Raw genomic sequence first — 137,509 nt, forward strand, 5'->3', positions numbered from 1 at the left:
TCCAACTCAGACATTCAAAATCAGGTTGCCTTAGAAGGTGTGTTCTAGCTCTCTTAGTGCTTTAATTTTCCCAATTGTAAAATGATGAGTTAAAATGAGTTCAACTTTGTAACTAACAAAAAAATATTAGATGCACTCAGTGACCTCCAGTCTTTGGGAAAGTTTTGATCTGTAGACCTGTATGTTTGTAATGAGATGATCTTTAAGGTCCCTTCTAACCCAAACTATCATATGATTCTGTGATTTTTATGCTCTGGATCTTATCTAGCACTTTTACAGTTTTATCTTACACCTGGAGGGAGAAAAGTTTTCTTATCTGAGTAAGAAAAGTATTCTCCATCTGAATTAACTAAATAAAATTCCTAATGAAGGGGAAAATGATTGTAGATTTAGTTTCAGTGGGATAGTGTAAGAAACCTGATAGTTAATCTGTAAATTTGTTTGAAACCTATACCTTCATTGACTGTACATTCAGTAGGCAAATATAAGAATACTTCTTTCCTTTTCTTTTTAAGAGCATGTGGAAAAAGCAGTTTTCCCAATCTCTTTGTTTTGCTACACAAAGTTATTTCTTCCTTATATTTATTGGCAAAGGACTTCCTGGGAGTGTTTATTAATTTACTTCTGGCAAGATAAGTCTAGATAAGCTCGCCTTGACAGGTTCAAGGCAGATAATAGCAACTTGCATGAGGACATGGATGATGTTTCTCAATGTTCTGTCATCTGAAGTTCAAGGAAAGCTAGTAAAACAAACAGATGCTGGAGGTTGTTCTTTGCCAGCTTCTGTTTCCACTTAAAAAACCAGAACAGACATCAGCAAGTCCATAAAGATCCAAACATGCAACAGAAACTGAAATAGAGTCCAGAAGGAAAAGTAAAACACTCAGAATAAAAAAGTAGTATCTCCACAGACTTAATTGAATTCCTGAAAGTATAGAAATTCAGCATTTAGGCTATTTTGATAAGTATATTCTGAAGGTTAAAAAATCTGGTCTTCTTTCCTATGTGCCCACCAGGGCAGGATTCTGTGAGTCATGAACCTTGAGAATTTGGATCATTGCTCAGCTATTACCCATCTTAAAGTATGCACTTGTATCAAGTTCACAAATAATTAATGGATAATAATCCCTCATTTGTTATGGAGAGGAGCAACCATATTTGTTTGAGGGTATGATGACAATATTCTGAAGCCTGTACAAAGTTCAAGAGGAACTGAAAGGCATTTTAGTCAACAAAACCACTAAGTTCTTATTTCTCTGATGCCCTGGCAGGTTAAATGCAAAGACAAAATTATACAAAGAAATAAAGAAATTGCTATTTTAAAAATTCCCAGGTATCTCCTGTTCCACAAATAGTGATGTCAACACCTTCTCAGATCTGCCAGAGGAGAGAATTGTGTAATACTCCCCAACCCATGTCCATCAAATTACACCTGGTTATTTCAGATATCTTAAAGATCACTGTTATCTCACATTGCCTCACATGGGTTAATGAATAAATCATTTACACAAGATCACTCTCTTAGTAACTTAGTAGAGGATAACAATCTGTTCCATCAGCCTTGATGAAACAAAAAGAAGCTGCATAACTTACTACATGTCTGATAAAAAAGGTAACAGTATGTCTCTTCCTTTAAGAGATTAGGGCAATAGATTTATAAATTCACCCCAATTTAGCTGCTTAGTAAGTAATTAGTACTAAGGCTGTGACTGCTCTTTCAAACAAGAATTATGACAGATAGCCACTAACAATTATTTCATTAAATTGCTGCTATCATCACATAAGAATGAACAATTAGAGACCTCTACAACGGGGGTTTTTTTTGCTAAAATCCCAAGAAACAGGCACTGAATCTAAAAACACTCAGAGTCACTTGAATGTCCATGCCCTTCCTACTCCAGCAGTGGAAGAGTTTCAAGATAAGTACTTTTTCTGAACATCTGCAGACATCTCCCTATAAGGGAGGCATCTCTTTAGTACCTTAAGCAAGTGGAACCTACTTTAAGCTTTACTTACAAAGATATCTCTAGTATTTTTCCTGATACTTACCAAAAGCTTGTGTTTCTGTTACAACTTTTCTTACTTTATCAAATTCAGGTTTTATTTGCACTAAGCAAGTATTCTTTTGGCTTAGTCAGCATTTCTGTTCTTAGGCTGCCTTTAAAAAAACAAAAAAAGCATATTGTGTGGAGTTAAAGCCTATTCCTTTACACTCAAAACCTTGATGTTTTTTCCTTGACTTTCCTCAGAAGTATTCAGCTAATTGTGAGGTCATCTTATCATATGGAACTGCTTTTTCTCAAAGTGAACTATAGTGAGTGAGTAAGTCAGCACTCAAGTTTCCTGAGTGAAGTCAGTGGTCCCTACTTCCCCTCTATTCTGTAATGCAGTAGGATGTGTCAAAAGATTTGTGTCAAAGGTGTGTCAAAGATTGCTATATGTATTTACCAGAATTGTTAAATACTTCATCTTTGACCTTTCCTCTGGTTTCTCTTTCTTTTCTTTTTACACACTGTGGTGGTTTCACATTGATTGACATTTGGGGAAGAAGTAAGAAACCACCCACGGAAGTGATTTCTCTGAGAGAAGGTCCTGACAGCTTCTTTTGTGCTTGGAAAAGGCCAATAGCTTCCCAGTTCTGAGAGCTGACAACATTTTGCACCATTCAGGAATTAGATCCGCCTCTGTGAGATCCACATTTTAAAAACACCAAACCCAAGGAATCTCTCTCTGTTTGTTTCCAGCCTCAGAGGGTATCAGAGGTCTGGTGAGGCCGGCCCTGCTCCCCGCAGCCTGTGCGGCCTGGAGGGGGCCGGGCCGGGCCCCAGCGGCTCCCGGGCAGGGGATGGAGGCTGTGGGGTCTCGGCCCCAGCGGCTCCCGGGCAGGGGATGGAGGCTGTGGGATCCCAGCCCCAGGCTGGGCCAGGCCACAGCTGCTGACATCTTGCCAACACTAAACACCCCCCCAGCACCGAGACTCCAGGCTGAGCCCCAGCTCCCAGCAGCTGCCGGGTGGAGGGAGGCGCCCAGTGCGGCCTGAAATCCAACACCGGGACTGCCATGGCCACTGGGCCAGATTTAACCCTTTCACTACACAAATGAGACCTGCAGACCTCTATCCTCTCTCCAGGGAGAGAAAAGGACAGAGTGATGGCATGTAGAAAGACAACATGAAAATACCAAGGTCAGTAGAGTCAAGCCTCAGATGGAAGGAGAATGAGGAGATGCCAAATGGGGCTGAAAATTCTTTTGGCAGGGCCATGGAGATGGACAGTGATACACTGAAATACCTCCTTTAATTCATGAGAAAGAGTGGGGGGATGAAGTATTCAAACTAGATGTGAGTGGAGGCATCCATTAATGAAGCCAAGCAGATTTTGGAGTAAGTGTGATCCCATGAGAAGCTTGAACAGAAAGAGAGATGAGAGTTGATGAAGACCTTTTGCCCCCAGGGAAAGAAGAAAAAAACCTCTGTTGCCAGAGATGATCACAGAGACAGATGAAGCGAACCTTTGCCTTTGAACAAATCATCCTTAAAATAATACCCCTTGAGTTCATGGTCCATGGACACACCTCTAGGAGGGCTGTGAAAATGGGAGGAATTTCACAGTTGCAGAACTTTTTTCCTGGGCAGCTGCTATTCATGGAAATGAAAAGCCACAAGAAAACTATTTCTTGTGGAGAAGTCTCCATAGCATAAGAACAGTTCTCCCTACAAGAACTGATGAAAGACTATGGTATAGTAGGTACTGCTTTACCATCCCAGGTTTTGTCTCTATGTGGTGGTCAGTTGGGAAAGGAAAAGCTGAGCAGAGGACGGAAAGGTGTTCTGGAAGTTTTATTCTGATGCTTCTTACTCTTGTAGTTCTGTTAATAAAGTTTCTTTGTATGTTTTAAGTTTTAAGCCTTTTCTGCCCTTCTCCTAATCCATATCTCACAGCAAGAAATGAGTAAGTGTAGTGGTGATTTTAGCCAGCGCTAAACCCACCACATTATTTGGTGCATTGGCCGGAAAATTCCAATTGGTGAATCTAAACCACTACATACATGCATAGTCTTTTGCATCAAAACCAACACCCTTGATTTTAAAAATAAGGAAAGATAGCAGATTCACAAATTAGGGTATCTTCTCCCTGCTCATCCCTCTGATCAGTAACTATCTTTACACAAATATTAAGGACAGAACTAGTCAGGTAGCAGAAATACATTAATTTATTCCTCTAAATAATTAATGTCAGATACTTTTTGCTAAATCCCTTCAGCATGGCCTATTTATAAAGCTCTCTTTCTCATAAAGCTGCAAAATTATGGACCTTCTGTCAGAAAACAGACATCATGTCTTCCTTTACAGACACATAATATTTCTTATAACAGCTAAAAGTTAGAAAAACTAAGAAAAAGAAAGAAAACAAAACAAAACAACCCACAGAAAACCAGCTCTGTGCTATTGCTTTATAAGAATTTAAAAATTTTGGAACCACTAACAGTGACACCTGAAAATGTAATTCCAAATTAAAAATAATCACCTTCCAAAACCTTGATCTTCTCAAATGTATTATATACTATTTAAAGCACAAATAATGGTGCTCCTCATGGAAATTATGTGAATAACACTAAATAATGATAATAATGATATGCAAAATAATTTCATACCAATAATTAATAATGTGTATAAGAACCTAATTAGGAGCAAAAGGGCTTTTTTTGTTATTAGTAAACAAGCATTCCACTTCTGACAGTCCTAATTCTCAGACTTAAAAGATACATTAGAAACTTATTATTAACTTCACTGAATTTTGGATTAGAATGCAAGTGATCCATCTACCATCCCTTAATAAGCAGACAGGTTCCAACAGGCACTGAGTAAATATCTCAGGGTGTGAAAGCCACTCTTCTATGTCAGTCCTTTTCCTGACAAAAAAAAGTTCCTATTTTCTTAGGTTACTGTCAGATAACAGTTAATTCAGATGTGAATCAAAACACAAAACATCATGCTGTAAAATGGCTGGTATTTGTAAGCACAGCGTCAGTATAAACCATGAGAGTACATGCAACTTAATAGCTTTGATGCACTCTGCTCCCTCACATGGAACAGCCTCACAGTCTTTCATTTGCTTTTGTAGAATGATTTAACTTTCATGCACATTTTCTCATCCCTCTTTCAAAGACAACCCTTACAAACTTACTCAAAACTGCTCAGGTTTTTAGCTTCTCGGCTAGAGTATCCGTATTTGAATAAAAAAATGAGTGGTTGTGACCTATGGACAGTTACAGTCACTAAGTATACAATTCTTAAGCCTACTAATCTTCCTCCTTCTTAGCAGCTACAGCTTTATTAGCTTTTCAGCATTTTTCTGTTGATAGTCTTAATCCAGTACTGATCTTCCAAGCTTTTCTCACAAAGCTTCAAAGCAATTCAATATGAAAAATTTCCTTTTCTTGCTTCTTGATGTAGAATTGTAGAATCATTAAGGCTGGAAAAGACCTCCAAGATCATTGAGTCCAACTTTTGACCAAACACCACCATGACAACAAAATCATAGCCCTAAGTGCCATTCCAGTCATTTCTTGAATAATTCCAGGGATGGTGACTTCACCACCTCTCTGGGCAGCTCATTCCAAAGCTTGATAACTCTTTCAGGTAGAAATTCTTTCTCATGTCTAACTTGAACCTCCACTGGTGCAACTTAAGGCCATTTTCCCTTGTCCTGTCATGAGCTGCCTGGGGGAAGGGGCCAATTCCTGCCTTGCTACAACCTCCTTTCAGATAATCACAGATGGTGATAAAGTCTTCCCTGAGCCTCTTTTTCTCCAAGTTTAACAACCCCAGCTTCCTCAGCTGCTTCCCATAAAATTTGTGCTCCAGACCCTTTATAAATCTCATTGCCTTTCTCTGGACATGCTCCAGCACCTCAATGTCTGTCCCATAGTGAGTGACAGGCCCAGATCTGGACACAGGATTTGAGGTGTAGCCTCACCAGTGCTGAATGCAGGGGGACAATCCCAGCCCTGGCTCTGCTGACCACACTATTGCTGGTACAGGCCATGATGCCATTGGACTTCTTGGCCATCTGGGCACAGCTGGCTCATGTTCAGCTGCTGTCACAAGCACCCCCTGGTCCCTTTTCCACCAGGAAGCTTTCCAGGCACATTGCCCCCAGCCTGTAGTGTTACATGGGGTTGTTGTTGTGCCCCAAGTGAAAGACATGGCACTTGGCCTTGTTTTACCTCGTTAAGTTGCTCTCTTAATTCTGCTTACTGTTGTAACTTCACTTGAATTTCCACCACTAGACATTGTTTAATATATCTGTAAGTACTATTGCTAGCTAAATTGTTTAGGTAGTAGATCTATCACAATCCAAGGCTGTAAATAAGCATTTTAGTTTTATACATACATTTACTAAATTTGTAGTTGTTGTGAGCAATGCATTCATCTTTTTGATAAAAATATTCTTGGTATCTTCTCAAGGACAAACACTTAGCTAAAATATTCTTGAATAAATTCCACATAATTTATGAAAGCATTGTTTTATGCCAAATATTTAGAAAAACAAAAACAGATTTTGGCATTGGATAGCTTTCCATGTCTACTTTAAAAAAATAGGAACCTAATACTACCCATGAATTTTGTCTAAGTAACTGGTCATCTTTTCTGTATTTAAGTGGAATTTATAGTTTCTCAAACCCTTGAGATTCTTTGCCAATCATAAGAGCAGGAATAAAGAAGAAATCTATACTCTGAGGAATATACTCAGTTTAAAAGCTTTAATAACTCTAGTTTTAAAGCAGACTATATTTTTGGTAACTTTCATCACCATAACATCATGTAATTTAGAATTTAACTTTATTACTGGATGCAAACAAATATTCTGAAGACCAGAAAAACAAGTATTTACAAAATCCTTGGGAACACCAAGCACTTCCAATTCCTTAGTATGTTTGCTAATGAAAATGTCTTGACAAAAATTTTCTAACTCAGTTTTGAGTATTAGAAAGCATGCTGGTTACTTGGGCGACTCTTCCTCCATTCGAGTGCCCTGAGCATCAAGTGAACAGAGTTTTTATCATGCACATGGATTATATTCATTAACTGTCCCCACTTACTTTATTTGACATAATCACACCCCTTATCAGAAGTCCTTATCTGATTCTTGGGGGCTGTCTTCAATGTACAGTGTCCTTTCTATGTGGCTCTTCCTTGGCCTCTGCTTCTGAGTAAGTGCAGTATCATTGTTTTGCACAACTTCTACTTTGCCAGCCTTCCAGAGCTGAGACGGCATCCTGCTTGCATTTGGCATGACTTCTGTATGCCTAAGTTGCATCCTTTATTTATTTGTCTAAAGCTGTGCTTTACTGTCCTTGCTAAGAGCAAATGTTGTTCTGTTCTACTAACCTCACCAAGTGAGTAAAATGCTGCTCTGTTCTACTGTCCTTACCATGTTGACCAGCAAATTTCACAGACTTCTCTCAATCTTCAGTCATTGTAACTTGTGGCAGAACAACTGCAAGCTGCCTCACCATGGTCTGCACCATGTCCTGGAGGGGAATCTCCAGTCTGGAGCCTGGAGCACCTCTTCCCCCTCCTTCTCCAGTGACCTTGGTATCTGAGGAATTGTTCCTCTCACATAATCTCTCCCTGCTCTTCTCTAGCTGCAGTTATATCTGCTCAATACCTTTATTTCCTTTTTTAATACATTATCACAGAGACATTATCATCATTACTGATGGGATTTGCCATGGCCAGTGGGTTCCTGTCAGGGCTATCTGCCATTGACTCTGTTGGACATCGAAAAAGCTTCTAGGAGCTTATCAGAGAAGTCACCCCTGAAGATCTGCAAGATCTTCTGCTACCAAAACCTTGCCAGGCAAACCCAGTATTGATACACAGGATAAAACCTGTCACCAAAACAAGTCTGATCAAATTTTCATATGAAAGTAGGACATCTGGAGATCTGTGCAATTCCACATACATCTACATATAAACTAGCTGTACCAGAGTGAAACAATCACTCTAGAAGAAATTACTCAGAAGTAAGCATACCATGTTGCATAAGACATATAAGAAACCCATAATCATAGTAACATGACAAAAGTGCTGCCCAGTTCAGCACAAAAATGCTCATTGAAGTGAAAACTTAATTCCTGCTACATTTATACAGATCTGCTGAGCAGTAAGATTAACATACCGTTTTAATACTAAAAAAAAATATATCCTTTTCTGGGTAACTACTAATTTTCATCTAAAAAACACTTATTAAATACTAAGGGATAGCCAGCCCTAGTCACATGGCTGCTGTGAAAATCTGTTCTTAGAGGTCAAGTAACATCAACCTAAACCACATAAAATTCCTCCTGAGTTTACAAGACTTCTCAAACACACTAGATTTTACTGAGACAAGAGGCATTAAGAGATTCTTTTACAGATTACAAGAGCCTTCAATGAGACAATTAATCAGGACAGTTTCACCCAGGAGAAAATATTCTCTGAATCAGTCTTGAAAACAGTGACAATCATTAAAGCTTGCAATTATCTTCTCAGTGAAAATAGTATTAGTATTGCCCTACTACAGCAAGTGATGGGTTACGATTTCTGTCCTTTAAATACCACAGAAATACAATTTTACTTCCTAAAAAAAACATTTGTTTTCTCTTCCATAAAACCAATTCTAAGATTTGCTTCTGCCTTGCAAGTATTATCTAGCCGATTTAACAGTATTTTATGGCTTCCAGTTTACAGATTATTAAAAATGAAAACCATTAATTGAACACTTTAAAAGAATACTGGCTTCTCTGTTTTATACCAGTTTTGGAAAGAAATATGTGTCACAGTAGAAATTAAAGTTGAGACAATTAACCAGAATTTTAAAACCTTGTGAATACTGCACACATCATTAAAAAAAATTACAAAAGTCCATGCAACACCAGCAGGATACAACACATTCAAATTATGTTTAAGTATCAGGACCTCCCAGATGACAAATTTTAGATGGCTTTAATAATTTTAAAAATTTACATCAGAAAGACAGGTAAGTAGGTATTTAGGGTCCATGTGATAAACAGGCTTATTTCACCAGATATTTTAGTGCAGCCATTCAGACATGTAAGGAATATATAATACACAACCCAGGAAAAGTGCTTAAACATTCGTTTAACTTCAAAGTTTGACAACATCTATAGTTAGGGAAGCCTCCATTATGATGATTTTATTGCTGAACTTTTGAAAAATTTCAGCTTTTTAAGTAACATCAACTCCAGTGTCTGAAATTTCCTGAAAAGGGATTACATAATACTGCCACACACTGTCAGGGAAAACTGGAAATGCAATAAAACCAAATAGAGGTGGGGACAAGTTGATGGAAAGAGATTAAATAAATTTCCCATATAAGAGATTTTTAGCTCCACCTAATGGTCAGAAAGGAAAAGGTTTTTCTGTGTGCTTCCTATTTGCTACACAATCACTATTTGAAGACACAAGTGAACAGGGTGCACCAAAGTAATAAACATAATTATATCAAAATAGCACTGAAAGTAGGATTTATAGCAGCAATAACTAAGAAACACCAGCAATTTTACCTCGTGAAGTCAGCAGCTGGTGGATTTTTGTTATCCTTGGAACTAGATCAATGGCATCATTGTAGTTTCCAAAGAGCAGAGAATGTGCTGAGTGTTGCTGCATTTGTATATTAAATAATGGGAAAGGTCCTTTGTGTGTAAAGACTGACAGCACTTGAGTGAACTACCTGAACTTACACTGGTGAAGATCTGGTCCTTATGTTATGCTTTGTTTGCTGAAGCTTTGTTCCATACTGTCCCAATTACTTGTGTAACATACTTTCTCCAGATAAAGACAGACTTTCACACGTGCCACTCAAAGATCTATGCACTAATTCATTAGGTACTTGCAGGTACCTAATGCAAGTAGTATCTTGCATTAGTGTAATCTGGTTTTTTTTCACTAGGTATGAACCTGCAGCACAGATCATCAGGCCAATTCAGTGACATGCTGCAGATCTGGTGTTTGTTTTTTGTTTTTTTATTAAAAGTAGATATGCAAAAAATCTGTATTTATTCCAGTGGAAATAATTAAAAACACCTTTCTTTCACATATTAATAAAAAAAAATGTGAAGGCTCGATAAGGATTCTTATGGCAAGTAATCCACTATGAATAATCCTATGAATACTGCAATATGTAATAAACTACAAAAAGTTCTCCCAAAGCACCATAAATTACTAAAGGAGGTTTGAAATAAAGAAGATTTGTTTTTTGCCAAAAAATAATTCTGTTCTCAGACTTATAATATCCAAATTATCCATACCTTTACTAAGATATACAGATTACCTTCAATAATGTACCTTTTAGCCCTACGGTATGTGCTTCTGGTTCTAGATACCAAGTCACCAAGTATGGGCAGATTTGATCTTAATTAAAAACATTCTGTGAAAGACTGGAAAACAGCTGAAATGGAAATTCCTTGGGAATTTATGTAAAAACAGGAAAAAAACCCCAAACAACAACAACAATAAAAAACCCCACCACAACCACAAAGATGAGAGGAAAACAAGCATTAAATAGGCAAGAGGAATGAGAAAACCCTAAAAAGTCAATTAACATGTCCTAACAGAATTACATTTAATAGGCCACTAAAAATTCTTAGTTTGCTCAGAATTGAGAAGAAATCTTGCTGTACCCAAATCAGCTACTCCAACTAAATTTTATTAGATTTTAAAATAAAATATATTATATTTTATTTATTTTTTTAAATTTTTATCATTTAAAAAATTTTATTATAACATTGCTTTAAAAATTGGCTATTATGCAAAATGTCATGTTTAGAAAAACGCAGTGAACTCATAGTAGAAATACATGAAAGTGTGGAATACACAATACCGATTTCTCATTAAGACACCTTTGATCCAGTGATCCAAATTCTAATCACCTTTTTTTCATTATTGACAGGGTAAGAAAGCCTTCTATTTCTACAGTTTTGCCAATAGGAAAGCTTATTATTTTGGAAATGTATATATTTTAGTGTATGACTAAGCATATTTAGACTTTATGCCACAGTACAGAGCTATTCTGAAAGTGATGGATATCAATACTAGTATACACACATTAAACTGTTTATATATGCTTGTAATGTAAAACACCAGAGGAACAGCTTCTGCTGCTATACAACTGTATCTAGTTAGGAGATTTTAAAGCTCTATATCAAGTATTAATCACTCTATTGTTTTAAATATAGTCAAAATAACAAAAATCGTAGCATAACAAGCCATGCTCTCAGTTATATTGAGTTGTACTTGGGCAACACATTATTAAGGCTGACTAATTTACCAGAAAACTGTTTTGGAACAGTTTCAGAAAAACATGGAAGTGTTTTTCACTCAGTGATAACTATACATTCATTCTTACTTGTTCTGTTTGTAAAATAACCTTTGCTTTCAGACAATTTGAGGAAAATCTTGTTTGTATGTGTCTCAATTGTCTCCAATTGAAAAAAAGTTCTCACAGGGTTTTGCAATATTCCATAATTATAAACCTATGGAACAGTTAAATGAAAAAGTCTGAAAACATTTTTGTAGCAGAGAAATATTTTTCTGTTTGAGTACTAAGTTTTTTAGTTATTCAATAGTAATATAAACTTATAACAATAATTAACACTTTTGGTGTCTTTTTATCCTGATATCACACAATGCTACAGAAAATATTATTTATACAATATTATTAGCATAATAATATTAGCATAGAGAGATTAAGGAATTCACAAGAGGTAGTTTAAAATCCTGGGGGAAGAAGTAGAAATACAGGGGCTGTGTGTATTACTTGTGCCTTTGTGATATGCTCTGGCTACTAGATTTTCCTGTTTCCTGAAAAAGTATAAATGAACAGCATGAATCTGGAACATATCTGCACATTTTGCCATCAAATAGGAAAATCACAAACTTAGGAAAGAAGTAGAGAACCGTAACAAAGATTCAGGAAAAAAAAAGTTACAGTAAGCACTTACTCTTCTGAAAAGAGAGAAGAGAAATATATGGAACAAAGAGAACACAAACTTCTAAGGTCATGACTGAAACCACCACCCATGGTATGCTGCAGAGAGCTCTATTTATTTACTTCGGAAAGATAAAAGGCTGAGTCACTCCTGAGCCAATGGGTAGGATAGCATAGGGAGATACCCTACCTCATTTCTCATTCATCTGATGCCAGAAATATGTTACAAGGTCATTCTCTCCAGCTTTCTCTATCAGGAGATAGAAAGAATAGAAAGAATAGAAAGAATAGAGAGCCCTCTGGAGATGCTGAAATCTTTTGTGTTCAAAGGCAATGCCATTAGCTCAGGAATCAAAAGGGCTAGGCAGCATTCACGTAGCAAACTCTTTACCTGTGGAGTCCTGAAAGAGAATCACTTCTGTACTCTGGGACTCTCTAACAGGATCAAATATTCTATTTTTGTATACAAAGCAGCCATCTCACTTCCCATCCTTTTCCCTGTAAAGCACCTAATAAATGAAAAAGGAACTGTGAAAGGAAAAAAACCAGACCAAACATACACACCCATTTGCTGTATTTACATATGCTCTGGAACACGGGACCAAACTCCATTAGTCATACTGAATGATTATTTTACCCCTTGAGATAGGGCCTCAGATAAGTGCTTCCAGGATTAAAATCTTAAGAGTGGACTTTACTAAATCCACTTAGGTTTTAAGTTCACTTACACCAAATGTAAATAGGTTTTTTTATAGAAACCCGAACTGTCTGGATAAGGCAACTCTATCTGCTGTCCCACACCTCAAACAGTACTTATCTGCTTCCACTGTGACTAGAACTACAATGAGTCTCCAATCCTCAAAGTTATTTTCCGAAGAGCTCTTTAAGCAGACAGAGTGGCTTGGGAAAGGGGTGCTCTTGTTGATGTCCTTGTTTTGCTAGGAAATGCATCTGTGGAGCTAAATCTGTATTTTTAGGCCTCCTCCATTGGCTTGAAGTTTTTGTGGAATCACAACCTGAGTTAACAGGTCTCAGATTGCATGAAGACATCTGTCTCTGTAGACATAGAAAACCCGGTCTTCATTAGTATATGGACAAGGATTCTTGTATAATATCCTTGCTTAATACAATAAGTATTCCCCCTCATATGTCTCCTCATGGAGTGGGATTACTGAGGACATACAGCTGTCATTGAGATTAAAGAACAGGAGTTAACAGGGAAGAAATTGCTAGAGGAGGGGTAAAGTCAGAGCATAAAGTATTGAGAAAGCTACAGTCAAGAAAGAGACCTGTGGTCAACTCTGAGGAAGAAACACCTCCACATGCTCTCAGGGAGGCCAACTGATGCCATGTAGGTCCCAGACACTTGGGTTCTCAGCCAAAGACCCTCACAAAACAGACCCCAGCCATATCCCTATTCCCTTCCCAGAAAGCATTTTGTACTCCTCCAGTGTAAGAATTGTTACACTATTCTCTAATGCTTAAATGAAAACAGAAATGGAATGATTATGTTTACTTGCCTCCAATTCCTTTTGTCTTGTGTCCTGTTTCTCTTGTGTTCAGCTTTCTAGGATCATGCCCATTTCCAGCAGAATCTCTGAAATTCAAGAAGGAACAAGGAACATGGTATTAATATGGACAAGGTCTAACTTTTATCTTTCTGTTAAGCGTGGATAAAATAACAAATTAATTTGGTTCAGTGATATGCATTTCCAGTCAGTGCTCAGAGGACCAAATAAAGACCAATTGGATAGGATCTATTTTTTAAAATAAATGAGCTAAATATTGGATTTAATCATAGATAATAAAGCCAAAAAAAGTTATTAGCTAATATTGCCTTCCTTAATATTAAAGTTATTAGCTCATATTGCCTTACGCATAAACAAACAATGCTGTTCCAAAAAAGTATCTAGAAATTAAATATCTACCTTTTTTCAGTGGGTTCCATCACTTATTAATACACAGTAAGAAATGACATCTTATTTCACATGTGTTTCATAGAATCATAGGACTGGGTTGGAAGCGACCTTAAAGAAAATCTATTTTCAAACACACTGGGCAGCAACACCCTCCACTAAAACAGGTTGGTCAGAGCTCCATCCAGCCTGGCCATAAACACTGCTAGGGATAGGGCATCCACAATTTCGCTGGGAAGCCTGTGTCAGTGCCTCATCACCTTCAGAGTAAAGAATTTCTTCCAAATATCTAATCTAAATCTGCTCTCAGTTTGAAGCTGTTCCTCCTTGTCCTGTCACTACAGGCTCTTGTAAATAGTCTCTCTCCATCTTTCTCTTAAATTCCTTTCAGGAACTGGAAGGCCATAATTAGGTCAGTCTAAAGCTTTCTCTTCTCCAGGCTGAACAATCCAAATTCTCTCAGCCTGTTCACTTAGGAGAGGTGCTCAATACCTCCTCTGGACTCTCTCCAACAGGTCCATGTCCTTCCTGTGCTGGGACCCCAGAGCTGATGCAGCACTTCAGGAGGGGTCTCAGCAGAGCAGAATAGAGGGGCAGAATCCTCTCCCTGGCCCTGCTGCCCACGCTGCTCTGGATGCAGCCCAGGACACGTTTGATTTTCTGGGTCGTGTCCAGCCACTCACCCACCTGCTCTCCATCTGTTCATTTTCAAGATTGTATTTATACCAGGGATTTCCCCAACCCAGATGCAATTTGTACGGCATTATATTCCAGACATTATTTTTTTGTTTCTTCTCTCTAAATTAAAAGGTTCTCTTTAGTTTCTGTCAAGATATCAATTTATTTCAATCAAGTCAACACAGATCTTTTGATAAACTGAGCAACTTTTTGCTCAAGAAAAAGAGTTTTCTCATTTCCAAGAAGTGAGTTTTCTTGGAAAAATAAATAAAAAATCAGTTTATGTTAATAAAACCAGCCATTAAGACTTAAGAACCTACAGTTAAGAGGTAAGGTTAGGTAAGTGAGGGACAAACTGAGTCAGCATAATCTGACCTGAACTTTAAAACAGAATTTATGTTCAGAGACATTCCTATTAGGATAGGATCTATTATCTCAGCAATTACAGGTGGATCAAAAATCACATAAATCACAAATCTGACTGTACTTAAGAAAATTGCTGTCTTTTGTACACACATGGGCTAATTGGTCAGGTTCAACATGCAACAGCATACAGAATTTTCTGTGAGTACAGAGAAGCGACTGCTGCATGACTACTAACCCAGGAACCTGCTAAAAAAATCCAGGGCCAAATCTAACAGCAAAAAGACAGAAGCAAGTCCTAACAAAAAACAGACATTGCAATAATCTTGTGCTTCTGAAACTGCCATTTTCTACAGGAAGTCAAAACCAAGAGGTATCATGTTCAATAAAGCTCTTTAGCAGAAATAACTTTTTTTTTCCAACTACTGAGGACTTAGGTAAGAAATAATACTTCAGGGAATCGTAAGCATTTTGAAAACAATTCTAAGACTCATTGCCTTCTAAGCTGGACTCTAACCCAAAGCTTTTACAAGGAGAAGGAATGTGATATTTTTTAGAAAAATATACTGAGAAAGCCTTTGGAAGATAAATATCTCAAAAAAGTCCTGCCACAATTTGTGCAGAAAAGATCAAGATAACCAGACTTTTAAAAATTAATAATTTCAAAGTATTCTTGACTTCTGGCCAGTATTTTAAGCAGCATATATTATTGGTTTTAAAATAATCAATATAAAGAAAGGGATCCTGATCCTTCCCTGCTGGTATTCATTAAGACCTTTCCAGCAAGGATTGCCTAGCTTGGGTTTTGGTCTCATAACATAGTGACAACTAGCAAAAAATTTATAATACTGGATTGAAATCCTGACACTTTCAGGCAATATGGTGGTTTTCCAACAGAGAGGTTTACTGAAATACAGTTGCCAATTACAGGATATATGTTTTAAGCTGAAGCTATATATGGCAATGATTTTATGTTTTTCCCATCTCTGTATGTCACTGATTAAATTACTGAAGCCAGAGCCTGTGAATCTTCAGCTCCCACCCATACCATACAGTCTGAGCAAATAAATTGTGAAACCATAACCAGCTGCACAATAAGAAGAAAAACTTGGATTCAGAGTTTTCTGTCTTACATGGAATTGAAGAACACAGCTATAACTGTTCAAAAGTAAACAGTGATCAGATCTTCCACATATTACAGTGATAGCATTACCTCATACAATTTTTAACAGATTGCAATCAGCAGAACTCCCTGGGGCAGCAGGCAACCATCACTTTGTTCATTTTCACTACCCCCTTTATATACGCAACTCCTACTCCCATCTGTCAATTCCAGCCAGAGAAGATGAAGTGTTCACTGATGTAATTTCCATAATTCATATGACTGGAGGCAACTACAGGATTAAGGGATGAAATCTTCCAGCAGTTATGAAGAAATGTTCAATTTTTCTGTCAGAAATCTGAAAAGGGAAGGTATTTTTATTGCCAAGGACTCAAAATAAACTAATTATTTGCTCCAATGAGTTTAAAGGATCAGCTGCCTTACATATGCATGATTTAGAGGATTACTTTTGAAAAAAAACCATTGATGCTTAGATTATCCACTTTGGTTAAAAGACAAAAAAGGCAGAATGGATCCAGAAGCTCATGGTATTCAAGGGAAAAAAACCCAACCCAACTATTTCTTTAGATGCAATGATCAGAGCTTACCTCTCTGGGTGAAACAGATTCAAAAAATCATAAATTATCTGTTTTTCTTTCAGCCTCATTCTTTCCTTTGGGTAGGTGGAATTTAAGGATGGCACAAGCAATACCATAACTAAGTGTTACCAAAAGGATGGTCATCTCATTTTTTATGGCAGATCTACTGCTCTAATTGACCTGAGTACTCTGAGTGACTTTTTAGGGTATTTTATTCAATCAAGAATTCAGAAAAAAAAAACAAAAATGAACACATGAAAACACCCCTTGAGCTTCCTAGTAATTTTATTGAATAAAACTAGAGTACTAGAACATCTGTTGTATGTTAGAGTTGCTGAGAGGTGGCAGAAATCTGTAGCCAGAAAGGAAGACACCTTAGGGTAGAACCAAATAGAGTACTATAGATATACCGTATATTTAGGGTGTATATATATATCTGGTATATATAGATATACTATATATTTAGGGTAGAACCAAATAGAGTACTATAGATATTATATATATACACACACTGTATTATATATAATATAGTGTATATATATATAATATAGTGTGTGTGTGTATATATATATATATATATATATATATATATAATAGTATATATACTGTAATATAGTTCCTCTTGGAAGGGACATAGCACAATCATTTAGTCTAACTGCCTGACTACTCCCAGGCTGACTAAAAGCCAAAGTCCTTTATTGGCACCATCCAAAACCCTCTTAAACATTGACAGACTTAGGGCATTGACCACTTCTTTAAGGAGTCAGTTCCAGTGTTTGACCACCCTCTTTGAAAAGAAATGCTTCCCAATGTTCAGTCTAAACCTTCCCTAGTTCTGCTTTGAGTCATTCCCATACATCCTGTTGCTGCATCCCACAGAGAAGAAATCAGCACCTCCCTCTCCACATGCCCTCCTCAGGAAGCTGTTCAGGGCAATAAGGTCACCCCTCAGCCTCCTTTCCTCCAGACAGACAAACCCAGAGTCTTCAGCTGCTCCTCACAGCATGTTCCTTCCAGCCCTTGCACCAGCGTTTTTTCCTGTCCTCTGGACACATTGGGGGACCTTCCCACCCTTGTCAGGCTGTGGGGCCCAGCACTGCACACAGGACTCAGGGTGAGGCCGCAGCAGGGCTGAATCCAGCAGGATGATCCCAGTCACAGCTGGTGATGCTGTGTCTGATGCAGCCCGGGATGGGGTTTGCCCTCCTGGCTGCCCGGGCACACACTGCTGATTCACCCTGAGCTGCTGCAGACCAGCACCCCCAGATCCCTTTCTGCAGGGCTGCTCTAGACACACTCCTCCCCCAGTCTGTACGTGTGTCCACTGTTCCTCCAGCCCAGGTGCTGAATCTGGTATTTGTATTGTTAGACAGCATGACAATGATTATTTTCCAACACTGTGACATATCCAGATTTCTCTGCATCCAAAGAGTTCTCCAAAAGAGTCAACAGCAACCCCCCAATTTAGTATCATCAGGAAACACACTAAATGTGCTTTCAACTCCTGCCTCCTGATCACAGAAAAAAATGTCAGACAGGACTGGCCCTGAGAAACACCACCAGTGAGCCGCTGCCTGCCAGATGCAGCCACATTGACTGCTACCCTTTGAGCTTGGCCCTTCAGTCAGTTCTTCAGCCACTGCAGCTTACTCTGCAGCCACTGTGGACTTACTCCTCTCACAGCTGAATAACTTGTCCAGAAGGATGCTGCAAACACCAAAAACTTCATTAAAATGCAGAAAAATTCTACCATCTTCCTTTCACCCAAGGTAAACTCCTCTGACCTTGTCTATACCACTACACTTTTATATCTTTCAGAAAATGTGACAAGCACTATTTGGTTGATGAGAGTCACCTTTGAAGTGCATAGCCTCATCGGGGTAGGTAGCTGAAATGATCATAGCCATACAAGGTTAAGCTGAGGTCACTTGGTCTGCTCAGCCTGGAGGAGACTGAGGACAGACCTCACCAGAGTCTACAGGCTCCTGATGAGAGGAAGTGGAGGGGCAAGCACTGATCTCCTCTCTGCTGAACAGTGACAGGACCCGAGGGAATGACAGGATACTGCATCAAAGGATGTTAGGTTGGACATTAAGAAAAGGTTCATCACCCCGAGAGTGGTTGGGCACCGGAACAGGTTCCCGAAGTCTGCACTGAGCCCGACGGAGCTCAAGAAGCTGTCTGGACAATGCCCTCTGGTTCTTGGGGCTGTCCTGTATGGGACTAAGAACTGAACTTCGATGATCCTCGTGGGTTTCTTCCAACTCAGAATATTCTGTGATTCGCCAAGTTTCCTTTCTTACTACTTTTTACCTCACGGAAGCCGCAGCGGGGGCAAGGGCAGCCCGGCAGGCCGGCCCGGCTGCCGGAGGGGGGCAGGGGCCGGCTCCTCGGAGAGCCCGCCGCAGGTGCCCGAGCCCCGGCCCGCGGCCGCTCCCGCCGGCGCCCCCTGGCCGCCGCCGCGCCGCTCCGGGCCCCGCCGCTCCGGGCCCCGCCGCCGCCGCCTCCTTTCGGGGCGGGCCCTGGACCCGCCTGTAGGCGTTGGAGGGGGAGAATGTAACATGGTGGCCGCTTCCTCAACAAACAGGAGCGGTGACGGGTGCGGCGGCTCCTGAGGCGGCGGCGGGCGCGGGGCGAAGCGGCGGGGCGGGGGCGGCGCGCTCCAGGGGCAGGGGCCGGCGGCAGGTGAGCGGCCGCGGCAGGGAGGGCGGCAGGGAGGGGAGCAGAGCAGATCAGGGCAGAGCAGGGCAGGACAGAGCAGAGGAGGCGGCCTGACAGACGGGAGCGGGGGGAGGCGGGCGAGCTGTCGGGTCCGGCACCCGCTCCCGCCTCGGGGCGCGGCGCTTGGCGGGGGAGCCCCTCTCCGACCCCCGACTACACGGCCCCTTCTTTCCCCTCTAACGCGTCCGGAGCGAACTCCGCTCCTCGCCGGATAGGCAGGGAGGTTCGGGTTGTTCTCCGGCGCTTGCTGGGTCCCTGGGAAGGGCTCCTGCCCTGACCTGCCCCGGCAGAGCTTCTGCGTCGGGTCTCGTCTTTAACCCGCTCTGCGTGGCCGGTGGGGGCGGAGGCGCTTTCTGGACTTTTTCATTATAATTATTACCATGATAATTGTTACTTTCCCTGCTCCCGTCGGGCGCGGCCGCCCCACGGCAGCGCGGGGCTCTCCAGCGGCGCAGGTGGCAGGCGCTGCAGGTGAGTCCCAGGGCAGCTCCCTACTATATCTCTCCATTTTCCTCTCCCTTTCCATGGCCCGGCTCCTCCCCTAAGCTCTGGCGTCAGCGGGTTTAACCCTTGCGGGGGTCTGTACCGAGCTGGAGAGCGTCACCGGCTGTTGGAAGTGTGTTAGGGTAACGGGGGTCGTCCTGACCAAGTCATGCTGCTATTTTGGAAGCTGGTCGTATCAGTGAGAAACTTAAAGTACTGAAGATGTGAGAACAAGGAAAATTGTATAACTTCTAATCAGTCTGTACTGTCATCTGAGGGTATCTTGTGTGTCTTTGCTGCACAGCCTATGGAACGGAAAGATCTGGTGAAATGCTAGGGCTTTGTGTCTCAAATAGTGAAAAAATATCTACAGAAGTTTTAAATCTCATGTAAACTGATTCACTGTGATGTTAATGCCAGTCCTTGAAACACTTGGAGCACAACTCAGTTGTTGATTCTGCAGTCTCAGAAGGAATGCAAAAACTGAACATTATATTAAATCCAAACTTAATGTCCTTTCTGTACCAATCTTTTTAATGCTGTTAAGTCCACTTCTCTTGTTAAGATCAAACACTTTGCAGGCATAGACTATTCTGCTGCTGTCGAACAATGCCTGTGCCTAATCTTTTATATCTGCATGAGGGTAGGAAAACAACAAGCAGGACATTTCATTTGACTTTTTTTTTTTTTTTTTTCTGTAAGTTGTGTTAGTGTGACTTCTCTAGTATTTTCTTGGCTTACTATGAAGTTTTTAAACTTCGTACTAGTTTAAAGTTTAAGTAAGTTTGAGCATGCACATAGGCATGTTAATAAAAAGAGAGTTATTTGCTGTTAGTTTTGTTGACTGTTTCTTTGTGTGGACCAAACACAAAGTTAGTGAAAGTTTTTGCATCACTCTTTTTGAGGTGGCATGTTAGGAGTTAAGGCAGTAAATGTTTTGTTCCTGTGGGAAAAATAATGGTGGAATGCAAATTACTTCATATCTGTGTGGAAAATGTAAGAATTTTTTTTTTATTTATTTTTTTTTTTTTGAAAAGCAGTCATGACCAGACTTAAGTGATTAACCAGACTGCTAACCAGCCATAGTAGCATATATGTTTCAAGTCCTTTGCACAAAGGATACCAACTAAAAAACTGTAACTGCTAGACAGTTTCTGAACGTTTGTATTATAAATGTGACTGTAAATGGTTTTTAGGATTTTTTTTTTTCTGTGAGAATTGGCTAACAGACTGCTTTTTACCATTCCAGTGGATATGAAATGCTAATAGTGCATGTCTGCCTTGGGCAGTGCAAGGAAGTTTAGTAGAAACCAGAAATGTAAATATTAGCTTGCCTACATGAGTTCTGACTTCTGTGTTAAAACAGTTACTAGCCCAGCTTGACACCAATTACTGCTAAAATCTCAATATTTGAATTTTTTTTCAAAAAAAAGAAATCTTACATGTTAAGATGGGCGTTTTCAGAAATACTTATGGGTAAGTATAATGTTACATCTGGCTGTTTATTCTTCAGTTAAGATTGGTCCCTCCATAGCCCAAAGTAAAGTAATGATGTCTTTTTGGACCATGTCTTGCGTATTTATTTTCTTACTTGGAGATTGTGTTTGTGATTTCTTCCTGATCAGCCTTTATATGGTTTTCATTAAAAACAAAAAAACTGCTTGAGCAAAATTGGAATATTAAATGTTGGTATGTTTATCACTCTGACTCAACATATATTAAATTCCCATTTGGAGTGACAGTGCTACATATAGTACTGTAGCACTGTATAGTATAATATAATTCTAGAAGTGGTATCTTTTTAAGCTTAGTTCTTCTTTAGGTCTGTATTTGACCAGTAGAGAGTTGATTTTGGAATTCCACCTGGATATGCTTGAAGGAAAAATAAGTGTTAATCTTGATGCACCATCTGGATTTGCTTAAAAATATGGTAGGAGAAAAGTCTCAGTAGAATTTGGTAGGAAAGATATTTTGACAAGGTTCTAAGAAGAAGGTAAGATAGTATTTTGACTGTTATGTCTTAATGTTAAGCTTTCAGATAAATTTCAGTGGCACCTGTAGGTGTAGGTATAGAGCGCTGTGCTAGCATGTTTGGTGGCCTTCATACTGGTTTCATGGTCTTCTCACTGAACGACAAAAAGTACCTGTAACTTCTAAATCAGGTATTTTTGTCTAAGAATAGCTTGCACTATTGAGGGTTATCTTTTTCTTTGTGTGCTTGCTAGTCATCCCAAGGCAAGGATTGCCCACCTGCAGCATGCTGCTTTCTTGGATAATATTCAATACTGGAGATCTTGGCATAGCTAAGCCGTAAAATAGTTCTTGGGGGTCATAGTCATAGTTACTAAGTTGTTTCCCATGTGACTTGTCAGATAGTAGTCCATACTGCTTATTCAGATCTGTAAAATGGAAATCAGTTTGCACTTAGATCATGAGATCTGTTTTCCTCCTGTAGTGCTTCAAGCAGTAAACTGAATGTTTTAGGTTTTTTTTACCTGGTTTGGAATTTCTGGTTTGCTACAAAAATAATCCCTCTGTTAAAGCTGTTGCCCATGGTCGTACAGAAACGTGATGCTGCTTCTTTCCCATCTGATAAAAAGGTAGTGTTATTGGAAATGCTACACCCCTGTAATGATAATGAGAGTGTTTCATTCTGCACGTTTGTGGAGATAAAGGCTCACAGTTCTAATCTCTGTTCTTAGAACCGGAGCGACTTAGTTCAGGACAGTTTGTGGACTGCAGCATAATTTCTGGTGCAGTGTTACTGTTTCATGTTCAGTTAATTTTTGTGCATCTGTCACAAAATGTGAGCATGTAGACTTAGTTATTCTGAAGTTTCAGGAGTACAGTTACACTGTGCTCTGCATTCCAAGCTCTGTTTGAGCAGAAAGTTTTGTCTTGGTTACCATCACACTATAGCCCTTTCTTTCTGCTTACAGACTTTTTGAGGGTCTAAGTCTGGTCCTGATGTTTACTGTTTGCTTTGGCATACAGGAAACTTGAGAACAGTTTTCAGAATTCCTAAGATTATGATTATGGTCTCTGTTTAATCAAGCAACTTTTTTCTGTTTGTTTTTTTTTAACAGCATCTCAGAGTTGATTGAGAGAACAGTAATAATGTACCCACAGTTTCTTGCTGAATGTTGGCTTGCATGTCATTAAACATTCCATTTGCTTTGTTTCAGTTAAATGCAGTGGGCCAGTTTTGCCTTACTCTGCTTTCATCTTTGCATTTAGTGACACTTAGTTCCTTTCCTTTATTCACAAAAAGTCTCTAAAGAGACTTGATACTTTTCAAGCAAAAACCAAGAGCCTGTGCTGCCTAAAAGATATTAAAAATAGTGTAAATCAAGGATTGATGTGCCAATTAAGTTATTCAGTTCTAGCAGCAGAAGCTGAGATTACAATTATAAGTGTCCAAAGGAGCAGAATCTTTCATCATATTGAAATGAAAGTGTTTTCCAGTGGTGAACAAAGGGCAGGTATACCACAAAATGTAGCCATTTTTCACCAAAGAGGCAAAAACCCCAATGTTCTTGATTTTTCTCTGACCCAGCTCATTTCAGTGACAACCCTTGTCTTTATAATTAATTTCAGCCTTTGATCAGTAATGCATAAGCTGAAGTCTCTCTACTGATGCCTTCTTCAGTGCTGCTCTTCCCTTTTGCAAGTCTTTGCGATGTAGAGGAGTTGACTGATGAAAGCAATACTTTTTTTTTTTCCTTCCCTGTTGAGCAACGAAGTGCTGCTTTCCTGGTGTCACATAACATGGCTCCAGCCCTAGTTGCTATTCTCTGGGGAAGAAGCTATATTCTCGCACAAATAAGAAACCTGACATAGATAAAAGTCTTGTGGTTAAAATATCCTCCCACCGCGTCTATATAATGTGTATATTTTTCTGCTCCAGGGAGGCATAAAAGCATAGTTGAAGCTGGGAGAAAGAGAACACAACTACCAATGAGCAGCATATGAAGAAAAAGAAGTTCAAGGACTTAATTAATGTTTCAGGAAATTCAAGAATTCAAGGCACCTGTAGTTGTATGGTTAAGCCCTGAAGCTTCTGCAGGAAAGAAAAGCTTACCTAAAGAAAGGAAATATAATGTAAAATGCTGAGTCACAGCAATAGATTATTCATTTAGTTACTCTAATCATCAAAAGGGACTATTGCAAAATATGGAAACCGGTGTGGCCAGTTCTCAATAGCTGATCAGTCAGCCGTCCTTGGAAATATCAGCGGCAGCTTGCCTCCGCTATAGAGTTGTTTTTACCTGTGGTTTCACAGCTGAGCTTGAAATCTCATAATAACATTTTAAGTAATTAATGGTCCTAGTGAGAATGTAAAATTCTGGGTATCTAGCTGGAAGTGGCAGAAAATTGTGTTTGCAGTTAATATGAGTTTAAGTATGCTGAGATGGATTTTTTTTTTGTGGCATAGATAATACCTTTTGCAGGTTTTCTTGAAAGAAATCCTACATAATAAGCTGTGTCTTTGCCAGAGGAAATGCTTTCAAGGAGATGGATAACTTGAGAAATATTTAATGTATGTAAAACATGTGTCTTGTACCAGTTAGAGTGCTGAAGCTGCCAAAGATGTGACTGAAGAGCAATATTGACAGAAGTTAATTTTAGCCTAGGGAAGCTCAAGTTTCTTCTTCCCCGGTTGTCCACCACCTTCTTTTTAGGGGGTAATTTCCAGTGAAAGCCTAACTTTATGTGCCCTCATTTACCACCTGAAGGTCCTCTTCCAGTTCCTGCAGAAGGAATATGGGAAGGCTAACCCTATGAAGTTTAGTTTTAGTTTTTGCCACATAGATTTAAGAGTAAAATTTGGATTTGGCAGGAGTAGGAAGAGTGCAAGTACTTTTATTATAAGGTTTCAAAGTCATGAAGCCACTGTGATGTGGTTTGCTAGTGCTTGGGAGCAGTTTGCCTCTTACGGGTCACATACAAGTTTGCTTTCAGTTCTGAATATTCTAAAGTCATCAGGATGTAAAAGATAAAACTTTGTAGCTGCATAAATGTGTTACTGTTTTCTCAAAGTTTTGCAAAAACCAGAAAAGGAAGGTATATATGTCTCCTGTACAACATTTATTTGACTCAAAGTGAATTCTTGTAGTTAGAATTATCAGTGAAAGACCTGAATATTTTCTGGCCTTAATTTTTTGCTTAACCTTAGGGATACATCCTTCCTTAGCTTTTTTCCTTTTCACTTTTTGTTATGTCATAGTAGTAAATAAATAAGTAGTAGTTCTCCCTGTACAAGACCGTTCATTTTGTTTGTGAATAAAGTATAGACATACCACTTAAGTTTTCCAATACTAATCAACAATGCATGCAAACCTGGAGTTGTGCAGGTGTAAGAAAATCTCAAGCCATAAGTAGAGCAGATTTTGCAAACCAAAAATTTGTTTTGCTAGTGGTTGCATACTTTCACAGGGGCTTATATCAGAATTCCTGTATGACTCTGAAGAGCAGAATTCTTTTGTGGACTTCTGGCTATGCTAGTACAATTCTAGGAATAAACCAGGTGTACCTAACACAGAATAAAGGGAGAAGTATATCATTCAGGATTGGGTAAATGAAATAACAAGTTCACCTTTGAAAAAAGGTATGGTACACAAACTTTCTGAAAAGAAACCCATGCTTTCTTGAAAGGCAGCGTCATTTGAAGCTCTGATACATATACTTTACTGCATTTTTGCTTTGAACTTTGTTTGTAGAAATCTACTCCTAAAATAATTATATGTGAATGCCTGAAGTTCTTTTGGATTATGATGACTCATTCACTGTGAATGTAATGACTAATGTAACTTTTCGGTTTATTTTAAAGAGAACAGAACAGATCCTGTTCAAAGATGTTTGCAGATTTTCTTTTTCCTTCTCTGAGATTCAGATGTACAGTGTATGCACTGTACATCTCAAAACCTCTTCTTAGTCCTTTTGATCCAACTGATTCTGCTAGGGAATAAAAGATCTTATTTACTCAGTCACTCCTCTAATTTTGAATGTTTTTCTAGTTATATTAGTAGCCAGATGATTCACAGATCTGAGAAGGGAAACTGCTTTGATCCTCAAGTGTCTAATTGTCTGTTGTACCTTTTTAAAATTCTCACCATTAACTGGCATGCTTTCTGGTTTGAATGTCTGAGCTGAAGTACTTTGCATTTGAGTTGTCCAGGTTGTTAAATGTAAAAGTAATATCACTCCATTTATATTCCTACTTCCCTTGTCTCCGTGGAGCATTGATACTGCCCTAGACTTGGTAGAGGTTAAAAAAAAAAGAGTGTAAAATATTAAAGCTACCATAGAGGACAGGGTTATTTTCTGTCTTTTGAGCAGGGACTAAAATGATGTTAGCCCATCTCTAAGGTAAATCCTCTGACTCCACAACTGTCATCCCACCTGTCCTTTCCAAGAGCCAGCAATATGGTAATGTGTACAGTGGAGCAGTATCACTGCAGGAGAATGAGGACGTTGCACTGCTGAATACTTGGGAGCACATTGTGAGGGCTGGGATAAGTGTCTGGTTTTTTGGTTGTTTTTTGTTTGGGTTTTGTTTTTTTGGTGGGGGTGGGTTTGAGGGGGTTGTTTTGGTGGTTTTGTTGTTATGGGGCTTTTTTTTGGGTTGGTTTGGGTTTTTTTTTTTTTTTTTTTGTTTTGGTTTAGTTTTTTTGCAAAGGAGGAAATTGTGAATTCCACTCTCCACTCCACCCTTTGCAGAGAAATGAATGCAGGGCGTCTCAAACGTTTTTGCCACAGCAAATGAGCATTGGGGCTGTGCTGTTTTGTAAGTCTTGTGGGATCAAATCTTGGGATTTTAAAAAAAATTTGGTAAAATTTGTGATCAGTTGTCTAAGTAAATCAAATTAATTCATTCCTAAATAGTTAAATTGGAAATAGGAATGTTAACAATTGCAAATTGTATTCTTGATAGTTGTAGCCTGCTTTAGGAAACCAGGGGGTTTTATTTTAAACATATTACTAAATCAGTTACTAATTTTACAAATATATTGTGTGTCAAAACACAATCAAAAAACACAAAAACAAGTGTGAAGAATATTTTAAGTAGAAAGACAAGGGTGTGTGTTAAATTAAGACAGAAGTTAATTATATGCTCTTGGCAATTGATTTGACTTCTTCTACTGCCTAAAATCTGTACAGTTTATCCCAGAAAATCAAGTTTCCTGTAACTATTTGGTCTGAGAACTCCACGGTGTATTGAGTAATACAGTATAGGTATTTTGAGTGTCATATGATGACATTAAAAGAAGGCTCAAAATAGGTGTAATGTCAGACGTCACATTTATCATGTCTGGTGTGTGTTAGGACTTCATGACAGAGAATCTCAAGCTTGCTACCCTTGATAGCTTTTTTTCATGTTTGAGGAAAATATTTATTGCCATATATATCTGTGAAAGCAGTACCCTGCTACAACTTAAGACCAAAAGCATGAATATTCTTACTGCTGTCAAGTGTGTGGTTTGGACTTAATTTTGAGACATCTTGGCAAACAAGGGTTTCTTAATGAGGAGTTGGCAAGAGGATTAAAAGACAGACTTCTGAAGTGTTAATAAGCTCCCACCAGGCTTGAAAAGCAGCTGAGGAAGAAAGAAAATGCTGAAGCCGAGTGGTTTGAGGCTGGTCATGATAGGCCAACCAGAAAAGGGAATCTTACCTCTTGATAGGCACAAGAAGAGTTCAGTGGGGTGGGGATAGGCTGCGGGGTCTGAATGTATCAATGCAGGAGCCTTTGTTTGGTGTGGTGAAGCTGTCAGTGGAAGGAAAGAAAAGAAAGATGCCTTCCTGATGTTTCTTTACCAAAAGATAAAATCGAGGAAAATTGTGTTCTTCAAAACCTGTGAGTGGGCTTTTTGCTCTGGTTTTGTAGAGCCCTTAGATGATGATTTCAAGTGACATATGGCTGATTGTGTTGTAGATGGCTGGCAGAAATCAAGTCAAACCGTGATTCTATGGTCTGGCAAATCTCTGGTTGTGGAGATTCTGGCAAAATAATTTCAATGTAAATACTTAACTATTTCAATGCTTAGTAGAGAGAGCAGTAAGAAAGAGAATATCTCTGATTCTTATCGCTTACTTGGATAATATTTGGAGCATTCTTTTTTTTCTCCTTTGACCTCTCAAATCATAGTCCCCACTCACCCCAACCAGAAAAAGGCACCAAAATAACTACAAAAAGCAATGTTGGAGATTTGGGCTCCCAGAAGAAATTCAACCACTGGACTTTTTGTCTCTTGACTTTTTCTTTGCTGTTTTGTTTTTGTTTCAGGCTACTATATTTGGCCTTTTTCCAAAGGAGTTTCCAATTACAGAAAGAGTTCTCTAACAAAGAATGTTTCCAGGGCAGCAGATGTTTCACTCATTACATAATACTGAGCATGGCTAACCTTTAAAGCTTTCAACTGGGGCAGTAAGTGCATTTTATAAAGTACTTTTCTTGCTCTGAGAACTATGTTGTCATTATTATTGCTGTTAAATTTTCTCTTTCAAACTGTTTTCTTTGCAGTCCTTCGAGTAGTTGCCATCTTCTGTTATATGAAAGAGCAGTTTGATGAAACAAGATTAAACTGGTTTATTAGAGTGTAGCTGGACTGCTTGCTGATTATCATTCTTTCTGTCTCATATCTTTTCCATTTCTGTTTTCTGTCCTTGGCAATAGAACTTAACTTACTGGTACCAAACTTGTCTTCATTGGTTCCAGCTGCTTCTCAAGACTGTGTAGGTCAGTTCAGAATTTGAGTTTTGGCCTCACATATCTATAAGTGCTCCAATTTTTATACCATTGGACAACTTGAAATTACTGTTAAATAGGAAAGCTTAAGCTGTTGAATATTAATATGGTAGAAGTAGCCTGGGTGCTCTGGAATAGGTTGGGTATTTCTTAGATTTAGGGGATTTTTTGTTTTGGTTTTGTGTTGGTGGTGGTGGTTTTTGTTTGGTTTTTTTTTCTGTTTGTTTTTGTTTGTGGGGGTTTTCTTGTTTGGTTGGTTTTTGGGTTTTTTTGTGGGTGGATGGAGATTTTTGTGGGTTTTTTTGCTCAACTTAGAATTTTTCTCAGGAGCAAATTTACAGACCCCTGCGTGTCCTGAATTACAGGGTCTATTCATGTAGTGATATTTTAAGCCATTTTTAATTCATAAGTAGCTATTAAACTTGCTGTCACAAAACTTTTCTTCTGAAAGCTTTGTTGTGTTTGATACAGGCATTTATATCATCAGATCATTGCCCCACTGTTTAGTAGCACTGGTATCTGGTTTTGCTGGCAATCATAAAGAAATCAGACAAAAAACACAGTTCTGTTTCTTAAGACAGAGCCTTAAATTGTTAGTATATTGCTTTTCTAACTAATATTAATTTATTAAATATAAACCTGAAAATCTGTGGCTAGTTGCCTCACTTCCTTTGGTAATCTTTGTATACAGGACAGAAAACATAGCAATTGCAAAGAAAATTCAAGGTTATGGGGAACAATAATGTATTTTGTTTAAGGCCAAAATGTTCTCCATTTTTGTAAAACATGAAAAGCTGTAAGACTTCTCAGCAACAAAATTGATGTGTAAGTGGCTAATCGTATATGATTGAGAAAACTTGATATTTATTGCTATGTTTATTTGTCACTTATGACAATACTGGATTTGCAGAGTCAGTTTATTTCATCTCCACCTCTTCTTCCTGTGATGTACGCTTTTGCATCATCTCCAGTCAAATTGGAAAGGAAGTCTACATTGGAAGAACACAGACACCTGTATCCCATTTTAAGAATGGTGTATTTTTTAGTGGCTCTCATGGAAATGTTAGTAACAAATTGCCAATAACAAACACCAAATACCTGTCCAGGTTTTTAAAAGTGATGGTTGTCTTTGATAGTTGTAGGAGTAACATGTAAAGTGTGAAAAACATCTTTGCATTTCCTACCTGTGGTGTTCTAGGCTTTGGTATTTGGATTCTAACTATGATAATTTGAAAGATTTATTTATTTAATAGATTTCTTTAATACAGGGTTTTTTTTTTCAGTATTAACTCTATTAAGTGTATTAACTGTATTTGACATACCAAAAGTTTAACGCAGAAGTGTTTTTGTTCTCAAACATTCACAGTTTGCAGAACTCTGCTGCTCTGAGTACTGTTTTTTTTTACAGGTAGAGGTGAAAAAAAAGCTCTTCTTTGTCATCAGATTTTTTTCCAGGCTTGGTGGCTGTGCTTCCATGAGAACTGCTTACTTGAGGTGATTTGCTGTTCTGCTTCCTCCTACTGTAGTGGCCTGATCTGTTCGGAGTCTTTTAGAAAACTTTACCATCAAGCCTGGTCACATGCATTTTATGCTTGATTTTTGTGTTCATATGCAGTCAGAAAACAATCAGGTGCACAGACAGCAGCTGCAGAGTCAACATTTTTTTTCTTTGCATATGTTCAAATTTATGACAAATTAGCTATCTGATGCAAAAAGCTGGTCTAGATTATTTTCAGTACCAGACCTTGATACAGGTTATTTTCTGGATGACATTCAATTAACTCAGTCCTAAGTCATCCTGTAGGAATGCTTCATTAAAATGTAATTGGCAAGCTTTTTTATCTTTCCCTTGTCCTTAAGTTTATTTTTCCATGTTAGAGGCCTCTATAGGATAATCACCACATAGGTTGTTATATATTCCAGTCATGCAGTTACAATATTCTCAGATTTTTACTTGAAAACTGCTAGGAAGAAATGGTCCTGTATTTGCATATTTGCGTGTTCAGACTGAAATGCAGGTGACATCCAGCCATTCTTGTTCCACAGCTGGTTGTGTTAAGACAGGTAGAGGGTGGGCTGTGCATCTGTGAAGTTATTTTTGCAATTCTGTTTTTTCTTATACTCATGTAATTTAGTCAAGTTACTGTAACTGTTACTTTGTTTAATAATTTTCATTATAATCTGATACACAGTCCAAAAAAGAAAGTCTTTAAAAACATTTCTAGTAATTTTTTCTCATGCTATTGACTGACTGGCTAATAATTTGTGGACTTTTTTTTTTATTTTAACCCTTTACAGTGCTAATGGTAAGGTGGAAGTAATGTTGCCTTACCTTGGCTTTTGTTGTGGTGCGTGTATGTATGTGTGTATATGAACACACTTTATATTCTTACACATTGTAAAATGTGCTTCAGAGAACTTACTTAGAGATATGTCTGTGGGACTTCTCTGTGTGCTGCAAGTGCCATTTTAAGTGTTTCATAACTTCCTTGCTCGCTAATTCCTCCTGAACTCACTTAACTTTGTGGGACAGTCTAGTTTATAATGTTCCATTCTGTTGTAGTTTCAAGTTATCCTTAATGTGCATGCCAATCTGATTTTTGCTGTGAAAGTGACATGGGTAAGCTGAAGTTGCACAGTAGAAATGGGTTTGCTTAAAAGTGAGTGTGATATGGACAAGCACAGTGATGTGAGCAGCAGCAGTGAAAGGTGTGCTGAAACAGACAAGCAACTGGAGTGCCAGCTGCAGTAGGTTCTGGTTGTTAAATGGTGATAGTGGGGACTGTTTGCACTTGCTGTGTACATTTAAGCACTTGCTGTGTACATTTAAGCCTGTGTGGGTACATGAGAGTGTTAGAATCATAACCGTATTTTGTGTCTAGGAAAAAAACCCCACCAAACAAAACAGTATATAAAATTTTGTTTGCCAAGTATAGACTATAGTTGCATTCCTTACTGCTTTTCAGAGCGATTTTACCTATCAACTTCCCGGTCTTGAAATCCGTTTAAACAGACACAAAACTTGAAGCAACTAGAACAAGAACAATCATGCAAATTTATTGAATACAGTTAGCATTGAGAACCACCTTCACTGTGTTCTTTCTGTTGCTGTGGAATACAGCCAGAAAGTGTTGTAAAAGAAAGCCAAAGGAAGCTCTATTGTTGATGTGTTTCACTAATGTGAAGTTTTAAAAAATCATACTCACAGTATTAATACTAACCACTATATACAGCAATACAGCCCTTTAGCATTTGTATTTAATTTGATTTTTATGAGCAGTCCTAGAGACAAAACTTTTTAGTGTCTAAATTCTCACTGCTGATCCAACTTGCTACATTCAGGCCTTCAGGTTCTTCTTTCTCTTGCTCTACACAATTAAACTTAATTGTTCTGATTTAGGATCACCTTCTACAAAAATTGGTTGTTTCTTATCATCTGTCATCATCTGTTTCTTGCCACCAGCTCTGTCATGTTGTTATCTTTACCACTGTTGTGAAATTCGACATGGAGATTTTTTTTTTACTAAGGCCTGCAGGTCACAGAATAAAGGGTAACAATTTTAAGCTTAAAAAAGAGTTTAGATTGTACATATGACAAAATGAGGGTGGTGAGGCAGAGCTTCCCCAGAGAATCATGGTATCCAGACTGTGGATGTCACATCCCTGGAAGTGTTCAAGACCACTTTGGATGGGGCTGTGAGCAGCCTGGTCTAATGGAAGGTGTCCTGCCCATGGCAGGGAAGTTGGAATTAGATGATGTATAAGATCAATCTGCTCCCAACCCAAATAATTTTGTGATTCTGGTATTTGAAATCTGTGCAGAAGAAAGAGTGACAAGCTGAAGGCTTAATGCAGCCTATCTGTGTCTCTTCGCTGGGTATGACAGTGATTTAACTTCTTCAAATTGAACTTCTTCACATATACTTAAAGGCAATTACAAATCTTGTATGATTTTTTTTTTCTCTTTTCATCTTGAACAGATAGCCGATACTGTTTATTTCAAGAAGTATCTCTTGCTTGTTACTTAATGTACCTGTGTGAGGTGTATGTGCATACTATTACATTTTATGTGTTTTAAAGGCACACTTCCAAATTCACTGGTTAAAAGAAATTCTGCGCTGGTTGTTTTGTTATTAAATAAAGATTTAACTGGCATCAATGAAGATTCTTTTATATAAAGGAGAAACATAGTGTTCTTCCCATTCCTTCACAAGTAGTACTATTTAATCTCGGTACAAGATAAACAATGGTCTGTGTGAATAAAGAATATCTCCCTTCTTTAGCACTCCAGGGAAATTTTCTGTATTTTCAGAGTCTGTATATCCTTTTTCTCTTCTCCTAAATTCATTGGAAATAATAGAGAAAGTTGCCTCTGTAAAGACTTGGTCAGACAGCTGTATTTCTGTATCAAGGAGTGAGGTGCCTGTGATAAGTCATTGTGTTGTCTATGAAGTTTTACCTAAGGCCATGGTTGAGAAACATAGTAATGCTTCTGTCTTACACAGATTGTAGCCAGTAAGTTTTCCAAGTCTTGTAGGTGGCCTCCTAGTGCACTGTCTTCTATCGGTCCAGTAATGTCTTTCTCTCTTAAATAATCTTAGTGAATTCAATGTTTTGAGGGGTCTTTAGATCAGTTCGTTTTAAAAGTAAATGTCAGAGCAGAGTGCATATGCATTTTTTTACCTTCTATACTGCCAATAGCAGTATAGAAGTAATAAGTAATAAGTATAAGTAATAGCAGTAGAAGTATAATTCACTTGCTAAGTTAAAGATTTGTACAGAAGTCCTGAGTTAATTTTAACGTCTGCCTTGCTTAAAATTCTAACTGTGGAGGCTGTTTACAAAATGGATGTTTCAACCCCAGTGAACAAAAAGTGCTGAAGTTATTCTTCAGTCTGGAATAAAACTCATTTCCTGTGCAGTCTGGTTACAAAAATATTTCTAGTTATGAAGGAAAGAACTCATCTTTCTAAGTTCTTCAGTCATCTGTGTATGCATATTACAGGCTTCCACACAGCAAGTACTTTTTAAGTAGTAGTTTCCACACATTGTAGTTTGTGGGTGATGTCAGTATGTGAAAGAAGATGCAAGTTTAATAAATTGCAATGTCATGTGTTGGCCATTAATCACTTAAAAATGTTACTATCTTTTCAGGTAGTAGAGTGCGCACTGAAGTGGAAATACAAGACTTTTAAGACCAGCTTGATTCTTCTGAGTAAAGCTATGCTAGTTGGCCTTCTGAGCCTTGTGCTGGGTTTTCTTGAGAACACATAAGGCTAGCATTCCAGTTAGGAGTGGACTGAAAAAATTCTTCTTGATATCCACACACACTCTAGACGTAAGTTTATTTTGTTGGTTTTGTGTGTTGAGATAATAACATTTATGACACTTCTTGCCAGGAGCTGAAAGGAATAGGCAATACTCAAGGATTTGCCTGCACGTGAGCCTTAAAAGCAGCAATTTCTGAATCCAGGTCTTATTCTGGAGTGAGTAAATACACACAGTTTTCCAAGAATGCCGCCTTCTTGTTAATTGAAGGTGTTAGTATTTGCATGCAAATTATCAGATTGGTGTTTGTAACAAACCCTTTCCCTTGGCTGCTTATGTACACAGTTTTATTGCCCTGTATTAGGATTGGCAATAGTGATTACATGGACTCTACCTTTAGTTGCAAAAGAGAGCAGTTTTTATTCTTCCAGATCTTCTTTTATAGACAGTTTTAAGAAGGTCCAGAAGGGTGAAGCTTTCAATGGTCATCAGACCAACACATCACCATCATTGGACAGTTAGGAACAACACCCCTTGACTGTTTCTTGCAAGAAAACAACAAGGTTACAAACAACACCTGCAAAGGTTGTTTTCCTTCTCTAAGGACTGTTTGGATTCCTCCTTATGATTTCTCAGGCCAGAGTGAGAAGATTGTGTACTTGACTTTCCCATAGGCTTGAGCTAGTGCCTGAAGCCTAAAAATCTCTTGTTTGACCACTGTCAGTTCCCACACTGTTTCACAAACCTTATGTTTCCTTTTCTTTAGGATACGTTTCTTGTCAAAAACTGCATTTAACTGTACCTTTTTTTGGTAGACTTATGCTGACTTTCTAGTCTAATTTTAGAGGATAATTTGACACTTAACACCTTTACAGAAACTAACTGGACCTTTAGATCCTTTTCACCAAGGCAATTTCCCTATGAAACCTCTCCTTAAGAAAGGTCGGTGACCTTTTTGAAGATAATAGAAACCGAACTTACTATTTTTGCTGGAACTTTATGAAAAATTATAAAATTGCATTTTGATTGTGAGAAAGACCATTACGTTCTTAAAGCAGCCTTAAGTGAACTGTGGGAGAGAACTCTTTGTCGTGTTTCAGGCATTTAGCATTGAAACATGTTATTTTCTTCACTGCTGCATGTTTTTGATGAACAAATTTCATCTTAGGCTACATGTACTAGGTGCCTTAAAGTGTGGTCTGTGCTGGCTGGCTTTATTTTTCATCTACAAAACGAATTACTGCCCACGGGAATTCCTTCTAGAAAAACATGGGGGGTGGGGGGTCGCAGTTAAAAGTGTATCTTTTATTCTGAATACTTTTTTCCTTTTTTTTTCCCTTCCTTTATTTAAAAAAAAGTAGTTTTTCTCCTAAACTGCTCACAGCAAACTTTCCTATTGTGGACTATGAATGAATTGGAAAACTAACTTCACTTGAAAAGTCTTTTCATAATGTGTGTGAGTCCATATGGACATTGAGTTTGCAATGCCTCAAACAGCATTTCTCATGTTCTTAAAAAGGAATTCCCAAATTTTTTTCAGCTTATTTGGCTTAAAATGGAGTATCTTTGTAGCCTTCAAAAACAAAATCTTTCATGGAATTTGTATGTTTGGTTTTTTTTTCAACAAATCCTGTATTGCCATTGTCCAGCATAAAGACAGCAGTTTTTAATTTTAGAATTTTTTTTTGCATTTAGGTTTTTTCCTGCAAGGAAACACACTATTGTGTGTTATAATAGAAATCCCAATATTTTTCTACATGTTGAGGTTTTCTCTTAGTCTTATGATGTACAGAACTGTGCTCATAGAAAATGGAGGGAGGACAGTAGCTTTTGAAGCTCTTCTTGGGAAAAGTTGCTTTGATAAAACTTAGAATAGATGGGCTTTTAGAAGAATGTTTGTTCCTTTGTCTGCTAAGAGGAGCAGTGTTCATACTTGTTCTTGTATGAGTCATCACAAAAATAATGGAAAAGAATAGTGGATTCATCTTGTTCCCCACAAATCCTATGGGATTTCTTTTTCCTGCAGTTCAGAAGGCAGAGTGTTTTTGGACTTGACAAATTCTGCTGTTTCTATTTGTTTTGGTGGCTATCTGCTAATTCTTTGTCTATTTATGTTTCTAAAATTGTTGCATTAGTGAAGATCACTATGGCTTAATTAAGAGCTATTACCTTCATGTCTCTTTTGAGTGATTGTGTTTCCTTAAGTCTTTCTGAAACTGGAGAACAAATTCCTGAAGAGCTGACTTAGAGTGCTTATTCAAAACCTTACTTATCCTTGTGGAAAAGGAGCTGTTTTGAGAGACTCAGAACATTTTGAAAAACTCACTAAATGTTGTGCTGACATACAAAGCTTTTGTGCCAAGTATCTCAGCTGAATTGTCTGGTGACTGACTTTTGCCTGCCACATATTACACAGAGTTTCTATGAGGTAAAACATAGCCATGGCTAAGAGAAAAGTGTAATGTACACAAGGAGATACAAGTGTATGCTCCTTAGCAACTAGTTGCTACAGTTTTATTGATCCTCACTGATAAAAATTTAGTCATGTATTCTCTTAATTTGCATTCTAACTTTCCAAATCTTAGTATTTACTTTTTCAGGTACTTTTAAATTTTCCTCTTTCTGTTTTCCCAGGAAAATTAAGTTCTCCCTTTAAAGCATATTTGAGGATAACATTAGTGCAATTCCAGGAACTTGAGCTGTGATTAAAAATATAAACTCAAGTGAGGTTTTTGACATTTGCTGTTATTATTACTGTTCGTTTTTTTTTCCCTGCTCTGTGTGCTAAAAATCAATGTAGGCCATGATTTTAATGTTGCATTGAGAGAACATGATTACTGAGCTGTATGAATGTTAATAAAAAGCTGCAATATTTTACAAAGGTTTTATGTTAAAATAAATAAAAAACTATAGGATGCCAAACAATTTTGCTATTTTTGTCAGCTTTTTCCACTAATTTGATTTCAACTTAAATGATATTTTATAGAATGCAAGATATTCTAGCCCAGGACTTTCTTTTAAGAGGAGCAGAGAGTGGATGGTTTATTTCTTTTTTTTATTTTTATAATTCTGTGAACAGTTTCAAGCATCTGAGAGGCAAACTGAAACATATTAGACTTCTCAGTTTTATGATTAATTCAGAGTAAGTCAGTGCTGCTACTTAAAGAGTCGTACTGCTGCTGCTTTTGTGCTGACACAGGCAATCGCTGGAGAACTGCTCTGGTTGAACACTAAGTCTCTGCCAGGTTAGCATTCAGCCAGAGCAGTTTCTTGTTCCAGTTCATTATGTGTTTGCACAAACTATAGTTCCGGACAGAAGTGAAGGTGGAAACGAGCAGTGGTAGTGTGAGAAGGGACATTTTAACTGAAGACCTAGAGATGAAGTTGAAACCACTCCCCCTGTGTTTCTTGCTGACATGCTTAGCTGTAAGGCATTTTATTGCTGATTTTGTGTCTTTTATGACAGCAGAAGTAAACTGGGGCAAGTTTTGTACCTAAAGGTGATAGGAGCTTCACAGGTAGCTGTGGCTCTGGAGTAATTTCCTTGTTCTTCAGGAGACTTAGGCACCTGAAGAACAAGGAAATTATGACCTGACAAATTGAATAAACCTTTTGTTGTTCCTGTTGATATGGCATCCGCATGTTTCAGGCATAAATCCGGTCATGTAAATAGCCATGTCCCATGGCTTTCTCCTTTGCAAGGGAGCCAAACTCTTCCATGTCTCCTTATGGATTGTCCATAACAAAGCTGTTAGCCGAAGTGCTCAGAGAACATTGTAGTGACAGTGAAAAATATTATGGAAAAATATTTTAAGGGGTGTAGATACATCACCTTTCAGGTGTGAAGGGATTTGAAAAGTTATTTCAGTGTAAGAAAATAAAAACTGTAGTTGGAATACAGAAGTACAACACTTTGATCTCATGCTACAGTAGCTTGCAATCTTGTGTTTGGCACCCAAGTTGTATAATCTTACGCTAAAATTTCTTAATAAATATGCAGTATGGATAACTGATTTTTGCCTCAGATGAGTATTTATTTGATAATTAAGTGTATTACTATACTTAATTATTAGAAGTCTTGGGTGCTGTGAAGATCAAAAATGACTTTTGAATATGATGTCAGTAAGAAAGAGCAGAATAAGAACAGGAGCATAAATCAGGTTGCAGGGAACAAGATTTTACTGCCTTCACAAAACCACCTTTCTTTCAGCGGAAGCCAGTGTTTCTGCAGTCACCAGACTTGGGCATTCTGAACACAAGATACTTCTCAGTATTGGTGCACTAATTATTTTGGTGGTAATACCCATGAACCACTGCTCCTTTGTAGGTGGGACCTTGGCAGCTGTGGCAGTCTTTAAAAGTCTCTGTTTTCAAAGATGGGAAACAGACTTCCATTACTCATTAGCTTTTTATATGGGATTCGCAGAAATCTGGCGATGGAAACATGGAGATCTAGAAGAATGTCATACTTAGTTTCCTGAAGAGGTGTAACAGTATTCAGGTTCATTGCTTGACTGCTTCTGTTTAAATATGTCTTAGCCATCTTGTAAAAATAAATGATTTAATGAGATTTGGGTACTTGAAATTGTAATTGAGGTACTTCAGCATAGGCAGGCAGCTAGATTTGTTCTTAATAGAAACTTAGGTTTTGCTGCTTTAACATCATATGATTAGTGAACAACTCTTTCCAGGTCTGGAATGTGCAGCTGAGCAGTGATGTGTACTGCCTGATCAGCTGATGAAATGTGGGTTTGGATGTGTGATCTGTGTAAATGACTTCCAGATGTTGTAGTTGCCAGCTGAATGTCTCAAGATTGCACTGTTAGGTTTATGTTATAAAGCAAAATAGATGAATTATGCGGAAGATAAAGTGGTGAGCCAGTACTTGCAATTGCTCTTTCTCTGTCAAAAAAACAAAACAATCGGACAACGTGATTCTGTGGTCAAATTCCTCACAAACAACGGCACAAAAATATGGATGATTTTAGATTGGGACACCTACATCAGCATGTAGCCTGTGAAGCGCTTGGACAGTCTAATAGATAACATGAGCAATTTTCTGTGTAGCTGCTGTCTTAAGAGCTTTGAGTTATCCTGTATCTCACTTAAACTTCCTTGTGCTAAAACATTAGCTGTGGTGCTAGAACTGAAATCTGATTTTCCACAATGTCTTTCAGGATCTTTTTTGTGCAGCAAAAGTCAAAGTTTGTTTTGCAGTTTCCGTAGAATTTTCATGAACTCTGTATATAGGAATTTTTCTATTTGCAAAAGTTTTTTTCAGAAGTTCTACGTCCTCATAGTTGTTGAGAGAAGGGTTTGAGCTTTAAAGCAGTGTTTGATTTCTCTCTCTTTCTTTTTCCCCAGGAAATACTGACATAACCATGATAGAAGACAAAGGTCCACGAGTGGCTGACTATTTCGTAGTGGCAGGGCTCACTGATACAGACACGGCAACCCTCCTGGACCAAGAAATCAGCCGACATGAAACTAAGTCAACTGGTCCCAAGGCTCCAATTACTGACATTGCTGTGATAATTAAATCAGCTGGTGAAACTGTCCCAGAGGGATATACCTGTATTGAGGCCACCCCTACAGCCCTCCAAGCCAACTTAAACTATGGAAGTCTAAAAAGTCCTGAACTATTTCTTTGCTACAAGAGAGGCCGGGACAAACCACCCCTTACTGACATTGGGTGAGATTTCTATTGCAATTCAGTTCCTCCTTCAATAATGGTAAAATCTTATTCTTCATAGATGATGGTGAAAACAGATGTGAGAAAACTTCTTAAAAAGTCCTGTTTGAATCTGTATTGCTTATTGTGCGTTTCTATATAGAATACATCAAACAAAGTGTCAGTCTTCTAGTGAACTTGTCTTTTTAAAATTAATAATAATGTTTTAGTTTAAAAGCTGAGAGAGAGAGAGGTGAAGCTGATAAAATACAAGAAATTAAGTACTCTGCTGCAGTTTTATAAAAGATGATAGAAAAACACAGAATTAATTTATAGAAAAAACCTAGTCTAAATCCAGAAACATTAACGTGCTTGATCTGAAAATTATGACTTCAGAAGATGCTTTTGGTAAAAGATAAAATTTAAAAATACATAAGGACATTGTAGAACTAATTATTGTACAAAATAGAGCTTGGTTGTGGGGTGCTGTTATAACTACAGCAAAATAAAGAATGTGTATTTTTCTCCCTACTTAGTTATTAAGTAAATAGTAGGGAGTAAAAATCGTGCATCTATATATATGCTGTAATACTTCTAGTTATTTTCATTTATAAGCTTAAATGCTTGGGCATGAGGCCTACATACCCTGGTTTTGAACTACAATTTGCATGCTTACTGGGAAACAGTGTCCACTCAGGGGGAGACCGATAGTGAAATCTGAGTAATGAAAGCAGCTTCATGGCAAGACAGTTCACTCTTAAGGGTTATATTCAAGCTCTATGATTAAGCTAGCACATTCTAAGTTCTGTTCGTCTTCATCATCTAACCTGCGTTCCAATGGTCTTCAGTGAAACTGATTTTTAACATAATCTTTTCCCATGTGTGTGATTGGCACCACAAGAAGAGACACTACAGTGTGAAGTTATATTTTGACTAATTTGTTAAACTTCATTAAGTTCTTACAAAGGGGAGAATTTCTGCAGGGAGTGTTTTCTCAAAGGAATTCCTGAAAAATCTGCCTTCAGTATGTGCCTTTAAGGAAGCAACTTGGCTAGTATGTTTACTTCATGTCTCCCACAACCTTAGGAACTTGAATGCCTGGGGAGATTTTGTAAACAAAATAGGCAAGTCATTGGCTAAGATGATTGCATTTGGCAAATAGTATTTATTTTGTATTTTGTTGTAGACAGATCTAGTTAGGGTGTCACACCTAACACACCATGGCAGTCTTTTCTCTCTGAGCAATGATGCATATTCTCCCCCTGCTGTTTGTCCTGCTTTGCAACTATGTGCAAGAGATGGTTAGAGCAATCTTTTTTCTTTGGTTGTTTTTTTTTCTTTTTTTTTTTTTTTTTCTGTGAATTCCATTGTGTTCATATAAAAGTAGAGCTCAGGCAAGACATGCATATACAGTCTGAAGGTTAATTTATGCTGTTTTCTATTATTTTAATAAAGAACTAGTGTGAAATAATATTTTACCTCTGAGCCTGTCTGACATGCTGAGTGAACTCAGTATGTACAGGAAGAGTACATCCCTTGAAAGGGTGAAATGTGTAACTCTTATGTCAGCCTTGTTAGTGTATGTATAAAATTGTTGCGTCATAGTCGGAGCATTCAAGTGATTCTTGATGAATGTTTGTGTCTGTCTGTGTATTTCTTTCAGTGTTGTTTTTAGGGAAAGTAGTTAAATGCTGTTTGGTGAAGAGGAAGATAGGGGTATGCTCTACTGTTTGTCTGTCGCTGTCCTTGTGATTGGTATTTCTGTGCCCTCCAGCCTCATTCCTTTCTACTTGTTCACTGCTTGTTGAATCAAAGTGTCTGTAAGTTGCTAGAGTGAATTCCTGAAGCAGTGACTTACTTGCATATAGTTAGGCCATGTGCCATGCCTTTGGATGTTATATTTCCCAGAATGAATCAGATTAATTAGTTGGAAAAAATATTAGTTGGAAAAATAAAGGTTTATTCCTAGGATAAAAGATCCCTGAGATCCTTTTCCTACATGTAGCTGTAAAATTTAGTATCTTAAGCTTGTATGTCTATGAAATAATTCAGTCATTCTGTTGCTTTCCTAGCCAGTTTTTTTGCTGATGTTCCAGAAACAGACAAGAACTGAGGCTTGAGGTCTGTCTTGGTTTGGGTGTAGCGAGACTTTCAAACAGAATCTCACCTTTTTGTTTTACACTTCACTTAGGAACCTGTTAGAGCTCCAGCACATCTTTCTTACATGGAAGAAAAACCTGACAGAAAAATGTTTTTTTTTAAAGTACAAGTGGTTTTGCAATTCATAACACATAGTATAGAAAAGAAAGAATATGAGACTTCTTGTCCGAAGCAGAGATTCTTGTAATTCTAATTTTTTTTTTAACATGTATGGGAGGCTTTAATTTGCTTAGGGTTTCTGTTCTAAGGACCCTTGTGATTCTATACACCTGATTTCTGCAAGTGTCTGCAGGCATATGAATTAACAAATGATCCTCTTCATCAGAGATGTATTTCAAAAAAGAAAATGAACTCAAAGTTCAAGAAAGTTAATAGAAACTGGAAGATGTTAACAGCCAGCATCTTCAATTGTTCTTTAATCCCACCACTGTGACTACTGCAGCTGAATGTTTAGGGCAGCATAGGGTAATAAAGATGAAACTAGTAACTTGCTTGTTCAGACAAATAATACTAGAGATGGCAGTAGAACTAAAAGATAAATCAGTCTGATAAATCTGTCTTTTTCATTTGCTTGATCCACCACTTTCCTAAGCTTACAATATTTATGTAAATTTATTTATTATTCAATACTTGCAAAATGAGAGAGGAAGAGATGTTACAAAGACATATTTTGTCTAAGAGCTGTGAGAGACAGAACTGTGTTTGGACCTAGAGAAGGAGGAGTGAAACTGGACAGCAGTCTTAGACGAATGCAAGTCACAAAAGTCTGACTGTTTTGAAATGGTTTTCCAGAAGCAAAGTTTTCTATGGTTTAAGGTTTTTAGCTCAACAGCTACAGATTGTATTTCTTCTTTCTAAACTCTATTACCTGATGCATTGAAGTATACTTTTAAATCAGTAAAACTGGGTGCGAGAGAACTTCCACATGCAATGCCAAACAGTCTTACAATGAGAAGATAAGGTTCTTTTGGTCTTTCTTGAAAAGGACCAAACATCTAGAGGAAACTGGTTTATATTTTGCTTGAAATTAAACCGTATTGACATTGATAGAATAATGTAGCAAATAATGTGTACTTAGGATTGAGACCAAACTATAAATGTAAAAAGACAGGAAACAAGTCTAACTGTGATCAGTACTAATTAATGAAAGGCAGACACTTGGAAGTTGAAACAAGTAGAAATAAACTTAGCCTTTCAGGGAGGACATTGTATATACAGGGTGTCATGTTCAGTATTTCATGCATCACATCTTAATGTTTTCTCTGAATCATTAAAACCATTGTTTAATTTGAGTGATTCATGGGTGGTGGCTGCAGATACAGCATCGTACCATAAGTTTGGAACTATGCATGAAGTTAGGAAATAGTGTGGGTTTAATAATACTTCCCTAGTATATGTGCAGAGGTGTGTGTTGTTTTCATTTTCTTTTTTGTGAGAGGTGACCCCACTGATAAAGTCTTGATCACTTATTTTTCTTAGAGTACTTGTAAATTTGAATGCTGGAACAGTCTGATTAATGCTCTGTTCTTTCTTATAAGCTGACAGCTGACAAATGTTTCTAGAATAAATGTATAATTTTTATTTTATTTAAAATACATGAAACTGAAGTAAAACTGTAATGAAACTTTTATTGGAGACTGCTCTGTTAGTATTTTCTTCTGATTTATGTAAGACAGTGATGTGAAGAGTTCATTCAAACTCCTTACACACAATAGATGTGGCCTGAGAGCTGTTGCCATTGTAGTTGTTTAGGTTCTGTTTTGTTTAAGGTTTTTTAACTTTATGGAAGAGGTAACCCAATAAAAAGAACAAAATACGTGTTCTTCCAGAGCATGACTTAGTTTAGAAGTAGTTCAATTACATGTACTTTCTCTACAAATGTCTTGAAACAGTAGGTTCAAATGTCTTGAACCACTGATACTGCAACTTGGAAATGCTGGTATTAGGCTGGTTTTGAACCCAGGTGTACACATTGTTTTAAATGTACCAAGTCTGATAGAGTCTTTACAACTGAAACCATTATTGAATATTATTGTACTTCATGAACTAGCTTTACAGATTGTCAGCCTGGTAGCTACATCAATATAGACCCAACTCATGTGATTTCTTTACTTTTTTTAAGTATTCTATGACTGTAATTCATGTCTGTCATCAATACTATGACAAGATACATGCTTTATCTGTTGAATCGTAATAAACAGTACTAATTTGTGTATTTAAATTTAATGATGTAAATAGTCTTTAAGTAAATTTGGAGGTTTAATTTTATTTTTCTTTAAAGTTCTGAGGATTGTTAGACATGAAAAGACTCTTATTTTAGCTTAGATGCATGACTTTTGAAGTTTTCAAATCCATATTTAGTACTGTCAAACCTTTAACCAAAGGTATTTTGGGACAGTAAATATGTATTGCCTGGTTATTTTTGATTTTAACATTGTGAGGCAATACAAGTGAGAAGGTGGATATCACAAAGTACAAAGGTTTAATGTGTTACCTGTATCCTAAGTCTTGTTCTGACACAAACTGATTTGAAGGTGACAATACTCTGTACACACTACAGAGAACCAAGTAAATGGAGCCATTGCCTGTTTGGGTGTGGAATGGGAGATAAAGCCCTGTAATAGCATCTGTACATTAAAAATGTTCAGTTGTATGTTTTGACTTCCACATTTTTTCTCACAGTGACTTTCTAATAGCTTTGTGTTAGGTAAAGAAATGTTATAGCTTATTTAGATGCTGTGAAGCTGTAAAGGATCTTTCATTTTTTGCTAAGATTATGATCTAAGTTAGTGATCTTGAAAAAAGAAAAAAAGCCATGCACCGCATGAATGTTGCTTTACAGCCATATAAGATATATCCTGCTCTCAGGAGTATAGTCAACTGTACTTACTATTTCTTCATTTACTGTGGGACAAAGTATTTGTCTCCCTGCCTCATTGTCACAAACTTCTATCCTCTGTTGTAAAAAAAAAATATATTTTTTTAAAAAACAAATAAACAAACAAAAATTCCTCCCAGGCCCAAAAAATACTTAATAAAAAACACAGAAAAAAAATCAAGCTTTAGAAGACTTAGCAGGCATTTTAGTGATTAAATTATCTACTGCCATATGTGCAAGCAATTTAACTGGAATTTGTATTTATTTTTCATTGATAGTGCTGCATTCCAGCTAGCTCTATAACTAAATCCTTTTCAATTTGGCCTGATTTTATTTTTCTGTAATTTATTCCCACTGAGAGTTCAGTATAAATTTAAATACTTCTGAGCACTTCCTTCAACCTCAGGTGCTTCATGATGAAAGACAATATATAAGAGATGCATGTCAAAATGTTGCAATGGATGGAGAGTTTCTCCAAATTCGTTCAAGTAACTTTGTAACTATTTGAATGCACATAATAGTGTTTCCTTCCTGTGTGCAGAGTTCTCTATGAAGGGAAGGAGCGCATAATTTCGGGCTGTGAGGTGATTCAAGCCACTCCGTATGGTCGTTGCGCTAATGTTAACAACAGCTCGGCGTCTTCGCAACGCATCTTCATCACCTACAGAAGGGCCCCTCCAGTGCGACCTCAGAACTCGCTGGCAGTGACAGATATCTGTGTTATTGTTACCAGCAAAGGGGAAACCCCTCCTCACACTTTCTGTAAAGTGGATAAGAATTTAAATTGTGGTATGGTGAGTATCTGTAAGCTTATTTTTCCTTCTTTTTTCTTTTTTAGCCCAACACATACGTTTAAAGGAGGAGCTCCTTGAACTCAGTGCTGTTGTAATTTTGTTCGATCACAACATCACAATTCCTTCATTCTTTATACCATGTGTGAGATATCAGTTTTGTAGGTTCTGTTGCTTTGATTTCCTTTCATGCTGGAAATTACTGTTTCATACTGATTACTCACTACGTCGGTTTGCATATTCATGTGTATTCATGCTATTTATGAATACTGCAATGAGGTCTTAAATTTTTTTATTGTTATCTCTCCCACACCATTTGGTGTTCCCAATCCTTGCTTGGTGCCAGCAACGCTTTGGGGATGCTGATACTTGGGATGAATCAGAAACACTTTTTTCTTAGTTAATCATAGTGTTGCTGTTACTTAGGATATTGTAAGGATGATAATTGCTGCTTAGAGTTTCTCAGTGTGCTTTGCTTTAATTGGTTCTCTTTTATTTAGTCTGTTTTGCATTTAGTTTACTTGCGGTGGAATAAGTGAGTCTTTTTGAATAGTACAGTATATTTAGACAAACTGAAAAAACACTATGTCGATAACCAGTTTATAGAAGTACAATAAAAGCTTCATGTTATAAATTATGATCATTAGAACTTGACTTCTTGTAATGAAGTCCCCATAGGAGTCTACTTTTAAATAACCAAGGAGGCATGAAGGTGGGAATTAATCTGCTTCACTTTTGCCTGTTCTTTTGTTGAAATAGGTCAGAGAGTAGTGTGGTGGTGTATGGTCTAGTTATTTTATGTAAATCCTGTAATGTCTAAAAAATGAGAGATGGGTGAATTCTCATTTTTATCATTTACATGCACTCAGCAGCCAGCTGGTCATTTTATTCTGTAATGGTTTTTGTTAAAATGTCTGATTTCTTTGTAAAGGGAGTATATTCAAATGCTTGATTTCTGTTTGTCATCTTTGCTGGTTCTGAGAGGAAACTTGTGTCTTTCAGTGGGGTTCCAGTGTATACCTTTGTTACAAGAAGTCTGTGCCAGCTTCTAACTCTTTAGCGTATAAAGCTGGTAAGTAATTTTAGAAGCTGTCTTCACATGTTAGCAAAAGGATTCAAATGCTTTGTCAAAATAAAATAATAATTCAAAAAATTTAAGTGCTGTCTGTCAGAATACTGGTCCTGGAGGATGTCAGCTGAAATCAGCTTCTAGAATGCCTACTTTGCTCTCCTTATTTTTTCCAAGGGGAAAAAAAAGAAAAGGGGAATGACATTTTTCTTTATTATTTTAGTTCTTATCATGACAGGCTTGCTAACTGAGGACCTTTAGAAAACTTTTGTCTTAGCAAACATTACAGGTGTAAGAAAATACTTCATATTTCTTGTATTGGTGACAATGGAGGAGTAGTAATTAAAATCCTGTTCAGGCTTACTTGTATTTCAGTCTGTGTCTAAACATCTTCTGTGTAATTTGAAAGTTAAATGTGTTTCTTCACTTCAAATCTACAACTATACTCTTCTTACTTACTTGAGAGTGAAAAACTTTCTGAACAATAAATGACAAATCTGGCTTTTCAAAGGTTTTTAATGCATTACCACAGATTATTTTTTGTTTCTGAGGAAGCCCAAAAAAACTTTCAGAAGCATTTCTGCTGAGCAGTAAGTGCACCAAATGCCTTTGAAAGGAGTAAATTACCAAATAGAAGTTGAAAGTATAGATAATGAAGTTGGTGTACCACAGAAAAGCAAGGTGAGCAGCAGCAGTAAACCATGGTTGTGAGCCTTTTTTCTACCAGCAAGAGTTAGATATATGGAGTAGCAGAGAATGCAGACAGTCAGCTAGTTCATCCTGTTTTCAATGAAGGTATTACTGCTGTTTTTACAATAAATTATCACTTTCTTCATAAGAATTTCTGTTAAAATCTATTTCAGTGGCACATTTAAATAGCACAAGTACCTCACAACTGGTTTGATAAAAAAATCTTCGCTATGGACTGTTTTTGAGCCGTTACTAAAAGTGTAATAGCTCAAAGGATCACTTCAGTATTCATACATTATTTTCAAATGATTGCTATTTGGGTGGCTTAGTCTTACTGTCAGATGAAAGATTTTCTCTTTGGAGATATAATATGCAGTTACAAAGTTCAGGTAAAAAAAGTTATAAAGTCAGATGTAGTTATATTTTGTGGTAAATACATTGCGTGCAGTATTTAGGGCCTACAGACAAAATGTGCTTACTTTCCTCTTTTCTGTTTTTGAGGCTTAATTTTCAGATATCCTCAAGAGAACTATGAATCATTTCCACTGTCAGATTCTGTACCCCTCTTCTGCCTTCCTATGGGAGCTACTATTGAGTGCTGGGACCCTCAAACCAAATATCCACTACCAGTGTTCTCAACATTTGTACTGACCTGCTCTTCTGCAGAAAAGGTAAGGCTCCGTACTGTGTTTTTGATGTTATTTCAGATGGCTGTTATGGAGATAGATGGGGCCTATTTCTTCTGTGTTGGAAAAATAGATTGTCTAATACTTCCCTTATAAAATTATATTTCTTAAGCCGTCATGTAAGATGAAGTTGAGCCAAAGCAGGAAGCAGCTGGAAGAGTATGTGCTGTTTAATCCTATGTAGGCTGAACCATACACTTAAAACCAAAGCTCTCAGAACCCTGTTCTTTCATGTAATGGGAATGGAAGTGTAGTCTGTATATTAAAAATAACACATGTGTTAGCAATGTAGCAAATTCTACAGTTACCATGGTTACCTAAAAAGACACTTCTGTGTGACTGTATATAACAGGGCATGTGACTTTATGTAACGAGGCTCTGTACATCTCTCTGCACGTGAATTGGAAACTAGTTACCATAAAGCAGGAAGGTAGGGAGAGGAAAAGTGTGGACTGAGAGGTAGGATGTGGACTCCAATGAGCTTCTTAGACTTGGTGATCTTGTTGATCACTGTTGTGAAATTGTTGAATTTGCACGAAGGGATAGATTCAGAACAACTGAATTCTATCTTCTAACATTCTGATTTGTATGCTGAACCTTTATAAGGCCCTCAGCACACAAAGGCACCAAAAACATGTTATATGACTTGCATTACCCCCATTGCAGGTGGGAAGGTAGAAGAGGTACTCCTGAAGCAAGGGAGCCTTTGCTTAGGGTTGGTCTCCCAGCTCTTCGTCAACTTGCCAGCTGGGTGTATGTGAGTGAGCTGTATGAGGGAGTAGGTAATAGAAATGTGTGATTGGCTTTCTGTATAAACATGTGATTAGCTCTGTAGTAAAAGTAGATTGGCTCTGTTGGTGATAACAGCTCTACTTCCACTCTGCCTCGCTCCCCTAAGAGAAAAATTTACATACTTCTCCATTTCCAAACAGAAAAAAAACACATTTTTCCAAAATATTAATACTTTTTTTGCAGGGAGGAGTGCAGTAGCTGCTACTGTTTTTCATCCTTATTTATTTTTGCTAAGATTGCTAGAATAACACAGTTACGAAACACAGATAAATAGGGAAGGAATGTTAGAAGAGGCTTTTATCTTGTATACATGATAAAATGAGGGAAGTCAAAGCTAAAATACTTTTATTGTTTGGTTTGGTAATGATAGGGGAATTTACCGAACAGAAGCATTTCACGAGGATTTGCATTTGACATTTTAGGGATGTTTTTTTACCCAGATAATTAATGGATGAGGTTTTGTCACAAAACGAATGTTTGGTTCCTTCACTTTCCATTGAGTATGACTACTTTGTTGAGGAAGGTGCAGTGAAAATGAGGAAGAGAGTTCAAGACATTTTGTTTATAGGGTTGCTTCATGCATGTTACATAAATAAAGTAATTTTATAAAGTACCAGCAAAAGTGCTGTAGTGTATGCAAGCTCCAAAGACTTGAAGATGTATCAAAAGTTCTAGCCCATATTCCTGTTAAGTATTGGGCCTGTTTAGCTGTTTTTATTTCATCTTTTAGGTTTATGGTGCTGCTATCCAGTTTTATGAACCTTATCCCCGGGAGCTGCTAACAGAAAAACAGCAATCACAGCTGGGTCTTCTGACGACTGTAGAGAGAAAAGTGATTACTTCCAAGTCCATCAATTCAAACAAATGCATCTGTCTTCTCTCACACTGGCCTTTCTTTGAAGCATTTCGAAAATTTCTTATGTTCATCTACAAACTCTCTGTCTCTGGACCTCATCCTCTTCCCATTGAAAAGTATGTAAAACATTTTTCAAGTTGATGTGGGAATGTAGTTATAAGCTCAAGAAATCATGTGATTTGTGCATGTCACAGTTGCTTAGTTGCTTTACTTCATCCCTCATCCTGTTTGCACTGTTTAGTTTATGTTGTATTGATAGAAATTATTGCTGCTTCTGTTTGACAGTACTGGCTCTTGCAGCGCCAGCAAAGCTAACTGGATTTTAGTCTGGGTCTTTTTTAGAATATGTCAAGCCTGTATACCTTTCTTTTAGCTACATCAAGAACAGGCTGAGCTGTGATACATGCCACATTTGCAGTCCTGTGTTTTAGCTTAATAAATATAAGCTCAGGAATGCTGTACATTAGCAGTAAATATCTTGTGTCTTCTTCCAAGCACTGCAGCTAATGCACATTGTCTATGAATATGTGTGCAAGCTCTGCAGAGGATGCTTGTCATGGTCCTGAAAGTTGGCTAAAAAATGATGTTACCTTTAAAACTGTTAAGACGTCTGGCAGTGAGGTATATACTTTCTGTCAGCAGAATCTCTTTTAGAAACTGTAGAACAGGGTTAGGCTGTCTGGGATTTTAAGTGGTTTGCCTAAATGCCAGTATATTCTTATCTTTTGCTTACATATCTGAAGCTGTGAGTATTAATTTTCAAGCATGCAATTGACTGAATGAAGCTTCTTCATTTCAGCTTGAATAAATAGGCTCTTAGACTTATCAAAACAGTAAAGAAATCTTAACAGTCTTTCTAAAACCTGTTACCATATTAATTCTAAAATATGGTCAATATTTTTTTCAGTACTTCATTACTCCCTGGTGTGGTCTTTCTAATGTCTTGTCTTCTTTGCAGGCATATATCCCATTTTATGCACAATATACCTTTCCCTTCCCCACAAAGGCCAAGGATTCTTGTGCAGGTAAGCAAAACCTTTTTTTTTCATCCATTTTTCTTCCATTTTAAGCTAGAGCAGCATCAAACCTTCACCATCTTGGTTTCTTCCTTTTTTTTTTCTTTTTTTTTTTTTTAACTTGGCCTTGGATACACACCTTCTGGAAGGGAGAGGGGAGGAGATGGATGGGCTGGCCTTCTCTCTCATTGATACAAACCTGGGAAAATTTAGCAAAGGAAACAAATTGTTTCATACTTCAGGTGGTGTGGATGGCAGAAGTGTCCTACTTGCACTTTTGAAATATCTGCCATGTATTATGCTTTCATTTTATAGGCACCATTTGCATTACCTCAGTGGCAGGGTTGTTTTCTGTCTTCCCCTCACTTGTCCACCCACTTCTGTGGGTCAGAGGTTAGTCCCCTGGGGCACTGCCTCTTGTGCTTCTCTGTTTAATCACCTAGCACCAGTTACATGCTCAGTGCTGAGTCACGGAGGATTTCCTGTAATTCTCAGAATTGTTTCAGTGACTAATATGAGCTCTGTTCACTTAGTGAGTTCAAGTCCCAAAGGCACTGTGTCTGTATGCCAGGCAGTTTATGAGGCTGTGGATATATATTTATATTGGAATGTTATACTGTGTTAACTTTGGGATTGTTCATGTCAATCACATACTACTTTATGTGTTTCAGCTTTCTGCCCATGATGCATTAATATTGTCACAGCCAGTTTCTACACCATTGCCATTAAGGTATCATTATTAATGCTTTAAATGTATGCTACTTAAAAAAAATCAGAGGCAAGCAGGAGTCAGTTGTAGAAGGAAGTCAAATATTAGTGCAATATCATGAGATATTATAAACAGGAAGGTCAATATGTATTTATGATGTTACACAGTCTTGTCTTGACAGACATATGCTCCTCGTGGAAGCATAATATCACTGTTATCCTGTAATAAAGATGAATTGGCAGATTATCCCAGGAATGCTAAAGAAATTGTAAGGCATTTGTGAGGAGAAAAAAATTACCCATATTTAAAGATTTTATATTTTCAGAACCAGTGTAATAAGCAAAACTTAATAACTTAGAGATTGCTATCTTGATTTTTTTCCCCTTTTTTGGATCCATCCAAGAGAGACAGTAATATCAAGCAGTTAGGTGAAATCCATGACTGCACAAGTGTCCAAACATTTTGGGAATTCAAAATTATACCTACAAATTGGTATTTGTACTTAAAGGTTGATGCAGTCTCTGTAGATGCTGCCTGCATCTTCTGGGTTAGACCTCGCTATGATTGTGACATGTGGTTTTATTTCAACACTTCTGTTCATCTTTGGTTTCAAGTTAAAAACCAAAATATTCTCCTATTCTCCCTTTTTCATTCTCTCCACCCCAAAACATTATCATATAATATTCTTTATGCAGAATAATCCCATCTTTAATCACATTTGTTACACAAGCACTTAGGTGAAAAATTGCATTAAATTGCAAAGCAACATGTGTCAATGTTTTTAAGGACAGATTTTATACCCTTGTACTCATAGATGTCATTACTATACCTAAATATGTACAGTCACAACAAATTGAATGGAGGCTAAATCGTAGAAACTAAAAGCATGTTGCTTTCAGAATGATGGATTTGACTCATACAGGAGTTTTATACTGTGATTCTAAGATCAAATGGGTACTCTAGCTCAAGATTCTTGTGTGAGGTAACTCATCATATGAAACTGCTGGTGTTCTTTTTGTTTGAATTAGCAATTTTATTTGCTTTGGTGTTATGAGGACAAGATGCCATGCATCTCTGAGAGAGAGTGTTGGTAACAGCACAAATTTAGCAGTAGCATGGTTTAGTGTATGTTTCTTTAGCAATAGAATTCAAATTTAGGTTTCTTTGGGGTAGTACAAGCCTTAAAATGACATGATACCCACCTGTTAGTTAGATAGGTGGGTATTTGATGTGTATTAGCACCATTCAACTGGTTGATCCCAAACATTGACAATTGTCTGAAGTTTGATAGCAGTGATTTTTTTTTTTTTAAAGCCTGTAACATTTTTCTTTTCTTCCCCCTTCCCATCCACTCCTTAGTGGAGCAAACTTTAGCACTCTGCTCATGAATCTTGGACCAGAAAACTGTGCCACTCTGTTACTCTTTGTATTACTAGAAGGCAAGATCCTCCTCCATTCGCTTAGACCAGCTGTGTTGACAGGAGTTGCTGAAGCTGTAGTAGCTGTAAGTACAAAGTTCTGTACAGGAGTGAGAGAAATTGATTTAAACACCACAGTTGTAACAAGGCTTAAAGTTAAATTGGCTGTCGTACTAAATGGTCATTTTTCCCAGAAATAGCATTTAGTTCAACTGCCCTAGATAATAACTCTTAGAAAGATCATAATTTTTACATAGCTAATGAGAGTTATACTGTATTAAAGTAACAAACCTAGGGGCATTTTCTGATAGTTTTCTGATAGTGTTACAAAGTTTTTAGTAATTTCATTTCAATGTGCTGCTTGTAACTTCTTGTTTTTTCTTGTACAGTATCTGTTGTCTTGTTTTAATGCATTTATTTCATTTAATTTTTCCTTCAGATGATATTTCCATTTCAGTGGCAATGTCCATATATCCCCCTCTGTCCTTTGTCTCTGGCCACCGTACTCAGTGCACCTCTTCCATTTATTGTTGGAGTTGATTCACGATACTTTGATCTGTACGATCCACCACAGGATATTGTGTGCATTGACTTAGACACAAACATGGTCTACATGTAAGTTCTATGGGCATTTTACATTTTTCTGTAGATGAAGAGATTGCTGAAATGCTCAGGAGACAAAATTGTTAAGCACTGTTTGCTCCAACATAGTTTGTTTCTTACTGTCCCCTTTTTTTTCCTCATTTCTAAAGCTTTGAAGTAAATAAGAACTTAGTTAGTCAAGGATGAACACTTCCCACTTTCTATAAAAATGGGATGCTATAGATTTAGTAACAATGGAAAGTAACTAGAGAAAGGATTGTCCCCCTGTGCTGGGTGCTGGCAAGGCCATATCTAAAGTTCTGTGTTCAGTTCTGGTCCCTTCACAAGATGAAAAACGTTGAGGTGCTGGAGCATGTCCAGACAAGGTGATGGAGGGTCTCCATCAAGAGTTGTGAGGAGCAGCTGAGGGAGCTGGGCTAGTGTGGGGAGACCTTATCACTCTCTACAGCTGCCCAAAAGGAGTTTGTAGCCAGGTGGAGGTCGGTCTCTTCTCCAAGGTAACAAGCAGCAGGGTGAAAGGAAGCGGCCTCAACTTTCAGCATGGGGACCTTTAGATAAAATAGCAGGAAAACTTTCTTCACTCATGGTCCAGCATTGGAATGGACTGCTCGGAGAAGTGGCTGACTCACCAGCCTTAGGGGGTATTTAAAAGACATGTGGATGCAGTGCTTGGTTTAGTGGTGGACATGGTTTTATGGTGGTCATGGCAGTGTTATGTAAGTGGTTGAAGATCTTAAAGGTCTCTTCGAATCTACATGAATATGAATACTTAAGGATCTTTGCTAATAACTCTTGATACTGTTTTGCACTGGGACTACTTTATGTTAGTGTTAGTAAAGTAGTTTTTCTGAAGTTACAATGACCACATTTTTTGTGAGACCAATCATGCAAAATTTGGTGTCTTCACTACATTAATTCTAAAATATTTTGACTTAATTATTGTATTTTTAGTACTTTTCTTTAATTGAAGTATTCCTTGAACAGTTTCTTTGCTCCTTCTGGGAGAGGCTAATTCAGCATAATTCTTCTGGGTTTCTATAATGTGAGTAAAATAACAGAAATGAAAAATCAGCTTTTTCAGGTGTTTAGCAACTACCTTTCCACTTTTAACTAGATCATAAATAGAAAGCTATATCCAAGCTAGTTCAATATGAGGGTGATCATCACTAAATCAAGTACACATCTTTTCTCTGTGAACATTTAGTTTTACTTATCTCATCATGTAATTTTTAAACTCTTGATTTTTTTTTTACTCACTTGAGTTATAGTTAGTAATTTGATCTGTGGATCAGTGAAATGCTTTCTCGATTTTTACTGTCTCAGAAGGACCCTTCCTCTACTGATGCCAATGCTTCCTTTACATTACTGACATACTTTGCTTTGTTAGTAGCATCACAGGAAATGGTAAACAATGGAGCAAATTGTGTTTATTTTTTTTATCTGGCTTTTTTTTCCTCCTTCCCCTAAGTGTCCATGGAAAACACTTCAAAAAGCATTTTCATCAGTTTATAACAAAGTATGCCACCAAGAGAATAATTGTAGGTGTTGTGAAAGAAAAAATATTGAAGGAAGTCATGACAGATAACTTACTTACTTGAAGATATTTGCAGGGAAAAATACCTCAGTATTTTTGTTCATAAGTAGCGTGGAAGTTGAGGATTGTATTGCAGAAAAGAAGAGAAAAAAACAGGAGATTTTGCAGGGAGATAAGGATGTCAAGATGCTTTTAGGACCATTAGAAATACCAAGTACCAGCATTACTTGGATTGGTTGTTGAACTAAAAATTTCCTAGTGGCTGACTTCTTATGAGGCAGTCAGCTGGAAGGGCTTTCCCACACATTTTGCATTTATCCAATCTATACAACATGTTTGATTTCCTGAGGAGTTTGATATCTGTGTTATAAAGCATTTTTAACCTGACAGTGAGTGTATCTTTCAGTTTTGGGGGTGCGTAGGTAAGCCTAAATCTTCATAAAGCAATTTGTGTTGAAGATAATACAGAATTATGAAAATACTGTGTTATTAGTGAATCAGTGAAAGATTTATTAGTATTAGTGAAAGTTTTGGGGTTTTTTTCTATTTAATTTTATCCACTTCAGTTTCTGCCCCTTTTTAGTTTTATGGCAATGTGATAGTGCTGGATTTATTTGTTTGCTTGTTTAGGTGTAAAAGTATTTAACAGCAGTGTTGCCGACTTTGAAAGAGTGCTTAAAAGAAAATTAACTTCGGAAAAATTAGATATTTTCTGGTACATCAGTTTATTTAGTGTCTTTCTAGAGCAAGTATGTTGCTACCTTTCTTAAGCTATATTAAAAAATATTAAAGATCTTTTATTCATTCAGCATCTTCCTTATTGCTTTTCTTTTTTTTTTTAACTCTCTCTGATACTTAATGAGATACTTAACAAGCTTTCAAAGTTAACTAGTCTTTATAGGGTAAAGATTTGAGACTTCCTTTTATTTTCTCAGCAGGATTTTTTTCCTGTCACTTTTGGAATGGTACCATTTATATTGTTTATAGGCATGCCATTATTATGGGGAAAGAATGCACAGAGGTATCCGTGAGCATGGAATTTTTCTTTAACTCCAGAAATTTGGCTTCCTTCCTAAGATATTTCTGTGTTCATGCCAATAAAGCAAATAATGGAACAAATACTTCACAGATGCAAAGTGCAAAAACAACTAGTGCAAGTGTCAGCTTGGGTACTAATAACTGGTAAGGTTTCATAGCAAAGAGGTTTTTTATAGTCTCTGTCAGAGCAATTCTCTCCCATCTCCCGCCTTCCAGAAAGAGGCATAGGAGTTCTTGGGATTTATTCTCTACTCTTTATTTATATCCAACTGCTTAAAGAAGGTGTAGCATTGTATGTGTTGTTCTCCTTAAAGATGAACATCTCTTTAGGCAGTTTACCCCACTGCTTAATCAACAATCATTTTCCAACTGTGAACTGAATTCCCAGTCTTTCTAGTACCTGTTAGACTGTGAAGATGGGACTGGGTTGCCATAGGCATATAGCAAAGTACTGTATGACCATCAAGTTCCCAGACTGATCTGACTGATCCTTTCAGTAACATGTTGTACCAGAACTGCCTTTATTTGTATCAGCACTGGTGCGGCAGGATTATGCTAGTATAGACTTTGTATAATAATCACATATAGAAGGAAGAGTGTGTTTAAATCATAGAAGCAAGGCTGATAAAAAATCTGAAAGGGAAATTGTCTATAAAGTCTACATCAGATCTGAAGGTAGATCCTCCTTGCGGACAGGAGAAAACTCTACTCATTACTCATTTTATACTGTTCTGTATCTGAAGAAATGAAATTCTGAGTTATGTCAGTCCCATTTTTTTTTTTTTAACAAATAGGTATAGGGACAAGATTTCAAAATTATTTGAAGGTATTGTCTTCTGTAAATGAAGCAACTTAAGGCTGTTGGCATTATTCTTTTTTATACTATCTGTATTTTATATGTTCTTCTTTGTCTTTCCTGTGTTTTAGATCAGATGATAAGAAGAACATCAGCTGGAAGCAGTTTCCTAAAAAGCCATGTAAAAACCTTCTCAGCACCTTAAAGAAACTGCACCCACAGCTGGCAGCAGGTGAAACAGATAAAATAAAAACTTCTAATTAGTATATGAGTAATGATTTCCTCCTATCACATGAAGTGTGATTTTTTTATATTTTTTTTTAATGTTTTAATGTGATTTCTTGGAATTTAATCTCTTTTTTCAACCTTCACTCATGGTCATATCCAGCCTCTCATCCACCAGCACCCCCAAGAGATCTGTGCATCCCCCATCCTGTGTTGATACTGGGGGTTTCCCCAACTCAGGGTGCAGCACCTTGCATTTGGTCTTGTTATATCTCATGGGATTTCCACAGGCCCAGTTCCTGAGTTTGTCCAAGTCCCTCTGGATGGCATTCCTTCGGCATGTCAACAGCATCACTCAGCTTGGTGCCATCTTCAAACTTGCTGAGGGTGCACTTGATCCCTTTGTCTGTGTTACTGATGAGGATAGTAAATAACACTGGCCCCTTGTCACTGATGTCCATCAGGGCCCTAAACCATTCACCACTACCCTCTGGATGGGAGACTATCCCACTGATTTCTTATCCATCTAGCAATCCTGTTAAATCCATCTGTCTCCAGTTTAGAGAGATGATGTGGTGGGGCTCTGTTGTCAAAGGCTTTACACAGTTCTGGAGATCTGTAGCCCTTCCCGTCCACTGATGTAGACTCCATCATAGCAGGCCACTGGGTTGGTCAGGCAGGACTTGCTCTTGGAGAAGCTGTGCTGGTGTCTCAGGTGACCTCCCTGTCCTCCCTGCTTCCAGCTTCTAGAAGGACCTGTTCCATGAGCTTCCCAGGCACAGAGAGGAGGCTGATAGGGTTCGCAGTTCCCAGTGCAAGTGAATATCTTAGATAATGACTTTTCTACCACACTAATGGAGTAGCTAATTTTTGACAAATTGTTTTGTCAAAGGAAAAACAAAGACTAACCATTTTCAGCCTAATAAGAGCAAAGTTCTAACTGGCCTAACAGTTTTCAGGTATTGTTTCTTTCTAACTGTAGACAGGTTCTTTCAGGTTAGATGGTTCAGGGTATGTCAGGTTATATTATGGGAAAGGAAACTATGATGACCTCATTGGTGTACCTATGTAAGATACATAAAATTAGTAAATGACAGAAGCAAAAAATGGTATTAAGAGGTAGGTGTTCCTGCCTTAGTTTTCTGTGGTGTTTTTTTTTTTTTTTTGCAAATAGCCTTTACTTCATCTGTTGGAAAACCTCAACTTTTACTTTTATCAGAAGTGTGTATCATTCATTAGGAATTACTTCCTAATTTTATCTTGGACACAGCCAGTGGTCTCCATTAAATAATTTTTCTATTTTGGCAATATTATAATAGCTATGTTGTTTTATATTTATTTATTTTATTTTTATCTATGTTTATTTATATTTATGTAGAGGTGTTTTTATTATTATAACTGATATTTTTGTTATAAGTGTGGAACTGTCATTTTCAGCAATACCTCCTGCTGTTTTTTTTAAAAATGCAAGAGTAAACTCTAAATGTCACTTACTTGTTTCCACCATTTGGTGCACTAAAATATTAGGATTGATGTTAGAAAAGAACTTTTAGATGTGTATTCTTCAGAACAGGAAAAACATGGTGTAACAAATGAGTGGTTTAGGTCACATAAAGAATCAGTGGCAAAGATACCAGCAAAAGCAGGTTTCATATAAATTTGCAAAAGCACAACCACATTCAGTAGCAAGATTCACTCTGTCACTGACTACATGGATGAAGCACAAAAGGAAAATCAGATTAGAATCAAGGTAAAATGCAAAGGGACAAAGGTATGAAGAGCTAGGGGAGACCCTTCTGTAGAGACAGGAGTTTCATAGAGGACCCACTTGCTTTCTAAATTCCTAATGGAGTCTAGGTGTGACTGAATCCAAACTTAGGCTAGGGGTCCAAGTCCAAACTTAGCCACAGGTTTGTCTAAAGCACTTAGCAGCACTTACTCATTGACTGATACAACATTTACAAAGTGATTTAGTAAGATTTACTGTAAGCACCAGGGTAACTTCATTACAGATCATACTATTATTTGCCATTGGGTGTTCAAATCCATTCATAAAGACCCAAAGAATTCTATGCAAAGGTGTATATACCCGTTAAAAATTCACCTTGAGTTTAGTGAGATACTCCCATCCCTTGAAAACACTTAAGGGGTGACAGGTTGAGCTTTGAGGATTGGATGGTGCTGGGAGGAGTCCAAAACCTGTCAGGAGGTTTCAGCAATGGTCCTCAGAGTATGGCAAACTGGAGAGCTGGTGGGCTGTGAGAGGTCCCCCTGAGAATGAGGTGCTGCTGCAGTCATAGCTGCCCAGGAGAGCTCAGAGGGCTTGGCTTGGGACTAATCTTCCTAGTGTCCCAAAATGGTTATCTTCAGTCATCTGTCAGTTTTCATCCTGTAGATTGAAAACTACTGGAATTTTCCTCAAAAGTCCAGTTATTATAATAGTATTATTATAATCATCATCATCATCATTATTATTATTATTATTGTTGTTGTTGTTATTAATAATAATAACAATAATAATAGTTTTCTGTTCAAGAATAATTCAGGCAAATAGTGTTCCAAGGCTATCCATTAGGCAAGAGCTGTTCTTTAGGCAGCAGCAGTTCCTGAGAACAGCCAATATTTCTGATAACCTGAAGGGGACCTTAACTGCTCAGGAGCCATTAATCAAGTCCAAGGTCAAAAGAGAAAGCTTGAGGAGAACTGGAGATTGACTTTATTGCAGCCCAAAAGGAGGCAGGGAGTGGAAAAAACTACCACACATGGTGCTTTGTGCTTGTGTTGGTTTATTGTTGAAATGCTATATTCAGCTGAGCATGAAGTAACATTGGCTGAGCTGACATCCTTGTTTTATGTCACAAACTGCTACATGAGCTGGAAAAATACACTTTTGAGGTAACCTGCCTTTTATTGGAAGGCTATTGGAAAATAATTGCAGGATTTCTAATGCTTATCCCTTATGAACATGGGCAAATGAAAAATAATTTGAATGCACTGAATTTTTATTAAAGGATTGTATGTGTTGCTCATTTATAGTTCACAGGAAAACTCAAGAAGGCTCTGCAGTGGAAATGACTCCAATAGAGGCAGATTTCTCCTGGCAGAAGAAGATGATAGACCTTGAGATGGAGATCCAGGAAGCATTTCTCCGTTTCATGGCATCTATTTTGAAGGGTTACAGAACATTCCTCAAACCAATCACACAGGCACCTTCAAATAAAGCAACTGCTGCTGATTCCTTGTTTGATCATCAAGGTGAGGATGCAGCAAACAAGCTGCTGATAGCCTTGGCAGTGTTACAACTTTAGAGTTGAAGAGCTGCATAATTTTAAAAGGTCAAAGTTCCCTTCAGTTGTACAGTTCTTGGCAGTATTTAAAATTGCAGTTCTCTAAAGTTAAGCTGTTCAAAGTTGATTGGAACACAGATACATACACTTAGAACCACAGGTTTGCACTAGCTCAAGTGTTAGAAAAAGCTTTTTTTTGGTAGGATGAGGTTACTCTCATTATGGCATATTCTGCAAGGGCATCTCTTGGGACTAAAAAAATATTTCTCAATTTGTATGATGCAAAAATGCTAAAAGCATTAATAAAGAGTGAAGGATTGGTCTTGATAGAAATGGTCGAGAATGGGGCAGAAATCAGAAATGTGGCAATGCAATAAATAGTCAGCAAATGTCACTTCCCTCATCACTGTTAACTATTCAAATCTGTTCATGATGAACAATATTGATGGACAATACATAAAATATCACAGGGGTTTTGTCTGTGGTTGTGTTTTGGATTTTGTTTCTTCTTTTGGGGTTGTTGATTTTTTTTTTTTTAATTACTGGATTAGAGATTTGAGAAGAGATTTTTCAGTAATCATTTTGAGAATTTTCAATTTTAGAAAATTTCAATCACCTTTTAGAGAAACACAATTTTTATTTTAGTATTGTTTTAGCTGTTGGATGCTTTTTACAAGGTCATCTTCTTTTTCTTGCACAAAGAGTCAACCAACAGAGTGAGAAGGGATTACATGGGTGTGATTGATTGCCAAGGATGTTAAAAAAATAGCTATTAAAAATGCTGTAAATTTTAAATTTTAAAATAAAAAATTTTAATCTTCCAAATGCAAGTAGTAGATATAAGTAATTGTTGTTATTGATAAAGCAAATACTTGGTGTATTGGGATCTTAAGTAATTTATATTGATGATGTGATTTATGTTTATTAACGCATTTCATGTGTTAGTTTCTTATGGAACTGTTAACTGGTATTTAGTTGTGTGTTCCGTTTTATAACCAGGATTTTTAAAAAGCAGAGACCGTGCCTATACGAAGTTCTACACGCATCTCACCAAAACACAGATATTCAGCCGCTTTATTGAAGAGTGCAGTTTTGTGAGTGACAAGGATACTGGCTTGGCATTTTTTGATGACTGCATAGAAAAGGTGAAAAATATACTACTAAATAATATTCTTCTGTTCACTTTGTGTTACTGTCCTGTCCTTTAGTTGAAAAGGTGCGTAACTTCTGCAGGAAGTACTCAAAAGAATTGGAATTCTTGGTGTTTATTGCTGAGTAATTTTCCTTTCTTCATCTTCTTGCATGGTTGTAATTTCTGTGTTGTTGGAGGAAATTTTAATTAAAGGCCTGTAGGATTTCAGCCTAGAAGATAATGTGAAAATTGCCAGTAGCTGACACTTTAGAAAAATACCATCCATGTCTTCCCATTAAATGTTAATGTCGTCCCCCTAATGTGGAATTGCTACTGGTGGTAATCTGCCATGACCAAAAAGAGTGTCGTAGCTTTTCCCACAATTTCAACTTTAAACACACCTAGTGCTTCAGATGTGGCCAGGACTGGTTTATGTGGATAAGTTCCCCTTTCATTACACGCATGTTATAGAAGATGATTGTTGGTTTTTTTTGTCTTTTTTTTTTGTTGTTGTTGTTGTTTGTTTGTTTGGTTTGTTTTTAATGAAGTCACATCAGTATGGTTCTGATCTAGATAGGTTATGAAGTTTATAGCTTCATCTTTAAAATTCCAAGTCCACAATATTAAAGTTAGGAGCTAGAGAATTGCATTTATTTTTTAAGGCATATGTATATGGTTCTTTCTGGGCAGAATCTTCACTTTAATACATTCTTATAGACTGAGTCTTTGATTCAGTATTTATTCTAATCAGATTAACATTTGTGAATGGACAAAAGTTAATTTGCATTTTCTTTTCTCTGCCAAATGTGGATGCATCTAAGAGAATACTTCTTTTAATAATTTGTTATGCATGTTGTCATATTTGAAATAGCTGCAAAACAGAAGTTTCTCTCCACTAAACAAAATGCAAACACTTTCTCTTTGATAGATTAAGGATTTTGTATTTAGTAGATAACGTTGGCATATTGAAACCATACTGATTACTGAATTGTTCACTGAAGTATTTGAAAGAGCTTAATTGCTCCTACAGTAATATTGAACTTTGCTGTTTCTTCTTTAATATTTCAGAAAGTGACACAGCTTTAATAGAATTATTTAGGATTTTGCTTTTGAGTTGAGAAGAAACTCTTAATTTTTTTTTTTTCTTTTCCCAGCTCTTTCCAGATAAGGGAACAGAAAAAGGAGAGAAGGTACTTTGACCTTGAAAATGTTTAGGAATATCTGATCATGAAATAAAAATTGAAAGACAAGGCTGTGGACTTGATACTTGAGTAATTAGAAGAAGTATAATTTATATATACCCAATCAAATACAGTGTATATTAGATATACTCTTATATATTCTAACGTAATCTGTGATGCAAAGGACATTTTGTTACAAAGCAAAACTCTGTACTTAGGGTACAAACTCTGTTTTCAGGTTGATGTAGATTCTGTTGAAGATGCACGCTTGATTGAGCTTGATGAGTCACAAAAAAGTGAACACACAGTGTTTATAATGCCACCAGAACCACCTGCTGATGATGGACAGGACCGAGTGCCAAAATACAGGTTAGACAGTCACATAGAGTGAAACTAGAGTGCTTATGATGTTTAGCAGGGCAGATGTTCCATGCTAGTGCAAGACTTGCCTTAATACAGTGTTCAGAAGAACTCTTTGAAAGATATGAACTGCCCAGATTCTGGTAAGTTTCCGAGCCTCTAGAAGTCAGCGTTTTGGGGATGTGTATATGTGAGGGCATGTGGATTATGGTATTAATTTTTCAAAAATTTCTTGCAAACTATAGTAAAACTTCTCTGCATGTATTCCGTCTCTTTCTTCCTGTTTGAACATTTGTGTATATTTTGTAGCAAGTGCAGCTTTGTTCCATGTTGGCAATGATGAAGGGTGGGTTATGAGTCTACCCAGTACTACTGACTACCAGACAATGAACCAAAAGAACAAAACATGCACTCCACTTTTCAGATTTCTTGCATTCAGTCTTTTTCAGCCCTGTGCAGGAAGTGTGGAGTTTCAGACATTCTGGGTACGATTTGTTTCTTCCTGTCTCTCTTGGAGATCATGAAGGTTGTGTTTTTTGCTGTTGTCCTTGTTAATCATCGTCTGTGCTCCCCGGACCTTCATGACATGGTTAGCAGTCTGGTTCTTATTACCATTGTCTTTGGAGGTTTCACCGAGGCATCTTCTTGTAGTATCTTTGTGAATAAGGCTAAAAGGATCTTGCTGTTTCTCTTTTCTTCTGGTTCTTTATTCTCCTCTTTGTGATTTTTTTCCGTACCAGTTGTCTTTGTATGGCGTTCCTGCCATGAGCAGGTATGTGAATAACTTCTGTTTACTGTTTCTTTTAAATCATCTATATAGCTATAAAAACTTCCCGCGACTAGATTTCAAGCTCTTTGATAGGCCACAGGAGCTCAAGCTCTCCTTCAGCAGACACCCAGCTGGAAGCAGCATTTCAAATAGTCCAGCACTCATGGCAAAGAGGACAAAACAGGTCAGATGAGTCTCACTGTAATCACTGTGTGATCAAAGATACAAATTTTTTTAGTAAAACTGCCACTGCCTGTTTATACTATAACTTGATGCTGTTAGAGGTTTGGTCTCTGTAACTATTCAGAATGAACAGTTGCAAATAAAAGAAACAGAAGAGATTAAAAAATTATCATCTGAGATTACAGTTTATTGTCAAATGGATTTTTAAGCTTTAGACTGTAATATAAAATCAAATTTAAATTAATGCTTGTTGTGAGGGAAAAAAGATTGATCCTGATGCTAGTTTTTGTTTGTGGAGTCTTAAAAACAGAATTGTAAAAAGAGATATTCAGCTGAATGTGTGTCTATTATTATAGACACAGACTTACTCTTAAGAAACCAGTATCTGAGTTAGATTTCTATATTCAAGATGTTATATCTTTTGTCTGCTTTTGTGTTTTGTTTTACTCTCACAGGAGATAAAAACAGCCCATAAATTAGCCAAGAAGTATTATGTAAGCCCCTCCCAGTGGGCTAAGTGTCTCTTCAGTCACAGTTATAGCCTATGGTTTATTTGTCTGCCAGCCTATGTCAGAGTTGCACATCCCAAGGTCAAAGCACTGCAACAGGCATATGATGTTCTGATTAAAATGAGGAAAACTGATGTGGAACCGCTAGATGAGGCAAGTGCAAATCAAAAAAAGTTACTGTGACTGTGAAATAGAAGACTTGAAATGCAGTGTGTTTTGCTGACACCACCAGGTTGAGCATACTTACAGTTAGACTTGTGTTAAAGCTACCTTTCAATCATCTCAAGTCAGTTTAACTGCAGGAACTGGATATTAATTCCCTTCTTTATCCCAAACATAGTGTCTGCTGGTGGAAGTACTCCATCTCAGTGTTGCTAGTCTTCTCACAGATGACTTCCAGAAGGAAGTTCTTGAATACCCCTAGTTTTTATTGCATTTTAATTAATGCTTTGCAGCCTTACTGCACTGAAGGGATGAGGGGTTTGTATGCAGCATACTATTCTTTCATGCAGTATCCACAGGCATGCGGGAGCAGGTTATCCTGCTTTTCATGTGGGCATCTTACCGCTTTCATTTCTCAAATAGAAGAGATGAGGAGGGAAAAAAAATCAGCATGCCCAACAGTGTGATTGCTGATGTTATTTCAGGTCCTGTGACTTGCTGTTTAATTTTTGCTCCCTCTTCTGGCTGTAGCATGTCATGGACTAACTAGTTGTTCTCACAGTTTTCCCTCTTACATGTGTAAAAGTTGGAAATCAGAAAAGAGCTTAAGATGCTTCAGAATTCTTGTCCTTAGTGCATTTCTGCATTTCTGTATCTTGTCAGGTCTGTTACAGAGTAGTAATGCAGCTCTGTGGACTGTGGGGTCAGCCTGTTCAGGCTGTGAGAGTCCTTTTTGAAATGAAAAATGCTGGAATACAGCCAAATGCCATCACCTATGGTTATTACAATAAGGTAAGGGCCCAGTGTCTTTTGCAGTTGTCACTCCCAGTGTCTGGTAGCATGTTTTTAAGGTTTTTTCTTGCAGCTCTTGGCTTGGATTTCCTGATTCTGTTGGTCAAGCAACCCTTTTGGACATGCTTACAGAATGACTGAATCTACACTAAATGGTTTTACACTGTTAAAATTTACATTCCCAAGCTTTTTGTCTAACCAAAAATGCTATTGCAATATGGATTTACGCTGTTTCCATTTGCAAATTTTGGAACCATATAGTGCTTCCGTGTCAAATAAATCTATGAGAAGGTGTATTCTTTAAGATAGCAAGATTTAAGACGGATGAAGGCTGGTATTAGGCTAGTTGAGGTAGCTTCCTCCTCTTTCCTTGCTTCCAAATTCCTGTAATATCCTGATGAAACTTCATTGTAAACTATATAAAGGAAGAAGAAAGGAGACACTACTATGGTCTTCTATTGCTATCAAAATATATAGATAAGAAAAAAACCCACCTTGTTTAAATAAAGAAATTTTGATTGGTTTGCCTGGTTTTGTCTGGTTTTACTCAGCAATTGTGTACTAAGCTGTGGAATAAAAGGGAAGAGCTCATAAAAATTCAAGTATTTCTTCTACTTCACATGGTTGACAGTAAATGATTTTTTTTTATTGGGGGGGAAAGGAAGCTTCTCACTGTACTGTGTTTTTTAGTGTAACTTCCTTCCTGTTTTTGTTATTGCAAAAATATCTCTTTCTGCAGGCGGTTTTAGAGTCTTCTTGGCCTAGCAGTAACCGCAGTGGCATATTCCTGTGGACAAAGGTACGAAACGTAGTTCATGGCACAGCACAGTTCAGGCAGTGCTTAAAGAAATCAACGCAAAGCCCACCAGTGCCTGTGATACCAGGTAATAAGTTAGTTGAAATAGATTTATCTCTGGTGAACAAGAGCATGACATTCTTTCTGAGGGATTGCAGCTAAAATTGTGGCTTTTGAAAGTGGAAAATCTGTCCTTAAATGTTTAAAAATTGGTATTTGCCAACTTGATGCTTGTAACTGGATTAGAATGCCTTTTGCATACTGAAGAATTAATTATCTTAGTTTCTGTTGACAGAACTTCATACTCGTATTTTATATGTGCAAACCAAAGTATTTACTGTTGTCTGAAGAGGTTGGATTTGTTTAAAAACCTGAATGATTAAGTCCTCTCTTACTAACCAGCTCTCATTCATGTCTTTAGCTCTGCGGAGTCCCACGGGTGGAAGTGATGGGGACATGGTGAGCCATGGTAGCGTGGATAGTTCTAATGATGCTAACAGTGGGGAGCACACCCTCTTCGTCAGTGACTTAGTCAGGCTTGATTCCGTTGATAATCACTCTAGCACAGGTACTAGATTCTGCTGGGTTTACTACTAACAGTTCCTCAAAAGGCTAAATTTTCTACTCTCCTGTTGATTTCCCCTTCATGACTACTACTTTCCTTTCTTGAGGCTGTAGAGAATGTGGAGTTAACTTGTGTAGAAAAAGAAGTACATTATTGTTGAACATTTCTCCTTTAGTGCATGTCATGCTTCAGAATGTATCGTAGCAGAAATACTGTTATATTAAAATAAATGTTTTGCTGTGGTCTCATGTACCCTACTTTTTGTGTTAACCTTCAGAAAAGGTATGAAGCCTCTGACAAATGAGGTTGCTTAATTTTTGCAAGTTGTCATTTATTCACAGAAGTGGTAGTCTATGTCAGTAAGATCTTTCCATGAAAGGAAAGGAGTGGTATTTGGTGAGGTGATTAGAAAGTAACACTTAAAAATGTTTTTCCTTGTTAATATCCTAGAAAGGTCTAATTAGCATTCAGGGAATTAGTATGTTATGTTAGGTTATAGTAAACTATGCTTTTAAAGGCCATATTCAAGTGTCTTAATAGTCGTGGCTAAACTTTGAAATAAATACAGAAATTGTCTGAACCTTGTCATACAGCCTTTAGGAGACACTGTGGGAATGGAAAGGCAGATGATAAGCTGGAAAAATACTCGATAGTATAATGTGCACTCATCTTGACCAACTGAAGTGAAAAGAGTGCACAGGAAGTTAATAATTTGAGATGGCAAGACAAAATGCATGGTTCTTCTTACCTGCTTTAGTACTGATCACATCCTACCTGTGCAGTCTCAACTAAACTTCCTTTCTGTGTGTACTTCAAAACTTAATGTACAAAATGATTCTTGCACACTCTTTGTGTTTTTAATACCTTGAGCTCTTCTGTAAAGAGAACTTTGAGTCTGATTCCTGTGCTTCATCTGATATGTCTGCCTAGATAACTGAACTTCCCTTCTCTCTGCTCTTTGTTGCTCTGCTTTTTGCTCTTTGCTGTCTCTTGGGTGCCGCATTTGTCCTTGGCTATCACGGTGTGGGGTGCAGACTTACGGTGTGAAGCCTTGGATGCACGTGTGCATTATTTCTACCCTTGAATGTTACTCCTGCAGGTAATTCACCCATTTATTGATGGGATATTGGCACTTCTGCTCAAGGCAGGGATACTAACATGATTAAAAATCTGAGAGAAAAATAAGCACCAAAGAATTTCAGAACTTAATTTTCTATATAAAAAGTTTTTAATATAGTAGCCAAATGTATTAATTGATGGCTGCTCAAATTTTTAATTCTTTTCAACGTAGTAGCTATTTGTCGGTAAAATAAACAGCAGTGATACGTATGGTAGATGAATTGTATCTATCACCCTAGTTTTATGGAGCTTCCTAACACCTTTCACACTCAGTAACTTACTTTGATCTTTTTTGTTACAGTAATGAGTGCTAATAGGTACTCCGAAATATATAAACAATCCCGTTTAACATGTTGCTGAGAAATATGTCTATATAGTATTTTTGTCTTTCTGTACATGTAGCAGCACTTCAGGTAAAAATAACAGAGAAAAGAGTTGGATTTTTTCATATGACAAACTTTTTTGATTACTGTAAACTTTTGGTTTTTTAGTGAGTTACAGCTGGCAAGTTTAACTAGTATAGAAGAGGAACAGACTTCTAAAACAATGTTTATAGTTTAACTTAATTTTCTATTACAATTTATACTTTGGCATACAGTGCAAAGATACAGCACAGTTTATAGTACAGGTTTTTTCCAGGGCTATATTCACTGTTAGAATTGCTCAATTATCAAGCTGTGCTTTTCTAAATTTCTTTTGTTAATGCATTTGAGAATTTAGCTTACCCAGCAGTTAAATATTTCATGCCAATGTGATAGGAAAGGAATGAGAGCAGATACAGTGCATTAAAAATAGTTAGTCACCATAGTGTTTCTAGGGGAATAACTCATATTTAGTATAATTAATGTAATTAGAAAAGGAAATTTGGATTGATACAGCCAAATTATCTGTGGTGTTATCACCACCAAGTAGATCTTTCCACAAACTAGACATTTTGGAGATCTTATTATGAACTTTTTGGAGAGACAGCATGTGAAACAAATAAATTTCAGATCCTTTATTTTCTTATTGAAAAACAAATTTAGGAAGAAAAAACAACTTTGAAGCATGTGTTTGTATTTTTTCTAACAGGTGGTCAGTCAGACCAGAGTTACAGACCCAAGGATGAGCTTTTGAGAGATTGTGTGGATAGTCTTCCTATAACTGAAACCCAAGTAGAGAAAGATACTTCTTCTAACATTGAAGACTTAATAGAAGGTTAAGTATGCGTGTTTATGTTGGTGAAGGCTTTTGGTAATAAATGTGTTTCTTGTGTTAGATTACCACAGGTGCCCGATGTATTGAATGGATAATGTTCAAAGGCTCAGAATACAGAGATTTCACATAGTTATTTTACTTCTGTGCCCTAAATTACAGCAGTGGAATGTTTATAGGTAGAAATAGCCTTCTATTAGATTAACTTACTATAGATGGAAAAATTGGACAAATGTTGGGGTACGCAGTAATTTACATTCCATTGCTCTCATTTATCTGTTTGAATTATTGACAATTTTTTAGCTGTACCTGTTGACCTAATAAAAGGCACTACTTTTTTTTATAAATTTTTCCCAGCTATAGACGGCCTTATGGTCAACTCCTGTCTTCTGTTCAAATTTTGCCATTAGTTTTTCTCTATTTTGCTGTTTTTATTACTGAATTTGTTTCATATCTGGGTTATGAGAACCTTTATGTGAGTCAGAGCTTTTAAAGCTCTCATTAAACAAACAGACCTGCATGAAAATCTGTGAACCACTGTTCTTATTCTGCTTTGGTTATATACCTTGGGGAGAAATTGGAAAATGCTATGACCCTGTGAAGAGCTAAGCACTCTCTGCATAATGCTGGCAGCTGTAACCTTTCTGGGTATTGCTTCCAGTAAATGCTCAGTACCTAGTAGGACTGATCCTTATTTTGTTATTAAATAAGGGGACAGTGGGAGCTTATATTTTACATATCAGTGCAAATAATTACTAAGTTAAATATTAACTTTATATATAGATACATAGATATATAGTCATTTATGTATCTACTAATGTTCATATTTTCTTTCTCACAGAGATTTCTACAGAAAAATCTTATGAAAAGCAACAGCTGAATATAGAAATTCTGAGCCTTGCTGATCCACCTGCTTGTGGTAACAGTATTGTGAAAGTTCCATCAGGCATTTTTGATAGCAGTGGAAGGAAGAGCAGTGATGGTGAGTCACTGGATGAAACAGAGCTTGCTAAAGTCCTGATCTTGTGCTGTAATATTTTGCAATCTGTTTTGTGTTATGAAAAGAAACAAAACTTCTGTTCAAGGTGTGGATATCTTGCACAATGTTTGCTTTCCACCATTACCCTGTGCAGGTGGCATAGAAGGAACCTCTGGATTCTAAGGTTGAAAATCACTGTTCTGTAGACTGAAATCAAGATTTTCCCTACTCTGCACTGAGAGTGTTTCAGTAATATACTAGGAAACAAAGAGAAATTGTGTCTCTGCTCTTGATTTTGTCATCTAAACCTTGCTGATCTTGGACAAGTCTCTGTTCCTGCAGCTTACATTGCCAGTCTCTAATGCAGGAATATGTCTTTGTGCTATACAAAATTTATTTATTTATCTCAAGGTTTGTGATAAGGAGGATTTATGGATATATGAAAGCCAAATCTTGGGGATCGGGGTTTTTTTCTGCCTTTGTGTCTGTCCTTTACTAAGACAAGGTAGTCCAGCTTCAGCGTAGCTTGATAGCAAAGAATGGAGTCTCAGGTGGGAAGCTGCCTGGAGCATTTTGGCAGTTATGAGAACTGATGGCTAGCCAAGAAGCAGCATTGGTGTGAGACTCAAACATCCTCCAGCAGGTGGATATGCTACAACAGGTCTTCTCTTGAAGTCCTAATATAGCAGAATTATCATATTTACAGAGGTTTTAACCTAGATAACACAGCTATCTAGGTAGTAAATATTCCAAATTACCTTGAGGAAACAGGAATATTTATAAGATGAGTTTATATTTTCCACATGCTAAACTTAATTAGCATTTTCTAAATATGCAGCTGTGTCATAAATGAAATAATGCATCTGTATTGGGCAGGCACACATGGTAGTTTTTTTCAGAACAAGAATGAACTATGGAGTTTGATGTTTAAATGTTTAAATGTATAGCTCTTGGGGAGAAAAGAAATCAAAACCAACTGAGCAACTTTCACTTAAAACTGTAGTTTCCTTTAGTTCATGGATATAATACTCTCTGGGTGTTGGCACAGGGAAAGGAGGTAGAAGCCATAAACAGCTTTGACTCCAAGCAGTAGGTCGCTTTTAATCTGCAAAAGTGAAATAATGTGTTCATGGTAGCGTAACTTCTAGTGTAACTTCTTGCGACTGTGGTACTCCCAGTCTCCGCTATGTAAGGAGATTAAGGAGATTTCACATTGTTTCAGGAAATAAACATTTTTGGTGGCTATAGATACCATATTAATAATGCATTTTCTCCTTTAGAAACTGTTTCTAGCCCACTGTTCATAACTCAGGATTCAATCGAAGACACAGTCTTTGGTAATGTTTCTCCTAAGAAAACAAGTGAAAAAAGACAGAAGAGGCAAAAACTGTTTTCTGAGAGAAGCTGCAGTTTCAGCAGTGAAAGCAGAGCTGGAATGCTGCTGAAAAAAGGCAGCTTGGACTTGCATTCTAAAGAAATAGCAATAATGATGGGAGCAGATGCCAAGATCCTAACAGCAGCTTTATCTGGGGCCAAAACTTCACCCTCTCATATGAGTAAATTCCACAGCTTTGAAAACAGCACTGACCAGCAGGTTTCTGACATAAGTGGCACCTGGAGTGCAGTGACTGAGAGCGATTGGGACCTAGAACATAGGTCTTCACCAGTGCTGGAAGAACCTGGGGAAGGACAGGAGCATCTTGAGAATGGAAGAGATGGAAACATGACCACAGCGGAAGACATGAATCTTGAACAGTCAGCTGAGTCTAAAATCCAGATACCAGAATCCAAAGATGCAACTGCTAAAAGAAATAGCTTTTATGGAGTGGTTAAGCCTATTGAAAGGGAAGATGTTGCAGTAGGCTTGGACCCTCTGTCTTTGCTAGCTACTGACAGCACACAACCAGGTTATCCAGAACCTGAGGAAAAGTTAATGTCACCAGTTGCAGCACGTAATTTGGCAGATGAAATAGAGAGCTATATGAACTTGAAGAGCCCATTGGGTAGTAAGTTTCCCAGCATGGAACTGCACAAGACGGATAAAGAAGCAGAAGCTTCTAGTATACTTGGTCACTCCCAAGAAAGGAGGTCAAGCCTGCCTTTGGATCCCATCCTGCCGTCCTCCAAACATTACGAAAATCGAAGAAGTCCTTCTGTCTCCAGATCCAAAACGTTCACTGGACGATCAAAGCAACAAACTCATCCACAAGTTCAAAAGGAGCGGTCTTCATCTTTGACAGGACTGGGTCGTTCTTCTCCACATGGCTCACTGGGAACTGTTGTAACAACTTTATCCAATCTGAAGTTAGACAATATACTGTCTGGACCAAAAATGGATGTTTTGAAATCAGGCATGAAGCAAGCTGCCAATGTAGCCAGTAAGATGTGGGGAGTTGTAACATCAGCATATAGTTACTCAGATGATGAGGTAAGTGTTTTTCAGTATGTGAGGAAAAATTTGGGGACACAAAGTTAGAGGGCTAACTCCTATGTCCAGAAGATTGCTTCTTTAGATAGTGTTTTTATTAAGTATTGACTTTCATTAGCTAATAAAAATTAGACTTTATCTATGGTGTTTTTCTTTGCCATTAAAAAAACCTTTTCAGACCAAAGCAAATTAGATAGTCTCAATGCAGTAAGTTTTAACTTTTTGTTCTCAACGTTTCTCCCATTTGTTTATTAATCTTTTTATTTATATGTAAAGAAACTGAACCAAGAAACCCTGGTAAATAAAAATTTATGTCACCTTAAATGATGCCATACTGCCCTGTCTTACTTTAGAAAACTGTGTTGTGAAAATAAATTACAAAGGAAGTTAGGTTAGTGAGGGTCAAAGCTGAAGGTAATAAGGTGCAGCCTTATAAGGCTGTAATAAGTAAAATAGGCTTATAAGGCTGTAAATATAATAAGGTATAACCTGTGATCTAGTAAATTTACTTATCAGGCATTTGGAAACTAAATGTTAAGGGCTCTGCTGAGACTTAACAGAGCATTTTTCAGAGTAAAGCATTTCACATGATAATTACAAGATTGAAAGAGGATGTAGAGGATGAATATTGTAACTTCCTCTTTTCTTGTTATGTCTTGTTATTGTGCTTTCAAACACAGTTTTCTCAGTTAGAAAGGCCTCTCCTTGATCCAGTTAATCCCTCAGTCTGGTGTTTGGTTTTAAGGATCTTTTTTGTCTCGTCTTCAGTCTATTAAAATAGCTTCTTGTTGCCTTTCTCAAATTCTCCTTTCTTTGCCCAGGCTTCATAAAATGTAGAGAAGGGAAAGATAGTTTTGACTTTATTTCTGTGTGAAACAAATTTAACTTATGCTGCTAAAGGGGTCTCTCATACTAAATAAGTAAATATAAAAAAAATCTTATTCTTTTAACCAGATGTTGCCTGTGACAATGAAATCTTGCTGCCTTGCTTTCTTTCTTGAGATTTTTTTTCCTATGATCTGTTTTCTTCTGTGCCTATTAGACTGACCTATTGCCTAGAATTTTGTTTAATGGCACATAATTCCAAGGATGTGACTTATTTCACTTTTCTTTAAGCATTCTTACATTCTCTCCTATTTTATTTATTTAACTTAACTTTTTTTAATATCCGAATTATTGTACTTTGTGGCATCTTGTGTTTTGCTGACCAGCTTATTGCTGCACCATTTCAGCTGGTATGTTTCCTTCCTGTCTTTAACTCTGAGAATAAGACTAATTTGAACCATTTTTCTGCTAGTTGCTTCATTTTGTGTAATGCCCGACAAATAACTGTTCTGCATAATTTTTCCTGTTTCTCTTGTAATGAAGAAATTTATCTCCCTATTGTTTTGTCACTCATTTTGTCAGTTTTTCAATATCCTCCTGCTTTGTCCAGTACCTGCACTTTTTGAGGCTACATAGATTTATCTTACATCTCATGGGGTTTTTTTACATCAGGATTTATCTAAATCTGCTAGGTTAATTATTTATTCTTTAGGATAAAGCAGGAAGTCAAATAATGGATGTGGAAGTAATCAAAAATGCTACTTTTTCTTCTTGCATTAAAGGAAGAAAGCCATCGACCAGACTTTAACTTCCCTGTTGGCTTTGACGATAATATTTTAGGAGATAATCTGTCATCAAGAACTGGAGTCTCAGGCCTACTTAAAAATGAGCTCACACAAAGCACTACTAGTCTTGGCAGTAGCAGCAGTGGTGGTGATGTAGGAAGACAGCATTACAGTGCAGGTGAGATGATTTGGGTTTTTTTTTCCCTGATAACTTGATTATAATACAACAAACAGGAAAAACTGTTGTATGTGAAATCACTCAAAACAGTGGAAGATCATCAGAGCTTGCTCATTGAAATAATGAGAAATTATTTCAAGCCCTTAAGAGAATTACAAGCAAATTTTTATTTCCATTCTATACTCTTCTCTTGCAGTAGCAAGTAGTTGATGCTTCTCTCTTTGTTGAATGTATAAAAAGCTGATAAAATATGCAGGAGTTTAACCTGTATATGTGATAGGAAGATTGCTAACTAGTTAGAGCAAGAAATACCTGCTCTTTCATGTAAAATCATAAGACACTTGAAAGTATTTAATAGTAAAATACTAATACAGAAATGCTGAGCAGTTTGAGAACTGCAAATAGTTGCATAACTAACAAAGACAGATCATATCAGGGAGGAAAGAAGCAAACCAACCAAAACCAAACCAGCAGAACAGCCCCATAGTTCCATGTGCACAAAAAACCTAAAGCAATATACACTAAAAGTTAGTTATCCTTACCGTGGAATAGGAGATGTTGGATACATAGTTGATTTGAACTTACGTAGGTAAATAATTGACAACTGTGAGCCTAATGCAAACTGACCTTCCCTCCTCCTTGCCAGGTGCAAAACTGGATTAAATAAATCTAGTAATTTTCAGTTCAGATTTAATTCAGTTAGGTTTGATTCTTATTTGGAGAAAAAAGATGTGTTTCTGAACCAGCTGTGAGGGTGGTTTAGGTCTCTTTGAATGCAATACTGCAGTGATGCAAATATTGCAAAGCTGTTGGCATCAAGAGAGGAAGAACTATCTGGCATACTGGAGATAAGGTGGCCCTCTATCACGAAATCTTGACAAGGTATCTTCCATTTCCAGTTAGGAGGCTTGTAAGAGGTAACTATAAAGGGAGGCAGACAAAAGGGTATGTAAAATTTGTTAACAAACATAATCTTGAGCTGAAAAAAACAGAGGAGCCTTCTTTATGATGTGGGGATCCTGGTGGTGATTTTTTACACAGAAAAATTTGGGCTTGTAAAAAAATTTTTGATAATTTTGCCTTCTAGAAGTGATTCTAACCATTTCCTTCTGGTGAATGTATTCCAACTCCCTTTCCCCCCTTTCCTGGACAGGGCTCATAACCATAAAACCTAGAGTTACCAAAGAAAGAATATTTGTTTTAGCGCAGTGTTAATCAGGGACAATCTAAGTGCAGTAATGGCAATTTTTAGTATCATACACCTCACCTGATGCTGTCCTTACATTTGCTATTTACATATGATTGTATTATTCAAGAAATCGTGACTAACTTTTTAGAGTTGGTCGATATACATTGAGCAATCTTACTGCTCTTTGCCAGTCTATTTTTTTGTGTTTTTCTTTTACTAATCTGTGGTATGTTGTGTTAGAATAATAACCTTGAAATGTTACATCACAAACATATATTTATCTATATTGTAATTGTAATGTCAATGAGTTTACAGATACTTGTGTCTTTGGAGATCTTTTGGTACAATTTTCCTGCTTTGGTTGAACAGCAGGTATTTTCTTTGGGAATGGATTAATTATTCTTTGCTTGAATACAAAACTCAAATGACTCTTTTTGTGCAGGTGAAGTTTCATTCCCAAAAAGTATGAAAGTTCTAGATTCTGAGAAATCAGAGCACAGTTCTTCACATAATACTAGTTTATCCAGCATTTTCCAGAACTATGCAATGGAGGTAAGATGAATGAACTCATAGATGAAAGCTATAGTCAATAGTACTATGTACATTAATTACCTGCTTAGTTGCATTGTGGTTGGCTTTTTCAAAACAATTTTTTCCTTGTTTCTGCTGCAGAGATGCTTAATACTTGTAGCTTGGATTGCGACAGTAGCTTTGAAAAAGTGTCTTAAATACTTTTATGCATCCATTACATAGAGAGAGAAAAAGTTGTTGAGGGAAAGGTCCAAACTTGAAGTGAAAGAGAAGTTAGAGATGAAACAGAATCTTTTGAGGGGTTTAAATTTTATTTTCCTTATGAAAATTGTGTTGTTACTAAATAATTGTGATGAGTTGACCACAGACAGCGCCAAAGCCCTCACACAGGTATTTGCTTAATACCCTTTAAATGGGGGACAGAATTGAAAGGGCAAAAGGAAAAAGCTTGAGGGTTGAGATAAAGACAATTTAATACATTAATTTTGCAGAAAAAAATCAAGAGGGAGACATAACCAAAAAAAGTACAGTAATGCAGAGATTAGTCTGCACCCTGACACCTCAAGGGAGAGCTACCTTGGAAAAACACACAGTTTTATCTCTGAACTTGATGTAACACAGAGTCATTTGGTCAGCTGAGGTCAGCTGTCTTGGCTGTGTCCTCTCACAGGCTGAGTTGTGCACATAATGAAAAAGTCCATGATGATGTATAAAGCTCTGTGCAGCAATAACTAAAACACTGGAGTGTTATCAAGTAACATGGAGCCAGTGTGAAAAGCAAGACTATAAAGAATATTAAAAAGAAAATGACCTCTATCCCAGCCAAACCAAATGAAATAATGTTTTAGTATGGTTCTCTGTTTTAGTTACTACCTGTAGATACTTTCAGATTTCAGATACATAGAGTGTGAGGAGGAAAGTGTCAGAAAAACGTGGAATGAATTGACCACAATCCCCATTCACATGTGCCATTTCAGAAAAGAAGGTGGAGAAGTCAGAAATTAAAGTGAAGCCTGAGAAGAAGGGAGGGATAGAGGGAAGGTGTTTTAAAATTTGGGGGTAATTTCTTACTACCCAACTTGAACTTTTAATTGGCAGTATATTAAATAAATTTCCACTAGTCAAGTTTGTTTTGCCTGTGACAATAATTGCTGAGTGATCCTCTTGTCCCTATCGTGACTCACAAGACTTTTGTCATATTTTTTTCCCCTATTCACTTGAACAGGAAGATTGCAAGGATGGCTTTGGTGACCACTTGGCATCCAGCCAGAGTCAACACACCACACTATTATAAATGTTTATTTTGTGTTTGATTGGTTTTATGGGATTTCTTTCCTCTTTTGGATAAGTAGACGTGCATTTACTTATACAATTCAAAACAATTTGTATATGCTGAAGTCTTCATAGAAGCAAGCAATTGCAAATGCTAAATTTGTAGCCTTTTATGGTAATGCTTCTTCCATGTCAGAAATAAATTGTTAATATCTTCATTTCATGGGTAAATGTTAATGTGGATGAGATCATTCTGATTATGTTGAGAAAGAAGTGGTGAACTCATTTCTCCTCATTGCCCTTCTGATACCTGTTAAACTTCTGTGGCTACTAAGCCTGTAAAAAAACAATTGTAAAAAACCCCGATGATATTAATACTTTGCTTTTCTAGGTCTTGATGTCAAGCTGCTCTCAATGTAGAGCTTGTGATGCTTTGGTTTATGATGAAGAAATCATGGCTGGGTGGACAGCAGATGACTCGAACTTGAACACCACCTGCCCTTTCTGTAAAAGTACCTTCCTACCTTTGCTTAATGTTGAATTTAAAGACCTTCGTGGCTCTGCAAGGTCAGTGCTTTTTATAGATACTCCATTTCTGCCTTTGAAGCTGTGCATAGTTGTATTTTTTCACAAGAGGATCTTCGATATTTTTCCCCATCTAGATGTACTAGAAAGAGTGATACTGCCTATTCAGTGGTTGTGATTGTAGTGAAGGAAATTATAAGTTGTGTAAATGATTGAGTTGTATTTTAAAACAGCCAAAACCCAAAGTAGTGGTTGCATTTTTTATCACTTTTTTATTTCATATTTTCTTTTTAAGCAGAACTGTACAGAAGGTGTAAGGTTTAATTTGTTTTGATGTTAAAACAAAGCCTCTGAACTTGAAACTTTATAAAAGCATATTAAGAGGTTTTTAAATCAGCAAAGAATTTTTTCCAGACCAGATTTGCTATCAGCTTTTAGTTCCAGATGCTCCAGCTTATTGTTTCTCCAGTTTAAGCTTCTCTGCTTGCTGTTTTTAACCTCTTTTAGTTGCACTGTGAAAAATGGAACTTAAAATTAAGTTCCCGTTCTCACTGTAGGGGTTATTGCTATGAAGCAGAGGTTCCACTAGTGTTCTCTAATGCAGAAATTGAACATCTGTATTAACTGTAGAGTGTGTACTTCAGAGACTTGGCAAAGCAGGACACATTCGTGTTGTCATGTGCTTATAATGGTGTATGATTTTGTAGTCTATAGTGTCACATTACCAGAGCAACTATTTTCAGTGATGTGTCACCTGTTAGTACACTGTTGCTGATTTGAAACTGTGACAAACAAAGGTCACTTCTAATGATTTATGTCCAGTGTAGGATATCTTCTTTTGCAGATCTAATCTCTCTATGTGTTAATTTACTCTGCCTGTGTAAGTTGGAGGGGTGAGAGTAGGATGAAATTTATGTCCTGTAGTCAAGCTCTTTAATGTTGTGTTTCCTTTTTTTGCTACTTTTGAAAAGCAATTGTAGAAAATAATAACTTTATTATTTTATGCTTCTATCTTTATCTTTGTATTTTTCTTCCTCCCTTTCATGTTGTAACTTTAGCTTTTTCCTGAAGCAAAGTACCTCAGGAGATAGTTTACAGAGTGGCACCCTTCCATTAAACACAGATCCTCTGGAGCAGAAACTGTTGACCAGTCCAGCTGTTGCTGATTTGATCAGTTTTTCAGATCACCTGCAGTCCAGCCACACCATAGCTGAAGAAACCAGCTCTGCAGCTGAGAAGGGGTAGGTAAAACAGGATTGTTAGCTCTGTCAGAAATGCATCAGTTCTTCCACATATACAAGGTTGGCTTTTATACCAAAAATATGTGGTGAAGAACTTGAGGATCATCTCTCTCCTTTCTCACCTTTTGCATGTTTTAAGCATGGTTTTATCAGTTTGAAGTGAACTCATTCCAAATGAGTAGGTTCTAGAGATACATCTGTAGAAATGAAACTTCATGTCCATCTGCTACTGATCAATAGGTAAAACCTCTACTCAGTGTGGTTAAAACTCAGTCACCTTTTAAACTCACACAGAAATTCAAGCATTGCTTTTGCTTTCTTTGTATGTATAATTTCATAAGAAGGACACTGCATTATGGGAAAAAATAAGTCCATTTGCAGGAACACTTTGCTTGAGAGAAAGTTCTGGGAGCGCTCAATACTTGTGCTGAGCTTGTGTTCTACGACAAACGAAACCTATGTAAAACTGAAACTCTGAAAAGCAATACCACTTTTGAAACAGTTGAGGGAAAAAAACCATTAAGGGAAAGGTGTCATATTGGATGAGAGAAGAACTGAAATAATTCTGCTGTGAACTCTGACCTTTTTGCTGGGATTGGTTACATTTTGTTGTAATTGTTTGGGGTTTGTTTAATTATCATTCAGTTTGAAATTCTGGAGTATTAGTACCTGAGAGTAATGAGCTAATGCCTGTGTCAGACAACTAAAACTTATATCAATACAATAGTAGTTAGTCTTAATACACTAAAAATTAAAGGTGGTATTGCTCACATTAACATCTAAATTTTGATGACAATGTGTTTTTAACTAAAGTAAAATTTAGGACTGAAAGTCACCTATAAATAATCTCTTCTCTCTCTAGACTGTATGGAAGCAGACACTTTCTGTTTCACTTTGTTTTTTCTTCAGAACTGTAGTTGAAGCTGTAGTTTTATCCATTATAATTATAAGGAGCACAGAACAAATATTCCCAGGTCTGCAGATGTCTTGATTGTGTGTGTTAAATCTGATAGGCCTGAGTTTACTTAAATTAGCTTGCTGGATGGACACAATTTTTTGGTTATTATTACTTTGGTATGCAATTTTTAAATTGCTTTCTGCTATATTGTTCTGTTCATGACACTTAGAACATAAAGGGAAGAGGAAGTAAAGATGAGCATAGTCAAAAGAAGATAATCTTCATAGATTGGCAAAACTGTGGATTGCTGATTTTTTAAGCAAGGTAAAGCTGTACAAGAGCAGTGGTTTTTGTACAGAACTGCAGCACTTTCAGATTCATATCTTAAGTTACACCTAGCTGATTTTCTGAAGGGATGTGTGTACTGGTCTGAGAGGCATTTTGTCCTGTGTTCCCTGAACAGTGGACCTAACTGGGAAAATACAGTTTCTTATTAATAGAGAAAATTGGTTTGAAATCTTCACTTGGCAGCCTTTTCTCTGCTTCCTTCCTGTTGCCATAGAAATGCTGAAATTTTACCATATTTTCTTCTAAAATTCACACAGGGATTTGGCAGAAGAACAGACTACAGATCCCACAGCCATGAAGACACATGACAATAATCCACCAAAAAGGGGAGTGTCTTTGACTCGGAGCCACAGTGTGGGAGGTCCACTGCAAAACATTGATCTCTCCCAGAGACCATCTCATGGCATTTCAACAGTTAGTCTTCCAAATAGTTTACAGGAAGCTGTGGTAAGTCTAGAAGCTGTATATTCAGTTGAGAGAAAAATATTGAAGACAATGAACTTAATAATATTCTACTACTAGCATTCTTGTCCATTTGGGGAATGGGAATGGCCAAGTATATTTTCAGCTTCTAACTACTGAAAAAAAATCTTAGTTCAGGTAATCTAAAATTGCTTTTCCAATACTTTGTCAAATGAACAATTCTACTTGATTTGAAATGTTATCTCTATCAGAATGAAGCTAGTCTTTATCTTTGTAAAACTGGAAATTCAGTAGTAAAGCAACTCTGACAGCTGACTAAACGCAATAGTGCAGCACTTTGCAAGAATGAAAAATTGTTCCATTTCTGTGCATTTACTTATACTCCTACTGTATATTCTGCTAGGCTTACCTGTTGAGTGGATGGGAGAAGGTAAGAGGCAGCATTGAGACTCTTACCATTCTTGTGAAAAAAAGTGTTTCTCGTCTCTCTTAGTACATGTTATTTTCTAGAGGCTGCCTTAACATGTTAAGTCATGATTCAGTTCCATGGCTCATATAATTACTGACATTTCTCTTCAATTTCCATTGCTGCAGGCTTGGTACTGGCTACCAGCTTAGATAGCTTGAAACTGCACAATCAGGAACAAGTTCTAACAAATGAGTATTTTTTTTTCTTGTTCACATAATAGAGAAAGCCTAGGTGCTAGGTGATTGATCTTTAAAATTAAGAAATGCCCAACAGTCAAAACTGCTGGTGCCATTAAAGTTACTGTGTGTTCACCAGCTCCAGAGGCTTCTTCCAAGTGTCAAAAGAACTCTGCAATGAAGGTTTCCAGGAAAAGTAATCCTGAAAAGTATTTCTGGAGGAAAAATCTTTGATTTAGTAAAAAAGCAAAAGCAAAAAAAGAAAAAAACAAACAAAAAACCCTACAACAAACAAATAAACAAAACAAAAAAAACCAAAACATTTTTTTTTTTGCATATTGTTTTTAGGATCCTTTAATAAAACAACCTAACCCTGCCCCTGTATCTGTGCCCTATTTGAGCCCTTTGGTTCTGCACAAGGAGCTTGAATCACTGTTGGAGAATGAGGGAGAGCAAGTAATTCATACATCCAAATTCATCAATCAACACCCCATAATCTTCTGGAACTTAGTCTGGTATTTCCAACGGTTGGATCTGCCCAGCAACTTACCTGGACTCATTCTAACATCTGAACACTGCAATGAGGGAGTGCAGGTAAATGGCTGCCTCGCGTAAGGTCGGCAGGTTTTACAGTGCGTTAGGTCGGAGAGCCTGGTTCAGAACAACGGGGTAAGTAATTCCTGAATAGCTGAGTTCTTGGAAGTTCTTTCTCATACAAGTAGATAGGTTTGTTTCCCACAAGGATTCTTGAAGGGAGATGTGTGAAAACAGTCTTCAAATTTTAGTCAAGATGGTCTCTTTTAAAAAGCCAGAGAGAAAGATTCACCGAAGAAACTACATATATTTGTGAAGAACTCAAAAATTGTAATATATTGCAATACACACAGAGTGAGTTATACACTTGAGTTTATAATCTTTAAAGTTACTGGACAGTATTTTTTGTTTTCTTTCAAGAACAAATTTTTCTATTCAAACTCCACTGAGTTTCATTAGTACATGACTAGAACAAAAGAAGAACAGATCTATCTTGTGAGTATTTTGCCTTTCTGATTTAAAGGAGTAGATTGAAACCGATATAATTTTTATGTATAAGTACAAACTGAAATTAAATATGTATTTGTACCTGATGCATGCCAAAAAAGTAGTGTTTTCCTATCTATTTCTACATACTTCAACTTTAAAATTCTTTCCCTCAATTTTCAAAAAAACACCCACCTAGAACTGAGAAAAATTTTCCAAGAAATTTAGTTGAAGACAATGCTAATGAAATCTAAAGCATCCTGTAAAACCACAATGCGTTAACAGGAAAACAGCAAGATGGGACATATTATCATGTAATTATTATTTAAATAGACATGTTAAGTGGTAAGTTTTTCTTGCCTTAATACAATTCTTATTGTATTAGTGATTACAGAGGCACTTAATTTTATAAAATAATTACATAAGTTTTGTCTTGACTAACATATCTTTTTAATGGAAATAAAGAGTTCATATTTGAAGATTTATATGAAGATTCTTTCTGCTTTTTGGGAAGGTCAACATGTAGACATGCATACCAAAATGTTCATCAGGTCAGAAAATATTGCAATATGGTATGATTAGTAGTACAGATCAAGTATGATGTCTGGTGCACGAAAGATATTTCCAGATATATACTGATAAATGCTTTCTTGAGATGCCTGTAGAAAATGAAATGGTCTTCATACATTAGGATAAATTAAAAAAGGTAATTAAGTGTTGCAGTACTTGTGACTGCTGTGGTTGAGTGCAGTTTACTGTAGAAGATAACATCTTCTCCTGTTTGTTAGATTCAAGTTAAATAAAGTTAACGTACTCTGTTTGCAAAAACAGTAAAAGAGCAGGATTTTATAATAATGTTACACTGTAGTGGTGTTTTTAAAATGTATTCCCTTTCCTCATGTGTTTTAGCTTCCTTTGACATCCCTTGCTCAAGATAGCAAGCTAGTATACATCCATCTTCTATGGGACAATATCAACCTCCACCAAGAGCCAGGGGAGCCCCTATATATATCTTGGAGAAATCTCAGTAAGTAAAACAAATAGAGGGAAAAGAGACTATGGAAAGAAACCATTGGTTTATTGTGGCTGAAGTGTACACAGCCCATCAGTTTGCAGTATTTTTTAGTATGTGAAGCATCTTCAATCCCTTAGGTATTTCACATAGTCTGGGTATCAAATGAGCAGTGAAACTGAATTTGATCTGCTCATCACATGTCATACACTTACAGGATGGGAGGAATTGCTGATTTCTTAAGATGTGGTGCTAAATAAGCCTGACTTGATTCAAATGTTTTGCTACATTACTTGGTAATAGCTATGCAGGCATGTACAAGAAGGCTATATTACAAAAAAGTATCTTTTATTTCTGTAAATTAATGAAACATCACCAGTCCCTTTAGTAGATAGGTACATTTGGAACCCCTCTTGACTGTCAAAAAGTAAGAAAGCCTTGTGTAGCATAAAAACAGGCAGACTGGTTATAAGAGCTTTAGGACTTACTTACTTCTGATCATCAAAAAAACTTTGTTGACCTAAACCTTATAAATCCATATTTTAACTTTTAAAAACTATGCTGAAAACTGTGTTGTGTGCTAATTTTGGGTCTAAGGAATTAAAAGGGATTTTCTGAAAAATGTCCTAAAAATAAAGAGACTGGTCAGAAAATTACAGTCAACAGCACAGAACAAGATTTGTTATTTCCCTCAGATTCTACAGAGCATATTGATGTAACCATTATAGATGAAAAACATCCCCAAATTATCTAGCCATGAATGAAGATGCATAAATATATACATATATATATATACATACATATATTTATGTAAACAAAGGACCAAAGGGCCTGTTTTAAATGTTGAAGAAGAACAGGCCATATAGCAGTGTCAGAAAATATTCTGAAAACACAAAGTTCTATTTGTAAAGCATCATATATGTCAATTTTATGAAAATATCATGTTGTTGTGGTGAAGCTTACTAGGCTTTGGCTGCAATTCATTTACATACCATGTACTCACTGCCTAATCTGTGAACTTATTTCTATGCAAGTACATGGACTTTCTATTCCCATTGTCTTCCAGAAAATAGTAGTTCAGTGTTATTCTGAATGTGGCATTTTACGTAACAAATTGTGATGGTAAATGTCTTGTTCATTTTCATTCCTGGTTGATTCAGCTATGCATTATCTGTTTCAGTATATATCCCAAAGTTATCAGTTAATTGTAGGTGGCTTTTAAGAAGGGCTTTGATAAGAAAAGTTTCTTTGCTAAGAAAAGTGGCACTTCGATTTTATTTATTTTCCCTTGTGTAACGATAATGTTGTTGCAGTGAACTCTATTTTTAAGTACAGCAATAAAACTGAGCTAACCAGACATCACAGGCAACATTTCATGCTTGATAATCTTCAGTCTCTTGTATTTCTCTGTCATGTGGAACCTCTTGCACATAGATACTTGATGCATCCTGTAACTTCTGGGTAAAGTTACTTTTGAGTGATGACTATAAGCAGACAATTATAACAAACTTATGTAGATTGAGTAGAAGTTCTCTGTGTATCTCTCTTTTGGAAATACTTCTGCTTATTAAAGTGAAAATTAATTTTTACTGCTGTAATAATCTGTACCGTTCCACTTCCCAGATTCTTCTGAAAAGAAACCCTCCACACTGGCAGAAGATCAGCAGGCAACAAACACTTTGTTAGAGAACATCAAACTAAGTATTCAACACAATGATGTTATTAAGCCAATCAACCTCCTCCTGCAGAAAGTTAAACCAGATGTGAAACGACAGAGGTAAAGGCATAATCTCTTCTTAGTTCCTCCCCACTAAAAATTAAATAAGATCAGACTGTATACATTTCATAGTGATAATTTCATAAGGATCTCTGGGGAAGATTCAGTTTCATTTGTGCCCACCAAAAATCATGTGTATTTTTTTATGCCTTTGTTTACAAACAGATGCACTCCATATTCAGATGCATAGTCCATCCAGATCAAATGGGTGATTGTGATTCTTTAATAAAAATGGACATTTTACAATGAGTAGGAAAAATGCAGGTATTAATTTCACAGATTTTGATGTTCCAGATCTAGCAAATGGATAAATACAAGTGTACAGCATCCTGTTGCAGTGTGTGGAATATTCTCCCTAGTTATATCTTCTGAAATTTTAGCAGCCTGGAGTGCTGGCAATGAAAAGTGGATGTAGTGTAAGCCACAAAGAGAGGGAGATATGTAAATAATTATTGTCCTTTGTAACCTGCACTGTAGTTCAAGGAAGGCTTTGTACAAAAGCACAGACTCTAAAAGTAAATTATACCAGATATAAGGTGTGTTTGAAGTCTGTCATGCTAGGTCATCTTTATTCCTGTGTTTTGTAGTTACTAAAAAGAAACAGAAACTGATCTGCATCTTTATCTAGAGAAGCATCTTTATGAACTTCATGAGGGGAAAAAAAATCTGATTATTTAATGACATCTATTTCTGAGATTGGCCATGAAATTCTGAAACAAAAAACAGAACTATGGGTGATCTGAAAGAAATCTTCACCTAAACATTGCTTCATGGTCAGGCAGGAATAAATTAATAATAAATAAAAAAGTGATGGTTAATATTTCTTGTTTGTTAGGCATTGCAATGGCAGAGGATTTTTTCATAGAAAAACTACTAGGATTTGGCAATAATATGACTTTCTGCATCAAGTAAAAGTATTCAGGCATTAGTAAACCTTAAGCTAGTACTCCTGTAGATTGGTCACTTTCTTCACAGGCAAGGTTACCAGAACATTTGCAGAAAATACATAATGGAAGTCTTCAAGATTGACTTTGTAAACAGGATAGTTGATTCTTTCATTAACTCATCCTTCAAAATATTCCCCTAGGAGTTTTTACAGGGAAATTCTTTTCCTGTCTCTGGTGTCTCTTGGAAGAGAAAACATTGACATGGGTAAGTAAAAAATACTGTGAAATGTATAGTCCCTGTGGATATTTTACATGAAAGCTAGTGTATAAAATCTGTTTCTAAGATTCAGTTATGTTTTATGAAAAATTCTGCACTGTCAGTCTTTAGGTGTTGTTTTTATGTAAATGTAATTCAGATGGAACCATTAATTTGGACCAGTAATGAGTCCCTTTAAACAAAGAGTATTTTAAGAGCTTGCAGTTTTAATTCTTCACATGTGAAAGCTTTCAGTCTTGACCACCCTTCTCTGGCCCACATATCAGACCTGTGTTATCTAAACACCTCATTTCCCACCCTCTCCTGGTCTCTGCTGTCTTGTCTTCTATTTGGTACTACACAATCCAAGTGACTCCCTTATGGAATGTGATGGGGGAATTGGGAACAGGCAAATTGAACTGTGAAAGAAGCAATGGGCATTCACTGTGATGTGTTGTGGTGCCACACCATCTTATGGAGATGCTTTTCAGATCCTCTTGAAAGGTGCATTTTGCAAAAATAAATATTTAGCATCTAGTTAACGAAGAGAATTTTGTTACTATATAAAAATCACCAAAAGCATTTATAGGAATAGTAGTGTGCATTTTACAGTGTTTTCAAGTAACCTCAGCTGTGCTTTTTCTATTTCAGAGGTCTTTGATAGCGAATACAGACTTGCACTTAAGAAACTACCAAAGGAAGTTCTTGAAAAGATGCAGAGAATAGATGTTCCACCAAGCAGCAGGGTTGAGTGTTGCAGGAAGTGCTTTGGAGCACCTTTAATATAAAAACAAGGAAGATGCACACCAAACTGTGGAGAGACAAAAGCAGAGGTGAACAAACCGAGGAGCATGGTGATGACATATACACTTTTCAGTCTGAAATGGTGTTAATTGAGCAATTTGTCAAACCAGTTTCATTGAGCTGCAACATATATTCCTCTCATTCATCTCATAGGCACATTCTAAAGTATGTCAAAATGTTTTAAAATTATGAATTTGTTTCAATGGTTGATCTGTGTTTCCCCTAAATATATGCTTTAATTTCCTCAAAATTTTTTTCCACAATATCAGGTTGTTAAAAAAGCTTATGACGAAACAGCAGTCTGTAGTTGGTGACTTTCTTAAGGGCCACCAATATTGGGGTATTTTAATGAAGTACTTTTCCAGTGCTTGGATTCTTCAATGCTTCTTTAAAATTACCTTTACCTAGAGAGGGATCCTTTTGTGGTATGGTTGTATGAATGTAAATATTTGAAACCTTGGATTGGAAGCTGCAACGCAGTTACTCAGATCACAGTACCTTGAACTGCTACCCTTCTCCTGACTCTTGTCAGTATTCTGAATTACCTTTGCTGACCTTTTCAAAATGTGTGTCCACAGCTGTGAGAAAACAGAGACTTGCACTCAACTGTCCTGTATTCTCTGTCTGATAAACTATAAGATCCTGTACTGGCTGCTTTCTCCAAGGAAGGATAGGCTTCAACACAAAGCAGCTCAGAAATGGATGGCTTCCAAAAAAATCATGTTGGAAGCTCAAATGGTATTGGAATACACACAAGAAATGTCAACAGCTACTGCCTGAAAAAAACCTATGCTTTATACTCTTTGCATGTGTGCTTAAGAGGTGTCTTCCTCAAATTCCTTATCACCCTCTTCCTTGGTTTCATACTAGCCTGTGGGTTAATTATTTTGCACTGATAGTCCAGATTCAATATTTCAATTAAGATGTATTTATAAATGTATCTTCAAGATGTATATTAGCAGAAATGACGTGCTTATGTTCATGATCTGAAAAGATGTATTGCTTCTCGAAGATAAGACACTTCCTCACCTGACATATTTAATTGACTGCAGTAGTCATAGGCTTGGCAAGAAGAGCTTGGATACTGGTCAACAGTTTAAGTGTTTCTGTTACTTGAATATGATAAGATTTATTCCAGGTTTTTGCTGAAAGTTAGTGGTGTGACTTTTACAATGGAGTAATTCATAGAGAAGAAGAGATATTTGTAGCATGTAAAAGGAGCATAGCTTAAAATATTAATTGCATCTGGATATGAATGTATTTACTTGATACTACTTTTAAAAAAATTCATTCTTCACAATGATGAGGGATGAAGATCTGTCTGGAACAATTTTTTACATGAAACAATAAAACAATTTTTTTTTCATGAGGTGAAAACAAGGGATTTGCACTATTTATGACAAAATATATTTATGTCATAGACTAATAATACGGCTTGTATGATGCCGTGTATTTTGTCTAAAAGTGCTGATCCTACGTTAACATGGGGATATTACCTGGACAGATTCTCTCCTGATAAAACTATTGTGCTTTCTCAACAACTAAAACAAGAAAGCACACAATGATATATATTTTTTTAAAATTCTTTATTCTTTGGGTTTATGCATAGTTGCTTGCTAATATCTGACCTACATCACAATTAAATAACAGTCCTTGATTCTTCATCTTTTCCTCTCTTTTCCAGTTAGATAATTGACATGGTTCCATACTTCTAAAATTAAAGTCTGTCTAAAGCATTGGTCCAAACAACTTAATATTTCTACAAATCAAAGCCAGCAAATTTTTCTGTAAAACTCTACATTATTTTTCAACAGACAGCTACACAAAAACTGTTTTTGAGTGTTAAATGGACAAACCACGTGATTATGTGATGCAACTTGCAATTAATCAGGTTTCAGTTACCCTTAAATTCTCCCAGCTCATTAAATGTCAAGGAAAATCTGTCTAGAGAGTACTGTTTTAGATATGTGACATCCAAACAGTTTTAAAACATAGTAAATAATATTATTATTAACTAGTTTCTGTAAACACGTCATCTTCATTTCCAAACAACTTTCTCATCTGTTGCTGAAAATATCGATTAATAAGTTCATGGTGTTGTAAAGACAGCAAAGCAGATTGTGTCACAACATCTAGTGTTACTTGCTAAACCTTTCCCAGCTATAGACACTAAACAAACAAAAAAAAACCCAACAGAAGCAAAGCCAGAGGAGAAAAGGGCAGATGCAGAATTGAACTTGCTTTGATTTGCTCTTGCATATTGGCATTTTTGTACACTACAGATGAACCTGGTGTAGGCACTTGGATTTAACCTACACCTGGTGTAGGCACTTGGATTTCAGAGTGGGAGAAGTCCTGCATGTAGCTACTTGAAATCTTGAACCTGCAAATTGGAATTGATTCTTTGATATAGAAAAAAAAAGGAAGAACTTACCCTTTTTATATAAGTTTTTAGTGCTTAGGTTTTAGAGTAGCTAACTAAATCAGTTGGGTATTTGATGTAATCCATAGCTCAGATGAAAAGGGACATCTCTGAAAGCAGTTTGTTTTCATCTCAGATGCTTTTTTGGGGGAAGAAGTGAGTTTCACAAAATCTGGCCAAAAATAACGAGGGAAAAGTTTTGAAAGTGTTTTGTGAGTGCATTGCAAGCACTTTTGTTCTTCTGAACATTAGGCACTACAGACACACCTCTGCAGTTTAGTTGACAGGATGAACTTCTTGTGCTACATGGGGATGACGTAATTACATACAAATGCTTCTAACTTGTTTGACACCCAGCTCCTAGGAATCCAAATTTAAGTCCATAAAGCATTACTGATCTGAGCAAAGTGTTGTGAAGGAAGGATGAGGATAAGCTGGATTTTGGTTCTGTTTTTCTGTCAATATAAGCAGAAGAGCAGTAGCATTTTGCTCACTTGTGAAACTCTTGTATCCACATACTCTTTCTAGTATCTCAACAGCCAGTGTTCAGGAGATGATTCTTTTGTGTCTATTTTTTAATTCCCAAGAACCTGAAGAAAACATTTGCCAGTCAGCATTTACTTCAAAATATGTAATTTGTGCACAAACTGAGGGTGTAAAACAACCTGATAACAGAAGTGTATGCAAACAATACATTTCAGGTATGCCCAAGAACTTAAAAAGTTTGTATTGGAAGAACAATTAACAAAGAGAAGCTTCCTAGAATTGTTTCCCTAAGGATGTTGAACTGCAGCCTGTTGTGCTAAGGTACTATCTTACACCTTTCACCCAGCTATAAATCAGTTACATATGCAGCTTGTGTGCTCACATGAGAAGAGCTGGTTTTTTTGTGGAGTTAAAATAACAAATGAGGTCTTAAATGTTTAAAATCAGGATTTTTACGTTACAGAGTTTTTCTTTATTATTTATCCTGGCAGATCACCAAAACCTGAAGATTTTGAAAACCCTTTAGGACTAGGAGACTGATGTGGCTGCAGTGTTGGCACAGTAATTGGTACCAGCTTTTACATATTATTAGAAGCATTTGTATGTTACTTACAAATATATCCTGTCTTCACATTTTGTATAATTCAAGTTTAGATAATACAGTTATAATGGAAAGTATTTTACTTACTATATGTGTTTCAAACTAAATTAATTTTGCAAGTAACTTAGTCTTGTTCCTGGTGGAATTTCATATTGGTTAAGTCCAAGCTACATTGCACTTGTGAATGAGTAATATTCTATTTTAACTGTGAATTAATGGCTTTTTGTATTGCTGCATCTAAAGGAATATATCTTTCATTAAGTTTACTGCTTTCTTGAATAACTGCAACATAGGGGATATTTTCAAAATGTATATTAAATTAGATAATAGAAATTATATTTTTAAAACAAATTGTTAAAATGTAAGGAACTGAAGAATCGACTCAGTAGTTTTCTCTTTTCAAAACTCTTTATTCAGCCATTATTTCAATACAGGTAACTCCTATTTTAGTAACAGTAAGCAGGTAATCTTATTCACATAATTTGTATATTTTCAACAAAAGGGTTCTTTTTTTCTTTCATCTAATAAAAATCTTAAAATACATTCTGTATATCAGCTTTTCACTATGGATCTTTTTAAAAACAAACACCCATTTAACTTGCAGGTGTTGAAACTGAGTGGTTGAATCGGGCTCTAGGTCTGTACTCTCCTGTGCTGTATATCGTGATGCATACTTGAGAGGATAGGATGGCGTTTTTATTTGTTCTTTCAGTCTGCATCAACCAATGGTGCAAATAAAAGGGATTGTTTGCTGTTGTTTAGAAGCACATTAAACTCCTATTAGGAGCTTAAAATAAATTGTATTGTAGCAAGGATTAAATGATGTAGTATGAATAAATTAAGAATCTGTTAAGTGAGCTGGGAAGCTTAATGCAATAAAATTTGCACTGGTTTAGGGACTGTTTTGAACTGTTGAAAAATGGCATCCATTTACTGTGCTTTGATTAACAATTGTTTCTCTGTAATATTTTTGTACATTTGACAAAAATTTGATTTTAAAAGGGCACTCTATATCCTGAATTCTGTATAGATATTCTAGACTAAGAAACAATTTTTAATGTTGTTCCCAGAATAAAATATATATGCATCCTGTGTAAAATTGTGCCATTGTTCAGCTTGTTTCACCAATGGAATTTACATGACTGACACAATTTAAGTGCAAATTCAGCCTATAGTTGGGCAAAAGACTTTTGACTGTCTTTTCGGGTAATTATTTCATAGTACCTGCGTGGCTTCTGAATGGTGAGAAAGAGCAGAGGCAGGGGGGAGAGGGAGATAAAAAATGGGATTCACTTGTGGAGATGTGGCTCCTAGAGAGGATGGCTCTGTGGTGCAAGCACTGGGCATCAGTAGAGGTAAAAGCAGCTGAAAAACAGGCTCAGTGTGACAGAATCTGTAAAGCTCCTGTATATAGGAAAAGCATGGTACCTGGCTTCCTGAGGACAGCTGGTGCTCTCTGCAGCATATTTATGGCTTTACTTGGGAGAAAGTACTTACTTTACTTACTTAAATTTCCCAGGAGTTGTAGTTTCTCAATGGCTTTATATCTCACCTGATGCATCCTATCTTGAAAAAACATTGGTGGACCTCTTGACTCGTAACACAGTTGAAGGTTACATGTAGTGTCTAGAGGATTTTTTGAGGGATTTCTTGGTTTGTTTTTTTATGGGCAGGGATAGGAGTGAGGCTGAGATGAAATTTAAGGAGTAGAAACTGGCAGTGCCTGAGGCCTTCATCTTCTCAGCTGAGTATCTTTCAAACCCCCTCATGTACAGTAGTCAGTTCATTAATCCAACAGTAACAGTCAGAATACCAGACCCTAAAGGCCCTTCTTGCTGATGAGACTTATGTGCATAGCACAGATTGATATCCTGTGGAGAAGATTAATAAGAAAACCATATTTCCAGACCTACTTTTAAATATGGAGCTGAGGAACAGTTTAGTCTTTTGGACTTGAGTATCTTGTAAGCATCACACTGACTTTGTTTTCCTCTGACTGCTTTTGTCACTGCTGTCTTTTCAAGTAATGCTGCTTGCTAAGAATGTTACCCTATCTTTGCATTTCCTGCCCAGCTCACAGACAACCTCCATCTAGTCTGTATTTGACATTTATCTAGAGGAGGAGGCTATGGGGAAAAGCATCAAAGGTCCAGCTAAACAAAACTGCTCTTTCTTGACACGCTATTTTTCTGTTTCACTTACCAATTTGATAAAGTCATACTGAGTTTTCCCAGTCACCTATTTTCAGCATGGCTTCAGGTCATGGATGACTCATAGGTGATCAGGATGTTTTGCTGAGGCTGGCAGGCTGTGTCAAATGGGCCCCCCAAGGGATTACTGCTGGGATACTTGTAACATCTCCACAAATGACACAGCAATGGGACCTAAAAGCACCCTCAACACATTCGGTGTGTCACTAAGCTGATGTCAATCGAGCCACCTTTCACAGACCTCAACAGGCCAGACCAGATGATCTTTCAAGGTCCCTTCAAGACAGGACTGTTATTTGAGTCTGCAAGTTGTGCAAGCCTGATTTACACTTGAAAGCCTAAGACGGCAAAAGGAAACAGCAGATGAACTACAGCTAAGGCAGCTCCAGGAAGGAAACAAGTGAGGGAGAAGTGTAGGATTTTTTGCTAGTGGTGATAAGGCCATGTATTTCCTGGCTCTGACAAGGCCACACGTCCTCAAAGCTTGATAAAAAGAACCAGGACCACACTGACATTTTTCACACAGTAATACAACTGGGTATTAAGTCGCACTGCTTCAAAGACAGCTTATACAGCGGAACAGCTCATACAGAATAGCCTGTACCAGACTACCTCGTAGTAGACTAGTTCAGAACGTTCTTGTCCAGGACTCACCTGAGTTCTTGCTCACCCTGACCAGAGTTAAGGACCTCTTAACTGTGTGCAAGTCCATTTTACTAGGATTAAGAGGCTAGACAGTGTTATTTCCTTTCTGCAGATTGTAATTCTCAGCATTGTGAATTTATCAAGTGCTACTCTCCCTTACCTGTATTTTCTCCATATTAATTTTTGCAGCTGAGACTAATGTGGAGTAAAAAGGGACCTTTTTATTTAATGAAGCTCAGGTTTAACAGGGCCGGTGGATCTTCACTATTAAACTGCAGGCAATGATCTCCATAAAGAAAAATACATTGTAAAATGCTACCATTTTAAAATTTTATTGAACCAGCCAGCATTATTTAACTCATGCATAACCACAATTACTAGCCCTCAACCTTTTCTGATTAGTTCGTTGCCCTTCATACAACAGTCTCAGTTAAGCTATGAAAGATGGCTTAAAGCTTAGTAACTACTTCGGCCAAGTCTCTTGGTCCACGAATCCACTGCACACAAGTGCTTCATGGCAAACACTGTCCTTTTCAGATGGGTATCCCATTATCCTAATACAAACCTGAACTTCAAGGACTACAGGTTTGATCCGTCACTGTTCCCCCCAATGTACTCCCAGCAGGTCTTGTCTTCTGCAACTTTTTTTTAGTCCAGATTTTTCATCTGAAGCATTAAAATCTGCTTCTACCCTGGTGGGACCCTAACTTACAAGAAAAATCTTCCCAACTTCTAACTTAGGTTGTGATGAAGTTTCATTTACTAGAAACAGAAGCACCTGCCTCAACAAAAATAGAACTGCATCCAAATTACTATTTTAAGAACCAAGACAATTTATTTAGCTGCAGACCATTTAAACATCCAACACATGTATTTTTAACTTTCAGTTAAATTCCCATTGACCTCACCCAGTACATGCTGAATACATTAAGGCTACTGTAGTTTTTAATCCAAGTCAGATTTTCAAGTCAAACCTTTTAAAAGGTGCCTTCTCATACTCCATACAAATTTCAAGAGCAACACCAGGGATCCTCAAAGGACTAGCAACCAATAAAGCTTTTTACTAAGAGCATTATCCAGAAGCTCCAAGAACTCTGGCAGGTTTGTGGCCACTTCCCTGGGGAACCTGTTTCAGTGAGCATCTGAATTGCACTTAATTCTGCCAAGAATCAGCTGAAGATTTAAAGTTTTACTGATGTTATATTCAGTATCAAAAGTGAGTGACACAATATTCTCCTAAGAGGACTGCATCATGACCAATGTTTGTAGCTCCAGTTTGACGTACATGATGCAGTTAGTCTGAACTCCTGTTTAAGAAATTGCCAGTAACAACATGCACTACAAAGTCTCATACTGGAAGTTCGCCACCAAAGGAGTTTATTGGTAATTAAATGTACAATGTCTTTTTAGTATCAGGTACAACATCTTTACTTCTGACTTGATTCAGACTTGGATGTGGAAGCTCTCAAAGAAGAAAGCCGGCGCCTCTTGGCAATCTGCTCCTGGCGTTTCTCCTTGGCTTCCTGAAAGGCACAGAGTATGGAGATGTTATGTATCAAGCACTTCAACATCTACCAGGGAACAAACTAGGGAAAATACAACTTGATGGAATGGATTCTGTAAGTCAATAGAGGAAAATAATTTCACTTCTACAGGTCAAAAGAATTCTGCAAGTATCCAAGCCACCACAGATTGTGTCTTTGCACAGTATGCACCCAAAACTTTAGTTAAGAGACTGATGCAGAGTTCTCAATACACCAAAGGTGCATTTCTGTTTCTATCTGGAAGTCATGAAATTCAGGAAGCACCATGCCAAATATTCCAACTGTACTGCTTACAGAACTGCTTCAGCAGTCATTGCAGTTTTAGGAGCAAGGGAAAACACATGCTTAACAAGCACATTCTTGCCAACTTAGCATCCATCCAGATCAACTGCTGAATCCCATTTTGCCACACAACCACTCAAATGCTTGTGCCATCTTTAAGTTAAACCAAAATTCTTTTGAACTAGAACAGCTAGGGAAAAAAATATCCTTGGAGGCCAGAACTGTTTATTTTCTTTAAAGAAAGTTCTCAAATTAGCGGACCTAATAGGTTAATTTCTACTGCTCTATGACTTGCAGAAACACAAAAGAGATTTAAAAAACCCCAACTGACCAGGTGTGTTTATACTCACATCTGGGCACTTATATTCAAAATGAGCAGAAGAACAGAGAGCAGCTGTAGGCAAACACTCCCGTCTGCCAAATTCCTTGATTCTGGGAGATGAGCTATATTCTATACAACTGAGCTAAAATAGCAAACATACCTTCATCCTCTTGGCCAACAGCTTCGCATACTCTGCAGCTTCCTCCTTGTTCTTCTGAGTGCGCTGCTTCTTCAGGGCAATACGCCTGCGCTTATGCTGCAGCACTCTAGGAGTCACCAGTCGCTGGATCTTAGGAGCCTTTGTTCTGGGTTTCTTGCCTAAAAATCATTACAGAACAGCTGAAGTGGCAGAGTGCCTTCAGGTCTCATCTAGACAACTTAAATGTAAGTTTGATCTGTTGTTAAGGTAACACTATGTAGTGTGCTACGTGTTACACCAACTACAGTCCAACATCTTCACAGAATGTACAGGAAAAATGATCAGTTATCACCAGATGCAGCATTAACAACACGCTGACTGAATGCTAATAATTTGTTATGAGAAATGAAGTGTAAATTCCTAGCTTCTCAGCAGGCCTGTCTTTTTTAACTCCCCCTAGCCAAGATTTTTCAGTAACAAAGTTCATTACATAGCTTCCAGAGCAAGCCACCATTTCCAGCATTAAAAAGCCACGTACAATTTTACTTAGGTTTGACATTGTTTATCCCAACAAACAGACCTACACAACGAGCAAACAAAACACACTACCACACACATCTGTAAAATAAAATTTCACTAAGCAATCCTGACAGACTTTAGCAGTAATACACCACAGTCTGATGTCCACCAGGATCATATTCTTTAATGGAGAAGAACATTTCCTACAATGTGTTCTTTTCCCGAACAAACTTTTAGCAGTATGCAAGTCTTATCATATTCTTCTAAAAAACACACTTTTTTACTCTAATCAAAAGCAGAAAAACCCAAAATTAAAACCTTACACTGCAAGAGATGTAGTAAGCAGAGCAGTGCCCTGCCAAAGAACCTCATTTCAGACTGCCTGCCATAAGCAGGGAGAAAAACATCTTAGTATCTCTCTTCACTGCCCTTTCCCCCACACCATAAAGTTTTAACAATATCCCACCTTGTATTTAAATACTAACTTTGTAATATGTATAAAATACATATTATAAAGTTAATATGTATAAAATACTAACTTTATTAGTAACTTCTTTTAGCTTATTCTTAGAGACACTAGTAAAAGTTACTCCAGATCTGGAGTATCTGGACGTTTAAGAACAAACTCTAACAAAACCCAGCAGAAAGTGAAGGAAACAAGGCTATCAAGAAACTCATACTTTTTTCCCACAACTTACAGCTGACAAAGCTTAAATATAGTGAATGTCAACTTCCTAGATACACTATTAGCTGTGCTTTATTCAGTGTAGTAGCTGGACATGTCAGCAGTAATTACAGAAACCCAAAGAGCTGTACTACTGGGAATTCTTACCCTCTTTGTTCAGAGGCTTCCTCACAACATACTGGCGAACATCGTCCTCCTTGGAGAGGTTGAACAGCTTGCGGATCCTGCTGGCCCTTTTGGGACCCAGACGACGGGGCACAGTTGTGTCAGTCAGCCCAGGAATGTCCTTTTCACCTTTGGGAATTTAAGTTTAAACATGCTAATCATTACACTGCTGAGCACCAGGTTCAGCAGCAAACTGCTAAGTTTAACATATGTAAGAATTCAAGGTAATGCTAGGTATTGGGGTTCACCTGTCAATAGCACTACCCCAGTTGCTCTTGGCTCCTTTGAAACTGTCAGATTGGTGGCAGCAACAAGAAGTGTTTTAGTGACCAATTTTAGCATTATAAGAATGCAAAACTCTCAAGGAATTCCTAAGACACGTTCACACTCTGAAATTGGGACTGCCATTTCCATTCCACACAACAACCAGACTCTTACCCTTCTTCACTATGACTAAGTTCAGGACACTCAAGTTTGCATCAACGATGCAGCCGCGGACAGACTTGCGCTTCCTCTCGCCGGTTCTCCTGGGGCGATAGCAGGAATGGCCCTTGCTGAGCAGAAGGCGGACACGTCCGTGAGTCAGGACACCCTGCTTCATGGGAAAACCCTGCTTGTCGTTGCCACCGCTTATCCGGACAACATATCCCTGCGAACAGAAACGTTTCTGAGTTACTCCTGTCTTTATTACCTCGGCAGGTAGGAGACAGAACAACGGAGCAGCACATCCATAATACATCACTGTTACTGCTAGTGCAAACAACTCTAACCAAAACCTTTGGAACAATTCAGCAATTTTACTCACGAAATGTAAGAAATATCTCCGTACACTAAAATTTACATTTAGTGGGATTCACATCCCTTTGACATTTTGTTGGAAAGTAACACAGTGCAAAATCTTTTACAATAATTGTCTGGATTCCCCACAATTGTTGCACTTGTAACTGAAGTCAGTTATCTTGACAAACTGGAAATCTGCCCAGAACACAAGAGTTTCCAGAATAGTGATGCACAGGATAAAAGGAAAAATATGGGTTTAACTATCTTCCTCGTGAAGACGGCAGCAGGAAAGATCACATTCCTCAAATGCAGCTGTGTATCCATATTAACGCTAACCATTCCAAGCCAGGAAAATTCCACCCACCAGGCCTAACGTATTTTTTTCCCATACATTAGCAGCTGTTTACACAAAGTCAATTTTGAACAGACCAGCAGTTTTACACTATGGATTTAACTTATCCTGACTACTAAGAGACAGCACTCAAATAACCAAAAACCCCGCACTCAGATGAAATACCAAAAGAGGCTAGCCTAACCAGTAAGTTCAGCACATACATAGCAAGATAAACTTTCAACCTGACTGCCACACGCACAGCACTACAGCGTGACAAGTGCGTACTTGAGTAATTTTGTATTTTAATCTCCTCAAATGTAGTTTTTACACAATCTTCTGCACTACTTACCTTCCACTCCTCACCAAGGGAATCGGCCAACACCTCCGTGGCCATTCTCTTTTCATAAAACGTCCTGAGCTTACGCTCATCATCTACTTCAATGAGCTTCTGGCAGCCAGTAGCCGGGAAAGAGATGTTGAGCTAACAAAGAAAATAAAAGACAAAACCCAAAAACATTTGGTTTAAACTTCTACGTAAAACTTTAACAAGTCAGAATTTATCTGATGGTTGAGCTTGGCATTTTAAAGTTGAAATTCTGCAGCTGCTTACACAAAAGCTCACCAAAAACCGGTCATCACCACCACATTTGGAGACCCAAGGCAGGGAGGTCTATGCTCGCCCACACCAGGCTATACAACTCGTTCAGCCGCACAGAAGACTTTATAGCAGTCAAAGATTAATCACAGAATGCGGCCAATAGAAACCCGTGCTCTCCTCTTCCTACCAACCCCTCATAGCAAGACACCGCGTTAGATAGACGCGCAAGTCACTGCAAGGGAACAGCACCTGCCGTAGGGATCACTTGTGCTTCCCTGGGGCCGCTGCACAGCGCAGCGCTGCAGAGCTGCCTGCTGCCACTGCCTCGGGAACAGCACCCACGGCACCTCCCTACCAGGCCCTAAAATCGCGCACAGGCCTCTCACCGGCAAAAACCCTTCCGAGCCAAGAGGCCGCTCCGGAAGCCCGGCGCTCCGCAGGCCTGCGGCAGCAGAGCCCCGGCCGATGGAGTGGGGCCCAGCAGCAATCCACTCCCATCCGCCCCGCACCTAAGCTCCAGCCCCGCCGCCAAGTACCATCGGCCACCAACGGCGGCTCTGCAGGTAGCCCGGCGGCCATCTGGGGCGGGGGAGCCCAAGCCCCCCCTACCCGAGCGCGGCCCCGGCCCGGCGCGGCCCTACCTTCATCCTGCTCGCGCTTCGACACCGCGGGAAAAGGCCGCACTTCCGCCCGCACTTCTTACATACACACAGAAACTCTCGCGAGAGCAGTATCACCCGCGCCCCGCGTGACCGGGGCTGCCCAATGGCGAGCGAGGCTTTTACGGCGAGTGGCGTGGCCGGGGGAGCGGTCGTGGGCGTGGCCTCGGTGCGCGGGCAGGCCCCGGCCCTTACCCGCGCCCTGCTTCGGGCACTTGGTTCCTGCCTGGGGTAGGCCCGGGCCTCTCTCATTGGTCCCTCGAGGTGCCGCTCGCCGCGGAGAGTGTCCCTTAGGAACGGCCCGTGGAACAGCACGCAGGCGCTCCGGGGCTGGGAGCACTGGCACTTGTAAAAAGAAGCGCTATCAATACGCGACTCGCAGGCTCTCAGGGGAAGGCGCGTTCTTTGAGCGGCTCCCGCCGGGATGGGCTTCCCGGCTCCCTGCCGGCGCTGTGTCCAACACGTTCCGCGCTCGGGAGCAGGGGCGTGGGGGAGCGGCCGCTCGTCTCCAAAACACGGCTGGAACTGAGACCGTGTCTCGTGTCCAGTTCTGGCCTCCGCAGCAGGGAAGAGACACGGAACTAATGTGGAGGGCCACAAGGATGGTCAGGGGTCTGGAGCATCTCTCTTGTGCGGAGAGACTCTGGGAGCTGGGCCTGTTTGGTCTGGAGAAGACTGAGAGGGGAATCTTATCAAAGCATAGAAACATCTTAAAGGTGGGTGCCAAGAGGATGGCGCCAGACTCTTTTCACTGGTGCCCGGTGGCAAAGCATAGAGTAATGGCCTTAAACTAAAACACAGGGAGTTTCACCTTAACATGAAGAATTTCTTTACACTGAGGGTGGCAGAGCACTGGAACAGCTGCCCAGGGAAGCTATGGAGTCTCCCTCTGTGGAGGCACTCAAAACCCACCTGGACGTGTTCCTGTGTCACCAGCTTTAGGTGACCCTGCCTTGGCAAGGGGGTTGGACTGGATGATCTCCAGAGATCCATTCCACGTAACAGTTCTGTGATTCTGTGTGAGATATCTCTAAGCACAAGCGAAGCGCGCGTGGGCCTGTGGAGCAGCTGGCTGCTCAAACCCGCCGGGGAGCTGGCGGTCCCACCGCCCGGCACCTTCGGGACAGGCGCAGGCAGCCCAAGCGGAGCGGAGCCCCGCGACCTCCGCCCGTGGAGGGCCGGCCCGAGGCCGCCCCGCCCCTTGCGCGGGCCGGAGAGGCGAGGCGGGGGCGGTGGCGCGGTCNAGGAGTGTTGGGGGGCTGCTGAAGGTCGATATGGGTTGGTGTGGGGCTGGTTGTGGGGCAGAGGGCCGGGGGGTGGTTGTGGGTTTGGGTGAGGCGATGGGCGCGCTGCTGTGGTGGGACCCTCTGAGAGCCGGCAGCTCGGAGGTGGACTGGTGCGAGGACAACTATACCATCGTGCCCGCCATCGCCGAGTTCTACAACACGGTGCGTACGGCGGCGGTGCCCGGTGGAGCGGGAGCGGCGGCCGCCTCGTCGCCGGGGGACTGCGGGTGGGCGAGCGTGCGGCGGCGGGCAGGTCCCTGCTGCCTGCCAGCTCCGTCTCCTGCGGGGTTTTCTTGGGATTGTAGCATGCTCTCCAATGACTGTCGACTTCTTCTCCTTCGGTTGCTGGCGTGCTTAAAAATAAGGCATTTTTATCTAGTTTTTCAGGTGTAAAATGGGGAGGTTTACTAGTCATACTGCTACGGGTAAGTGTGTGTAGCAGGCCCTGTCCTTGTCTTTGTCGAGACTTGTGGTGGCCAAGCACCGAATTTTTGGTGCTAGATTGCCGTGGTCTAGTACCCATTTGCACAAACAGGTGTCAGCACCTTGATGGTTGTGCACAGCAGTGATGGGTCAAGGTAAAAAAGTACCTTGGTGTTTGGAGGCAAAACTGGGTTTCTCCCAAACATGTTTGGCTCCAGGAAGGCAAAGCTTTCATGGAGAGTCTGCCTTTAGGTTGCAGGATGAAGTCAGGAGTGTATTTTTGGAAGAGGAGGAGGTATCTGTTTAAAAGAGCAAATGAAGAATGGAATGAGAGGGAAGAGGAATATCGGATAAGAGGAATATATTAGTTGCTATATTAGTATAAATAGTTGCTTCCTTCCAGTTAGTCATGGTTTCCCCCCCAGTCTTCTCTCACCTTTCCAGTACCTTTCAGCTGCTGGAGAAAACTTGAAAAAACAACCACAGTAGCAGAGCCAGACTGCCCTGTACCACACAGCTTGGAAAGAGAGCCATGCTCCAGACATCCTCTTGATGTAAAGAATGGCAGTAGCAGATCCATTAGAATAAGATAATCCATTGGGCTTTTGGTTAGTTTACCCTTCCATGAAAATCACCTGTCTATGAGCAAACCTGCAAATGCTGTTTTCTGTTCTATAGGAGGTGGTGTGTGCACAGATGAGGAGCTGGAGCTTCTGCTTTGTCTCTTTTATATTTTCAAGTGTACAGGGCTTTTTTTCCCAAATTCCATCCTCTTTCCCTTTCAAGCCGTGTTTTTTTGACTGACAACACATAGTGGAAGAAGAAGTAGGTGTCTGGCTTCCCCTACAAGAGTTTGTATCATAGGAGGTTCTGCACATACAGAGCAAGTAATTCTATGGTGAACTGTATACATTGCTAACTTGTTTTTTTCTTGTGCTTAGCTACCAAGGTCCTAAAGATGGTGGCTGGTCTGTGCCACTGAAGAATTTTGAGGATGTGTGAGGGAAATTGTTGGCTTTTTTTGTGTGTCTGATGTCACTGTGTAAGAACCAAAAACAAAGGGAGGAAAAGGTTGGGATAAACAAGTTTTCGAAGACAGCAAATGTGATTTGTAGCTGGCTACACAGGGGGATGGGTATCCTTCTTCCGTATGTGCTGGCTCAGTCTGGGGTAGAGTGAATTATCCTCATAGGAATGGGTATGGGGTTATGTTTTGTGTTGGAAACAGTATTAATAACTCAGGTGCGTCTTCATTATTTCTAAGCAGGGCTTATTCAAGCCTTTTCTGCTTCTCACCCCACCCAATTAACAAGTGGGCTGGGGATGCAGAAAACTTTTGGAGGGGACACAGCTGGGACAGCTAATTCCAGCTGACTCAGTGGATTTCCCAGGCTATAGGTATGGTGTCATGATCAGCATGTAGGGCTGCAGGAAGGAGAAGGAAGCAGTTGAGGCCTTTAGGGTGGTGGTGTTTGTCTTCTCAAGTCACTCTTCTGTGTGATGGGGGCCTGCTTTTCTGGAGATGGGGAACATATGCCTGTCCATGGGGAGTGCTGAATGAATCCCTTCTTTCACTTTGCTTGTGTGAACAGCTCATGTTTTCCCTATTGAACTGTTATTATTTTAACCCCCACAAGTTCTCTCACATTTACCTTTCTGATTTTCTCTCCCATCCTGCTGTGAAGGGAGTGGGCAAACAGCTAGTTATTGCTTAGTTGCTGGGTGGGATTAAATCACAACACTGTACTGAGCTGATTAGCAGTAGTATAGAAGCTTGCCAAAATGCTAGAAGATACACTTGTGTCCAGATGAATAACTGAGGCTTCAGACAGGTAGACAGACACAGAAGTTTGCCCTAAAGCCTGCTGTGTCGTGGCAGCTGTATACAGATCTAAGCTGTACAGTGAAAGGGGAGTCAAAAGAAGAGGCAATGTTGAGGGTAGTCATGTTTAGGCTCTCTTCAGTTATCCCAAATCATTGTTAGGACTTGAGTTCTGTATTAGGAACTTCTGAAAAAACACTGTATTGCAGTGGATCAAAAGGGTTATGCAACTGTGTCCTCAAAAAAACCAGATCCTTACAGGACAGTTATGAAGTTTTGGCCCTACTCTAAAAGTTCCTTAGGTGGCATCTAAATTTTATTCCTTCTAGGGAGAGTTTGTTCTGATTGATTCAAACTCTTGAAGAGCTAGGAAGCACTCTCCAGCAGACCTGAATCTGGCATCTGGGTCATTAAGCTTTAGATTAATACCTTGTTAATCCGCAGTTTACACTGCCATAGCTGAGGTCAGAGGTGTGGTTGAGGCCTCACACAATATTCATGAAAGCACAAAGCTGTAGCAGCTTATCTGAAACATATTTTTTAAAAAAATAATTATTTATTCTGGTGGGACTTAAACCAAAGCACTCAACTGATTTAGTTGAGATTAAATCAGTAGGAAAAATCTGTTCAGAGGTATTCTCTAAATTGATCAGACTAATTTTCTAAAACAAACACAGGCTAGAGGTAACATGACTTTTGTCTAGCTAAAGTGATTCAGGTCTTACACTTTTTCAGTAAAGAGGCCACAAAACACTCTGTAGCTCAGATTGAAGGAATAGCTTTAAAAAAACACTATTTTTTTCTTTTTTTTTCTTCTGAAATTAATAAATGTGTGCTGATGTGGTGTAACCCTACGTCAGACCATAACAAATGCCTCCATGTGATCAAAATAATCTTTCCTTTGAAGAGGTATTTACAAAATAAAAGATGCTGCTTATGTTTTAAATACCTGAAGAGAGTATTTTTTTTTTCCTGTTGGCTGGGAAAGTCAATACCTAGCAATTCAATATGTTGCATGTAGTTATTGTAATTTCCATTTATGAAGGGAATTGCCAGGGTTTTATTCTTCTTCTTTTGTCCCCTAGTGGCATGGAAATAAAAGTTTTAAAAAGTTAAGAGGCAATCTCAAGAGTGTGACACAATGCTTGTGCTCTCCCTACAGCATCTTTTTTTACCACTGAAGAGTTTTAGTGTATGTGAATGTGAGTTTAGGTACTAGGATATGGAGAATACACAATCTCTGATGTTACTGGGAGTTGCTTTAGTCCAGTTTTGCTTTCTGCTCAGGAAGACATGGTGCAGTAGGTTTCTGTGGTAGTTGAATGCTGCAGGTGCTCTCTGGGAGATGTAACCAATAGTGACAAACACATGAGCTTTGGTACAACTGCAGAAACAAACTGTGTCAAGACTTCACACAGATGTGAGTGAAGTTGCATGATCATGATCTATGCAAGCCCATTCTCTGTGTCCTATGGGCCTATGTCATGAATTTCTATAATATAATTAATTAGCTGAAAATTAAAACTAAAGGTCCAGAATTGCATGAAGCCAAAAGAATGGAATATTACTGATGGGCTATTTGCCTATTTTCCCGAACTGTAACATTTAATTATTGCCTTTTGCAGATGCAGAAATCTTATGTACTACTGATGTAAATTTTTGCACTTATCATAACTATCAAAGTATTTGAATTCTACATTACCAAATCATGGGGGCTAATTGTGTAATAACATAAAAAATGCACATGCAGCGTACTTTCTGCAGCCATACTTTCTGAAGCAATACTTTAATATTGAAATTTTTAGTACTTCAGTTATTTCAGCTTCTGAGATGTTAGGAAATCCTCCTGATGGCCACACAAAGAGTGTAAGTCATGCTCAGGCTCCAGTTTGCAAGGGATTTCTTGCATTTGCAGACAGGACCTTAGCATGAGTGGGAGTTCACTGCCAGAGAAGCACTACCATAGCACAGAAGTGCTCCCTTGTTGGCTAATCACTTGTATAAATCTACATTGCTACAGCTGTGGAAAGTAGATCTAGTGTGTCCTTTATCATCTTGTTCCTAGGTGGAATAAGAACTTTCTAGCCAAATTTTGATAGTCTGTATTCACCTGATCTGATTTTCTTCATTGGTCAGTTTCAGCTGTAGAGATGGAAAAGTTTACTTCCAAACCACTTGGTTTGTAACCACCTATTTTCACTCCTTGACAATTCCCTGTGGCCTCAAGGTGTATAAAAGCCTAAAATGCATAGAGAGCATTCCCACACCCCCAGAGGACTTGTTCATATTCCATCATCCCTGCTGTTGCTGTATATGCTTCCTACCTGCTTTGGAGTGAGGAAAGCAAATGCTTCCTGTTCTGTGTATGTACCAACACATCAGGCACTGGGATCCTGGTCCATGACCGTATTCAAAACTTTGCTGACAGTCTCTGCTGCATGGAGACCGGGTGGGTTTTTTTGTGAATGAGAGTTGCTCAGGTGAACCTGTTTTGTTGAATGTATAAGTTGCTTTACATGAGTTAAAACTTGATCTGCCTCTTAAAATCTTTTCTCAGATCATGTTAAGAGGTTGACAACAGCAGCTGAATGAAAAAATTCCTACATTATTCTTGAATTATTTCTGCACTGAATTTTCATTATTGTAGGTACAAATTTGTAAGTCTCTGTGAAGAGACAGTCTGTTCCAATGGAATGTTCTTGACCCAGAGTAGTTTTCTACATTAGCTTCAGAGTAGTATTGCTGGGTGTGATTTTCTCTTGTGCTTGGGCTAAGCAGGAAAACATTAAAAAGTGGAGGCTGGACACCCCTCCTGTCCTTTGGCCCATTGTGAAGCAGCAACATAGTGTTTTTATAACTTCTCAGTTACTGTGCAGTGGCTGGCCCTCAGCACTGGCAGCTCCTGGAAAGAACCAAGTGATCATTACTACAATGACAGTTCCTGCTAATTTATAGTAAAGTGCTTTCAATATCTACAGAATCATACTTTAGGCTGTTTGTAAGCAAGAAAAAACAGAAAACATGCCTTCATTCAAATCATACATACACATTTAAAAAAACCCTACCAGTGATCTGAATTATAGCCTTTCCACCTTCCTATGACTAGTTATCAATCATGTTTTGTAGTGGAGAACCAAGGGAATAAATTGAAATGTAAAAACTCTAGGCTCTCTTTACCCTGCACAAAAAGGGTTCTAACTCTTTTAGCCTAGCATATTTCAGCCCTTCCAGACAGCAACTATTGCTCAGTAAATTGACTTCCAGAAAGCTTGTCTAGCTCTGCCTAATGCTTCTAGTGCTTTTTCCATGTTAGGCTTGATAGCCATTGAGAGGGCAGGTCACTGCTCTCAATAGCTTAATCTTGTACACTTTCTGAATTGCCAGTCTTGAATGTAGGTTCTCAATAAAATTCCTTTGCGAATTGACTTGAATTAACTAGCTACATTTTACATTGCTGAAAGTTTTTATGCTGTTACTAACTTAATAATGTTAAACAAAACAAGTTGATGCTTTTGCAAATAGCTAGAGCATAGGCAGAAACATAGATGTCATAATTTGTTGAGCTGGGGCTTCACTGAATGCTAAAATGTTATTATAGAAAGCCTGTGGATATTTAAGATTTGTTTATTTTCTGTCTTTGTGAGACTGTTTGTTTTTTTTTCTCCTAGATAAGCAACGTCTTGTTTTTCGTTTTACCGCCCATATGTATGTGCTTGTTCCGTCAGTATGCAATCTGCTTCAACAGTGGAATATATTTAATATGGATTCTGCTAGTCGTGGTTGGTAAGTTGATTACTCTGTGTTTGCCAATTCATGTGTGAACTGAGAGAGGACATCAGTTTTTCCTACTTGTACTTAACTGTTTTTTAAAACAAAGCAATCCTGACATCTGTGGAAGAATTTGCTTGTACTTGCTTAAAGCCAAAGCAGCCATAGTTTCTGTAGGGAAAATGCCTTTTCAAACTCAGTTTGGTGGGAACTTTGACCATAGTTCTGTTCCCTTCCAATCCTTCCTTGCATACTTTCTTTTTTTATGTGTTTGGGTGTTAGAACCCCAGCCACAAAGAATTTCAGGCTTTCTGTGCTAACAGACACTAACCCACAAGAGAACACTGTGTTTAACCTGAAGCCATAGAAAAACCTTCCAAAATTAAATGGTAGAGCTAAAAATGTGAGTATGTAGTTTAAATAAAAGTGTGTTATATCACATAGTAGAAAATTTAAAGTTTTGAGATACAGTAATACATATGTAGCAAGATGAAAGACTTAGGGCATAAGCTTGTCTTGCTTTTTCACCTTCATGGGTTTGGGTGATATTGTGTAATAGAGTAGAATAGTCTGCAGTGTGGAAGACAGGTATTTAGTTATTGAGTTAAAAGTAAAAATAAATTAGTTAGCATTTTATAATTGAGTGGTTTACACTTAAAAAACCTTGTAGAAAAAGATCTAAGGCTCCACTTTTAGTTTGTTAGCTTAGTGTGTTAAAAGACTCACAGTTTGTGAAAATGTAACATAGATAAAAAATAATAAACATCTGTGATTCCAAACAGGAATACTGTCTCTTGCTCATTAATCTCAACCCTAAAAAAAAGAACCACAAGACATTTTACACTTGGGTTTACTCAGTCAGTAAGCAGTGCTGACCTTCTTTGCTTAAATGAGAGCTGAAATGCCAGGGCAACTCAAGAGAGGAATAGGGTTTTCATTGTACTGAGAAGCACAAAGATGTAGATGTGAGATTCTGAAGTTTATTCATTCCTGGAGGCACGTCAAGGGGATAATCAGAGCCCTCTGGAGTAGTGTGACAATTTCCACCTGTAAATCTGTATCGTGGACTAGTCATCAGATGCTGCTTTTTTTCTTTGTCTTACCCATTCTTGTGCTATTGAGAAAATTCCGAAGCAGCATTTGGCATTCATTTCTGAATTTGTTTTGCTTTGCACTTTTCCACCTGATGTTTCTTCATGTACATCTTTTCTAGTAGGAGCTGTCATTTTTAGCTGCTACTTTTGTAGTGTACTTTTCTTCATTATTAACAAGGATATGATGACTTGGATTGCCTCTTAGTAAAGTTGGTGGTTTTTATAACCTTTTCTAGATCAAATGGTAGCTACCATTTCCTGTGAAGTTCTGAGCATAAGCAGCAGGGAGTTTCAGTCTATTACGGTACTGCAGCTGTTCATAATACTGTCTCTTGATTCATTCTTCCAGGAATTGGATCTGTTTATTTTCACGCCACCCTCAGTTTTTTAGGCCAGATGCTGGATGAGCTGGCTATTCTCTGGGTTCTGATGTGTGCTCTTGCCATGTGGTTCCCTAGGAGATACCTGCCTAGAGTTTTTCGAAATGACAGGTAATCATAAAATGATACATGTACACTTTCATGTTTTTTGGAACTTCTTGTGCTAACACCTAAACCTGCACATAATGGCACCAAGTTATCAGCCTTACCACTATCATTGCTATTTTTTCATAATCCACTCTCTTTCAGTTGCATGTATCTCAATCATTTTGTTCAGAATTCTGGAGTCAGCAGTTGCTGAGAATGGGATTTGTGTCCTGTAACTTTAGGTGATGAGATGAGATTACTTGCTTCTGTGATTGTCTGTTCTGGTCAATTCTATGGGGGACTATTATATAACTTACAGCTAATGTAGGAGAAGCCATCTTTCAGTCTTCCTTTTGTATATGCTGAAGAGTACATACAAGTGAACCTATGGAAGTCAGTTGATTGTTCATCTGAATTTTTAAAACAATGGTCAAGGATGGTGTTTAGGTATTCCAAAATGAAGTGTTTCTTTAGAAACTTATTGTTGTAAAGGGATTTTTTTCTTTCCCTTGTAGGTTTAAAAAAATACATTATAGCCAGTTTAAATCATTTGGTTGTGGTTTGTCCCCCATAAAATGATTGTGTTGTTCTTTTATGCAGTAAAGAGGTTGAGGTAATGGAAAGGCTTGAATTGCAGCATCAGTGTTGTTCTCTCTGAAGATTGCTAAGACTGCTGCCTTTTGCCCTCTTTCACTGTTACTCTCTGCAGGAATTTTTTGAGTTTCTTAGTTTGATTGTTAGGGGGTTTGTATGTTTGTTTCTGGACAGTATGCCAGATTAGAAGTTGCTAATGCATGGAGAAAAGTTTGGTACCTAGACTGACTATACCTCAGAATAACTTGCACTGGGTAGAGTGTACCTTTAATTACTGTATACAGCCTATGTGCATGGCCCACTTCTCTTCAATGTCTTCATGGATTACCCACACTTGGACACAGGACTGGAAGGAATACTAAGTTTAATGACCACACAAAATTGGGAGGAGCTGTTAAGTCCCTTGAGGGCAGAGAGGCCTCCACAAATGACAGCAGTCACGATCCTGGGTTCAGCAAGGGAAATTGCTGGATTCTGGGATGGGGCAACCCTGGATGTTTGGAGAGACTGGGAAATGAGATGCTGGAAAGCAGTGCATGAAAAGGGACCTGGGGGTCCTGGTCAATTGAAAGCTGAACATGAGCCAGCAGTGCCCTGATAGCCAGGAGGGCCAACCCTGTCCTGGGGGGCATCGGGCACAGCATCACCAGTGGGGCAAGGGAGGGGATTGTCCTGCTCTGCTCTGAGCTGGGGCAGCCTCACCTCCAGCGCTGGGGGCAGTTCTGGGTTGTGCCATATCAGAAGTACATCCAACTAGATGAGAGTAGAGAGTATCCAAAGGAGGAAGAGGAGGATGGTGAAGGATCTGGAGGGGAAACTGTATGAGAAGTGGCTGAGATCACTTGGTTTGTTCATTTTGGTGAAGAGGAGACTGAGGGGAGACCTCACTGCAGTCTTCCAACACCCTAATGAGGGGAAAGGAAGGGGCAGGAACCAGTCTCTTCTCTGTGCTGACCAGTGACAGGATCTGAGGGAATGACCTGAAGCTGAGTCAGGGGTGGTTTATGTTGGGTGTTAGAGAAAGATTCTTCACCCAGAGGGTGGTTGGAAACCAGAACAGCTCCCAGGGCAGTGGTTACAGCACCAGCCTGACAGAGCTGAAGAAGCGTTCAGACTGCTCTCAGGCGCATAGTGTGACTCTTGGGGATAGTGATGTGCAGGGTTAGAAATTTGAGATGTTGATCCTTGTGGGTGCCTTCCAACTCAGCATGTTCTGTCATTCTGTGTGGTTTAATGGCTTTGTTGCATTGGTGTAAATTTAGTAATTCTGCTTATTACAACAGTGTTATTATAGAACATTGTCAACAAGCTTTACTGGTGTCTTTTGGTTTATAGTGTGACTCTTAGATGTCCAGTTCGAGTGAAGAATTCAGAGTGCTTAATTTATGTGTAGTTTATGTAAATCCTGTAAATGAGCCCCCAGAAGCCTAGAGGTTCCATTTTGTCCATTAGTGTCTTCTGATATTGCAGGGTAGGTTCATAGTATGGATCAAGATGTTAAACTGTTGGGTTCTAAAGGAATAACAACACTTTTGGGGTGAAATACTGTTTCTGTTTAACTTTGTGTTAAAACTGTAAATACTGAGAATAAAGTTCCTAGTGTATCCTTCCACTTCTCAGAGAATGTGTCAAGACAGTTACTTTTTAGGGAAGATCTTGATTCCTTTCTGAAGTGTGCAGACACTGGGCAATGAACCTGTGTTGATTTGAAGGCAAACCAGCAGAAGGAATTAACTCCACACAAATACTCTCAGAGCCATTCCAAGTCAGACTTACAATTTGGCAGGAAAAATTTGCAGTGAAGGCAATAGTACAGAAATCTTAAACTTAAACTTAAACTGACAAAGTCAGAATATGCCTAGACACCCTGTTGGTCAGGGTGGTGGCAGCAGTCCCATTGGAGTGATGGATGTGGTCTTGTCGAAGCAGTGATCCTGTAGAAAGGTCTAGTCCTTCTCTGGAGTTGCAGTTGTGGTTATTGAGAGCTCTTGTCCTCTGGGAATCCAGTGGTGGTATCGTGGTATCCCAGGTCCCATATTATATACAGGTAGGAATGTTAGGTACCTCTCCCCAGGGTGGGGCATCTCACAAATTCTTTGACTCATTCTGGGGAATCCTTGATGGCCTGTGAGCAGAGATGGCTCTGCTTTAGGTTGAGTGTGCATTGGGTAGCTGCTGCAAATGACTGACCATTAAACAGCTCATCAGAAGGAGCTATAGGTGATGATAGAACACATACCTTATATTGTAATCCAAGACAAAACCTTAACCTTGAACATGTTTAGTTAATACTTTTAAATTTTTTGCTTTGCCTGACTAATCCTCTAGTATTGTGTCTATTGTGTGCTCACAGCTGTACTCTTCCCTTTCTTCATCCTCATCACACTTTGAATTTTCAATGCTACTGAAAAATGTTATTATCTATGATGACAAATTTGTGATGTATTTGTTCATTAAGACATTCATGTCAGATCAGAACTTCCTACTTAAGTAACTTGTTGCTTTCCAGCAGCAAGAAACACTTTAAAGCAAAAGGCAAATGGAATGAGCCTAGGTGAAGGTAATGACATTTGTGGCCATGGAATGTTACTGTGCAAATATATTGAGACCCTACTTCAAACATTGAAGGCCATCCTTGGACAACAATTGTTTTAAAAGGCTATGGTCCAGTAATTAAAAGGCAGTGCAGTGATCCTCTTCCTGCCATAGCCCAGCCATAGGACTGAATGTGGATTGTTTGAATTGCAAACCTGAAGTTTAAACAACAGTTAACATATATTTAATTTAAAAGTTGTCAGGCTGTCTACATAGGGCACAATAGTGATTTTGTATTTGCTAAGAATATACCAAATCTTAGTCTTATAAAAAAGTCTGGGAATTTCTTACCTTTTGAATTTGATTAAGGAAATGTTTTAACTTAGCATGTCATTTTCAGTATCTTTGAAAGCTCTAAAGAGATAAAGGAAAATAAAGCAGACTGTAACAAAACTCTAGAAGTTAGGGCATTAGCAATAAGAAAGTATTCTAAAAATCCATGTTACAAGCTTGAAGAATGATGAGACAGAACATTTCTGAGGAAAGTACAGTGCTGTGTGAAGAGGTAGACCTAAATTTTGTTACATTATTAAGATAACGTTGAAATTTCTGGGTTTAGTAATTTAAAGTTTTGAATCAAAAACAGTTTTTCTGCCCATATAAATTCAGGAGCCGATTTAAAGCTGCTGTGGGTGTCCTGTCTGGAATTACTACCTGCCTGGCCTTCATTAAGCCTGCCATTAACAACATCTCGCTAATGACACTGGGAGTTCCCTGCACAGCTTTGCTCATTGCTGAGTTGAAGAGGTAAGTAGAATTCTTCTGAATGCAGGCAGTGTTGCCTTCTCAGATCCTTAGAACACTGTGAGATGATATACTAGATCTGGCTTTAGTGCTTGTGACATCAGATCAGAAATTCTTCTACTGCATACAAGAGCAAATCTAATATAAATTTGATTGGCAGTTCAGATATTTTTTTACAAGGATTTTTTACAAGGATTTCTTTTTCCTAGGACATTATAGTAGGTAACATATTTTCTGTGTTCTAGCAACATACCTCTTTCTGCAACCTGATTTAACTCAAACTTGTTTATTTATTGTGAAATTAGGGCCCAGGTTTCGCTTTATGGACAGCATTTTTTCTGTATAGTGTGCGTAAGGGTGAGGTGATGGCATGGTTGCAGTCTGGATGCTAGTGGGAATGTGAAGCAAGGCCCAAGCACATGTGGAAGATGTTCCAACTCCCAAAGTTGTACTGTGAGTCTTGCATGACTTTGTTATCTGATATGAAAAATATGATGGAGTCAGACTGACAAAGATAAGGTTAATCACTACATTTTGGAGGATAGGTGTTAGTCAAGGCTGTAGAAATCATAAAACTAGAATGCAAATAGAGAAGAACCTGAGACAAATTTTCACATTTTACACAGTTACTCTGTTATAGTGATACCAGAAGCTGTCCAGAGACTTTTTTTTCCATCTCTACGCTCACTGTGAAAAGGACCGGAGGAGTACTAGCATTTGAACTTGTCCTTCTCCAGTGTCTGAGAAAGATTTTAAAACTTACACCTGCTCTTACATGTTGCATATGTCCATCAAAACGAGTTAGAGCAAAATGTCTTCAATCTGATTGTGTCTGTTAAAGTTGAGTTTTTTCTGTTTGCTACATTGCCCTGATCTTCCACTGCTATACAATGGAAGCCCCTCCAGACAATGTTTTGTGTAAAGGTGTTCGTGAGTCTTCTCAGTAGACATCTTTCCATGTATTTCTGTGGTCAAAGACACTTAGAAAAAGCACACAAATTAGTTGTGGACAAGGTCAGTACTGGAACAATATTGGTAGTGTGTCATTTTGACGACAGCACGAAGGAGCTACTGAGAGAGCAAAGGGACATCTGGTTGTGGCATTGGATAGTCTGTGAATTGTCTGTGAGTTCAGTATCAGTTTTCCAGGCATGAGCTCCTGCGAAACTTGAAAGAACAAATTGGTAGTGTCTCCTGAGTTTGAGTAATGCTGTTTCAAATCTAGGAATTGGTATACCTACTGGTATTTGTTTCTTAAAACTTTCTGCAGGGTCATTCTCCTGGTTTGGGACAGATTTGGGAGGAAATCCAGCACCATAAAGTCACCCTAGGACAGTCATATGTTACTAAAATGTCTGGAGTTTCCCAGTCTTTTTTTTTTAGAGAGAGAATTAAGGACACAGATGTACCTTCATTTTCAATTGTTGAATAAGAAGAGACCAGGAGTGACATAGGGCCCTCTCTATTTGTGCATTGGGATGGTTTAATACTGCTGATATTTGTGGATTAATTTCTAAGTTAAAAGGCAAATAAAAAACTTTCATTTTAAGCTATGCTGATCCTTTCAAAATGTGAAGGGTTACATTCTTGTAAAGTGAGAGGTAAGGAGTCATCTCATCCCCTTTTGCAGGGGGAAAACTAAGCATTAAGTATTTTTTAAAAGGTTTGATATTTTTTCATTCTGTGCTACCATAGCCGGGAGGGGACTTCACATCCAAGTCTGTCAGTCTGCAGTGGAAATTTTTCTGTGAAATAAGTATTTGGGGAAGAAAGGAGAAGTTGCTTCTGTTCCATGCTGAAGTTTTTGATATTTTAGACCAAAATTCCTTGTTGTTAATCCTATTCTAGGCTGTGTCAATTTTGTACAGAATTCTGGGGAATCAGAACCACTGTGTTTTCAAACAAATGTTTTCTGCTTAATGTTTGTCTTTGATGAGGAGATAACATTGTCCCAAAAGAGCACTACGTTCTTAGATGTGGACCTGGTAAAGTGTATGGCTAGGAAGTATTGTGGATAGGAGGTGATCAGAAGAGCAAAAGATGACAGTCAAGTGTCCTTGAAAGACAAAGAAATTGTTAAACTTCATTCTCACTTTTGTCACAACAAATCCATTCCTGTGTTACTTAGAAAAAAAAAGAAAAAGCTCTACTAGAAGATGGTATCAATGGGAAGATGGATGTGTATCCTTTGTTTTTCCTAGTCCAAACCCTTGAGATTATAATGCCATCAAATTAGTAGCTGTTTAGAGAGTTACCATCACGAATATAACTTCTTCCATGTGCAGATAGATGCTAGAATGTTGTTGCTCAGCTGACTTCTGAGCTTTGAACAGTGAAGGTTTACCCTTGTTTCTGGTCTGACCATTATTATTTGATTCTTCTACTAGAAATCTGACTGGGGGGGAGCCTTTCTTCATTATCGCAGGTTCCTTTATCCCCTTGACTAGAAGGTTAAGCTAATTGAAAGTTTAAAATACTCCTTAGGCTAGAAAGGGAGATACCACTGTAAAATTCAATCAATCAACATTGCACTGGTTTGAAGAAAACCTGTAGTGCTTTTTTGGGGGTTTCAAGACATTAGAAGATAATGCTGCTGGAATTTTTAATACTGGTATTTAAGTGTCCCTTAAATAGCAAATTTAAGAGACTGGAAGCTCCAGCAAAGACCAGAGCTCACAAGTGTTTGCAAAAATGCTGATATTTGAATAACTGTTTTTTGTTAAACAGAGAACATTGTGTATTGTGTAGACGAAAGGGGAAATAGAAATGCAAGATCTGTGTGATTCAGTTTCTTTCAGAATAGAGTACTACAGGATCAGGGCAGCATGAATTTGTCTTTTAGACCTTCAGCTAACAACTTCTGTTTTAGTTCTTATCATTCATTGTCCATGTCTGTTGAGAAATAAAAGAAAAGCTACATGTCCATGGTGGTATTTGCATTACATCTCTTCATTGTGGTAAAAGCTTTGGCTTTGCAGTCCCCTGCTTCCTCAGCAAGTATGTCCTCACCCCGTCTGAAGCACAGTTACTGAAGAAACTGATGGGTGGATCATGATCTCAGAAAACCCAGGAGTATTGGAGAGATCAGCAGGCTGTGCTCTTCTTGGTGTGATCTTTCTGCCTTAAAGTAGTTCTTTGCAGAGTGCCCTACAATATGTAGACTTAAGTTTATAAAAGTAATTTCCAGTGATGGTGGTACTGAGCCAACCTGTCATTATAGTCTGTACCATTGTTATGGTAGATCTTGCACTGGGTAAGTAAGTCTTCAGTTTTCCTTTGCGACCTTGAATTCTTTGAACCATGCAGGGTAAAATGCCTTTTTCTCTTGGTATTCAGGTAGTCAGGTCCTGACTAAAGGAGCTCTTAAGTTTGAGGCCAAACCTCTTATCTTTAATGGGATGCAGTTGCATATTTATCTTCTTCAGACATGTCCAGGAAAGCCTCATATTCTTAGTACACACACCCTTTCCTTTGTCAGAACACACAAGTACTCATCTCAGTGATGTTGTTTTATCCGTCACATAAACAAAATTGATTCATATGCGTATCTGCTTAGGTATGTGGTTTAGTGCTGTTGGGAACAGTAGCACCTCTCACTGAGGAATATAAATGCCTTAGCATTAACAGAAGTCTTTATACAGTAAAAAATACAAACAAATCTGAGCATTTGCTGCATGGCTAGTTGTTTAATCACTAATTACACCCCTCCCTAGGTATAGGAATAATTTGATTACCCACCATTGGTACACTGATATTTAAGATTATACCCAAAATACAGCTACTGATAAAAAGGTTTGTTTTGTTGCCTCACCTCTGCCTTGCTTTAGAGCCAGACTTACTGTAAATGAAGTTCATCTGTTAAGGACATTTATAGTGGAGTCATTATAATGCTATGTGTCTGGCAATGTTTTATAACTATTTATGTTTTTCTCCTTAGGTGTGAAAACCTGCGTGTATACAAACTGGGTCTCTTTTCGGGTCTTTGGTGGATGCTAGCACTTTTCTGCTGGATCAGTGACAAAGTGTTTTGTGAGATCTGGTCCTCATTTAACTTTCCCTATTTGCACTGTGTATGGTAAGTGTTGTGTATAAAGTCCAGAATTTAATTCAAATGTGATCCATCCTCATCACATTACCCTTCTGTGCTGCTTGATGGCTATTTCTGGTTAGTTCTAGACAGAATTAATGGTAAGATTTTATAAGCCCATAACAAGTCCTGTGCTACTCAGGGTGGTGGATTTAGGAATCTCTTAGGCCTAATTGTCTTAAGCCACTAGGTTCATTAATTGTAACAGAATTCCTTGCCATACTGGTTACTAAAAACAATAGCTGTGACTATTAAAACTTAAACTGACATTGATAATGATTGTAATCCTCATGATGAATGAGGATTAGTGATTAATTAAAGATGGTGAAGTGGAGGAGCAGTGGAGGGCTTTGATCCCTTTTCTCTTACCACTCAGCAAATCATTGTTACTTATTTGAGGTGCCATATCAGATTTCTGCACATACCTGACAGGTGTAGAGAAGCCAAAAAGTTGGAGTCTGTTTAGACCAGGGATAAACTACAGTTTTGTAGTTTTCCTTGCACTCTATATTCTTTGCCTCCATGCAATGGACAGACAGCAATGCTATGGGTGGCTTGTGATAAGATGGTGAAGGACAGACTGCTTGTAAAGTATGATGATACAGTTGATTGCTTTACTGAATTTATATTACTGATTCTTTTTCTTCCTTCTTTTTTTTTTTTTTTTTTTTTTCTTGCCGGCTTTTCTCAGGCACATTTTGATTTGTCTTGCGGCATATCTGGGATGTGTCTGCTTTGCTTACTTCGATGCTGCCTCTGAGATCCCTGAGCAGGGCCCTGTCATAAAGTTCTGGCCCAGTGAAAGGTGGGCATTCATTGGAGTTCCCTATGTCACTCTCCTCTGCGCACACAAAAAAACATCTGTGAAGATTACATGAAGTTGGAAGCCATGGAATGGGGATGGATTTTTGACTTACATTCCAGCAAAGACAATATTTATATAATGATAAGTTACTAGTGTTGTATTTTCTCTTCTTCCTAAGATAGGCAGCACTTCAAGTATCATAGGAAGAGAACGGAAGTGTGTTCATTCCTCTCTGAAGAAGAGAGAGGAAGCAAGAACATGGGGGCACTTGAGCACTAAAGTAACAAAATGGCTTCTTTGTTTTTTGCACTGTGTTTTTGATGTAGCATTTCTCTTGATAAAAGCTCTTTTCAAATACCAGGATCAAGGAATGATCTTTTTGTAGTAGGTCACCTTTGGTGCTTGATCCACTTCTTTTGTAACTTTGTTTGCAAAAGAAGGCAGTCCAAGATGCCTACATGCCATCCTGTGTCCTTCTTAGCTCTGATTTTGCTGCACTTACACATGGCCACAAGAGAGTGCTCCAAGTCCGTGCTATTCCCAGCCTGGTGTGGCACCAGGCTGTGCATCACTTTGGATCACAGAATACAGGGTTGCTTTCCCAAGAACAACAGGAGATGAAGCTGCAGTTTGCAGCTGGATTACTCTGTAAGTGCAATTAGGCAGTGTAAATGCAGAGGGAGCTGACAGAAGTCCTTAAAACTAGGTAAGAGTTCAAGGATTTTATTGTATTTCCACTGTCCTGTGAATACTTATATGCTGCATATTTCCTTCTTGCAGAAATGTCACAGAAATCCCTCTCTACCTCTTGAGACATGTTTGGTCTTGAATTTGGCATTGAAGTGCTCACAGAATTGTGGACATTACCTTCAGTAAGATCTCAGGTCAGCATTGATTGGCAGTGTGATTACACTATAAAAACGCATAGGTGCCTAGCTGCATGTCTAATTTAAGAGCTGTCTTCTCACCAGTGCATTGCAAAGTGATGTAAAAAATAGTCCAGTGCTCTGCTGGTTATACTTAGGAAAAAAGTAAATAACTGCTTAAAAACCAGGCTGAAGACCTAGATTTCAGTGAGCAATGAAATGTGATATTGAGTCTTGCATTCTTGCAAAAGATTCTGATTTTTCTGGGTGTTTTCAGTTCATTTTGTAAAGACAAAGGATGTTTTAGGTCCATTCAGTTTTAAGGTTATTGGTGTGGAGGTTCAGAAATGGCTGTAGTTCTTGCAAGCAATTAATACAAGGCCTGTTTAAAAAAATTGTGCAAATTCCAGTCATGTTTTTCAAGTATGAGCAATTGTAGCTGCTAACAGCTGCAGTTTTGGAGAAAGAAGGGTCTACTCACATTCCTCAGAACTCTAATATCAGACCTCTAAGTGGGATAAGGCTTTGAATGTACACTTTTATTAATAAGTGTCATTTCCTTTTTTAGTATTTGACCATGAAATATGATTTTCTCTTTTACCTACACGTCTCATGTCGTACTTGTTTTTTATCAATGCAAAAATGTACTCTATACAGTATAATCTCTATGAAAGTGGCTTTTAGCAAGAACTTTGGGCTGAATTAATTTTCAAGAGTTTAAAAACCTTTTAAACTTTCATATTAAAATTTATGCTTAGAAAGCAAGAAGAGTATCAGTTGTATACTGATACTCTTGTAGCAAATTGTTAGTGGGAGATACGACTTTTTTTTTGAGACCTTCAAAATGGGTGAGTAGACTACTGTCAGATGACTGCCAAATCATAAAAGCAGCATAAAGCCTTCCAATGGAATAGTACATATTTATACCACTTGCTAGTAGATTTGAAACATCTATTTTTTGGCACACAGTGATAAAATTTTTTATGAAATCTGTTTGTGAAAATTTATGTGGTGATGTTTGTTACTCTTTGAAACACAGCTATTTTTTTCCTTTTCCTTCCTCTCCCCCCAATTATGAAATGCTCAGCTTCAGACACTTCTCAGGTATTAAAAGTTCTATTATTAGATCCTTATAAAGATAGGATTGCTGGCTGGAACCCAGCTAAGTTTTCTGATGCCTAACATGGTCCTACTTTGAGTAAGACTTTTTGATAGTGTTTGCTAAATTATTATGTTATGATAAATAAGTTATTTTCAGTATTGCTTGGGAAGTTAATAACTGCAGACATAATGTACTATTCAAAATGACTGGAGCCTTTCTACTTAATATTTTGCTTAAAAGGAACCTCTGACTCACAGGGCTCTAGTTAATCTGCTGTCAGTTGCTGTCTTTTACTCTGCAGAGTCTGACTGCTCACAAGGAAGTAATTTTGTAATTTAAAAAATCTCAGAAGGGCATTCAGCTGTTGAAGAAGTAAATTAATGCAGATAACAGGCCAAGAATCATGTCCTGTATTTTTATTATCTAATCTCTTTTTTACCCTTTGTGGGAGATTTTGTGAACAAAGATTGCTATGTGTTCAAAGCTTCACTGTAAAACTTGGTGTATTCCACTGTAGCAGCAGCTTACCACTTTTAGATTTAGTTATTGCACTTTACATTAAATTAGTATTAACTTATATAACCAAAAATAGCTACACTAATTTAAAAAAATAAAATTGCATTTTTTTACAAGATTCACAGTTTTACAGATTGCAGCTACACTAATAATAATATTAGTACCCAAAGAAGTATATGATTGGCATATGGAAGGGTTTGTGCACTGGATCATACAGATTGATAGAGAATGCACAAGGAGCTGTATTACATTACATGCTGTATAAAGTGATTTATATGTGCCTGCAGGTTTTAAAGCCCCAGAATGCTTTCTTTACTGCCAGCAGGAAGTGATTTAGTTCCTAGTGCTTAGGTTTAGTTAGTATTTTAGTCTGTTTAGTGGGATGCAATACTGTGAGTGTATTGTAAATATTGACATGTGATATCCATCATTCCTTTAATGTTAAACTTCAGGTTTTTCAAGAAAGGATGCTTATTTTTCAGTGGTGGTTCAATTCACAGTCATTAACAACTCAAGAAGCAATGTGTAAGGAGTGGTGTGGGGTTGGGGGTTTCTTCTATCTCCATTTAAGTTTGTATACCAAATGTTTGTGGAAAATATGTAATTTGCAGCATTAAACTGTATTTGGAGTAAATATTGTTTGTTTTTTCATACATCATGTTTGCAGAGAACAATGCAGCTGCCAGTATAATGTCTTGAACTATGAGGATAATTTTTTTCCTTACAGAGTTATCAGTAATTCTGACTCTCAGGAGGAGGGAGACTGCATTAGATTTGAGACCATTAACTAATAGTGAGATAGTGATTACTTTGCATATCAAACTGGTTTTTGTGATTAGAACAAATACTTGAAAACTGCAAGCCTGTGAATCAACAAAGACAAGTAGCAAGAAATGGTTTAACATGAGTTGCCTGTATTTCCACAAATAGAAAAAACTGGGTCAGAGTGAGTACATCTGGGAGAGCAAAGTGGGGATCTTCAGTGTATGTTATCTAAGACTGCACTTCAATTTAAGGGAGTGAGATTGTGGCTACATAGTAGCCTTGCACCTGTCCTTCCCCTCCTGCTTCCCTTTTACCATGGTTCCTCTCACTTCATGTAAAAGACCATTTTTGAGACATTCACGGATCTTCATAAGCAATTATAATCAAGCCGGAAATAGCTGTTGTGTGAAGGCATAGCTATAATTCAAGAATGTTACTCACTCAGAATTAATGTCTGTAGCTGCTAAAAATTCAAAAACAGCTGGTGGGTTGGCTCATACATTGTTGTGTCACTCAGTCTGCTCTTATCTGGAATTTATGGACATGGTTTCCCATGGAAACAAGAGGAGCGTCATCATACCACTGCATTTCCCTGATAGCTTCAGAGCTCCATGCTTATTTTATCCAAATCTTACAGAGGCAAGAGCCTTGGAGGTAATTTTCTACAAACTGTGCAAAAGATGGTCAAGTAGAAAAGCCAGGCCTCTGAAACAAGCTATTGTTAAGATAATAGCAAACTTACCCAGGAAGGAAATCAAACCAGTGCTCAGGTTCTGGATTTGCTTTCCCTGTGGCTTGTACCAGTTACAGCATCCAGAGCTCCTTACACATGGAAGGGATTTCTCATGCTTCTGTTCCAGAGATAGAGGAATTACTTGTGTGACACACAGAGATCAACATTTTGCTCCAAACTTACAAGGCAGAAACTCCCCCGAGAGGTTGGTTGGCAATGTTTTGTATTGCTATACTTCAGGCTGTCAGTTAAACACAGTGCAAGCTGAGAAAGACTGCAGTTTGAAGGAGGTGACTTCCGTGCCACAAACTCGGGAACCATAAAAACCTGTTTGTAAACTTCCAGCATGTAGGGAGGAGGTGAGTAGGTGTTGGTTAAAAACAAGTTGTGTCTACCTAATTTAGTTTTCTTCTACAGCAGGCTATTTGCTGTCACTGTGGCTATAGAAGAAACTGTACTATTAGATTTTGACACATAAGCATTCTAGCATGGTTTGGCAGGACATTATTATAAAAGTGATAGAAAATCTGTGTTTGATGGAAATTCTGTCTGTGGATTTGTGTAAAATTGTTTGGATAGCTGTTCCTGAGCTGTTCTAGGTGATCCATTATAAAATTAGAAGAAGGTGTCAAGTGGACCTCAGCAGAAAGTCCCTCCTGGGTCACCTTCTGTTTAGTTGCTCAGCAGTGCCCACATAAAAGTTACTGATAAAGTCTGGGAAAATTGTGCATGTCTTGAGAAAGAAGTCTAAAATCCAAAGGTGGGTGGCTGAATTGTAAAAAAAACAAAACAACAAAATTGAGTAAGGATAGTGTATTAAGCCTATATAGTTACTATTGACAATGCTGAATGCAGAATAACTAGGAAAGGAGTCCTTAATACAAGAACTAAAGGATTAGTACGGATCAGGAGCCAAACATAATACAATAATGTTGCAGCCTGCAACTGCAGGATCATGTCCAGGGAAGGTACAGTTACCAGGAAGCAGCATGGGACAAGAATGAGGTGGGCCTCTGTTCATGGAACCATTTTTTCAGCATGGGAATAAACTCATTCAGAGACAGAGAGCCCCGAACAAAGGCAGGGTGATGGGTTTTGAGGGACAGAATCAGGGTGGAGTTCAGGGTCAGGGACCACTAGGAACACAGCAAAGGAGAAACCCCAGGGGCTCAAACCCAATCAGAACTCCTGGGGCGCCCTTCACAAGGGGTTTGGGGTGGGACAACTTCATCCAGGGCTCACACAGACCCTGCCCCAAAGCAGGGTCAAAATTCACACTAGCTGGGCTTACAGCCATGCCTCTCACGTTAACAATGCTTATCTGAAACTAAGTCTTTGCCTCCCTAAGGCACCTCATAACATAATAAGACATCACCTCATTAAAAAGAAAAAAGAAACAAAAATCATGCTGAAAAGATCCTGTAAGACAGGAAGAAATCCTTTCCTTCAGGGAACACCCATGAGGATTAACAGCAGTTGGATAAAACAAAAGGCACGTATAGAGAAGGAGACAGCCTTAAGAAACATTGTGAGATAGATAGGAACATGATGTAAGTATATAGAAGGAAGTGTGCGAGGATTCAGGGCAGTAGGAGAGTGTAGGTGCAGGAAACACAGGAATGGACTGTGGAAGGTTGGTATTGCTATCTCTTCATGAAGATAGATACTTAGGAAGCAATTGGAGAAGACGTAGGCTTTTGTACAGGACATGGACAGTGCTGATTCTGCCTTAGGAGAAGGATACGGAGTAGTAGTAGTAGTCTGGGGACTCAGACACTGATTTTTTTTCCTCTTCTTGCTGTGAGCATGGGCTGGACAGAATAACTTGTGGGCAGAGGTAAAGATGAGAGGTAAAGATGAGTACTTGGCCTGATGGCGCTGGCAGAGAAATACCACCTGTACATAAGAGCATAATTGTGGGCATTACTGGAAAGTAATTGTCACTGAAATTTGTGTAGATTCTTAGGTTAGGAAGAATCCAGGAACACAAAGGTCATGCTTATGATCATGCTTATGGGAAATCTGCTATGACACAGACTTTACAAAGCCCAGTCTGTTTGGAGAGCACAGAATGCACAAAATAACACAGAATATTCTGACTAGAAAGGGACTCCCAAGTGTCACTGAGTCCAACTCTTAAGCAGATGGCCTGTATGGGGATCAAACCCTGACCATAGTGTTATTAGTGCTCTGCTTGAACCAACTTGAGCTAATTTTTAAAAATGGAAAGGCCCACACAGCACTGGATATGCTGACATCAGATGGACTCACTTTTCTCAGCACAGGAGTGTCTGTTTGGGATCTAGCAGGGCTCACTGGCAGAACTTTAAACCAGATGTGGTGGGGGAGGGGGACAGTATCGGGCTTGTCTCTGGCAAGCACACCTGCAGTCTTATCCAGATGAGCAAGAGGATCCTGAGGAGCCGACAGAGAAACATCAGGAAAATATCTCAAAAGAATTAAGAGGTGCACCTCTAGGAAGGTGGCGCTGCTGACGGCCCAGCTGAGGTGCCTTTACACCAATCCTCACAGCACAGGCAATAAACAGGAGTTGGAAGCCACTGTACTGCTAGAAAGTTATGACCTTGTTGCCGTTACTGAAATTCAATAGGATGAATCCCATGACTGGAGTGCAGCTGTGGATGGCTACAGGCTGTTCAGAAAGTACAGGGGAGGAAGAAGTGGTGGAGGGGTTTCACTCTACATCAATACATGGATCGAGTGTGAAGAGTTCTCTCTCAAGAAGAGCCAGGTTTGACTTTGGATCAGTTGCATTATTTTGCATCTCATGCAGTGCTCTGGTGCAGGGACTGGGGAACCCTTCAGGGGGCCTTTGATGGGCCATGAAACCCCCTCAGCTACCTACCCCCTCAGCTACCTACCCTCAGCTGCCTACCCTCATGTGAATCTCCTGTAGACGTGACTTTCCTGAGGTGGGAGGTTCCGCAGCTCACCTAGTCTGCACAGTGGAGGATGGGTGTTCACTGCCTCTGACCAGAGGTTTTCACATGCGCCTGAAACCCTCCTTCTGCCCCATGGTGGGGTGTCTGTGCAAGCCTGGCAACAGGTAAGCCTGAAGCTGTGGCCTCCACCCTGAAGCTGCTGGGCTTAGTGCTTTTGTGAATGGTCTACCAGCCTTATTCATTACTTCCTAAGCCTGAGTTTAACAATATTTGAACAATAATGTCACTTTTCTTATCTTGAATAGCCTTGACCAGTTTAGCTCACAGTTTAGGGTTTCAGTCAGGAGATATATTCAGGGTGAGCTTTGGTGGTGCATCTTCATGATACAGTTTTGCAATAATGGGCAAAAGTCTTTATGATAATGTTTGAGCCATGAATTTTAACATTTCAGTCCCTGACATCCACCTGGAGTTCTGTGTCCAGCTCTTGGGTCCCCTGCATAGGAGGGACATTAACCTGTTGGAGCATGTCTAGAGAAGGGTCAACAAATTGGTCAGATGGATGGGGCACCTCTGGTATGAGGAAAGGCTGAGAGAATTAGTATTGCTTGGCCTGGCTAAGAGAAGGCTTTGGGGTTGCCTAAATGTGGCCTACCTTAAGGGAACTTAAAAGAAAGTTGGAGACTGACTATTTACAAGCGCATACAAGTGACAGGACAAGGGGGAATGAACTGAAAAAGGATAGGGTTAGCATAGATGTTAGGAAACAATTCTTTACTGTAAGGGTAATTAGACACTGGAACTTGTTTCCCAGGGAAGCTGTGGATGTCCCATCTCTGGAAGTGTTCAAGGCCAGACTGGATGGGGCTCTGAGCAACCTGGTCTAGTAGGAGGCATCCCTCTCCAGGGCAGAGAGGCTGGAACTAGATCTTTTAAGGTGCCTTCCAACCCCAGCCGTTCTATGAATCTATGATTCTCTAAAGGTTCTTACAAAACATTTTGTGAAGTAGTGCGGTTCTATCTCTATTCCCATTATCTCAAATATCTTTATGTCAGAGTTCCTACATCAGTGCCACAGTAAGTATAGCACTCCATTGTGTTCCAAGGGTTCTGTTAAGTTGGTGTTGTGGCTTGATATTGGCCAATTGTCAGGTAGCCATGAAAGTCATTTGTTCACCCTCTTTCTGTAGTTGGGCAGAGGAGAGGGAAAAAAAGATTAACAAAGGGCTTATGAGTTGAGATAAGGACTGGGAGAAAAAATACTCTAAGAGCAAAACAGGTTCAAATTTAAAGGTATAAAGCGTATTTATTATTAACAGAGTCAGACAAGGATAATGAGATGTAAAATAAGCCTTTAAAACACTTTTTCCTCCCCAGCCCCTCCCTCTTTCCTACAGACAGCGCAGGGAAACAGGGTGTGGTGGTTTGGGGCAGTTTGTCACTCAAGATCTTTTTCGGTTCACTCAAGTCTTTTCTCTGCTATGCCAGGCAGTTCCTCCCACAGGCAAAAAGTCTCATCAAAACTGTTGTGGTATGGGTCACTCATCCACGGGGTGCAATTCTCGGCAGCTCTAGTCTGGAAGCAAGGCCCTCTATGTCTGGAAGCATGGGCCCTCTCCCTCGGGGTTAACCCTGTTTTCCAAGAGAAAGTAAAAAAAAAAGAGCCCATATTTGAGCAATGAACCAGAGGGCAAAATCTGCACAAGGCTGAATACTGTGTTTGTATAGAAGTGATACCTGTTATTGATGTTAATAACAACTTGGAGAAATTGCTTAACAGCTGGGATGCAAAACAAGTGCCTTACTAGACATCTGTGGGGAAAAAAGGGGTGTGATGAAGGTGACTGTTTAGGGAAGATGTTCTGCTGACAAGAGGAAACTGCTAGGTTGTCCATGAGATAGGGGGGAAGGAAACTGGATGATGGCCTTACTGGTAAGCATGAGGGGAAAAGTCACAAGCAGACAGCTGCCTAGGAAGAGACAGGGAGAAACCTAAAACAAAATGTGGGCGTTGTAAGAGGACTGCAGAGGAAGGAAAATGACCTATTTTTTTGTAGAAACCCATACAGCATTGCAACGTGATTCTCCACATGAACACATTTTAGAGTGATGTAGACAGACTTCTTATAAGTCTGTCTACAGAACTGTGGTCTGCTTCTCTGCTGGCAGTGAACCAAGCAAGGATTGCAGTGTCCTAGGCAAACAGATAAATCAGTGTTTCAATATTGTGCTGTCACAGCTGCACATATCTCCACAGAGAAGTGATGTGGTTTGTTTCACTGATCACAGTATCTTGACCACCTTTGTTAATTGCTAAGCTGCTTTGCTAGAAGGAGGGAAGTTGATCAATACAGCAAAATCCATGTATAAAATCTGCTGTCATGAAATGATGGCAAAATAGGGCTAGGAATCTTCTCACAAAGTCATGTAAATCAACAGCAGCTCAAAAGCAGACTCAGCCTTTCAAAAATGCCTCAGGAAGGTTTTTGCCTAGCCTGTTGTTCAAAAAGTCTAGTGCTGCAGTAGCCACATTTTCCCTTTGTTCCAGTCACACAAGCAGAAGGGACCAGTGGACAAACAGACTGCAAGACTTACTACCAGCACATTTGTGCAGTATGAGGAAGAAGGATACAATAGGAGAAGGCTTCCTGCTGGTCCTGCACTCACATGTCTGGCTGAGTCAGGGCTTTGATGGTGCAGAAGTCCCCTGGGTAATGTGCTAGCTAGTTTGCCACCTTTCTGAACTCCAGTGAAAGGGATGGATCAGGCAAAGGGTGAAAAGATGCTAACTTAGGCTTGCCTTCTGAATTTAGCTGTAAAAGAAACCCCCAAAACCAACCGACCAAAAAATACGAAACACAAAGCAAAAACAACAACAAAAGACAAAAACAATGCAAACAAACAAACAAAACCCAACCAAAAAACCCATGACAAAAGTCACTCAATGTATTAGTGATGCCTATTATATCTTCTTGTAGAAATAGAGAGGTGTAATCACAACATTACTTTTACTAATCCGCTTCTATAATCTGAATAAATCCTGATCCTGAAAAATGGCGTACATAATTTGGACTATCTTTGTAGTATTATTATAGTATTTGAAATAAATAAAGAAGTGGTGATGTGAAGAAAAGTTTAATTTGAAAGCTGGACTGAAGCAATCTCATTCCTGAGCCTGTATTAGTTTTATAAATGGGGTGTTTTATCTTGATTACTGTAAACTCTTTGCAGTTATTAGGGCCATTGGAAAAATGAAATGTTAAATCGGTGAGCAGGAATGTAACCTGTCCTGCACTGCTTTGTCCTTCATTACATGGACTGCATTTAGCACTTCTGACTTTTCCCAGGAATCTTTAGCTTTGTTACTTGTGATGCTATTATACCATGTCTCAAATTCTCTATCTCTAGATGCCATAACTTGTGGTTTTCCTGGTAGTCATGAAGCTGCAGTATTATGAAAAGGTACTGGATTGATTTTTGTGTCTGTGTTAAGGTGCTGTCCTACCTTTGAAAGTCAGTGTAAATCCTTCCTCTGGCAATGCATGATCAGTTTCCAATGCCATTCCAGTGTCCAGTAGGACAGCTCTGGTATATTTATATATGCATGTATGAGAATCCCACTGAATGCTACTGTAACCATATCCCATACTTGCAGAGACTTGCTGATATGCTGGCATCCAACTGTGCTAGCAGGTGATATGGGAAATTCCTGTTAAAGTCAGTGACACTCTCCACTGTCTTAGACATCTGAGGACCAGGTATGACGTCAAGCCAATCAGGCTTTATCTAGATTATTGTGAGTCCTTCCCCAAGATCATGAAATTTGTGTCAAAAACTACCCTCTTTTAAATGTAGGGAAACAAGACTTTTTTCTGGTATTAGCTTACATACTCATGCAATGTTTCCATTCCTTGTTTTAAATAAGAGCTACACCTTTGAGCCTAAACAGTTCATGTTGCTTTAATGGAACCAGACATCACAACCCACATGCAGAACTGAGGCCTATCATCAGGAAGTAAGGGTGACCTGTCTTTCACCCATTCAGGAGAAAGAATAAAGAAGCCAGAGCTCCTCTTGTTTGGGTCTCCTGGTCTCTGAACTGTAGCATGACATCAATTCATGGATACTGCATGTTTCTTTTCATTTTGTAGTGCTGTACCCTTGTCAAGCTAAGGTGTCTTTATAAAGGGTCTTCTCTTGAAAACAAAAATCCTTGCACTGGGTGACTGTCACAGGAAGTCTGTTCAGTTGAGATTGTGAGGAGCAAACTGGGTAGGGGGCTCGTGTCTTCTCCACAAGCACAAGGGAGGGGAAGAGGCTTAATGGCCCTGCAACACCTCATAAAGCATGACATGAGGCATCCACCAAAGGCAAGGCTACGTCTGCTATGTAACAAACACTTGCTTCTTACTTCATGCTCTGTGTCAATTTTTGTCACTCCCTGAACTGTGATGGACAGCACAATGTCTTACCACTGAGGGAAACTTGACTGCAGAAAGGGAGAAACACTACAAGGAGTAAAATGCATGAGAAATGAAAATAACTCATGGTATCATAAATAATGCTGGTGAGAACTTTCATGGTGTTTTACAGTTGCAGACCATGTGGCACAGTGACCTTGTCCTTTCACCTTACTGCTTGGTACTTTTTCATCAAATTTTCTCTTGCTAGTTACCTATTTTGCTAGTTAACCTGAAGTGTGCTCTCACAATTCAGCGTCTTTGTAGTTCTCCTCTTTTCCTCTCTCTCTTATTCACCACAGCAAATAAAACTGCTGCGTCCTGGCTTTCAAACTCATACCTCTGCTAGACTGAGTTATTAAATCTTTAATTCTCTGCCTGTGCAATCACTGCCAGTAACTGCAGCACTGAAAACTAATACAGACGGCAGAGCTGTTAGACACCTTCTAACCTGCTGATACTAGTGGCAGTTTGTGGCTGCAGTATTCAGCAGCATAGAATGTCTAAATACATGATATATATTGGACCCGAGTATACAAAATAAATTTTAATGTAAGCTATAATATAAAGACCTTTCCACCAGAGGTGCTCTGCCTAAAGTGAAGGGTTACATCATTTGCAAAGGGGGAGATCAGCTGCTCTCTAAAGACTATGTTATCTTAATACTGCACATTGCTGTAAATTATATGAAAGGCAGTCCTCCACTGAACTGTGATGAGTGCCTGACCTCAAATATACCTTTTAACTACGAATATCAGAATTTAATTGTAATGTGTGAGAGTTTGTTTTTTTTTTAACAAGTGCTAAATGCTTTTTGATTCAATGTTTCTATATTTGGAAAACTGAGGAATAAAGATCTGTCAGTCCTCAGACTGTAGCATGCTGTTTCATAGCTGAAAATTATCTGCAATATGAATAATAATAAAGATAACTTAAAAATGCATGATATATCCTAGACAGAAATTGAATGCAAGCATTAGTTTTTGCTGTAAAGCTCTATGACTGTTAATAATAAAGATGAGCATTTAGATAAGCAAATAATTCTTGCTATTTTAATTAGCCACATCTTATTTACATCTTTGCAATAAAGAACAGTAGAATCTGTTGTTATTGCTATTTCCTTTTGGGAAGGTTAGATGTGGCATTAGTGGTACAAGTCACTCTGTGATCTCACTGATTACTGCAGCAATCAAAGCTATAGCATAGGCAGGACACTGGCAAATGTAACATAGAGTGAAAGATAGACCAGGGAAAAGCACAGAACTCTGGTGGCATTTGTGGCAGATGAAAGTTTTCCATCATAGAAAAGGCTCTGTATGCAGTATTAGTGATGTTATTTCTTGAGCCTAAACAGCATTTAGGAAATAATTGCAACCTTGGGAATTTCAGCCCATTTAGTATCTCAGCTGGAATCAGAAGTGGAAAGGGCAGAACTGCAGTATGAGCTGTCATTTTTTAATATCATTTAACTGGAATATGTGGGTGATAGCATCTTGGTAGTGTGAAGAAAATGCACAGGAAAAAATGCCTTGACTGTGGAAGCAGCTTTGAAATCACTGACAGGTTTGCAGCTGAATGACAGCTTAGGTGCTCCAGGAAACCTCATGTCAGGCTCTCTCTGTGAGAAACCAGCTCTTTCCTCCTCCATTCATAATGAAATGTATGATTGACCCTTAAAGTGCTCCTAGCAATAACTGTCAGGAAAAAGTGGACATTCTAATGGAAAAAAACTTTGAAATATTCTGCAGTGATCTCACTTTTTCTCTGTTCCCATCGCTCCTCTCTTCTCTGACCCCAAATGTTCATTTTAGGAAAAGAATGACTCATATAATAGAAAACTGTAAATGTAAAGCATATACTGTACGTGTAAAGCATAGGTAAATGTAAGCATATATGGCATTATTTGTGCCTGTATAAATGTGCAACAGAAAAATTGTACAGTCCTGGATCTGGTCTTGCTTTTATAAGGTCAAAGCTTTAAGAAAAACGGGTGAGACAGCCTGTACACATCATAGTATCTGAGTACCAAATTCATGCTAGCTGATAGAGAAGTCTTGTTGATAGCATGCAGGATGGGCTCTCTGTGAGGCAGATTATTCATTCCTGCCTATTAGTGGGGGCAGAGGATGCCACAGAAGCAGCTTCTGAGAAAGAAAACTTCTCAAAGCTTCTACTATGTCCAGCAGAGCCAATCTCTAAGGGCTCTGACAATGGGGGTGCTGCTGTCCCAATTAGAGACGTTGGTAATGTCTCTGTGATGACATCTTTGAGAAGGAAAAACAACCATGTGCAGTCCTTCTCCTTCAGAGGGATGGGGAGGTGCCGCATCCAGGGCCCTCCCAGCACCGCGAGCAGCTGTGCATCTGCCAGACCCACACGGCCAGGGCCATGGGGCCGGGTGTTGTGGCTGGGACCATGCAGCCAGGGCCATGTGGCCACTGCCATGGCTGGTGGTGTACTCTGCCTACCTGGCTGCTTTTAGCCAGCTGTGCTGTGGGCAGAAGGGCAGAAGCAGCAGCAGCAGAAGAGAAGCACTGAATGGTGCCTGTGCCACAGTGTCCAGCCCTATTCACGTGTTGCTGGCAGGGACCGTGTGGCTAACAGCGAGGGGCATTGCGAGAAATTCCCTGATACAGATCACAGATGAGATCAACCTTTCAACACTGGAAAACCCTGTAAGTACTTTTCAATTGATAGAACTTGAGAACAAATGAACCTGCAGATAATAATTTTCTTCTGAGTCAGAGAAAAAGTGGAAACATGTGAGGAGAACAACATGGCAACTCTAAGGTCAGTGAGGGGAACGAGGGAGAGGAGGTGCTCCAAATGCTGGAAGTGAAATTCTTCTGCAAACTCTAGTGAGGACTATAATTCAATTATTCCCCTGTAATTCATTAAGTGTAAGGGGTGATGCAGAAATCCACTCACAGCCCATGAGAAAAGGTGCTCACACTGGAGCAGGTGGATGCTGAAAATCTATAATCTAGTGGGAAACTCAGAGAGAGAAGATAGAGGACCCTTGCTTCTATAGAACAGGTCATCCTTAAAAGACTACACCCCATGAAGTAATGACCCATGCAAACAGTTGTAGGAAGACTGTTTGCCTAGAGGGGACTCGCATTGCAGCAGGTCCAGTGGGACCTGATCATGAAAATTAAAACCACACTGAAGAAGCTCACAGATAAATGTTTCGCATGGGAAGGACCCCACAGCACAGCAGTAAAAAAAACCCTTCTTTCCTAAGCAAACTGAAAAAAGATTTGTAGAAATAACAAACTGACTAAAAACCCCATGCTTTCTTTCTCTATGCTGTTGGGGAGAAAAGGTGTTTTAAAGGTTTTATTTTTTTGTTGTCATTATCCTCTTTTAATTCTATTAATAAATTTTCTCAATGCCATTTAAGTTTGGGCCTATTTTGCCCTTAGAGTGTTTCTTCCCAGTTCTTATGTCAACTCATGAGCCCTTTGTTTTTTCTTTCCCCCTCCTCTGCTCAACCATAGCAGAGGAGAATGAGTGAATTTTTTCATAGGTGCCTGGCTTTTGGCCATGGTCAAACCACGACACCTTGCTTCAGGAAGGAAGGTTTTAAAAACAAATAAAACCTCAATGGGTGAGGATTATGATGAAAATTCATCATGTCATTGCTAATTAGATACTAGGAGGAAGAAAAGTTGTAAGAATTCTCCTACTTTCAATAAGCACTGGGGAAAGGCCTCTGCAAGTATCTTCTCAGTGTAATTCTCTTGCCACTAGAGATCCATGATAAAACATGAGAAGTGGCAGATTACCACACATTTCTGTTGAAGTTTATCACTGGAGAAAGAAAATTTGTATCTTTTGCCCTTCAAAACATACCTAGTTGAACTTTAATTAGAAGACTAGAAGTTAATCCAATAGGCAACTGTTGGAGAAAAAAGACTTTACAAAAATGTTACCCTCCATCAGTATTAGGTCTACAATTCAAATACAAAGGTCAACTGTCTTTCTGTATGTTTCTTCCCAGAAAGGAAATAGGAGAAAACAGATGTCAAATTTCTTTCTTGATATAATCCTGACAGTCTTTTTAATAAAGACTGGAAAAAACTGTGAAAAAAAACTTTAGAAAGTGGAAAAACTTTCAAAAATGTAAGATGTTTCTCAGTCTTCTGAATGTCTGAAGTTGCTTAGTACCCAGATGAAAAATCCTACCATGTTAAGCAAATTAAAGTCTCTGACAAGTGTATGCCTTCAATGGTGTTTAAAATCCCCCCAACATATTCAGCTCAGAGGTGTATGCAGTGTAATACACATAGAGGAATGGACTGAGTGTTAGAATCATCATGGAGTTATAGAATGGTTTGGATTGGAAATACCTAAACATCATGTAGTTAGAACCTGCACCTTCCACAAGATCAGGTTGGTCAGAGCCCTATCCAACCTGTTCTTGAACACTTTCAGAGGGGGCCATCCACAACTTCTCAGGATAACCCATTCCACTGCCTCACAACCCTTGCAGTAAAGAATTTCTTCCTATGTCGAATCTAAACCTACACTTCTTCAGTTTAAGGTCATTCCCCCTTGTCCTATCACCTACCACTGCATGTCCTTGTGAAAAGTCTCCCTTCAGCCTACTTGTATGCCCCTTTAGGTAGTAGAAGGCCACAACTAGGTCACCCTGCAGCCTTCTCTTTTCCAGGCTGAACAGCCACAGTTCTCACAGCCTACTCTCATAGCAGAGCTGCTCTAGCCCCATGATTATCTTCATGCCCCTCCTCACTGGTAAGAATAAGGTTCATCATGTATCTCTCCATGTTGTCTCCTCTATCACTTTGAGGAGCATGTTGTCATCAAGGCATTCCAGAAATCTTCTGCCCCTCTGTCCTGTTCCTCTGACAGATATCAGGGTGTTGAAGTTCCCCATGAGGACCAGGGTTTGTGAATGAGAAGCTGCTCTTCTCTTTCTTAGAGCACCTCATTGGCTCAGTCTTCTTGGTTAGGTGGCCTGCAGCAGGTTTCCACCTGTCCCTGGCCTCCCTTTATTCCTGACCCATAAGCTCTAAGCTCCTCATCCAGCTCCTGGTGGAGCAGATAGTCACTGACATAGAGGACAAGACTGTCTCCCTGCCTCCCCTGCCCATCCTTCCTAAGGAGCCTGTTCCTTCCAACACTGCAGTCATAGGAGTCATCTCACCATATTTGTGTGATACCACTAATGCCATGGCCTTGCAGGTAGGCCCACATCCCTGGTTCCTCCTGTTTATTCCCCATTAAATGTCTACATTAGCATAGAGGCATTTAAACTGGGCCCTTAATGAGGCTGACTTTCTGTCTGGGGTGTTGGAATTCCTTAAAGCTGTCCTTTGGATGCTCTCCTGCTGACCTCTGTATCCTCTCAAGGCTCTGGGCATGTCTTGCTGGCTCTGGCATCTACTTACTCCATTGCAATGGAGCATGATATGCAGGTTGGGTTTTTTTGTTCAAAAATTCATATAGTCCTTCCACTCAGGAGACTGACTGTATACACAGCACTGCTAAATTGTTAACCCTGCTGGGAAGCAATCACCTGGGATAACAATCAGTCCTCCATCCCTTGATGCCTGCCTGTAGCTGGCACTGCCAGTGGGCTGGTGCCTACCTCAGCCCCAGCCTGGGGACTCTGGGTGGGAGCTTGTAGCAGGCAATCTGTATCTTCAGCACCACACCCTCCCACACTACCTGGTTTTGCTAGCCCAAACCAATCCTTGCATGACTACTGCTACAGAAAAGGCTTTAGTTACTGTAAAAGCCAGCCAGCCAGCCGGAAAAAGCAAACATGGGAAACTCCACAACCTGAAGAAGTTGAACTTAGAACACTTCTCTGCCTTACAAATTGAAAACCTTAATATTGTTAAGGTATTTATAATGTCTCTGGCTCTCCTTCTCATGAATTCTCTATGCTTAAAAGTGCAGAAGGTCATTCACCTCTTTTTAAGCAGAAGCACTTGATAGCAACTATTTGCTCTGTACTAAAGTAGCTGCTCTGATGTAGCTCATGGAAAACTGGATTGCCTTTGGGATCTTCATCTTACTGTCATATCTGAGTGAAACTAGCCATGAGTAAAATACAAGAATATGTCATCACTGGAAAGGCAAGCATTCTGTCATGTTTTAAAGGAAAGAGGGACAACTGAGATACTGGGAAATCTGTTTCTATTGATCCCCTGTTGTTCTGACTGCAACAGACTTCAATACCTTCTGGATATTTCTTCATTACTCTTTAGAAGACTGAGGTAATTGTCTAAAATCAGCAATTACCATTCCACAGGATGCATTTTGTCTTTTTTTCCCCTGCAGCAATACAATGAATTTGAACTTCAGTACTGTCTCCCTAGCCCTTTTGTTCATGAAGAAGTATTGCACAAATTATACCCATCTGAGTGTAGTTTTAATCTTTTGTTGGCACTAATGGATTTGTCTTGCTTTTGGTTTTCTCTGTGCAATCTCTGAAAGCAACAGTTCCAGCAAGTAAGACACAAAGTCACTCTTTTAGGCTCACTCTTCATGCATCTACTTCATCTCTCACTGTGAAGCCCACGGAGATTTTGCTATCACTGCGGGCAAAGCCAGTCCTGTAGACACTGTTCAGGCTGTGAAATAAGCTAGGCTGGTTAACTCAGGCTGCAGTACAAAATTAAGGGAATGTACACTCCATTAGGAGTAATGCAGACCAGTTAAAAGGAGCAAAGAATTCTGGACCTGACAGAAACAAGACAAGGGACCATGTCATGAAGAAAACTCTTTCCTTTTTGTATTCTATCCCTGACCTATTTGCAACTACAAGATGATCATCACTCAGGCAGCACAACTGTACTGTCTGTGGCTTTGATCTGAAGGCTTTAGAGTGCTCTGTCATTGAAGTCTCCTGCCTGAACTTTCCCCAGTTGTCATCCTGACAAAGGCACTGAAGGTAAAGTGAATAGATCGTTCTTTGCATCTGCTCAAGGAGCATTTTCCCCTTCTTTCTGTGAATTCTATGGTTCCCAGTATTGCCCTTGACCCAAATAACATCCCACAGTTAGAAGAACTCACAGCAGTTCTTCAGCTTCAAGGACTGAACACTGTTTATACACAGCAGAAATACCTTCCTTGACCTGACAGTCATTGTCAATGACAAAAATGTACTATGTATTGCTTCGGGTATGTATCTCAGGAAGGAGAGATCATCATACCTTGTGGGTTCTCAGTCATGCTGCTGTGGACGGAAAGCTGAAATGCATGTTAGAGCTTGTGGTACCAGACTAAAGAAAAGTCAGTAACAGAAATGCTGTCAGTCAAGTTGTCATCGAAACTGTGGGAAAAACAGAAACTCTCCAACATCATCTTTTCAGTGTTAGAGAATCAAGGCATTACTTTACTCTGGCCAGGATGTGCAATTGAAATCATTCCATGGTTCTTTAGCAGACTTTTCACATACCTATATAGGAAAAACCCACAAAAATTCTCATACTTGGTCTTAAATTACACAATTCTTAGTATTCAGTCTCCCACTGATTATCATTCCCTTCACCTTCATTGCTTATTGGGTCCTCCTTCTTTGGTTCTCTTATCAGTCTTCTCCCAGACCAGGTGTCTCTGACCTCTCCAGGGGTTCATGTTTGGGATAATGCTCGTTAATGTTCATTTCTGTCTTGTGTATCTTCTGGCTACTCCCAATCCATGGGTTTTAAGCTCATCAGGCCTCTCCCCATGAACAGAGTCTTTTGTAGAGAAACTTCAATTCCCCTGCCCCTGGGCAAAGGAGAGCAAACCCTTGACTAAAGTTACATTAAAAAATATTAAAAGTTGTATCATTTCCAACAAAGTCACCTACCTCAAACCTGTTTTGGCTGAGGAAGCTCTGAAAAATGAAATACATAGTAGTTTCCATTTTATTTTTATGGTTGAAAACCACTATCAGCCGAATAAAAACATGATTGTTCTGCTAGATTTTCATCCTGTGCTATCACATCCCAGTTGGTGGGGTGTAAGAGCAGAAAGATGTTAGCAGGGCCTGTCAATGCAAGGAATCTAAATGTTTCAAATATTTTTCCCCCATAGGTTTCTGCATCTCTTCTTGTCATAGTCCACAGAGAGCAGATGCCTTATGCCAGGATAGGGTTTTATTTAAAGCAAATGTTCACAAACATAAAGATGAGAACCTCTGGAAGATGACTTTAAATAGAACAAAAGAAGAGATTAACTATTTCATAAGCCAGAGGAAGATGAGGAGCTGTAACCTCAGGAACTTACTGTGCCACTGTTCACACGCTAAAAAATAGGCAGGCAAAACTATTTGCACCAGGGAGACATTTACTCGAGCAGTCTGATGAAGGTAATGTAAAGGAAGCTTGTGGAAAATCACACTATGAAAAGCCAGTTCAAAGGAGGCAGAGGAGTCCTGCAACTTTATTTGTATAGAGGGAAAGAGCCCATCCACTCTCTAGGGCATAGCCACGTGGGATTTCCCTCTCTCGAAATTTCAGAGGATGCAGCCTCCTTTTATCCTCAGCTCTTGGCCACATGTCGCCCCCTTCCTTTCCAAGGAAAGGCTTTACCTTTGGCTGAGGTACTAGGAAGGTACAGCCTTACCAAACCACCTACCACATATTCCCCACTGAACATGTAATTTTCCTCCAATATTTAGAAATTTAGGCTGTCTGGTTTCTGCAGTAGACTTCGTGAGGACCCATTTGTCTATTAGCCTAAAGTCAAACTAACTAGGCTCTCTAATAGTTAAATTGCTTCAGCTTAAGGGTGATAGAGACATTAAGACCCATTTCTCCTAAAGACCCTCACCAACTGAAAGAGATGTTTGTAAAGAGATTAGCAAGAATCATTCCTCTCAGAAGCAGGGCTTCAACCGAATGCCTGAAAATTACAGCATAACCTATATTCCAGCACTGTGTGTGAAACAAATTGTCAGACATCCTGTAAAATCTTTTGTTTCATGAGAGACAGGGGCAGGGGAGGGGGTAAATTAAAGGGACGTTGTTACATGAGGACAAGTCTTACTCGAAGTGAAGGACATTAAATACACTAAAGGCCAGATATATTTTTAATAATACTTTTGTAATTCTGGTGGAAACAAACATACACTTGCACTATTTCCAATATTCTAAATAGCCGAGATGCCTGGAACTGTTTTGTTTGTAATTTTGTGCAAAAAATATATTACCTTATGCCACAGCAGATACTGTTGGAAATGATACAAC

The 137,509-nt window shown here is 38.5% G+C and overlaps 3 protein-coding genes and 1 long non-coding RNA gene across 8 annotated transcripts; 2 read left to right on the top strand and 2 right to left on the bottom strand.

The window, feature by feature from the left end:
- Positions 1–13,520: 13,520 nt before the first annotated feature.
- On the bottom strand, positions 13,521–19,840 carry LOC107216013. Its single transcript, XR_001525347.3, has 3 exons — positions 19,755–19,840; positions 16,167–16,413; positions 13,521–13,593 (listed from the first exon to the last, which is right to left on the bottom strand). It is a non-coding gene; the product is annotated as an uncharacterized LOC107216013 (long non-coding RNA).
- On the top strand, positions 19,310–91,487 carry DENND4C (DENN domain containing 4C). Of its 4 annotated transcripts, XM_015652428.2 has the most exons (34): positions 28,143–28,286; positions 33,762–33,945; positions 39,240–39,567; positions 45,126–45,378; positions 46,378–46,447; positions 47,636–47,805; positions 49,343–49,584; positions 50,427–50,493; positions 51,156–51,214; positions 52,553–52,697; positions 53,051–53,226; positions 56,714–56,814; positions 59,844–60,062; positions 61,094–61,239; positions 62,381–62,416; positions 62,646–62,776; positions 63,588–63,720; positions 64,175–64,381; positions 65,054–65,182; positions 65,922–66,066; positions 66,400–66,546; positions 68,734–68,859; positions 69,698–69,838; positions 71,116–72,263; positions 73,871–74,051; positions 75,683–75,792; positions 77,435–77,610; positions 78,627–78,809; positions 80,313–80,502; positions 81,472–81,717; positions 83,053–83,170; positions 84,779–84,932; positions 86,020–86,084; positions 86,727–91,487. In XM_015652428.2, exons 3-34 carry the CDS (start codon positions 39,257–39,259, stop codon positions 86,861–86,863), a joined length of 5,862 nt encoding a protein of 1,953 aa, XP_015507914.1. In that variant the 5' UTR covers positions 28,143–28,286; positions 33,762–33,945; positions 39,240–39,256; the 3' UTR covers positions 86,864–91,487. The 4 variants fall into 4 exon arrangements, with proteins under 4 accessions (XP_015507917.1, XP_015507914.1, XP_033367290.1 ...); XM_015652431.3 differs by lacking the exons at positions 28,143–28,286; positions 33,762–33,945 and adding an exon at positions 19,310–19,339; XM_033511399.1 differs by lacking the exon at positions 62,381–62,416.
- A 3,104-nt stretch (positions 91,488–94,591) lies between these two features.
- On the bottom strand, positions 94,592–99,537 carry RPS6 (ribosomal protein S6). Its single transcript, XM_015652441.2, has 6 exons — positions 99,253–99,537; positions 98,363–98,494; positions 97,338–97,548; positions 96,882–97,028; positions 95,552–95,709; positions 94,592–94,766 (listed from the first exon to the last, which is right to left on the bottom strand). Exons 1-6 carry the CDS (start codon positions 99,520–99,522, stop codon positions 94,671–94,673), a joined length of 1,014 nt encoding a protein of 337 aa, XP_015507927.1. The 5' UTR covers positions 99,523–99,537; the 3' UTR covers positions 94,592–94,670.
- Positions 99,538–99,637: 100 nt separating this feature from the next.
- Positions 99,638–120,073, top strand: ACER2 (alkaline ceramidase 2). 2 transcript variants are annotated; one of them, XM_015652442.1, is made up of 6 exons: positions 99,638–99,986; positions 106,470–106,584; positions 108,013–108,154; positions 111,929–112,066; positions 116,001–116,138; positions 116,842–120,073. In XM_015652442.1, the coding sequence occupies exons 1-6, from the start codon at positions 99,855–99,857 to the stop codon at positions 117,026–117,028; spliced, it is 852 nt and encodes a 283-aa protein (XP_015507928.1). In that variant the 5' UTR covers positions 99,638–99,854; the 3' UTR covers positions 117,029–120,073. The 2 variants fall into 2 exon arrangements, with proteins under 2 accessions (XP_015507928.1, XP_015507929.1); XM_015652443.1 differs by lacking the exon at positions 99,638–99,986 and adding an exon at positions 100,611–100,718.
- The last annotated feature ends 17,436 nt before the right edge of the window (positions 120,074–137,509 follow it).

This window comes from Parus major, chromosome Z (assembly GCF_001522545.3).
Source record: "Parus major isolate Abel chromosome Z, Parus_major1.1, whole genome shotgun sequence".
NCBI lineage: Eukaryota > Metazoa > Chordata > Aves > Passeriformes > Paridae > Parus > Parus major.

Coding starts and splice junctions, on each gene's coding strand:
- ACER2 (XM_015652442.1), top strand. CDS start 99,855: ATGTGGAGGGCCACAAGGATGGTCAGGGGTCTGGAGCATCTCTCTTGT. Junction 108,155..111,928: donor AGAGTTTTTCGAAATGACAG/GTAATCATAAAA, acceptor ATATAAATTCAG/GAGCCGATTTAAAGCTGCTG. Junction 112,067..116,000: donor CTCATTGCTGAGTTGAAGAG/GTAAGTAGAATT, acceptor TTTTCTCCTTAG/GTGTGAAAACCTGCGTGTAT.
- DENND4C (XM_015652431.3), top strand. CDS start 39,257: ATGATAGAAGACAAAGGTCCACGAGTGGCTGACTATTTCGTAGTGGCA. Junction 52,698..53,050: donor TTGCTGAAGCTGTAGTAGCT/GTAAGTACAAAG, acceptor TTTTTCCTTCAG/ATGATATTTCCATTTCAGTG. Junction 66,547..68,733: donor TGATAATCACTCTAGCACAG/GTACTAGATTCT, acceptor TTTTTCTAACAG/GTGGTCAGTCAGACCAGAGT.
- RPS6 (XM_015652441.2), bottom strand. CDS start 99,522: ATGAGAGAGGCCCGGGCCTACCCCAGGCAGGAACCAAGTGCCCGAAGC. Junction 98,495..99,252: donor GAAGCGCGAGCAGGATGAAG/GTAGGGCCGCGC, acceptor TTTCTTTGTTAG/CTCAACATCTCTTTCCCGGC. Junction 95,710..96,881: donor GAAGCCTCTGAACAAAGAGG/GTAAGAATTCCC, acceptor AATGATTTTTAG/GCAAGAAACCCAGAACAAAG.